We start from the raw sequence: 107,863 nt of genomic DNA, 5'->3' as shown, positions 1-107,863 counted from the left end.
GCAGCGTGCTGCTACACTTCAGTCTAAATGCCTTAATCCTGAAATGGTAAAGTTCATCCTATTCCTCCCATTTCTTGTCACTTTGTCAAAAGACTGTCTCTTTTAAGTGTTGTTAGATCTAAAAACATTTTACAGAAATGGTATTTCCATTAACAAGTCCTTTGGGTTCACCAAGAAAAACGAAAAGGACTTCAAGCCAAGTTGCTAAGCTTGTTCCAACACTTGCTGCCTTTTGTTAGACCTCTGGGCTCTGTGGGTTCTTCAGCTAAGTCCTGAAATGGCCTTTCTTCTGAGTGGTGTCTAGTTGCTTATGGTGAGCCAGGCTCTAAAACTGTACCACTGCAAGACACCAGTGTGACAGTAAAATTAAGTGCCTGGATGTCCCTTGCCAAAGGCTATCCTGGCATGCTGCACATCAGCTATGGGTTTTTTTAAAGAAGGCCTGGATAGGAGCCCCAACTGACTGAAATAACAATGTTCACTCTGCTCAGTGTACTTCAAGTACAAAATACTAAAAAAATTTTTCCTTTGGACTGGTAATTTCTTTTAACAATTTTAAACCTCTGGCTTTCTGTTGCATGGACACTGCTATGCAACAGCACTGAGCAGCAGGTGAACGGACAAGGTGACACATTTGGAGTCCACAGTTTAAAGCAAAGTGTTATCTACTGTGTGTTATCCTGAAGAAACAGTCTCTTGGGACAAGGAAGTTGTTGAACAAAGAAGCTGTAGAAGTTCTATAACTTGATATTGCAAGCATTACTCTTGCATTAAGCTGAGGGTTAGGGGGAAGAAGGAGGCAATTTCAGAGGCTTTATCAGTAGCCCTGATTTCCTACCTAGTCCAGGTCTTTGCACTTCCTTTTAGAATAAAATTGCCTTCCCTTTGCACAAGTTTTTGATCTCCATTGAAGTTGTGGTCTTTTGTTTATGACAAACCTGATAACAACAATATCTTAATATATACAGATGGGGGATCAGCTAACAACAGGGCTTTATAGCGTTTGGTGCTGTACAAGCATATCAGCACATGGGCAGTGCTCCTCTGACACTTTGCCTGAGAACAGGAGGAGGTAATTCCATCCCAATCCCCTACAGGACTGCCAAAGGGGAGGAGGTATGCTGGGACTGCTATCCCAGCTGTAGGGAATGGGATGAGAGGCAGTTCAGCAGCTATGAGTGTCAGGGCACCAGACCAGGATCATGAGGGTATCCAGTTCTATTTCTTTGCTATCACTCCTTTCCCCCACCAAGTAGTGATGCTTATGTTCACTTTGCTGCACATCATGCACCAACACTTAGTCTAGCCTTGGTGGGGCTGGTCAGGCAGCTAATTGAAATGATCACCCTGCATTTCTTGTAAATGGCCTGTAAATATCAGTCCTGGGGTTTGGGTTGGGATGATTCTTGTTTGTTGGGGTTTTTTGTTTGCTGGTTCGATTTTTATTTGCCCCTTTTTTGTTGTTTTGTTTGGGTTTTGTTTTTCCTGTGGCTTAAAATTATTGAACAGAGGTAGGCTGTAGCAGACAGAATTGCCTGTTTCCATCTGAAAGAAGCTTTTGATCTTGGGATATTCTTTGGGATATTCAGGGATATCTTGAACCTCCTGCCCCTAACTTGGAAGATGCCAGATCAGACTCCATTTTTACACGTAGACAGGCAGCCTACCTACACCACAGTGAGTGCAATAGTTCTATTCGGAGACACAGCAATACCCCACTGAAATACCCAAAGGCTGGACTGTACATGAACCTTGGGAAGTTCCTGGAAATGACGAGGTAGGTGGACACTAAGGGGAGAAAGGCTGCTAGATAACAAACACTCCTGCCAGAAGGTGTTTCTTGTTCTCTGGACAGCAGTAACACTACCTGTGCACTCTGATGTCTGCCTTAGGCCAGCCTTGCGCCTGGCTTTGCAACAGCCACTGATGCTTGTGGTTCATGGAGAGGGACGGGGCAAATAAGGGCAGAAACTGCTGTGTGCTGCTGCAGTGATAAACTGGGGTCATGCTGTAAGACAACTCCAGACAAGCTAGTGCCAAATGCATGTGGAGAATGGCCATTTGTCTGGCATCCAGAAAAGCACAACAAAACTCATGTACTGACAAGTTGCCCTTTAGAAGTAGCACAGATCCTTCCGGAGCTGCATGTACTTCAACACCAGGAATCCGCCAAGCCCTAAACATTTGCTCCCAGGGACAGGAGTTGAGTGCACATGTGACTTTGTAGTATTTTAGGTTAACACATCACAATTTTAGCCCATTACTGGAGTTGAAGCAAGGCATGTTTGCACACTTTTTTTTTTTTTTTTTTTTTTTTTTTTTTAATTGGTGGCTAGCTTAGCTGGAGACATATGCAGGACTGCTGCTGCTTTTTGCCATTTTTGCTTAAGGCAGTAGCAGAGCAATCTGCATGTGGTTAACAGACTGGAAAAGAATAGCCAGAATTTTAGGCACTCTCTTCCCCCCTGGCAACTCCACTCCACTAGTGGAACTATTTCATGACCATTTAGGATGACTGTATAACCATCTGTGAGTATGGAAGTGGTTGTGTTTTTATATATTATTTTTAAACCCAGAAACAAAGCCTAAACCAAACTGGAGTGTAAAGCTGTGTTGCACCTAAACTTCCTGGTGCCTTTGTTAGGCAGATCTCCTTGTCCTGGAGGAGTCCTCCTGGAGGAAGTGGGACTTGCTTGGCTTTCTCTTTTCTTTTTTAAATGATTTATCTGTAGGTCTCACTTCCCCAAAGTCTCTCAAGAGAAAACATCCTGTGTTCTCCAACAGTTCTCATCCTGCAACCAGCATAGGATAGACACAAGTGCTGAGAACCTGCCTTTCTGAAGCACTGTTTGTGTCTCCATGGATTGTTTTATTGCACAGAGAGATCACCCACCTCAGTGGTATCTACATGCAGAGATGCTGTAGCCCCACCCTGCACACCTCACTGCTCAGGTGCACCTGGTACTGGGAACTGTATGCTTCATTCAGGTTTAATTTCACAATGGAAATGTTTCTTTTTCCTTTAAACAGCACTTTGAAAGAACATGTATTATGGGATTTAAATGCTCTGTTGCTTTTGTACTGCTTGCTTCATTCAATGCAAAGACGTCTGTCCTGGAGTGCCTGTTTTTTTTCTCCCTGAAGATGCAGAGAGGCTGCAAAACTATTTCAGTATGCAATAACTAAATAGAAATTTAATATTTGCAGTTTATCTACAACATCTAACCCCATCAGCTTTCATACACCCAGTCAGATAACCTAGGCACAGTACAGGTTTGACAGCACCTAAAGCTTCACTGCAAGACATAAACTCTCATCTCTGCAAACTTTCCTAGGTGTCCCCTTCTTATGATGCTTTCACCTGCATTCACTGGGTTTCCCCTCTGCACCTTTCAGCACCCCATACAGGCAAGGGGCCAGCGCTGCAGCAGGTCTGGCAAGACCCTGGCCCTTAGCATCACACCCAGGTTTGGTCTGTCCTTTGTCCCCGACCCCATTTAATCCCCAGCCCTCAGAGATGGGGGACAGCCACCCTGGGGCTGGTGTAGGGGACACAGTGCCGGCCCTGGGGCGCACCAGGGCACACAGCCTGCAGTGGTGTGAGGCTCCTCAGGCTACAACAGGGTCAACTCACCAACCCTCTCACTAAAATATACTATTTGAGTGCTTCCCTCTTTAACAGCCTTGTGTAGTGTTGCCCCAAAACTGCACTAGAATTTCCCAAAACAAGGAGGAGGCTCAGGCGTGACCTTATTGCTCCCTACAACCACCTGCAAGGAGGCTGTAGCCAGGGGGGAGTTGGCCTCTTCTCCCAGGAAGCCAGTGACAGGACAAGAGGACAGTCTCAAGCTGTGCCAAGGGAGGTTTAAAGTTGGACATTAGGAGGAATTTCTTCACAGAAAGGGCGATTAGACACTAGAATGGGCTGCCCGGGGAGGCGGTGGGGTCATTGTCCCTGGAGGTGTTTAGGGAACGACTGGACGTGGCACTGGCTGCCATGGTCTAATTGACAGGGTGGTCTCGACGATCGCAGAGGTCTCTCCCAAACCAATCGATTCCGCCCCTCTGGGTCAGGACAATCGCGCCGAAAATCGCCGCCCGGGCCCTCTCCTGGCCCGCGGGAAGCGGCCACGCGCTGCACTGCCTTTTCCAGCGGGAGAGAACGACTCAAAAAACCCGCCCTAAAGCTGGGCATGGGCCGAGGGCAGCCCGGGTTCCCTGCACTCCTCGGAGGGAGGGCCCGGCCCGTCCCGCCCGCTGCTCCCCGGGGCTCGGCCGGCCGAGGGCTGGCCCTGGCCCCCGCAGGCGGCTCCGCCCCGCGCGCCGGGCCCTGCCCCCTGGCGGCCGGCTGCCGGGAGCGCCCGGAGCTGGGAGCGGGCGACGGGCTTCGGCTCCAGACACCGAGAGGGACCTCGTTAATGTGTACAAATATCTAAAGGGTGGGTGTGAAGAGGAGTCAGCCATGCTCTTCTCGCTGGTGTCAAGCAATAGGAGGTGAGGCAACGGGCAGGAACTGATACACGGAAAATTCCACCTGGATGTGAGGAAGAACTTCTTCACTGTGCAGGTGACCGAGCACTGGAACAGATTGGAGAGGTTGGAATCTCCCTTCCTAGAGGTGGTCAAGAATATCTGGACACAATCCTGTGCCGGGTGCTCTGGGATGACCCTGCTTGAGCAGGGAGATTGGACCAGGTGACCCCCACCATGGTTCGTTCCAACATGACCCACCCTGCGATTTAATATACAGTATATACACCATACCCTCCTAGCAGTGCCTAAGAGCAGCATTACAGAGGGCAGGAAGGCTGGGTGTGGGGAAGGAGGAAACCCAGGTACCGGAGTGAGGCTGTAGAGCTACTGCCCTTCCACCGCAGGCCACCTCCGAGGAAGGTTGATTCACTCAAGTATCAAGGGAGGTTTATGCTAATTCACTCAAATATCAAGGGAAACTGCTCCAGTGGTTTTCCCAGGATGAGGCTCCATTCTTCAGCACTGTTGCTGGGTGTGCTAACCCCTTGATTTCCCTAAATACTGTGAATATGGCTATATCATTTGCAGTAGCAAAAGACTGTTCATGTTTTCTCATGATCTTTTAATACAATTTGACTCATTTGTAGACTTTAAAGTGTGACTCTTCAAACCATTGTGGCAAACCTAGTTTCACAAAAACCGATGTTAACTAATTTATATAGAAGCTTGACCCAAAAATTTAAAATTAAAGTACAGGTATCCCTATACTGGGAACTCTGGTGGCGAAAACAGGACAGTCAATTCCCTGCTCTGGCTGCAGGTAGTGTGTGGCCTCAGGAAAGCTGTGACTTGGTTTCTTTTTCTTGATTCAGGTTTGGGGCAGCAGACTGTTTGGTAAATTGTTTGCACCTTGAGCAGCAACATGTGAAGAATATAGTAATGTTAAGAGGTAGGAAGGGATCTTCAAGACCATCTAGTCCCATACTCTGCCATAGGCAGAGACACCACCTGGATGGACCAGAGCTCCATCCCAACTGCCTAAATACTTCCAGGGATGAGGCATCCAGAACTTCTCTGGGTAACCGGTTGCAGTATCTCACCACCCTCACAGTAAAGGGAGATATTTCTTCCTAATATCTGTCCTAAATTTCCCCTCTTTACATTTGAACCCAATAATCCTTCTAATCCTGTGGGCTCTAGCCCAAGCATGGGCACATAAGGCCAGTTTATATTGATCCTGTAGACACCAGCCTGAGCGTGGGATGAGGCACATAGCGTCTCCAAAAGGCAGCTTTCCTCTGGATGGATTTTCCCTTGTTTAGATCAAGACCAAACCCATGGACACAGGCCAGCAAGGCCCTGAGATGGCTGGAGATACTGTGACCCATGGGGGCCTGGAAAGGACCAACGGGGAGGAGGCCAAGTCCCTGCTTTCTTCTCCCGGGATCGGCTGCCTCAGCTCCCGTCCCCTCCCCGGTGGGTCTCTGCCATCGCTGGGCAGGGCACGGCCGGCTCAAACAATCAGACTTGTTAGGGTTGGAAAGGACCGCTGGAGATCTTCCAGTTAAACCTCATGGCAAGGCAGGGTCACCTCAAGCAGGTGATCCAAGAACACGTCCAGGTGGGCTTTTAATGTCTCCAGACAGCGAAAATCCATTACTGCCTCGGGCAGCCTGTTCTATGCTTGTTCCTTGTTTAATGCCCTACCAGCCTCAACGTAAACTTCTTCCTCACACTGAGATGGAACTTCTTATGCTTTCAGTTATGCCCACTGCTCCTCGCCGTCTCATAAGGTAACGCTGGAAAGAGCCTGGCACCATCCTCTTGGCACCTGCCCTTGAGATATTCATACGCATTACCGAGATCCCCTCTGTCTCCTCGGGCGCCATTTCGGCAGGCCCGGGCCCCCTCCTGCCCCTTCCCCGGGCCGGGCGGCGGCAGAGGGCGCTTGCCGGGGCGGCCGGGAGGAGGCCGGCAGCCGCAGCCTTATCAGCGCGCCGCAGGCCGGGCCGGGCCCCTGCGGCCGCGGCTTCCCGGCCCCCGGCCCATGGGCGGCGGCGGCGGCTCGGAGGCGCCTCCTCCTCCTCCTCCTGCCGCCGCAAACCCGCGCGGCGGGGACCTGCGACCGCAGCAGCAGCTCGGCTGCCGAGCCGGCCGCATGGCGGGCTACGCGCCGCGCCTGCCCTGGCTGCTGCCGCTGCTGCGCCGGGCGGCGCCGCCCCCCTGGGCTCGGGCGGCCGCCGGGCTCCGCGCTCCGCCGCGCCCGCCCGGCAGGTGCGGGGCGCAGCCCCCGCCGCCGCCGCCGCCGCTGCTGCCGGGCTCCCCGTGCTACCGCCGCTGCCTCCTCCCCGCCGCGGCGGCGGCGGCGGGCGGCGCCCCGCGCTCCCTGAGCACCGCGGCGGGCGCGGAGCCGCCGCGGGGGGCTGCGGGCGCTCCGCGGCGCTTCGAGGCTCGGAGGCTGCTGGCCCTGGCGCACCCCGAGCGCTGGAGACTGACAGGTACCGGGGCCGCCCCGGGGCTTTGCCGGAGCGGGAGGGGGCGGCGGGAGCCCCGCCCGGAGGGGCTGCCGGGGCCGGGGTGCGCGGCCGGGTGCGCCCCCAGAGCGGCCGCCGCCGGGGCGGAGGAGAAGGTCGTGTTTCCCTGGAGAACCGGCCCTGCTGGCACATCCCAGCACAGCGCGGAATCTTGAAGCGAGCCTTCCAAACGTGTGAAAAGCTAAACACATACATTCTCCCCCTTCTTCTCACTTTCCCATCTCTTGAGCGGTTGGTTTTTGAAGGGAAGGTAAAAGTTTTGGAAGTTGACAGAACTCGGTTTCCTTTTTTAATGCCTCTGTGCGTGTTCGGCGCTGGCTTCACAATCTGCCTGGAATAAATTTGGGCCCAAGTCTACAGGAAATTAAGTAAAAAGGGGAACCTGGTGCTTTTATATTTTGAAAGTAAATTGGAATTCTCTCCCCCAATATTTTTTTTTTCTTAAAACTTTAGTAAGGTGTTTTGAAAATTGTTTATCTTTTAGTGCCTGTGTGGTGAAACCAAAACGCCATGGTTGTATAAATTACACCCTTAGCATTGATATTTTCAACAGATTATAAACGAACTTTTCTTGACATTGCTTCTTCTTCTTATGAGTTAGTATGATAATAGCTGTTGATAAGAAAACAACGTCAAGTTATTACATGCTTTGGGTTTTTTAAGGCTTCTTTATTGGCAGACAGCATGTGCACTGTCTCATGGGTGAGAGGCCTGTAGTCCTCTGTAAAAATTTAGGTACTTCTCGTGGAATGGGTAAATGGTGGTTGAGAGGAGAGGTGAGATAGCTAGTCATATGAAGAGGTGGTTTGTGGAACACCAAACACTTTGCACAAGATTTTATTCACAGTGGGTATTTACTGAGTTTCATTACATGTTGGTATTATATAGCCAACATAATTTGGATCCAAATGAATGTTTATAGATTTTAGACTACCTGCTGGTTTTACAATGAAGTTTTAAAAGTCTGTGGTTTTCCCATTTAAATTTAATCAAGTAAATAAATCAGTTATTTTAAGGCTGACTTTTAGGACCCAAGGCTTCTAAATAACTGAAAATTTAATTTAGTTCACTTTACTGGGCGCTCACTGCCGGCTTGTTTATCACAGGCAGGGTATGGTTGGTTGTAATTGTGTTTTGAAATAGAACGAGGTATCCTTAATCTGTGCAGTCTGCTGATAGTTTTATCTAAGTAATCAGCTATCACACTTACTAAAACCCAGTTACATGCTGTTTTGTCTTTTGAGATAACAAAATGGCCTGAATTAAAGTTAAAAAACCCCTAACACAGCAACTTGATGACGTCTAGTCATGAGGATGGAAAAAATATGGACATGTAATAACTGCTTTTCAGTGTTCAGTCAGTCTTCATTCTGGGAGAGGAGTGAATTTATGTAAGGTTCTTTTTTATTGACACCCTGCTTAAGGGGAAAGTTGTAGTTAAGTTGTAATTATGTAGGGTGATGGAAAAGCTAACAGAGAAAATGCTTTTGGTCATTAGAGAGTGCAGGGATAACAAATACGGGTAAAATGCATTGTAGGTGGTTCTAGAGAAATTGCATCTACCCATTGTAGCTAAAATATGTTAAAATGTGTTGCATTTTCTTCCTGTTGCAGCTTTGTACTGAGAAACTAGTCCTTAAAAACCTAGTATGTCTGGGTTTGCCTCATTCAAAAAAAGAGGAAGGTTAGTGGTTTCACTGTGTGAACCAAGGGTAAAACATTTAATTTCCTCTTCAAGTCCATATAACCGTTAAGCAAATGCTGTGAGATCTCTTCAGAGGTCTACAGGTGCTGTTTAGTTCTGCAGGAAGGTTGAGTTCTTCCAGATTTTTTATATTTTACAGAACCAGTGGCTGGTACCATAGGAGTGTAGGAGTACCAGTATGGAGTGCTGTGCCATCTTTTGTGACATTCCACATGGCACAGGAGTCGTGGGGGTCTGTCTGCTCCTTGCAGCTGGGAGTTGAAATTCCCAGTTATGGGACAGTGAGGACAGTGGGAACAGAGGATGATTCATGAGGAAATTGAGCAAGACTAGCTTCACCCATCTTGGTGTGCTGGGGAAGTGGTGTCAGCTGATGAGGTGCAGGTACAGAGATGAAGGTGACCCACTCCACTTGTGATGGGTACCACAGGAGAAGGTCCCATCTTGCTCTGTGGAGGACCTCTTCACCATCCAATGGCTCAGGAGGAAGCTGTGTGCTCTGGCCCATACTTCCCGTCTGCACCTCTTGACCTCTTGCAGAAGGAGCTTCTGACCCTCTGGAGGCTCCTGGGAATGAAAATAAACGTATCAAATGTCATACTTTTTTTTTTTTTTTTTTTTTTTTTTAAGTATCAATGTAATGTCTTCAGTGTCCAGTTACTTCTACAGCGGAGTAGAGCTATGAATATATGAATATATTTTAAACGGGACATGTGTGTTAAATTTTGTTGTTTGCAGTTGAGTGGTAAAAAGAAGCCCAAGTACTATGGTGGGAATCCACTCTGTTAGTGACCATAGTTTTGTGTAGTGATTAGGAATTTGTAAATCCCGTAATACCTCCCAGGTTTAACAAATGAGAGAAGTAGTTGTAGGAATTCTTTAGCTGATCTGGTGTAGTCAGGTAAGATAAACCTGCATCTTCAGTTAAATTCAGTTCCTGGGGAAGAGGACAGGGCCATAGTTGGAATTATTAAATCCTGCTCTTTGTGTGTGAGAGACCACAAAAATGTCTTTGCAAAATGGTCCCTTTTGTATCCCCCTGCCTCCTTGTTTCTCCCCGTGAGAATCTGTCTGTTGCACTTTATCCAAACCACACTCGAAGGAAACAATAGCTGTATTGAATTGTAAAGTAAGCACAAGGAACTCTGAAATTTTTAAGCCCATAACAAAGTGTGCCCTTTCCCTCCATAAAACTTTCTGTGCACTGAGTGGGAAGGTTTGTTTTGTACATAGGTCTTCTTTAGGGCATTCAAGAAATGTTATTTCCTAAGTTTTATTTGATAATTTTTTGCAAGTTTGTAATAGCTGCTTTCCTATGGATTAAAATTTCAGTTAAGTCAAAAGAGCGAGCACTGCCTTATTCCTAATTGGATTTCATTTTACTTTAAAATTACACCAGGTGCACTGATTTTTTTGGAAGGCAATTCTTGTGGTTTTAAAATCATAATTCCTATATGTATATATATGTAGAGGTAACTTACTGAGTGTTTTCTCATGTGCAGTGCACCAATAAAATACAGGCTAGGTGCTTTTTGCTGTTTCTCCCACTAGTGTTCTGATTTTTTCGATGTTTGCTATGAAACTCACAAATGTCCAAGCAGCCTTGTAGCTTTATCACAAAAGTGAAAGTTGGTTTTTCTGTGCCTAATTGGTGGCCGTTGTTTATTTTAAACTGGTGGTGAGCTGTTAACGAAGCTACTTAAATAAGATATTGCAGAAACAGTAGCTGCTTATCACTGTGATCAGTTAGGTGCTTAGACCTTCATTTCCTTGGGGAATGTTGTTGCTGCATTATTTGTGTGAACTGTGGAGATAGAAGGAGTCATAGCTAGGTTGGTCTGACATAAAGACTGTCTTCTATACAAAGTAAATATGAACAAGTTAAATGTTTTACTGTTAAATGCCCGATAAAAAGAAGCCATACTCTCTCCTCTAAACTTAGAGTTATTCTGTTACTTTCTTGCATTTTGTGAACTTTTTTTTTTTTTTTTTTTTCTAAGCACAGTAACACAGTTGCTCTTAACAATGTAAGGAGGGTAGTTCTAAAAGGCTCTTGCATAATAATAGATGTTCGGATGTCATGTATGAATTTAAAACAGGAAATCACACCACTCATACCTAACCTAGAACTATACAGAAGTGCTCACAGTGTACTCTGGAAGAAGATTTTTATCTTGTAGTATTTGCTGAGCTGACTCTCTGCAGGGTTGATACCTCAAAATATTGTGGACCAGGGTCCACCAAAAGAAAATGAACTTCATTTGACCAACAAATATAAAATTTACCAGTGCATCTTAGACCAATAAAAAAATAACTGAAGAGCCCAATTTTCCTGAATGAACATGGTAATGTGGTAGGTTTTATTCATCACTCCACATGCCTTTGTGGAACGCTAGTGTTAAGCTTAAAAATTTCCCACATATTAAATAAAACTGCACAGATAACTGGTAAAGTACAGATTTCAAACAAATTCATTGTTACTGGTAGAAGGATGTTTCTCAAAAATTTAAAGCTTTGCTTCTGACTCATCAGCCTCCCATATTCAAATGAGACCAGTACAATACCTAAAAGATTTCAGGAGGTAACACTCATAGCTTATGGAATAGTAAAAACCAGCTACTGTGACGTGTTGCTGGGTTACTGTGCACTGCCAGCTCTCATCAATACCTCATTTTTCTGCCTTTCATCCCTGATTGGCTTGTATTGGTTTAATTCACCTAATTTAAAATCCTTATGTATTTGTCTTAAAAATAGCCCCTCACCAAACAGGCTTGCGAGTATTCTGTCTTCATACACTTCCACATACTATACTGGATGAGAAAGGTGCTCTGGTAGGAACTAGCAAAACTAGAAGCATTCACTGTCTTGGTGTTTGTATGTGTAGAAAATTAATTTATGACTCTTTGGAGTCACTTTGTCTGCATTCTGAAGAGAGGTTTCTGATGGCTCTGCCTAGTTATTGCTTGTAAATATCGTGTTTATCAGTTGGCAGCCTTGTCCTCCAAGGAAGTTGCAGGTTTGCTGTCAAGAAGCAAGCCCATGTTAGCCTTAACAGAGACTGTGTTGATCTTAATAGTGATAAAGGCATCACTTTGTGCAGCAATCTGGATTTCTGTGCAAGCAGACAAGCAAAATGTTTGCCTATAGTGTTTCCAAGAGGGTTGCTCAACTGCTGCTGCAGCCAGCTTTCCTTGTCATTGCTCTTGTTGCCACTTTGAAGTCCTGATCTGCCTCACATTTTCTGTATTGTCATCTCATAACCTACAAAAAAAATTACTGTAAAAAATAAACGGGTGTGTTTTGGAAGCTTTGTTTGATGTAATTTTCTGAGTAACAGAGTAAGCCATGTGAACCTAATACTATAGAGTTTACTCTGACCTTTTTTTTTTTTTCTATCAGCAGCAACCTTCAGTGTCACTGAAGTGTCTTCATATCTGGTTGCTGAACACATCGAGCTCCTCCCTTAGCCAGTTATCACCATGACAGCTCCTTTGAAGGAGGCAATGCAATAAGTGTTTGCTGGTTCCTATTTTGTCAACTAGTCAGCATTTTAAAAGAAACAAAAAAGGGCAGCCACTTGGCAACTGTGCTATTTTCTAGTTGGTCTGCTGGTATAATTAACATGAGAGTTTCAATTAGGGCACCTTATTTTGCATGTGATTTGTGATTAAATTAATAAAGATATGTGTGTTGCTTAGTTCAGTATTTTTCAGTTTGCTTTAGGTACTAGTATCTGCTCTTCATTCAGTTAAGGCTGTTGGGAGTAATTACGGTGAAACCCATGCAGTTTGATTGAAGAAGAGCTGAAGATGAATTCAAGCCACTGGACAGAAACATGTGGGGGGTTTAGCTATACAGTCCTCTTCCTTCTGTGAATATTTACATCAGCAGTTCAATATGTACTGTTCCATCCATAACTAAGAAATTGTCTGGACTAATGGAGACTGAGCTGCCATGCAGTACTGTGCTCATAATCAGTGCTTTTGTCCATCTCCAGCTGCCTTGGAGACCAACCAGCTCTTCCTGACAGGATATAACCTGGATTTTGTTGGATTTTTCCCTGCTGCTTCACAGCTTGAATACGCCAGTGCTGCCAGCCTGTTAGTAAGGTCATCCATGAATTTTTAGCTAATATGTAATATCCTTATGAGAGATGCCTATGGCATAGATCAATAAGTTTGCACCAGAAAGTGTTTCACTTTATCCTCTGGTTTCTTACAGTTTCTATACCTTCAAGTTAAAGATCCAAATCCTGTATCTTTCACACACTTGTTGGCCTGACTGTAACACAAGGGAAAGACTGCAAACAAATCTTGACTAAGAAGCACAAGGCTGCAGCTATGCATTTTTTGTATTCTGAATTCTTCCTTATAAGTACACAGCTGTATCTGCACTTCAAGTAAAAACTGAAAGAAAGCTTTCCACACGTGTGTGAAGGTGGTAAAGGCATCAAACCATCTGTATCAGGTGTTAAAAATACTGCTTACAGCATTGTGCAATAGGGAGGCTGGCTGTTGTCTTTGTCATAGAAGTGATACAAGAAGCTCAGTAGAATGAAACTAAACTTCAGGACTTTCAGCACTGTATATTTTTGTCTTCAAAGGCATTATTTGCTAGTAGTTTTGCAGCAATCCTATGAATGGTTGCTTGAAGTGTGTGGTTGCTTCTTGGAAAATGATGCTATATAAATGTAATTGTTTGTTGTGGTTCGGTGGTTTTCATATCAAGTTTGTCCAGTTTTCAATTAAGATGTGGATTTTTCTAGCTCTCAGCCTTCCAAGCTTGGCTTGCCTTTTTAGAATTAAACTGTGTTCTTGGCTCAAGAAATTTTTTTGCAGGTTTAAGTTCAAAAGGCTAAGTTGTGGTCCAACGTGATTTTCATACTTTGTAATACACCTTCAAGAAGCTACACAGGCTGTTCCATGGGTGGTCCTGCAATTAGAATTCAAGAGCTCTGCTCATCAGCAAATGTACTTCTGATTAAGACTTACACTATTTCTTTTTTAGACCAACAATAGTAAAGAGTAAAACCAAATGAATGTTTATAAAATTTATCAATCAAAAAGAAATGAAATTTGGGGTTTTTTTGTTGTTGTTTCTGGTTGTTTGGGGGGTTTTTTCCCAATAAAATTGCATGGCTACATGGTTCTCAGATCAGATCTTTGTTTCAGTCCATTTCAGTTACCTCAAAAACAGACAAATGGAAGCTTCCATACAGTGACAAGCATGAATAATAAAATCCAAACCAAACAGGAGTTGAAGGATTTTGTGTGAGAATTTGGTAACTGTTAATACTCTCTAAGGGTAACACCTGTGCAAAGTTAACCTTTTTGAATGGTGCTGTTGAAGATTAGACAAGAGAAGTGATTCCAGGACTGTGACTTATGCAGAAGCTTTTTAGAGTCTTAAAATGTGCCTTGCCTGTGTTAATTTATACAGTGGCTTAAAATACTCCATTCAGAACTGGGTATAAAAGAGTGCTGATTATTTCAATTGGCACTTGCAAGCTTAATGGAAGTTTCAAGTGAAAAATCATTTCATTTGTAGTATTAACGATCTTCTAAGTTCAGAATAACTTTCCTTTTTCTTGTTGATTTGCAGCTGCTGTTGGCTTTCTGGCAGTTTCCAGTGTCATTACGATGTCAGCCCCTTTCTTTATGGGGAAAGTTATTGACATTATTTATACAAATCCCAGTGAGGATTTCACTGACAGCCTGACCAGCCTGTGTGCCTTGCTGAGCGGAATCTTTTTATGTGGTGGTGCTGCTAATGCTACTCGTGTCTACCTCATGCAGACTGCAGGTAAAAACAGAAGCAAAAGTGGTACTGAGAGTCATCTTGTTTTTCATAGAGTCAGGATATCTAATGATCTTAAACAAGTTCTTTGCAATAGCCAAGAGATGATTTTGGAATTGGTAGCTTTTTTTAACCAGAGGAAAGATAAACTAATAGTGCAAAGCTAAGTGTGCTGGAATGATTGCTCATTTTTAATTGCTGTTAGGTGAGATCTTAAAGATCCCATCTAACACATCTTACCAGACTCTCTTCCCTGTAATGCACCTCGTTCAGTGCTGTGCAGTCCTGTGATTTTTATATTGTTTCTGTCTGTGCAAAGTCTCTGGTGTCATGCTTGACTAACTTATGTTTTTGACAGGACAAAGAATTGTGAAACGTTTGAGAGCAACCATGTTCTCCTCTATTGTGAAGCAAGAAACTGCTTTCTTTGACAAGACCAGAACAGGAGAGCTGATAAACCGCTTATCTTCAGATACAGCCCTTTTGGGCCGCTCAGTGACTGAAAACCTTTCAGATGGGCTCCGGGCAGTAGCACAAGCATCTGTGGGAGTTGGAATGATGGTATGGTGGTCTCTTACTTGCTTGACACTTGTAGTTTCACGTTTGTTTCAGTTCTATAGGTGAGTGTGAGCCAGTCCAGGAACAACTGTGTCATCTTGGGTACAAGCGTATTTCATTGGTAATCTACAGCAGATGCAGAGATTATTGCAATAGGTGATGTGCCTGTAGCCAGCCACTTGATGTTTACTCACAGGCAAAATTTGGAGGATGATGGATTGACATTAACTCCTGTTGCTACCCAAAGTTATCATGCAAAATGTAGTAGGTAAATCATTGAATTCCATTCTTACCAAAGACACTAAAACCAGTGGTAACATTCCCATGGTTGTAGGTAAAATATAGTATGAAGGGCCTGACAGAAAATCATTAAAGTTGGTTGATTCTGGTTAAAGCCTAGGTGAGCAAAGGCAGCACTGCATGTCTAATTAATGCTGAGGACTTTTACAAGCATTAGTCTTTCTGCTTTAGTCTGTCAATAAAGAATATGTTTATGTAGGAACCTTGTTAATGAAGACTTCAGTTCAGGGCATCTGTTAATATTCCTTGGTGGTCAGTTGGATTACATGAACATCTGACTTCTCTTGAGGGTTTTTTTTTTTGGTGGCATTAATTTTTTTTACTTGTGCATTGCTTGCAATTATCTCAAATGAAGGTGTAGTAATTTCTGATGCCTACCTGGTGTTAAAAACAGACAGCAAATAGTCTCCTCATAAAAATAAGTATCCAATATTGTCATTATTAGAATCTGTTAAGAGTTTCCTCTCTGAAGCTTCAAAGCTTTACTCTTTTGTCACTCATAAGGACTGGTGATAAGAATGGCTTTCTGTACTCTCTTATGAAGGGAGTCTAAGGTTTTATCTTACCATAGATAAAATGAGATAACTTTATAAAATGCATTCTGCTCCAAAATACTGCCATGAGATGGTTGTAAAGGGTGGACTATAAAAGCTTGCCAAGAAAAGAAGGAAGATATTATTATGAAATAAGTATAAAGCCTGTCAATTATGTTGATTTTGAATCTTTCTGGAGATCTTTGTTTTTTTCAATACAGAAACCAAGTTGAAATTAAAACACATTAGGTCTAGTGTCAGTAAATCTTATGAAGAGAATCTCTTTAGGTGTTTTCATGATGATCATTACAAGCAATAAGTTTTGCAGCAATAAATTAAATACCCTGTTCCGCCCATTTGTGGGTGCTAGGGAGTACTGGTGACTCCATCTGTTTGTTCCTCAGTTACCCAGAAGTACTGTATGATATTTCTCAGAGTTTCTGTATTACGCCATCTATTTAATAGTTGTGAAAGCGCTTTAGAAACTGTGTAATAGCTTATATCTTTCAGCATCCCCAGAGATTTCCTGGTAGGCCTGTTCACTGGCAGGTTAGGATGCTTGACTAAGACCACACAGTGAGCCAGCAAGAAAGCTAGAAATTAAATCCAGACAGCTTTGTTTATAGTCCTTTGTTCTAACCTCCCAAATGCTGTGGAAGAATGGATATTTTGCCTGGGAAACAATTAAAACATGAGAAATGAAAGCATGGCAGCACTAAATCCCTACTAGTTTTAGAAAAGTAGCTAGGGAAGTTGCACTTCAGTAGTCCAGGGATTATTTTTAATCCGAATGCTAAACTCTGACAATACCTTTTTCTTCTAGTTTTTTGTTTCCCCTAGCCTTGCTGCGTTTGTTCTGAGCGTTGTGCCACCCTTGGCTGTCCTGGCTGTGATTTATGGCAGATACTTGCGAAAGCTGACTAAAATGACTCAAGACTCTCTTGCAGAAGCAACACAGGTAACCTTTCTAGTTAACTTTAAAGTTGCTTTAATGTATTTAGGTTAATATCTCTAAAGATCTTACAGATCTCTTGAAGACAATTGTACTATTAGTTCTGACACTGTAGTTTTGCACCTGAGTAGTGTGAAAGGTAAATGTCAGTAACACTTATTCACAGGTCTCAAAAACAACCATGCTTCCTTTGTCCATAACAATATACTACAGAGATATTAGGTCTTGAGACTTTGGAAATGTAAGAAATGATAAGGAGCTTAGCCTTTACCTTTGTGAGAGCATAAAAAAAATCAGCCTATGGAGTCCTGTGTAAGTTGGTACATGGATTTGAAAACCACTTTCCTTGGATTTGAGCTTGAAGCTATCAGGAGCATTCTAGATGAATGCTTCTTTGCTAGCAAGTCTGTCCCTGAAATGCATCCCTGATGCATTGCTGTCAGCTCTTAAATGTTTATGGGTCCTGTTTTTTAAACATTTTCCTTAAAGGCTTAGGGTGGGGAAACATTATAAATCATAGAAATATAATTAGGAAAATTCTAGTTTAAATAGTAACAGTTGTCAGCTGTTACAGACTTGGGATGTCCTTTGTAGAACTGTGCAAAAGGAAGATTAGCCCTCTTCTGTTTGTCATCTTCAGACTGTGTTGGTGGGAAGCTCATGCCTTTGTAAGCCAGGTGTGGGACTTCATATGAACAAGCAATTGTTGTGTTCCATTCTAATTTTCAGGTTGAATGGGAGATGGAAGAAGGAGATTATATTTTTGTATCACACTTTTATTTATAAAAGTGGAAGTTTTTTTTTTCTAAGACCATCACAATGTCCATTAACAACTTAGTGTAACTAGTTACAATTGAGGTATTTTAGAATTAATACTTTGCTGTTTAGAAGTTAAAACACTGAGTTGAAATGAGACATTAGTAGTTGGGCTAAATTGATCCCCAGCATTGCTTTGATCAAATAAGTGGAATTGTTTTAGGAAATAACTGCAGGCTTTTTTGCATGACTGAGTATGGAACAGAATATTCTTTATTTTTTCCCTTCCCACGTTGTTACTGCATATTGTGAATAGTAACTTCCCTATGAGTGTTGTTCACACCAAACTTTTTCACCCTACTTTTATATTTTTCTGTCTCTGCTAGCACTTAAAACAATCTTGAGGTGTTTTTTTTTTTTTTTTTTAACTGCCTGGGCATGCAGTTTGCTTTTAACTTAATAGAATTTTTAAAAAAGGGGGTTGAGGTGGGGAGAGGAAGGCATGAGAAATTTTCCAGTGCTATCCAAAGACATGTAGATGAGTGAAGTGATATAGGTTTAACTTCAGGTGTTCTGTAATGTGAGAATTTCAAATTGTGTGTCTCTGTGGTTCTGTTTTGTGCTTTACTTCAATGCAGTTAGCTGAAGAGCGGATCGGAAACATCAGAACAGTTCGAGCTTTTGGGCAAGAAGTGGCTGAAATGGAGAAGTATACAAATAAAGTGGATTATGTGCTACAGCTGGCTAAAAAAGAGGCACTAGCTCGGGCAGGCTTCTTCGGAGCTGTAAGTAGATTTAATGAAAATAAGCCAACCATGTTATGCAAAGTGTCAATTATTTTAAAACTCCCGACAATACTTAAAAATCTGCAAGTAAATGATTGAGAATAAATTGAACCTACATAAAACTGTGGGAAGACTGGACTTAAATCAGTCTAAATTGCTGTGAAACTGCATCTCAAGATAAAATGGTATGATAAAGTCACTTTAAAGCTCTATTTCTGCACCACACCCCATAGCTGGGGACTGCTTATCTGAGGCTGCACTTTCTATTCAAGGAATTAAACCAGTGGAAACCTTCTCCTACCCTGAGCAGTTACAGTTTTGGCTCCCTGGTGAGAGGAGCATCAATGCATAGGAAGGTGGGGAGTGCACAGGTAGGGGAGGGAGCTTTGGATTTTTCCATAACTGTTTGTCTAATTGAACTCTAAAACTGGAACATAACTGCAGACGAACAATTCTTCCTTGGTAATGATGGTTGAGAATAATGTTTAGTGTTCCTTTCCACCTTGGGGAAAAAAAAAAGGCAAAAAAAGAGTTGCTTGCTTTTTGAGCACTTGTTGGATAGCACAGTGCCACTGGATGTCTGGCTGGCTGTTGGCTGACTCTGTGTTAGAATTGTTGAATTTGCAGTCCTTCAAAAGCCTAGATACCTACAGTGTGAGAGTTCTTTTCATTACAAAGAAAGTTCTGAAACAACAGTTTAGAGGATGAAATTCAAGACGTATGTGACATAATCTACCTCTTCCTTTTTTCTTAGACTGGCCTTTCTGGGAACTTAATTGTCCTCTCAGTGTTATACAAAGGAGGATTACTAATGGGCAGTGCCTACATGACAGTTGGTGAACTCTCATCTTTCCTAATGTATGCTTTCTGGGTTGGCATAAGCATTGGAGGTATGGAATGAAAAATTACATTTTCTTCACTTCAAAGCATTACAGTCATGATAGGGGTGGGAGGGAAGAAGCTCTTAAAAAATCTGACTTTCTTAAAAAGGCTTCCAAATGAACTTCTCAAGAAATCATAATTACTTTTTTCTGAAGAGATAATGAAAATAATAATCTATAACTTAATATAAGCCTTCTTTTTCCCCAAAAGAAAGGTCTTTTTTTTCAATTTGCACATGTGACAGTATATATTACTTTAATTTTCTTCAGGTCTAAATTAAGATACTTGCTGTATTGTGTAAAGCAATAAAATATGTGGGTCTGTGTTAAGCATACTCTATTTAGAAAGGCATGTAACATTTAGCTGTAATTCAGTATAGAGTGTCCTCAGCTGGAAGAGTAAACAAAGTGCCAGCAGAATACTGCACTTGGTGCTAACCTTCTGGCTTTCCTTTCTCACTGACTCCTCCTGGAAGCTCACACTCTGTAATCTTCTGGCCCAGCAACAAGCTGTTCATCTTTTTGACAGAGCTGTCTTCATGGCTGCATACAGGAAAAAAGGAAGATAAGTTGCTCAGAAGCTCTACAACTTACTGGAAGCCGCCTTCTTTAAAATGAGCCTGTTACTCCTGATAGACTAGGAGGGCGATGCAGCTTGCCTGTATTTTTCTTTTTTAAGACTAGGCCTGATATCACAGGGAGCACAAAGATGTGCTTGAGGGCAAAATTTAACAAACCTGCTTCCCTGTATATCAAAATTCCAGTGGCACCCATTCCAACTACCAGCCCCATTTCTTCTCTGCTTCAATCGTTGAAGTTTGGTCAATGGAGAGATACCTGACACTTTGAAAACAAGGAACAAACTATTATTAAATAAAAAAAAAGATTAGAAGCACTGCTAAAAATACCATTGAATTAACTTTTATTTGCTATAAAAACATATTTTTAAATTCTAGTTCAGATTATTGTAGAATGTAGTTCTGCACAGAGCTCATTCTCATGGGGGCTCTGAAGCAGAGGTATCTTGCTGCAGGAGGCCTGTCTTCCTAGATGCCTACAAGACATATAAATCTTGTAAGTGCTAAGTCTGCTCTGTGCATGTCATCAATACATATAGGAGTCAATGCAACAACTGGGAAGTTCACTGCATGATCTGACTTAGCCCCTCTTTGTTGTAAGTTTGCCGTGTTTTCTTCCAAACATGGAACACGGGTTATGAAAAAGAAAAGCATTTTCTAATTTGTATTTGCAGCCTGTATTATATAATGTTTTTTTAGGAGTGGTTGTGAATTTGCAAACCTCAGTGTTTGAGTTTGAAGTTGCTCTGTGAGGCTTATGCCTTCCCCTGCCATGCTCTGCTCTAGGATGTGATGCTTTGGCTCTTTTTTCCCAAGCAGACAGCTTCTCACCATAGTTAGTGTTGCAAACTTTCAGATAGTCCTCAGCAGCAGCATGATGAAACACCCTGCCTACACTTACAGACTTGTGACCTTGAGCTGAGCTTCTTGCTCTGCAAAAATAAACCACTAAATCCATTATATAAATATATTTAGATATGTATATTTTTATATGCACCTTAGTTTTTCTGCCCTGCTGAAATAACTCTTAACACTATAAGCACTTTACAGCGTAAGTATGTTTATTCTGTTGGAATTCAAAGATCATGAATTCAAAGAAATCGATTTCTTTCTTTTGAAAGGCACACAAAAATTTAAGGAATTGGGCATTTTGTATCTATGTACTGCTCCATTTTTAGTCCTGTGTTGGTTTCTGTATTTATGTCAGCTGGAAAGCCCTTCAGCCAAGCTACCTTCAAGATGATTCAAATAGCTGTGAAGAGCTGGGACCCAGTACTATGTGCAGGCCTTGTGCTTAGCTTTTGCTTTCTCCAGTACTGTTTGAAGTACTCTTGCATGGGAGACACATTTCTTTCCACTGTCCACTCTCCACACACCTTCTCAAGCATCACTTCAGCCTTAGGTTTTGTGCCCTTTCTCTGCTGTGGCTGACTCGGTCAGCTTCTCCTGTATTAGTGTAAACCTATCTGACAGAGAAGAGCATTCACAATGCTCAGTTCTACTGAATGATTTGGGAATGTATCTGGTTGAGTGCAAAGCCATTTTCCTAAAGTTGGATGTTGTTCTTCCTCACAGGTGGATGAAAAAGGGCATACATAAGCTGAAGTGTATTAACATTTTCTTTTCTTCAGAGTGATTTGTTTTACAGATATATTAAGAATGAATAAGGGTTATTGGCATTGTTCAAAGGAGACTGGATAGGATTTAACATGTTTAACGGTTTGTTGGAATAAAACTACACGTCTGATCCTTCAATGTTGCTGCTGAAAAGTATAGTGCTAATTTTATCTCTTCTGTGTCTTCCATTGCATCTGGATGCATAATACTCTTCTGCTTTTTTTTTTTTTTTTTTTTTTTTTTTTTTAGGTCTAAGTTCCTTTTATTCTGAGCTAATGAAAGGACTAGGTGCTGGTGGACGTCTTTGGGAACTTATGGAAAGGAAGCCTCAACTTCCATTTAATGGTGGGTTCTTGGTCTGTTACTATTTAAAGGTTGATTTTCTCTTATGGGTCAGCAATACTTTAGAAGGGTGTGTGTAACACTTAAAGGTAGTACTGACTTACATTCTCTTCAAAGAAACTAGATATAGTTATCATCCTTCTGACTTTACCTAAGTATGAAACAGATGATGAAAAAATCCTTTAATAAAAAACTTTAGAAGACAAAAGTTTGGCATATTTAATTACTTTTGGTTTAATTATTTTTTATTTATTTAATTCAGAATATGATTTTAAATCATATTACTTTCTAATTTATGTGAATGAGGTCATGGTTATTTCTAGCTTTTTGGAATTTTCTTGGATTGGAATGTCATCACTACTTCCTCTTTGGAGTGAAGCTTTAGAGTGAAAAGAGTGGAAAGAAGAAAAAGGAGAGGAGAGAGGAGCTCTGAGATGTCTGTATCTCACATTTCCACTGAAAGGTTTACCGTGCTTATCTCTAATGACTAAGAAATGGTCTGAGAAGCTTTCAAAACCAGGTGGTTTTCATAAAGAGTATTGCAAGCTTAAACATTTCATACTGAGCCAGTGAAAATCAGCCCATAGTAAGATAAGTTGATTTGAGTCGTAGCTTGCAAACAGAGTTTGAGGACTTGCAGCAACACATACTAAACTGAATTTTTGAGTTGTTCTGCCATAGGAATCAGAGACTGAGGCATGACTGGGGAATAAAAGCAAGTAAAGTGTAGGGCTGATAGGAGGACTTCTGCTTCTTGGGATAGTGTGGATGTGCAGCTACAGCAGCTGTTGGTTTTTGAGTGGTTTGCACCTTTCTCCTTACAGTAATACTCCCACATTTCTTCCTTATTTGGGGGCAAGAGTTAATTTTTGCAGAACTCTGGTTGTTGCTGGTGACAACAAATATCTCCAGAACAAATAATAATGTATTTTTTCTTGTGTCTAGAACCCAAACAAGAGACAAGTATGTAGCTTTTAGATATATTTACAGTGATATATAGAGGAAGGACTTGTGGTAGCAGACTTCCTGTATTGCAGTAGATTCAGTGTATTGGGCCATGGATAGACTGTGCAATAACTGGAACTGAGACTTAAGATTAGTAATTACTTGCTACTGTGGTAATAATAAGGGTTATGCTGCTAACACAGGATTTAGCAAATACATTTCTTTTCCCAAAAGGAGGTTTACAGGCTGTTGTAGAAACATTACGATGTGTATGTCCATAGGTTAAAGTCAAGGAAGGAATCTGGAATTGTATGCTCTTGCCTTTTCTATTCCAGTGCTACTATCATTAAACTAAAAGACTGGAGAAGAAATGGAAACCTGGGAAAAAAAGAGCAGAGCTAGTGAAATCTTGATTCTTCCTGATGGGTGTCTTTGTTTCCTACCCACAGTTACTGTTTAACCAAATATTGGCACCAGCTACCATGTGCTGTGTCTGGCTGGGAGTTACTTGTGTGGTGCATCTGAAAAGAATTAAGAGTTTAAGCTGTGCTTCTCTAGCACAAACAAACATGACTCGGGTACTGCTCTAGTACTGCCAGTTTTCACAAAGTCTGTGGGAACTTTGTCTTTCGGGAATGCAGCCCCACAGTCCAATTAATTTGCTTTGTATGGATATGTGTAACTGGGTTTTAACAGGGCTTGAAGCAATTTTGTTTCTTTGTCTTAACTTATTTATCAGCTTTTTCTAGTAATGATATTCAGATACTTGTTTAAGTCAAATGCTGTGCTCCAGAAAGAAGCTGGTTTTATTTAACTTTGGTGGTGGTTCATTCACAATTCATGGTGGTTTCATTCATGGAAAATTTCACAAACTGAAATTTTTATTTCAGTGAACTAACTGTTGCCTAAGAGTTAGGCCTCTGATTGGTATTCGAATTTATTAAATATGCTTTCCACTGAAAGGAGAAAATAAAATTAAAAATTGTCTGTTAGTGCAACAAACCTAGCAGCAGCTTTATTCCAGTGACAGGAGCTGCTCTTGTTCAGAGAAGGGTGCTTCAGGTGACTTTTGTGGCTCGGTGAAAGGGCAATGAATGATTTGCAATGTTTATCTTTTTGTGTTCTATGGTAACGGGACTTTGGCCTTCTCCAATGCCTTTTTATTTCATTGGTCCTAATGGACAAAGATTAAATTGTTTATGGTATGTTCACTAATTCAGATAATTCTATGGGAAGTGATTGTTGTTAGTGGTTAGGTATTAGCAAGATGCAAATTCTCCCTCTTGCTGTAGGTAGCCTACAGGTTCAGTGCTGGTGAGCAACCTGAAATTGCATTCAGGAATGATTGGTATACCACACTGATTCTCTCATGGCTGAAACATAACCACTGTGCTCCTGAATTGTGGCTTGCATAGATTGAATGGAGAGATAGATATTTCTATTGAGTGTCTGTAAAACAAGTTCTAGGAGCACTGAGCTAATTTTTGTTTGAGTTCACATTTCTGTATTTTATTCTTTGTTATATAGAGGGAATCACATTAGGCAAAGATGTATTCAGAGGTGCTTTGGAATTCAAAGATGTTGAATTTGCATATCCAACACGTCCAGAAACATCAATTTTCAAAGATTTCAGCCTTTCCATTCCAGCTGGCTCTGTTATGGCTCTTGTTGGCCCAAGTGGTACAGGGAAATCAACGATTGTGTCCCTTCTCCTGAGGCTGTATGATCCTATCTCAGGTATGATTTGTTTGTTGCTCTCACTTGCAACAATTAGTGCTTTGCATCTCAGATAAACCTTATAAACAGTTGGGGTTCCTGTGCTTGAGGTCCATGTTTCTTTCTGGGGTGTATGGTTGCCTTGTGGTGGTGCCTGCAAAGCTTTGGATTTCTGATCTACCAATACAGTGTTTGATTCTCCGGGGTTGTCAGTCTCAGCTGTTCCTTCCCACTCTTTTCAGTATGTGTCAAACACACTTGACTTCATTGTTTCCTAACTTAAGGTACTATCACCGTTGATGGCTTTGATATCCGTCAGTTAAATCCACTGTGGTTCAGGACAAAGATTGGAACAGTAAGTCAGGTAAGGAAGAAAAAAAATCCAAGTGGATGAAATAATTTTGTGATCAACTAGCTTTTCCTCACTTTCCTTCTTTTTAAAAAGACATCATCTTGCTTCTCGGTGAAATCCTTCCATCTCACCATAACTGCTGCTGCACATGCTTTGCTCTAAAAATAAGTATTTAGAGCTAGTTCCAGTATCCTGTAGTCTGTTTTTACACAATCACAGAGATCCAAAATGTTAGTTTAGAAGAAAAGTGTGCATGTGGAGACTGGAAGGTAAGATGCTGTAAATTGTGTAGATATGACCAATTTAATGCTTGCTATAATTTGCTGAACAAAGTAACAAAAATCATTACACTTAATTACCTTTTGTATTGATGGAAGTCACACAATCTATTTTACACTACCATTTAAAAAGCTGACCGTCTGTGTTCTGAGTAGTTTCCAGGAAAACATGATTCCATTACGAAAGCATAAAAATACAGTACAGTTGGCACTTACTTTTATAGTGCCATTTTCATAGCAACCTCCAGACTCTGGAAGTCAGTGGTGTCTTAAAAATAAATTATTTCATCAATTAAAATGTTCATTCCCTCATCTCCCCAGATACTTCACAGTGCAATTAACAGTTAGGCTGATGTTCTGGTTAAAAGCATAAGAGTAACCACATATTTGTTGCATTTCAAAACAACTTCTTTACGTAATAATGCCACCAAAATATTTTGTGAAAAAATTATTTTCCTGTTGGCACATTAGCACTTTTCTTTTGAAAGAATCTATTTTGTTTAAATTACCAGCAGGAGGTCAATATTAGCATTCAAAGGACATGACTCTACTTTTTAAACCGTGCTCACTTACCTTGTTTCAGACATTTTCCCATTACACATCACTTGTCCTATTTCACAGTTTTCTGTTGCAAGCTTCAATACAAATTAAATGCATGTAATGCCATAAAATCTATGAAGAGATTAAGAAAGGAATCATCATTGTTGCAAATCATTGAATAGTTTGGGTTGGAAGGGACCTTTAAATGTCATCTAATCCAATCCCCCTGCATCAAGGAGAGACCTCTTCAACTAGGTCGGTTGCTCACAGCCCCATCCTTGAATGACCCTAGAATGACTCTAGAATGTTTCCAAGGCTGGGGCATCCACCATCTCTCTGGGAAATCTCTTCCAGTGTTTCAGCACCTGCATTATAAGAAAGTCTTCCTTCTCTAATCTAAACTGCCCCTCTTTTAGTTTAAAACCATCATCCCTTGTCCTATCACAACAGGCCCTGCTAAAAAGTCTGTTTCCATCTTTCTTAGAGCCCCCCTTTAAGTCCTGAAACACCACAATCAGGTCTCTCTGGAGCCTCTTCTTCTCCAGGCTGAACAGCCCCATCTCTCTCAGCCTTCCCTCACAGGACAGGCGCTCCATCCCTTCCATTATGATGATACGTGGCAAAGTACAAAGGAAAGGCTTTTGATGTCTGAATGTATAGCTCTACCTAAACTCTTCCTAAAATACTAGGAGTTGAGAGTTATGTTTTGCCCGTTAAAAAAGCAACTTAATTTTTAATTGGTTTTCACTGTCATTTTTGGTGTTAGGGGAGGAGGGTTTTTATTAGTCTTTAATTCAATTAACTCTAGCTTACATATTCTTTGTTTGGATGATATTGTAAGTGGGGTCTTGTAAGTGGGATTTATGTTATCTGACATAATGGATAATACATGCATACAATTACAGATCTACCATACTAGTTATGTGTTTGTATTTTTTAGGAACCAATTCTCTTCTCCTGTTCTATTGCTGAAAATATTGCCTATGGTGCAGAGGATCCTTCTACTGTGACTGCAGAGGAGATTCAGAAAGTTGCTGAAATAGCTAATGCTGCTAGCTTTATCAGAAATTTTCCACAAGGGTTTGACACTGTAGTTGGAGAAAAAGGCATTTTGCTTTCAGGTACGTCTTTATGCTGCTTATTTAAAAAATCTTGATGCTATTCATTGATGTAAAAATTCCATCATTTTTTTGTTACCACTGTTTTCTCCAAGCAGTAGCCTGCCATAAGTATTAAAAAAATCCACCCTTCACCTCCATTCCCCACTAAAGTACATGGGCCTAATTCTGCTCAGCCCAGACATTCAGTTAAAATTACCTGACATCTGTTTTCCTGTTTCAATTTCCTGATTCTTTTCCCCCAGGTGGACAGAAGCAACGAATTGCAATTGCTCGAGCTCTGCTCAAGGTAAGGCAGCACCCAAACAACTATTTTACTGCTTCTTGGGGGGAGGCAGGAAGGATTAACAAGGAGGAGGTATTTCAATGGGAGAGGTAAGAAAATATTTTAAAAAGGGAAAACTATCTTTTTTGTTAATGAAGTTTGAAAGGGCTGAGTGGCTTAACTAATGACAATTTACTTAATGTCAGTGCTTCTTCCTATCTTTCAGCCATGGGTTTTTTGATAGTTCTTGCCAGGACTGATGTTAAATTGTTGTGTAATGGCCCACTTCCATAAGATGAGGTCAAGGATGAAGGAAGACTTTAAGAATGTGGTGCTATTAAGTGCATATATGACACGTCTGTGTTCAGATCTCTCTCATTCATGGGTTTTTTTCTTTGGGTTGCAGTTTACTAGTACTTCAGAAGCCATGTATTAGCTTTGAGGGGAGGTGGCCTGAATTTGGGACATGGTGATATTTCAGGCACAATGTAGTGTCATGTTTTTCTTTGAAGATTAGTATGGTTCTAGTTTCGGGGCAGGTTCTGTGCTGCACAAATTTGAGGGGTCTTCTGAGGATGAAAACAACAGAGAGTTTGGTTCAGGGACAGCCACTGGGCCTTGCAGGGAGGCAGTTTGGTGCTGATGCTCAGCTGGCAGTTTTGGTCTTTGCTGAACACAGTTTACATTCATGGTAAGCCACACAGGTGTCTGTATCATCCTGTCATGCCCAGTTCTGCTAGATTAATAGGAATTCTATTATACCAGTTCTCTTTTACCACAAATGCTGAAAAGCTGATTGTATTTCAAGCCATGCATTTTATATGGTTCATGGGATTAAAGACTTTATTTTAAGGAAGTAAGAGTTTTAAAAAGTAAATGAGTAGTTGATATACTGGGATAGCTGGGGGTGCAATGGAGTCCCATCTGTCCCAGATAGAGTTTAAAGCTTTTACTTTCAACTTTATCAGGGAAGTTTGAGTTACTTTCTCTACTGCTATAAATATTCAGATCTTGTTTAGTTGTTATTATAACAAATTTTACTTTCTTTTTCAGAATCCTAAAATTCTTCTGTTAGATGAAGCAACAAGGTAAGAAGAAAAAGAAATAGAAAGTTAGAAATTATGTACCTGTAAAACTCAGATTTGGGAATTGCTCTCTCTTCTTTCTTTTTCTCCATGCCGTTATACATTATCTAGCCGCTTATTACTTTCTACTCACAAAAAAGAATGTGCCTTCTAGAATGTGGGACTTGGTTAGGAGACCTATAATAAAAGCTGTTTATGCAAAGCAGAAAGGATAGCTGGTACACTGTGATTTTTCATGGAGTTAAATTCATAATATGTAACATGATTTTGAAACATCTACTTTAGGCTTTTTTGTATCTTTAGTTTAAACTTAGATCCTAGTGTAAAAGGTGGGATTATTCTGCAGTGTACCTGGTTTTTTTTCCCCACTGACTTAATTTGGTGTTGTTTTTCCATGCTTATTTTCCCATATGAGAATGTAATGCCTGTTACTTGGATGTGAGCACTGAGCATGTTCACAAAACTTTCCTGCAGTTCTAGCAGTTCGTCTTCACCACAAATAGAGAGAGTTTGCAGTTTTTGCAAAATAAGCCTCATGCATACAAAACCAACCTGTCTTACAATAACAAATATCCTCCTCTCTCCCATGCCCACCCCATTTGTTACTAGTGCTTTGGATGCTGAAAATGAGTATCTAGTGCAAGAAGCTCTGGACCGGCTGATGGAAGGGAGGACAGTCCTAATCATCGCTCATCGTCTGTCTACCATTCAAAATGCTGATTTTGTTGCAGTCCTTGGCCAAGGCAAAATTCTTGAATGTGGGAAACATGAGGAACTACTAGCAAATCCAAATGGACTTTTCAGGAAACTAATGCAGAAACAAGCTTTTCTTCAGAATAGTGATGCTTTTGCATTAGATTTACAATCCAGAGAAAAGGATATATTAAAAGAAAATGTATGAGACAATGTATGAATAATGGAAATTTACAAAGACTATAACTTATGTTTCAGTTATGTAAAGTAAATGTTATATTTTTCCAAAATGTACAAAATATTCTTTTGAAACTTAAATGTGTTTAAACTTTTTATTGAAAGCTTTTTAATAACTATTGTAACTTTTAAAAATCTCTCTCACACTGAGATAATTTCAGTGCATAGATTTTTCTCCTTGTGTTACTTTGAGACTGCCTAAAATCTTGTTTGCTGTAATGCACTGTATGAAGATGTGCTCCATTCTCTAGTATGTTCAGTATTTTAAAGTAATTAAATTACAATCTTCATTTTCATATCATTGTCTCTCTCTTTCCAAGGAACTTTAGTGTTTTGTGCTTGTCAGTAGTCTTAAAATGCTGGAATTCAAAAATGCCTGGCACTAATACACTCTGAAAGTTCTGTCTGACTTCCACTGCACTGTCCTTCCAGTTACCATTTGTTCTGAAATGTGATCATCATGTGTTCTGAACTTCACTACGATCCCCATCTACAGTTCCTGTAGAGAATTACATATTAAAACATGTTAGAGAGTATGAAAGCATGAGTTGGAGGAAAGTTCTTTAATAAAACAACCCACCCAACGGAAAAAAAGGCAACCAAACATAAAACTGACTTTACATAAGGACAAAGGAAGTGTATTACTGTATGAAATCACATAGGAAAATCTAAAATTTGGATGCATTTTCTTCCCTTTTCTATTTTCCCATTTCTTTAGTTTCACTTCTTTTCTAAAATGACATCTGAAAGAACATGCCCTCCCATATATGTTTTCGTCCTTTTTTACAGGCAAAGTAAGTTTTGTATTGTTAATTAAAATTTCAGTGATAGAAATCATGACTTTTGCCTAACTACTTTATTAGAAAAAACTAGTAAATGGCCTTCTCAAGGACAACTAGTAAAATAGCAGCATTACATTAATTTGAATAACTGCAGGGGGATATGTTTGGCAGTGAAGAGTTTGCCTCATGTTTCTGATTGAAGAGTGTCTTTCAGTAGAATCTCTGAAGATGCAAAACCTCACAAGGAGATTTAAAAAAGCTAGAAACTTCCCAGGTCACATTAAAACTCATCTATGACTGAAAAACTTGTTGCTGGAAGACCTTATTTGCAACAGCTGAAATACCAAGTGCTGGGAAGCTTAAAAGGTTATGCATAAATCCCATTAATGACACCTTGTGAAATACAGTCAGAATATTAGAGAATGAAAATAAAATTACATCCAGATGTGATTTTAACTTCAGATAAAATTTGCCTAGAAGCATATGTTGTACTAAGGATATCAAAAAATACTCATGAGCCAATGTTTAGTTTCAAAGTTGAAACTTTGAAACTACTAATTAATGTATTTAGAGAGGTTTGCATCTTTAATCCTCACTCATGTCATTGCTCCTTACATGAGATCCAACGATCTCCTTTATTCCTGCATTTACACGGGTTACAGAATTACTTGCAACTGAACTGAATGTTTCATATCTTTTATTCATTAGTTGTCCTGGCAGGTATTGCAGCCCACAGAGAAGTGTGAGAAGCTACACAAAAGCTCTAGTCCACCAAAAGGCAAATGTTTGTCATAACACAGCGGTTAGCAGATTTTATTCTAGTTAGAACCATTAAAAAAACTCCTTGGTATATTTATGGACAGTCAAGAACAGGTTAAGTCTCTAATTGGTATCAGTACAAATTATTTCTGTGTCAAAAATGAGATGTGAACATTCAGTTGTATCTCTCTCCTGAAGATGGAGCTGTCACAGAGCTGAGACAGCAGAAGGAAGCCGACTAATTCCCTGAGGAAGTGTAGCTGCCTATAGATAGGGTTCAGTCAGCAAAACAATAACCGTTCATGCTGCATCATTTTAAATATTTTAGGAAAGAGCTGTGAAGAGGAGCTTTCAGTTTTTAAAATAATTTGGATGTCACCAATCGTGAACGTTGGGAAATATGGATGTCAGCTTGAATTTTCTTCCAGATGTTTCTGTGTTTGCTTGTTTGTGTGTGCATTTCCTTGTTTGGTTTAGTTTGTTTTTCCTGGTGAAGTGACAGTAACATGATGATTTAGCATCATATGTATAAAGAAGGCTATATAGAAGGATACTATATTACTGTAAATATAGTGATGCTCCCCTAAATTTTGGTATTTCGCTTTTTGCATAAAATCAAAGCCAAAAGAGCTCTACTTGAATGAAAAAAGACAAAGCACTGACACTGACAGGTGCCTCATACTTCAGTCCTGCCAGATGAACCATCTCAAGCTTTTCTCATCTGCATTTGGGTTCAGTCATAGGGGACCACAATCCACACAAAAAGCCTAACAGCCCTGAATCTATTATGAAAGAAAACATTTTCGAAAAGTTATGTGATTTTTTATTTCTATTTATAGTTAATTTTATCCTAAATTATTTGCTTTGTTGGTAATACATATTCAACTCAACTTCTTCCCCAAGTGGGTGGTACATATGTACCTTCTAAAAGCTTTTTCATGCAAACCGATGCCATCGAGCATTTTGTCCCCCTTCAAGGCAAAAATCTATTTTTATACCGTAGAATAGTTGTAGTGCATGGTTGTCATTTAGCATAGATGTAAAACGTCCCAAGGTTTGCATGGAATATGGTTTTGTGTATTTATTTCTTTAATTAGAAACGTGGGGGCAAACACAGGTATGCACAGGCTATTTTAAAGATTAAAGCAACTCCTTGTGGAAAATACGTCCTTCCAAATGGTCTCTGAACAGCCACTTTTTGATCATATCCAGCCTTCCCTGCTGCAGCTGGTTACTGCCAGCTAATTGCATGAACTCAGGGAGGAATGGTACCCAAACCCTCCCTTGTGAATGGTCCTGGGAAGGTGCCGAAGGACCAAGCCTGCCTTCAGGAACATCTGAGCGAGAGAGCCGCGTTTTAGCTCGGCGCTCAGAACATCCCGCGGCCCGCTTCACCCCCTGGAGGCCGGGGCAGGCGCCCTGCACGGCTGCCGCGGGGTTTCCGCCGCTCCCCGGCAGGGGCCGGGCCACGCTCGGATCCGTTCGGAACCGTTCGGCTCCTCCCGGCCACGCTCGGTACCGTTCGGCTCCGCCCGTCGCTGTTCGGCTCCTCTCGGCACCGATCGGCTTCCGGCAGTTCCCGCGCGGCCCCGCCCCGCGGTGACGCGCTCAGCGGGCGCCTGGCGGGAGCGCGGGACCGCCGGTGCTCCTGCATCCACAGCCATGTTCCCGTCGGCTCCCGCCTCCCCGCGGACCCCGGGCGGGTCGGCCCGCAGGACCCTCGGCAGCGCCGCGCCCAGCCCTCTCTCCCGGCCGGGCGGCAAGAAGGGCCTGCCCGTCGTGGCGGCGGCCGCCTCCCCGGTGCTGTTCTCGCCGGCGGCGCGGAGGAACGGCTCCCTGTCGGCGCGGTGAGTCCGCCCCTCGCCGCAGAGCCGGCCTCCTTGTTAGATGCTCGAGCCACTGTGGGTTACATTACAGTACTGTACACTAATGCCGTAAATGTACGGCACCACGTGCTCAGGGTTATGAATACTTCTCATTAGGTTTTGAATCCGCGGGTTCATCAAATATATCCCTGTGTGATACAAGTATGATATGTGAATATAGTAAGAGCTCCTGTATTTGAAAAGAAGATAAAATAGTCAGAGTTCAAGCATTTCACACCCACCCCTCTCCCCAGCTTCTTCCCCTGTCTTCTCCCTTCCATATGGATCAAAACTGAGATACAGCATGAGCCCCGGATCAGTTTCATAATCTCTTTTCTCAGGAGCAGCTATTCCTTGTTTTGTTGAGATAAAGAGAATTGCCCATGCTCAGTTTTGGGGAGCTTTTACTTCAAGTCTGCTAAATCAATAAGTTTTGCAAACTGGGCGTCAGGGTTGTCTATTAGCTTTGTATCAGCTTTTGTCCTTTCACACGGGCAGGTCTGAGACATCATTTCACTTGTGAGGAAAAATAAAAAGAGGGCATTAACTTCTATAAGCAGAGAAATTTACCCACCTAATTGTGTTCAAAAGACAACACAGACCTGTGCTGTTCCAGAGAGAGAAGGTGGGGAAAGATGCAAAGCAGCTTTTGTAAATGATATTACGGAACAGGGAATGCAGTCTCTACAGCAAACGAAGGGTGGTAGAGGTGCTGTTGGATCCAAGCTGCCGTGGGTGTTTCAAGTGTTGCACAGAGTGTACTGCCCAGCAGTGCCAGAGCTGGGGATGGAGGTAGGCCCTGCAGTCAGGGAAGAGCTTCTGCTGAAGTTCTCCTGACAGTGTCAATGTCTTTACCTGTGGATAACCACTGTATAGAGAAGTTGAACAGTGAATTTGTTGCTGGTGGAATAATGCACATTCAAAGCCAGTTCTTTAAGAATAAAAAATTTGATGACAGCTAGCGACTTGCAAGGAAGCCACCAATTGATTGCTTTAGGTGGTGTTCCTAGAGGAAGCATGTTTATTTTACATAAATCTGTTTCTGAAGAGATACTCATGAAGTAAATGTCTGCTGAAACTGATGGAGAAGCAATAAAAAGTTAACTGTAGCTTTGTTTTGTTTAAGAGCGACTCCTACCAGAGTAATCCAGCTTCCTACAGCAACTGAGACTATTAACTATGATGTTAAGGCTTTTGGATCCTCTCTGCCTGTTAAGGTTATGGAAGCCCTGAAGAAGGCTGATGGTAAGAATTGATGTTGTTTTTTCCATGAAAATTGACAGGTGAGAGAATTCTGAATGTGTCATTGATGCCATTGAAATGCTGACTTTGCAGGGGAAGCTGAAATATCTGTGTCTTGCTTTGAATCCAACCTGGTTATCTATGTAACAGTAATTAAAGTAGTAACCGTGTGGGTGTGAATGCATGGAAATAACCTTCTGATGCTGCTTATGCAATTTATTTTAAAATGCCAAGGGTATAGAGAAAGCTAATAGTAGGTTTTTAGTAACTTTTACTTATTGGTTCTTTCTCACATTTTTTCTTGTTTTGATTTTGCTGTGTTCTGAGTGGATGGTTCATTTTTTTTCTTTATTTGAATTCCCATTTGTTGTCTCTTCCAAAAGCCCTAGTGATACAAACCTTTCCCTGAGTTCAAGAAATTGGACTCCTAAACAATTTTTTCTCTGTGGCAAAGTTTTTCCTTTATAGTAGATATAAGAGGAACAAAATATGTATCTTTAAAATAATGTTAAAATTGTTGAATGATTTACAAAGGTGTTATAATCTACTCTAAATGCATGGAAACGAGTTTTAGGGTTGTCTTCATTCTTAGAGGCTGAGAGTTTATCAAATGGATTTTTAAACTAGATGTAGTTATTTGATGTGTTGATCAAATAGATGGAAATTCTAACATGGAAACTAATTTAATAGAAAATATTTCTTATTTTCATAGAATAATGAAAGTTTGTTGGTTTAAATGTTACTTTGCAGTGTTTTAAAAACCTGAATGCTTTAAAAAAGTTACTTTTTTTATGTAGCTGATGACCAGCTGAGTGTTCAAGTGGATGAAAGTGGATGGGCCTGGCTAGTTCATAAGGAGAGGCTGATTATTTGGAAGATTGGTCAGTCTGCAGTAGCCAAGGTAACGGAAGGGTCTAAATGGTCTGTATTTTATGATGTTTGAACTGGTTATGCAGTTATGGAGTTGGGCGTTTTTTTCAACTGGAGTTTGTCTGGTTTCCCCCAAAAGCAGCAGGATTGATAGGAAGTCATGCTGACAACAGTAACTGAAACTCAAGCTTTTGAGAGAGCTTACAGTTTTTGTATTCCTCTCTTCAGTTTTAATTGTCACCTTGACACTAAGGTTAATTCTTCATATTTTAATAGGTGTGGCTCTTAGGCTAGATAGTCTTGATAAAGCTTATTTTCATAATTAAAATCTAGTTGCTACGTTACAGATTGGTTTAGATTATTCTGGGACCAATTTTCAACTCGCAACAACTTCCAAAAACATGGGTAATTTCAGAGGTACTGAATGTATGTTTCACCTAGATTTCTGAGATTGAGAATTTTTATATCCCCTCTGAACATTGTTTCTTCCAGCATCATTTCAGTGGTGGTGTGAGAAAAACTGTAGTTACAAAATCAGTTTCTTTCAGTCAGGACAACGTATGTTAATTATACAGGTCCTGCACTTACAGGGGATGTCAGGTATACACATTCTGGCACTTGGAGAGATTTGTCAAGGGATTAAAATTTTTATGGTTGTTTAACTTCACAGGGGAGTGAGGAGCCTTCCCCCTCTCTACTCTGTTAGTACCTAAGAAGTTTTCTCAAGTGTTTCTGGTTTAATTTTTTTAGGATATTGACTATTAGAATATTTTTTAGAATATTTAGAATATTTATATGTTTGATTATTAAGGAATAGTCAAATAATCTCCAATAGAAATAATCCCGTATTGTGGTGTTGTGAGAAGTACTCAAAAATAATAAAGAAAGTTAATGATATTTGAAAATTTGAAGATGATTTTTAGTTTAAATGTAATTTTATTAGGGTCAGAAAGTCTAAAGATTTTGTGGCAGAGGAATAAGTTCTTCCAGTCTTGTATTTGTTATGACATGTCTTCCTTTCTTCCAGTTATCTCTGTGCAAGGAATTGCAGCTGCCACCCAGTGACTACCAATGGAGTTCTAGTTTAGCTGCTATATCTTGTCTCAGTTCTTCAGGTGAAGCATCTTCTCTTCAGGTGATCAAATTTTAAATTTTAGTGATTAAAAGAGCCTTAAGAATAACTTTGAATATACCTTTTTTTATCAAAATGATGAATTAAAAGTATTTGAAAACATTTGGTGTATGGCATCTATTCAAAAGGTCAGGATTGATAGCAGTAAATACCTTTGAAGTAAAGAAACTTCTGCTAGTCCTTTTAAATTGCACTATGTACATCTTATAGGATCAAATTAAATTGTAGTTTTTCTAAGGATTACCTGACATGCTTTTATTAAAAACAAAAATACGGTAAATTGAGAGGTGTTGTGTTAACAAACAGGTGTTGTGTTAACCAGGGTAGTCAAAAATGGGGTCTGACCAAGTGCAGTTGAAGTGCTGGCTAAACACATGGCTCAGTGGATCAATTCCCAGTGTCCATAGATGAGAAGCAAACCCCAGCACCCTCTCTTGGCTGGTCTTTGTAAGGAAGTGACTCTGGAAGGACAGACTTAATCTGTCTTGACTGATTGGTTTTTTGTATGTTTCTGGGCTAGAGAGTGAGGTTCAAACGTCAGTTTTGTTCTGAAAGTGTTAATATGCCTGTTACTATCATTCATGAAAAGAACCTCTCTTTTTCAGCTTAGATTTCAGTTAATATATGTGATGCTCCGATAAAACTGGCTAAGAAGCTGTACTTGGAAGTAAGCAGCAGCACAGAATATGTAATACCATCTTTTCTTTTGTTTTGCTCTTGTGTTGCTCTTCCAGATGATAAGAAGCAATCTTACTATTTTGGGATTATCTCATGAAACCCGAAATGTTCTGACTTAGTCATATCCAAAGACGTTTAAGAAGAAGCAATGCACCTAACCCCTAATACTTAGTATTTTTAAATTTCATCATTCTTGTGAACTGAAAGTCAGTGTCTAGTAAAAAGTTAGTTAGAAAACTCTAAGGAGCTCAATAATGACTCCCAGCTACAGTTCTTGTATTGTTCTGTGATTTTTACGTTTTTTTTAAACAACCAATAGATTAAGTACAATGCTTTTCTCTAAATCTCTACCTGAACAGTCTCTTGCAATCCACTTAATTTGCTATCTGTGATTTCCTGAGTTATGCTGTAGGCCTATGCCTTTGAAGAGAAGAGCCACCATGTGATTTGATATTTCTCTTAAAGACATTGGAGCAGTTTCTTAGTTAAATTACAGTATGCATTTGAAGTCTTCCATAGTAGCTTGGCATCTGAAATTCTCCACAGGCTCTTTCCTGATTTACAACTCTAAGTTTTGTTTGCATTTCAGCAGCAGACCCTGAATTATCAGGATCAAGAACCAGTAGAAAATATTCATTAGGAAAATAAACAAGTATAACATTTCCTGCACGAATTAAGTTGTGCTGCAGAATGTTTTTGTGATTCAGTTCCATGTTTGTCAGTGTGCTTCCATATATATATTTACTACTTTATCATGTCTTTGTCACCCACAATCTTGATGTGTAAAATAACATGTTTTAGTTAAAGCTACAATCTGATTTAGTATTATTACTATCATCATCATCATCTTGCCTCTTCTCTTAATTACTTTTTCACTTCAAGTCTCTGGCAATAATGGTTGCTACCAGTGAAGGTTCTGTGCGCTACTGGCCCAATCTTGCACATGAAGGATCCTACACAGACACTTTCACAGACTTTGGAGGCTCTCTCTGCAGTTTCCTCACAGCAGTAAAGGTAAAACAGTATGATTTATATTAAAATACCGCTTTTATTCCTACTGTAAAGATGGAAAAGTATGCTCAACTTTATTAGTCTTAAATCTGTAATAAATGTCCCGAAGGTAACACTAACTTTTGTCATTAGATTCCAAGGATTATGTGAGAGTTTAGTTCTGTTGTTTAACTGAAATTGAGTTTCATGGATAAAAATGTTACACAAAATTAAGAAAATGAGTCTCTGCCATGAAATGTTGGTCTTTTCCTAAGGATGCCTTGTGTCTTGTTCAGTGCTTACCCATATGAGCTGACATAAAGAATTTTAGCTGACAGTAGAGTTTTCTAGAATGTGAATTTTTTTAATGTAACTGCTGTCTCTTTTTGTTAGGGAGGAAGCTTTATTTTATCATCTTCCAGAGGTCAGCTAGTCCGGTTGATACCTGATGGTTCTGGCAAGATTCATCAACATGCTCTGCCACAGGGGCAGGGTATGTTTTCTGGAATTGGTAGAAAGGTTTCTTCTCTCCTGGGTATATTGTCTCCTGGAAGTGATGCTGTGGTAAGCCTGATAAACATTCATCTTCTTTACTTTCTCTTCATAATTTCTAGCCTGTGTTTTAAGAAAAGAAAAAGAAGAGCTCGTATAAGGATGTGTGACATCAGAAAAAGGCAAGACTCACTCAGCTCATTTATATAACTTACGTTTCTTTGACATTTGAAACAAAGATAGAAACCAAATAAATCTGTATGTTTTATTAAGGCAAATGCTGGCTTACTCTTCAGCTCTGAATAAAAGGAAACTTTGGAATAATAATCCTTCCTATATATACAATATATGGGGGAATATGCAATGATTGCATGTCGTGCCCCTTTCTAATGATAGCCTCATTACTAATGGAAGGAACCAGCCTGTACTCCTTCTTTTCTCATTAAGCACTGCCAAGGGTTGATGATTGAGTTGAGTTTTGTCAATGAACTCCACAGAAGTTGGTAGGAAGTACAAGAAATGTATTTAGTATAGATGTTCCTTTATCTGTAAAATAAGACTTCTCTTGGAAGTTATCATAATGCTCATCTTGAGTGCAACTTTTGTAGATTGCCCAAGGCAGTGATTCTTTTTGTGGACTGAGAGTAGCTTAGATTATTCTATATTCAAGCTTTCCTTTAACCTTTTTCATTTTTTAAATGCAGATTTCTAGTGTTCTTTGGGATAGAGAGAGATCAAGCTTTTACATGCTAACAAGTTCAAATCTAAACAAGTGGGAGATTGATGATTCATCAGAACGTTACATTCTCAGCTGGGATATCAACAGGGTCCTAAAAGAACACATTACGGATGCAATTTGGGTAAGAGCCAGCCCGGCTGTACAGGGTTAGTGTGTTTGGTTTAATTGATAGCCTGTTTATATACAGTTACACAAAAGATGTATTTCTTTTTTTAGGGATCTGAAAGTAACTATGAAGATATCAAAGGAGGAGTAAATATACAATACATGGATTTGCAACAGAATCGGTAAGGAAGTACACTTGCATCTGGTAAAACCTTCATTAATGAGATCAATCTGTTCTGTTTTCCTGCAAAAACTTAATTAAGTAATTGCAATTTAATTTTACTGGAGTGGAACTGTTGATAAAATAATCACCTTATATTAGGTAATTAAGTTATCCTATATTTTATGCTGTCATCTTTTTAGCATTACAAATCCTTTACCTGATAATAATTCCCTTTACTTTTGTTAGTGTCATTTTATCAGGATTGTGTTTGTTTTGTCTTGATTTTACAAAGACAAAAAGTAAGCAACTGTAACTTTTTCCAGCAGATGCAGAGAATTTAGTATTTCTTGCATTCGATTTCATTGCATGAAATTGCAACTGCCTTGGTTCAGTCTCATACTGCAATATGAATACTGTTAATAAAGTAACTTGGAAGAACAAGTAGCAGAGTTTTCTTTTTAAAACAATAAAAGATTGAACAGTGTCTAGTTGAGATCAGAGTTACTTTTTTTTTTTTTTTTTTTTGCTTGGTAGTGTTTGTGCAAGTGAAATATGTAATAATCATCTCTCAATGGTGTGATATCTCTTGTTGAACAGTGATGGACTGGTCATACTTGCTGCAGCATGGCATCCTGGAGATCGTCCATGTCTTGTCTACTACACTCTGATAACAGTAGAAGATAAAGGCTATCAGATGTCTGATGATATTGTTGTGGAGGTCACACAGTATAATCCATCTTTTCAGGTGTGCTGATGGAGGTTCTGATACCAGCCTAAGAAAGTTCAGTGTTTCAGGGTATTATACATAAATCACATGGCAGGGTTTTGTCTAATGGAAAATCAGTTTCCCTTAGCAGCTTGTATTTGTAATACTCTGAGGAAAACGTCTACCAGCATCTCCTAATGTTTAATATTAACTGTATGTAAAGTTTATGCTTTACATTTTAAGGTATAAGATAAAACCCTAAATAATAAGTGTAATCTGACTCCTCCTGATTTATTTTAATTTTTATGCTGTCTATGAAAGTTTCTACAGAGTGATTTTATCTTATGCTCTTGTAAACCATTTAGAACAAGTCTCAGACTCTGAGACTCTTATTGCAGCACAAGGATTTACGAGATCTGTGTTTTGGTCCTTGCTAGGCTTGCTGGGAGGGGAGGACACATTGGTTATCTGTGGAATACATTGTCTGTTCTGTGGCTTCTGGAAGCATAAACCTGGGGACTAGATTTCTTTGGTCAACTTCTTCCACTCTACCCCCTGTCCCCACTGCCTGTAATGGCATCTTAAAGATCAAAGGTGGAAGAAGAGTGTGAAAATTGTTGAATAATTGATACTTACCTCTCCATGTGAAATATGCAAGAATATAATGCATATGGAAGGGGAAAAAACCCCAGGATCTAAAACTCTAGGGTAAATTAAAAGTGATTTTGTTTGGGTTTTTAGGTTGTAAGTTGCATTCATACCTCATTGTTAAAAATTAAAACAGGTTCAGGCAGCATGGATTAGCATGTCTAAGGTATTGATTGTATATGTGACATTGTTTGTATTCAACACTTTCAGTCAGAAGATGAAGTGTTGTGCTGCCTGGTAGTCCCAGATTACTTCAGCCACGCTGCTTACCTTTATAAGGAAGATGAAGTGTTTGCTTGTTCCACTGGAACTGGCAGAATTTCCTTACCACAGGAAAAGATTGTATTTGGCATACAAGGTAACTTGCTGTGGAGGGAAATCACGTTTTGTTGGTACCTCCTAATTCAATATTTTTACAGTATTTAGATAACTCAGAGAGCAGTGTGATACTTGTGCTCCTTTATTAAATGTTTCAAGTTGGGAGTTTCTCATGAGTACATGGAGAAGTGCTGGTGTGACATCCAGTGTTGTTACTCTACAGTGTTTCAAATGAAAATGAAGTATATCCCAGTTTTTGGTATGAAAGAATAGGGGTTTTGCTAGTGGGGCTTTTTCCTTGGTTTTTGTCTTTCCTAGCATTCACTGTGGGTTGATTTTTTTCCCTGAAGTTAGCCCAGTGCCAGATCTCTTAATTGTGTCATCCATGACTTTCAAAGATGTTTTGAACTTTTTTTTTCTTCTTTTTTAACCCTTGCATTATCTGGAAGTCTGCATCTAGAGTAGCAAATAGTTCCACAATTATTTCTAAGTCAGGTGCAGTTATCAATTACTGTTGGTTAATTAATGACAGAAGTCACTAATGAAACCCTTATGTTTTGGTTTTAAAATAAAGTGGTATTTATGTGCTTGCTTTTTTTTGCCTCTCCTTATTTTAGGAGATAGTATTTTAGGAGCAGGTTCCTGTAATAGCCTTCCCATCTTCTTTGCCAAGAAAAGTGGACTTCTCACTATCTTGTCCAGGGAAAATATTTCTGTGCTTCCTGAAGACCTTGAAGATGCCCTGTCCTCTTCTATTGCTGGACCAAGAAGTGAGGTAATGGTTATTTGTTTGCCTGGTTGAAAACAGGGTAAAAACAAAGTAGGTTTTTATGTCACTTTTGAATTTTCATTGTGGAAATCCTGGGTTGTCTGGGTTTTAAAGTTTTTTTAAGCAGAGACTCAAATGCTTATAATGAAGGCAGTTTTCAAAACAAAAATTTTTACATCTGCCAGTTCAGGTAGCTTTTTTTTCCCCTTTTGTTTCACTTCAGTTGAAGTTTCCCCTTTTGTTTCACTTCAGTTGAAGTTTCCATGAAATTTTAATTTTTTCCTTGCAGGTGTGTTGCTGTCTATCACTAGGCCTATATAACACTATAGTCAATTGTTATTATTAACCAGTATTTTAGTGGAAGGGATTGTGTGATTGCCCTGATGAAACTGTGTTTTTCTTAACAAACTGGTTTCTAGTTAAGTTTGTCTGCAGTTAGACTTGTTCCTGTGGATGATAATACTCTGGAATACCTTTTAAATCCTGTCAAAAATGGTGGGTTTGAATCTTCAAATAATTATCACTAAAAAATCTGGTGGGCAGAGTAAGTTGATATAAGTTCCTTTGCAGATGGTGTTTTTTGCTTAAACTTCTGTGTGACATTCATTGTAATGTACCTTAGAGGTTTATGCTTGACTTAATTAACACAACTGCTTCCCCGTGGTGATTCTATTTTAAATCCGTGGCATTACTACTTAAAAACATTGTTTTCACTTCATAATGAAGATTTATATTTGTCTTTCAGCTGAAGTTTTTATTTTGCATTTTCAGAGTCCTGCATTTGATGCAACTGGAAGGCTAGAAATTATAGCTCAGGAAGATAAAACCAAATTACTGAAAGCTGCTTTTCTACAGTACTGCAGGTAGAAATTGCACTTCGTTTTTGAGACTTTGTTTGCTGATTTTGAAGGCACTCTGATATTTGAGTAAGAGATTCTCTTGGTTAGGATATTCCTGTGCTATTTTAGTTGTAGCTGTTTTAATGACACACATCTTATTAGGAAAGCATTAAGTACGCCTTGGGCTAGTGAAGAAGGGATGTGTGCTAGAAAGGAGTAGACTTCTGTAATCTCAATCACTTGTCACTTACTCTATGTAAATTCTGTGGATATGTTTGTGCGAGTGAAACAACTTTCAGCTTTGCATTTTGACTTCTTTATTACTAAAGAGTAAGTGGTGTTTTGTTGTTGAAAACACTTTTCTGTCCTCATTTTTATTTGCCTAGCTGTTTTCAGTAATACTTTTGAATATACTTATGGCCATGAAGGTGGCAGGCTTTGGGCAGGATGACATTGTTTTTCAGATTGGCTGATATGGAAGAATGAGTGGAAAAAAATACCCTGTTTGTCAAAGTATCCTGATTAAAACAGTTGGAGTGTGGGGAGATGTGCAATGCTTCTAAAAGGTTAGATGTTGAGATGAGTGATGTAAACAAAGAAGGAAAAGAAGATAAATAAACAGATCTGTAGACTTAGATTAAATATATTTAGAGGGGATTGTTTTCAATATTTATGTATTTAAAAAATGAAGCAACCCACAAACCCTCTAAGGACTAATCTCCTTAAAGAATCTTAAAACTTGGAAAGAACAGGTTTAAGATAACAAGAGGTAGGAGTGCTTTTACATAGAACTTCATGTGAAGTAAAAAATAATGAAGGGGGATTAGGCACAGAGAATAAAGGATACTAATGCAAGGTCTGTAAACAGGCACAGGATTTAGACAAGTTCTGTGTTCAGAAGTGTCATTAAACAAAAGTGCTGCTGAAGATGGCTGGAATAGCTGTGATCTGAGAGCACAACTAACAAATATGATGTCATTCAGGATATGTACAAGGGAGTTGGAAACAGAGAGAAGTGGGAGGTAGTAAGGAAAACAGTGTGAAATAGTATGAAAGTTGTAAGTTATTTCAATAAAAATCAGGGTTATATTTATGAAAGTAGAATAAAAAAAATTTGTGTATATAATAGTTATTCTGAATTTTTTTCCAGAAAAAAATAGTCTGGTAAAATGAATGGATCAGTCTTCCACAGAACAGATGTAGCAGTGGCCTGTCCAGATGGCCAGTGAATTGATGCAGACCAAATAGTGGAAGGTTGTGGAGCCACTGGAAGTGTAAAGTGTTCCATCTGTACAGTGAGCTCTGGCAGCTTTACAGACCTAGTGATCTTTAGAGGGGGTAGGAAATTCAATGGAAAGATAAGGCTGACCCTTTCTGACGGCACTTCATGATTTGAAGGAGCTAATAAAGTCCCGTGTGATTTCCTTAGAAAGACATTCTGCTAAGTAGTAAAGGTGGGACTTTCATTTATAATAGAAAATTCAGTATTTAATAGAAGATTCTGGTTTTTCAAAGGTATCCTTTGCTTTTGTTTACCTTTGTGCATTTTCTGGATGCACTGCTGGGTTGTTTGTTTTTTTAACTTGTAGACATCTTGGTCACATAAGTGTTCAAACTGAAAGTTTCATGAAAAATATAAATACTTCTAGTGTTGGACTCACAATATCCTTTTGCATTTGGAATACTACATTTTTTTAGTCACAAAATCAAATCTCTGGGTTTTGTGTATATTGCATAATTCTTCACACGGAAGTATATCTTCATACCTTGGAGGTCTGTCTTTGGTTGCTTCTTACTCTTTTACTAATTCACATGACTAAGAGAAGATTCTTTGAAATTATAGGAAATAAAAATAATGCATTATATTTGCTGAAGCATTTTCTGAGAGCTTTTATGAGCTTCCCCTCTATTGCCATTAGTGGGAGTGATTGAAAAAATGAGAAAAATTTTTAAGTGAGCAGTAGAAATTTAGTGACTTAACTACTAGATACATCCAGGCTTAGCTCTGTGTGATGAGTCTTTTCTCTTAAATAATAATAGAGGTAATAAAAAATGTGCCTTTACTCCTGGCTTGTGCTTTTTTGATTTTTATAAGTTGTACTGCCTACTTGCTTTTAAAGAATTGGAATACCTTTTATCCACAGTTAGTTTAGAGAGAGTGAAAAAAATGCTTTATGTATATAATCTAAAGCACTTCACAAAAAGTATGTCAGAAAATCCTGTCAACTGAAGGATTCTTTTTTCTTTAATCCTGTTGCTTGATTTTATTTAGCATACTTTGTTTCTTTAATTTCAGGAAAGATATAGTCAATGCACAAAGCATGGTAATTGAGCTCTTTCCAAGTAATACAGATCTGGATTCTGATGTTGAGCTGGATAGAGCAGTGACTCAGATCAGTGTGGACTTAATAGATGATTACCCTGCCTCTGATCCAAGATGGGCTGAATCTGTACCTGAAGGTAAATGTAATGTGTTGTGAGCTTTTTGGTTTGTTAGGGGTTTTTGTTTGTTTCAGGAATAGTATCTGTAATATTCTAAATAACATTATACTTTAAGCTTAGGTGTTCTTTGCCCTCTATCACTACTAGATACATTTCCAGAAAGACTTAAAGATGCATCTTTTGATATTACCAGATAAACTTGCAGTCTACTGTGATTACTTCTTGACTTCATACAGGAAACACAATCAGCAAGGAAAACATATTTCTGAGAAGGGTACTTTGTGCAAGGATCAGGTTCTGTCACTTTAGTATTTCCATGATTCCTTGTGTTTTGAATCATTTTCCAAAAAATAGATGCGTTAAAAGACAGAACTTATTTGTTCGTTCTTAGCACTTTTGTCAGTGTGACTGCACAGCTTCTGGGCAGCTTGGATCCTGGGTAGAGTGAGCTTGTATTCCTCTGGGGCTTTGGTACTTATGTCTGTCTGAAAGAGGACAAGAGAAATTGGTTTACAAGGATTTTTTGTACCTAAAGCATTAAAGCAAACATGTTTTCAGCAAGAAACTTCTTTGTTCATGCTTTGGTGTCTCTTACAAGTTTTAATTTGAAAGTGGCCTCAAACCTCCAGGCAGTAGTTGCCACTTATAGAGTACAGGCCTAATTTGAAAGTTCATATAAATACTTCCAGATGGATGATGTTTCCTGTTGTTGTGTGGAGCAGCCAGTTGGAAATTGTCAGGCATCAGATCCTTACTATTTTCTGATGCAACTTTATTTTTAATTTGGCAGCCTGTCTGTGTTTATTCCTGACTAAAGCCAGAGATGAAAATTGATAGCTTCTTGGAAATCATCTTGCTAATTTTGCTCAGTGATAGCTCTTCCAAGTTTTTTAGCTTGATATTATAAACACAGTTAGTTTATACAAAAAAATCTGGATTCAGAGTCAATTAGGTCTGAATGCCAGTTAACACTGGAGTTTCTAGTTGCTCTGGTCTAGGGCATAATAAACTTAGCAATAGCTAGTCCACCACGAGGATAAAAATATTAGTCAGAATCCTACTAAAACTAGAATATGCCTGTGAGCTGCTATTTTAGCAGCATAATGAATTGAGTATTTTGGAATTATACTGACCTAAAGATACTTTATTTCTTCTGAAAGTTTTACTTCAGCCATGACAGAGGTGAAAAAAACAGATTAAAAATAGCATGGTAAGCAGTATATAAATGTGTGCATATCCTGTAAAAAGTACCAGTGTGGTTCCACTGTAAAAATTGACAGATCAGTTTACCTCAGAGGGAGAAGACATAGCTATCCAGAAATGAAGATATCAGGTGCTCTGACCTGAGATTTTCCTTTTTTTAGAAGCAGCTGGTTTCAGCAACACATCTCTCATTCTTCTTCATCAGCTAGAGGATAAGACAAAAGCACATTCCTTCTTCGTTGAGTTTCTTCATCAGGTAGGTCATACTGTTCTTTTGTTATCAGCACACACAGTTTATTACTTTGTCTTGATTCCTCTAGAACACTGTTTGAAGTGCATGGGGTGTTTTGTTTTGTTTTAATAAAAGGTTGGTGTGTTTGAACGTCTGGGCAGTTTTCCAGTGCGAGGGATGCCGATGGCCACTCGACTGTTGCTCTGTGAGCACGCAGAGAAGCTAGCAGCAGCTATTGTTCTCAAGAATCACCACTCTAGGCTGCCTGACCTGGTGAATGCTGCTATACTGATTACATTAAACAAAAGGGAATGTGATGTTCCAGCAAGCCTTACCCCTGCTGATGTGTTCTTCAGGGAGGTAAGAAACCTGCCATTCCTGAATTACTGTATAGCCTTGCATGTAGTAAATGTCACAGTGCTTGAAATGTACTTTAAAACTTTTCCCTGTGAAACTGTAAAAATAAATGCAACCTTACACAACTACCCTTTAAATGGGGATAATGTGGTATTATTTTCCTCACTTTAGTGTATGTACTCTTGGTGTCTGCAACTGAAACATGAATTTTAACAAATTTGGTGTAGCAGAAGTAAAGTTGTTACAGTTTCCAACTACCCAACTATGGATAAGCAATGAAAAAGACAACTGAAATTCTCTGACAGATAAGATGCATGCTAAATTATAATTTTTAAGGGATGAACTGAAGAGTATGAAGCTTTCCAGATAGGAGAGCTGCTTTGATGAGCTGTCCTGGGTGGATTTATATTAATTCAGTCACTTCAAATTTTTGTCCTCTCTAACATTAGTCAAGCTAAGTTAGTTCTCAGTGTATGCTGTGTTCCAGTCAAGTGCTCCGTCTTTATTTCTTTCTTCCTTCTTGAGAAGAGCTATGCACAAAACATTTATTCTTAGGAAGATTTTTACTGCAGAGAACAATAGTTGCTAAGGGAGAAAAATAAATATAAAAGAAAACAGGAATAATAGTCTGCTATTTTAAAGCAGATGTGTTATCCAGTATACTTTGTCTTGCAAAGATTCTGCTGCCAAATATTCCAGAAGATGATGGAGGAATATGCTTAATGGAAGTGTATGGAGTTGTCTTCAGAAATGAGGATTTTTTCCTTTTCCCTTCAGATTGAAGTCCAGAAAGAAGATAATTTTTGTAGTTTTAAGTATTGTATGACCCATAGGCTGGTGATACATTAGTATAGTTTATGCCTTTAAATATTTTTGGTTATTTATCTGTTTTATACTAATGTATTTATTTTTCTATACATCTCCTGGCTTTCAGGTATCAACTGACAGTGGACATGTTTGTGTTCAGTGTAACTTCTCTTTCTGTCTTCAAGGTATCCCATATAGATTCCATCTTCGAATCCTTATTAGAAGAGGAGGAACAAATCCTGAAAGATATGCCTATTGAATCAATTGAGTGGGCCCAGATAGTTGTCAATGTCAACAACATTATTAAGGTACAGAACTGCCTTAACCAAGACGTTTGTGGGAAGGCAAGATAAACACTGAAGAGCATAGAGCAAATTGAGGGCAGCACATCCTAGTTACTGACATGAGAAGAAAAGTGAATGTGCTTTTCTCATGTCCAAATACAGTAGGAAGAAAAAGACAGCCTTGGTCAGAATTAGGGACTTTCCTTTTCCTCCTGAGCCACTGTTAAAGATAATTTGAGAAGTTGCAGCTTTGTTGGAAGTTGTAAAGTCGTGAATATGTAGCAAAGAGCGAAGAGCTCGTGTTTGGGCACGGAGGTTTCTTGCTCAGTTGGTATGTCCCCTTCTGTCCAGCTGAGAAAGTGGTATAGAAAGAATGTGGATCTTAAGAAAACATTTCAAAATTACAAAAGACAACATCTTTTGTGGTCTGTGTATGCTGAGGTAGACTTTAAAATATTCACATTTTTACCTTTCAACAGGATATGCTACAAGCTGCCTGTCAGTATCGCCAGTCTAGGGCCTCTTTATATAAAACAGGAGAACTTCCAGAAAGAGAACCTGAATATATTCCATGGACAGGTGAGAAAATACTATTTCAAGTTCATAAATTTCCAAACACATGAATTTCAGCCTGAATTTTAAACTTACTGTTAAAAACTGCTACAGGGTTGTCATTGAGAGTAAGTGAAAATGAAGTTCTCATTTAGGGAATGAAATGGGATGAATCAGTGAACACTTAGTTTGTCCAGTACTGATGATGGTTTTTTTTAAAATTGCATTATATGCAATTTTAGCAAGTTTGCTAAAATAATTTGCACAATTTTTTTTCAAAATTTGACTACAAAACCACAAATTTGGGAAACAAAACTAATTTTATAATTTTTTATAATTTTTTGAGGCATTGGTTCTGGCTGGCAGATCTGTGGGATACATAACACTAAAATAAATCATAGAATATGATCTATAGCTGTTTTAAAAAGACTGATGATTCTCTACTTGCATAAATTTGTTCTGTTTTGATGGTTTAATAGTGTGAAAAACTATCAGAACAAATGTTCTCACAAGCAAGCACTTTCCAGTTGTGCATAAGTTCCTTGTAGCCTCTACATGTAAAACACATTTCTTTAGTGCTTCCAAGACAAAAGTCTTGCAATCCGTATTCCTCTTCACAAAAGCAGGACCCGTGAAAATTCTTTTGATCTTATGTTTTGATGACTGTATCAAAGTATTTAAATCAGGTTAAGAGAAGTCACCTTTTCCCTGTGTGTATTCTACTACTTTGCTTAGAAATAGTGCAACTAATAACTTTCTTCTGGAAAAAGAGCGAATGTTGGTAGTTGGCAGCACAGATCTGCCTAATTCAGGCTTTTTGTTTACCATATCTTGGCTCGGTTTAACATGTAAAAGTAGATGGAAGTAGTTGTTTACTGTGGGGGTGGAGTGGTGACAGTATTACTTCGATTTTCAAAATAAAAACTTCTATTAGCTTTTTTCCTTTTTTTTTTTTTTTTTTTTTTTTTTTTTTTTTTTTTTTTTTTTTGTAATTATAGTTAGTAATGTTTTTCTTATGCTTTGCTGTGGTATGGATTGCTGCGGTGATTGGAGTATTGCTTTGACGTTCCCTGTTGTTGTTTTGCCAAGCCTCCAGTGGCCTCCGCGTGGCCATAACGCGCCAGCACGGAATCGTCCTGAAGGTGGTGTATCCCCAGGTGGACAGCAACCTCCGCAGCGTGGTGACCGAGCAGCTGGTGGCGCTCCTGGATTGCTTCCTGGATGGCTACGTTGCTCAGCTGAAGTCTGTGGATCGTCTGGCTGATCAGGAGCGCTACAGCAGCGTGGAAATGGAATATGTGCAGAAAAGATCCGAGCTCCTGTCGCCTCTCCGTGAGTGCTCCCCGTGTTCTTTAAGGCGCAGGGTCAATGGGCCATTATATGAGGAAATGGCACTGATTTGATAGAGTAAATGGCATCGGGGTATGAATTCTGCTTGCTTTACACAGAGTACAAATGAATGGGTTTATGATTTAATGAGATAATTACAAAACAAAGGCAGATTACAATTTAGCATCCAGGACTGCACTCCATGTGTATGCCTGAGTGCTTGAATTTTTGTCTTCTGCTTGTTACATTTTTCTGACAGGATCTTATCTTGGGCTGCCTGGCAGAAAGTAGCCTGTAAATGGATTCTAAATGTTTATATTGTTGCAAGTCAAGATAAACCTATGTGCTTGAAAATTTGTTTGGTGTTTGTCAGTGAATATTTACTTTTTGGATGCCAATTATTTAATAATCGTACCCATTGTTTAATGTGTTGGATGTGGTGAAGTGAATGAGTAGGCCATAGGAAAAATCTAAATAAGTTGTTGTAAATACATTTTAGTAGCTTTGGAAAGTTTAATCTTTTTTTTATTTTTTTTTTTACTGAAGTAAATTATATTAAGTAGAACAATCTAATGATAATTTTTGAGCATTCTTAGAAAAAGCTGCATAAAATTATCATTGTCCATTTTCCTGACATTCATGGGCTCTGTTAGCTTATAAATACATTTTATATCGTTACGTTAAATCTAAGGTTCATATTTCCTTAAAAACAAAACTAAGTCTTTTGCTGACTTTCACATATTTGACTGATTGAAAAGAAAGAGTCTAAGTAGTTTCTGTTTAATGCAAGCCCAATTGTCCTTATTTGTCCTGTTCTTTTTCAAAAGCGGGTGGCTGCTGCTTTTTTGCTTTGTGTATTTAAGTGGCTGTTACTGTAGATGTTAAGTCACGGGTGGAATTCCCTCCCCCAGTGCAACTAGCAGATGATGCTAACTTCCAGAGGAAATAGAAGACATTGTGCCATTTTTAGTATTCCCTTTTTCCCTCTTGTGCTCTGTGACAGAGGTGGTAGGTCTGTCAGCATGTGTGTGCACAGGAGATATATGCAGGAGGGGAGTGTTCCTTTGGGAATGTGTGAGTATCTCCTTGGTGGCAGCACTTGAAACTTGTTTTCATTCTTCTGGTCTCAGACAAAGTTGAGCTTTGTGCAAAAAAATTGTGCAAATTTGATAAAACTTCTTTTTCTTGGTTGCTTAGTTTCCCTGGGACAGTACCAGTTGGCAGCTGCTTTAGCAGAGAAGTACTGCGACTTTGATATCCTGGTGCAAATGTGTGAGCAGACAGACAACCAGGCCAGATTACAACGCTACATGACTCAGTTTGCAGATCAGGCAAGTCTCTTCTATTTCCTTTAGCTAGTGTTTCATAATAACTTTGCATCTGAAATGTTGCAAAATTTATTATTTCTTTCTGGGTTTTTTTTTTTCCTGTGGTTTTTTTTGGTGGTGGTTTTTTTGTTTTGTTTTAGTTTTTGGTTTTTTATGGGTATGTACTTAAGTATACAGACAGGGGTAATGTGGAAAATTGAAGTCAATATTCAAGGGAGTGTTTTACATTGGGAAGGCAAAGCTAGCCAGCAGAAATAAAGGTACTACCTGTATAGGCAGTGCTTTTCATGGGACCTTTTTGTGCCTCAGAGATGTTATCTCACTCCTAACATTTTTCAACATTTTGTGGCTTTTCTTCACTCAGGTGCTCTTGTCATTACACTGTTGTTTTATTAAACTAACATAATATAAAATTGAGAATAATTTCCAAAAGAGATGAAATTGTTAAATGTATGAATAGAAAAGTAATTAATGTATAAATATAAAAGTAGTTAGGAGGAGTAGAAGGGTTGGGCTGCTTTGGGGTTTTTTTGCATTGTCCTGCTATATGTTTGTTGGACAGTTTTTCCACTGTCTGTTAAAGTCTAGTGTAAAAATGAAGTGTGCTGGAATATTAGAAAGTTTTGGTAAAGGAAAGGGTGGTAAAGATTACTTGAAATGTGTGTGACTGGAACAAAAGGGGTTTAATTTCAGAATTGGTGAGATGAATTTGTTTAGCTTTCCACAACTATTGGGGAAAGAGAAATCCTGCAGTCTACATGTTTCCTAGTAAAGAGAGTACATAAAGGTTGTTCTAATAACAAAAAACCAGAAGTATCAGTAATAGAGGAAATTATAGCACACTTTCTAAACCGTGCATCCTCAATACTCAGCCTGACTGTCAAAGGGCATAAATTATCTTTTTTCCCCCACTTCACATGCTTTATTTTAAAGGGGAAATGAAAACTTCCTGAAAAGAAGTTACTGTGGCAAATGTAGCACTGAACAGATAATTCTAATGGATAGACTATCAGACTGATGGCCTCCTCAGACTTTATTTTTTTAAATTGTTAATACAATTAAAATTTAATGTTACTCTAATATTGTCCTGAAAAGACTAAATTAAATCTCGAACAGAAATCCTGATTAGTTATTTCACATTCAAGTTTTTGAGGATAAAATAGGGTGTTTTTTCTCTTAAAAAGACAGGTTTTCTTAAACAATGCTTGAGAGAAGGAAAGTTGCAAGTTAACTTGTAGGGAGGAGGGAATGTTTAAAAAACAGTGACAGCTAAAGTAAACTTGTTTCTGAAAGGAAAGGAAACAGTAAGCATGGAGTTTCAAGGGGTGCGAAGGAACAGGTATGAAAACAAAATGAGAAGAATTGTGATTGATCTGGCACCTGTTCCTATTCTTGTGTGTTAATGTGAAGAATTTACTTTTGGCACTTGCATCTCTTTAATTGAAGGCTTCTGTGTTTATCAGCATCATGAATGCTTTAAACACTTTCTATCAGGACTCTTACAGGGATTTTTATCAACAATGTATTTTGTGGTGTGTGTGTGTGTGTGTGTGTGTGTCTGGCTTTATCAAGCAGGATCTTACTATTTTCATACCAATTGTATTTTATAAAGCCCATAGAAGGCAAACCAGATACTGTAATGTAACTTGTAAGATTTGTTCATGCTTCTGTTGTGTTCAGAACTTTTCAGATTTCCTGTTTCGCTGGTATCTGGAGAAGGGAAAGCGAGGAAAGCTGTTATCTCAGCCTATTGCTCAGCATGGACAGCTGGCCAGTTTCTTGCAAGCACATGAACATCTGAGCTGGTTACATGACATCAATAGCCAGGATTTGCAAAAGGTAGGGTTTCTTAAATACAGCCAAATGGAAATGCCACGTGTTGAACAGGTCAGGTGCATATTCAAATAGGTAATTTACTGAGTTATGACTCCTCCCCATCAAAAGACACCTTGTCCAGATGAGTTGAGAAAAGGATGGCAGATAATTAATTTGGTACTTTTGGAATACCAGAAGCCTTCCTTCAGGCACTATCTGGTATCTCATGCAAGCTGCTGGACCCTGTAGTGGAAATCAGGGCTATTTTTCATCCCTGGCTGGTGGCTGGTACTTCCTGCTGAGGAAGTTTGATTTGGCTGTGTGATCACTCCTTTGGTGGAATTGGGGATATATAGTGAATATCAGTAGCATTACAGTATTATCCAGCCTGGGAAAAACTGAAAAATCTCTTTCAAGACTAGCATGTTAAAGCTAAGGAATTTGGAGGTATCATGAAAGTAAAAAAGCTATTGATAACTTTAATCATTTACATTCATAGTTTAAAGTATTTTTAATAGCAAATGTGCATGTGGATAGATTAATGTGGTGTTCTTTTTAAACATGATCTTTTGTTGCCTTCTGGGCTTTCTAGTTACATCTATTCTTGCTGGTCAGTCTTTTCATCCTTCTACTGGACTTAAAAATGCATTTCATTTAACAGTTGAAAGCATTTCAAATCAAAAATGGCTTCTTTCAATCCACATGCTCATTTGTTAAGCATAAAAGCCATGGAAATATTTATCCTACTCCAAATTCTGGGTTCATAATGCCATATTCCTCTTAAACAAACAGAAAACTCCTACCCACCAACCTCAACCAAAACAAACAAAAACCACTCCGAGAATATTGTAATATTCCATTTGTGTCAGCTGAGGTTTTCTATGTTATGGCAAAGCACTTTGAAGAGGGCATAAGGATTCTAAAATACACAGTTAATTCAGTATGCATAGTTTATTTCTGAGTAAGTGCTCAGAAACTGTTTTTTTCATCTTGATAAACAAATTCTTGCCTTTGTATTTGGTTACTGCAGCAGTTATACACAATTCTGTTTTTTCAAATTCCCGAATTAACAGGTAAATCAGTGCATGCAGAAGTTCTGTCAGAACATATTTGCCTACTTTTTATTGCAAAGTATTAAATTAGATCCTAAAGATACAATGTGTGAAGTTGCAATTTATCCTTTGAGAATGAGGTAGGGTTTTTTGATTAGCAATGAAAAGATTTTTTAAAATATATTGTTGAAGGAGAGAGCCTCTGCTTGAAGAGTGTAATGCAGAGTTTCACTATGCAAATTGTACAACTTCTAAAATTAAGGGTTATAGTATTACAAACAATAAATAGCTGTGAGACTTCTGTTCACATAAAATTAATGTCTGTTAACCTTCTGATCCTAATTTACGAAACTGATTTCTAACATCTTTATTAATTGTAGGCTCACAGAACGTTGCAGACTTTAGCAAATATGGAGACACGATACTTTGCAAAAAAGAAAACACTTCTTGGCTTGAGCAAATTAGCTGCACTAGCATCAGACTTCTCAGAAGACATACTGCAGGAGAAAATAGAAGGTAAGAAATAAAAACAGGGCAAAGTGAAGAAAAGACATAGTAAATTACTGAATTAGAATCCCATTAATTTTGGAGATCATTGATTTTTCATGTTGAGGGTGCTGACTTAGTGTGGTAAGGATAAATGGGCTGATGATTTTGCTCATTTTAGGAAGCACAAGGAAGACAGTATGAGGCACTAACCTCATTATTCACTTTCTTGTGTGAGTTAGCATGGCAAATTTATACCTTTCTGCTTTTTCTACTAACATGTAAGATACTGGCAAAAATAACAAACTGCACCTGTAGTACTTTGAGAAGTGGCTGAGAGTTGTCAACCATTCACACTGAATGTATTTTAACAAATCTGCATTTTATATTTCAGATGCAAGATTAAAAATAATTTCTTAGATCCCATTTATAGAATGGCTTTAACTTTTGAATTCTTCTCAAGTCCTGAGGCTCTTAGCCTGTGCAAGGAAATCCTGTAACTGTGTTGTAGTGCAGTCATGCAATTGCAGATAGATGCAGTTGTGATCAAGAACTGCTTTCTCAGGCTTTTGTGTTCTGTATCTAGGAAGGTTACCATGACAGTGTTTCATTGTAGTCTATCTGAAGTGATGTGAACTGGAAAATTCATTACCAAATGCAATGGTTCCACTGCTCTGTCATTCCTATCCCTTTGGAAAATACTGTTTGTGCAGTACATGTGCTGTGGGTTTAAGAAAAAGCAATTCTGCACTACTGGTTAAAGGATTCTGGCCACCAGGGGGAAGCTTTGCAATATGACTCTGGGTTGCTGCTCAAGCTTACTTCTGTTTATCTGAGTATTTATCCATCTATGTAATGAATAGTTCTTAAATTCTGTTGAAAAAGCCTGGTAATAATAGCATTAACTAAGTAGGCTTTAAAAATTATTTTTAGCTCATAATAATAATGTATTATCTGCCTTTTAAGTTGCATAGCATTGCATGAAATCTTGAAGTCTAAATTTGTTTTTTATCACTGTGAAAATGCTTATGCTGATGTGAGGAATCTCACCTTTCAATAGGAAAATTTAAAAATGACAAATGAGATAATCAAAGCTTTATTTCAATGGCTAGAGGACTCTCAAAATTCATTTTGGACTTCATTCTGCTACACATTTCTGTGTGACATGTGATGTAGTTTTTTAAAACTTTAACTCTTTGTGTATCACTTTCCTGTTCATGAAGACTAATTATTTCTTCCACGTTTTGCTTATTCCTCTAAACAGATAAAATGCTCCACAGAATTATTTTCCCTATTCTAACATGCTGTGGAAATTGGTGGGAAGGGCAGGGTTTGTATAGTGTGGTTGATATTATTCCATTTTGAATGTCTCAGATGAGCAAGTTTCTCATCCTAAAGCAGCTCATGCTGGCAAGTATAAAACAGTCAAAAATTAAGCAGTTCCTGAGATGGAACATATCCATGGCACAGCTCCTTAAAGTTGCAACCAGCTCATTTCCCTGCACAGTGCAACAGCTTCCATCCAATCTTCTGTATACATTTTGAAGTTTTAAGACAAAATTAGGGTTGTGCATTTTCATTACCCTGGGAACATAAGTGGAAAATAAGAACTAGTTCCCTGGGATGGCAGTATTGAAGTGGAAGTATTTCTATGCTTTGGGGACATGGATGAGAGTCCAAATAGAGCGCTTCATAACACACGCTTTAGGCTTGAATAATATTGTGACTTGACAGTTATTGTTGTGCCACAGAATTTATTATTACATCTTAATAACATGAAACATTCATTTCCTTAAATGACTACAAGAAATAGCAGAGCAGGAGCGGTTTTTGTTACATCAGGAGACACTTCCCGAACAACTCCTGACAGAGAAACAGTTGAACCTCAATGATATGCCAGTGCTGTCTGCTTCTCAGCTCATTGATGTAAGTGTCTCATGTTTTCTTCATTACACAGGAAAACTTCCAGTATGTTATCTGCCCCTTTGTGATAAATGAGAAGGTCATAGCTGCCTTTATCCCTTATATGACTTGCTAAGCACCTAAAGATCTGATGTATGCATTAGTTTAACTTCACTTAGTTTCTACCAGCAAACATCAGAATGATGGGTTTAGTCCTAGTTTTTTTCTGTTGAATGTGTGCTTTGGAGTGCTGCTAGGAGAAAAAGCAAATCAAATCAGTGCCAGAAGTTGATTTACTGGTCTAAAGCAGTTTTTGGTTGTGAGACAGTTATTACCTTCCTTTACATTCTTGGTAGGGCAGAACTTGGAAGGCAGAATGAACAAACAGTTCTACCTTAGTGGAGAAGGATGCTGCAAGATAGAAAAAGGAAATGCTAGAAGCAGGAAGAGGCTTTTGGTCACCTGTTGCAAAGAGGCACCGGAAGTCTTTCTACTTTTGTTTTCTTTTACAAAAATCCAACCCGTAGTGAAACAAGAATTTGAGCTATTCCAGCACTGGGATAAGTAATAGTGCTGACTCCTTTTTGACACTCCTTTCTGGTGTCAGCCAGGAAGCAGTAACCTTACTGATTCTGCCTTATTTGCCACATTTTTTTGCCATCCAGTAATGCACACAAAAAATACTCCATGAATAACAGCAATACATTGTAAGTCACTTATGTCTGGGTGCCAATTTTTCTGTGTTTTTCTGTAATCCTGTGGAAGGTCGAAGCATGCTTGTTTACATTCTCCTCATTTTCTTAGAACTGTGCTAATAGCAGATTGTGAAGTCCTTACCTGTGTCTTTAAGTAAGACTATCTGTGGGATTAGGGAAGGATAGGAAGTGTCAGTCAGGACTTGGCAAGTGCTGGCACTACAACAGTTTTCCATCTGAATTCTCTCTTATTGTCAAACTAGTGTTAATACTTGCTACTTACAATGCAAAGATGAAACTCAGAAAGTGTAAATTAAGAGTGTTGATGTTAATTTTTCTTTGAAGCACTAATTTATAATTGGGGGATATGAAATACTGAGGGGACCTTTTTGTTTTTAAGGGGTGAAAGGCAGCACATGTGCTGAAGTACCGCTTTGAGCTTAATTACCAAAATAATTCGGAGAGCTTATTTGTGGAGCTGAGCTCTGGCTACAGTAGTCCAGGAATGTTACAGCCTTAAATGGCACTTAAATTTGAAACCCAGCAGCCTTGTATCCAGTATCATTTGTCCACAGACCATTGTCACGTAGATGGAATGCTGCTCTAAAACCTTAAGTATATTCCTTACTATAAAAATACTAGCAGTTGAATCAAGACATACTTGCATGAGAAGGTCACACAAGTAGAAAATACGTGGTGGTCTTCCCACAGTGAGTCGTCCCTGACACCGGTTACGTTTGTAGGCTAAAAATAATTCTCTGTGTTAATTCTCTCTGATTTCATAGTTGTTCATATGTGATGAGAACAGAAGAGCCAATGAATATGACTTCAAGAAAGCACTTGACCTGCTGGAATATATTGATGAGGTAGGAAAAATTTTTGAAGGATTTCTAACCTAGAGACTTTTTCATTATTATTTAAGCTAGGGTGGTGCAAATTTAGTTAATTTACATATTAGCTTAGTGTATGGTAATTAAAGCAACCCCTGATACGTTTTTTTCAGTTTGTTTTCAAGTCACTGGAGACAATGCCAAATGTGGTTTAGATAATGTAAGAAAAATTACACTCTTCATCTTCACTTCCCATTTATAGTCTGTAGTTTCTTTTTAGAGCCTTGCTTCCCTACAGGCTGTCTCCAAACAGGACAAAGATCAACTGTTTTTAGTAGTTTAGTTCTTTTGTCTTCCCTCTTGACAGTTTCACTGATTGTCATGAGGTAATGTAAGATAGTCACCACTTTCTAACATGTAAATAGCTTTGAACCACAGATTTGCCATCTGCTTTTTTTCCAACTGTATTTTTTTGTCATCTCAATAAAATAAATGTTACACTAAACCCATGCAATTTCAGAATTTTTTCCCACGGATGTTAAAGTTTCTAACAACTTGTATGGGACCATTCAGCACAAATCACAGGTGGTGGTTTCTGTGTAATGAAGAAACTGCCCTTTTCAAATCAAATGTATATCTCTGAAAACATTTACTAATACATTCATAAACCATATATCCTAATGTGGACACTAATGCATGTTAGTTAACTTGGCCATACTGAAAAAAGAGCTTTGTCTCCACTCATCGTTTAGCACATGGTAAAATAAAATTTGCCTAGAATACAATGCTTTACGAATTGGTATTCTAAAATGTGCTTTTTACAAACTGTGTTAGTTGGTCTTCAGCAGTTGTGTGGTGATGTAGAAAATCTGAATCCCTGGATTCAAATGGAAACAAACAGTGTTGGTATTTCAACAGTCCAATCAGATCATCTGTTAAAACAGCATATGTTAAAAATTATGCTTGGGAATTGAAAAATCTAATTCATTGGTGCAGTCTGTGTGACAGATGATTATTTCTTTGTAAAAAACTTGAGAATTGTAATTTGCCTGTCTTTTCTCCTTATATGAATTGAAGGAAGAAGAAGTGGATGTAAATGATCTTAAACTTAAAATTCTCTGTAAGGCTCTCCAAAGAGATGGGTAAGTATAAATATAAGTTACTGAGACACAGGTTTTTCAGAACTGTTTTGGTGTACTATTCTCTAATTCACCAAAAATACTTAATTTCACAGGATAAAGTTAGTAAAGTACAATGTGTCAGATCAGAACATGTGTCCTTATTGGTAAAGTGAGTCTACAGCAAAAAAAAATCTGCAGTACTTTTTTGTTTATCTCGCTGGCAAACTACTGTGCAGTCCTGGCACCTGACACAGAAATGAACCCCTGCAGCTTTTGTTCTTGAGCCCTTTCTTGAGGTAAAAGAAGTGACCAACGCTGAACCTTTTTAATTTTTTTTTTTCTTTTTTGGTCCTTTGAAGCATCTCAGATAGGAGCTTTTTAATACAACAACATAGGCAGAGGTCACTCCTGCAAGCTTTTTCTTCACTTGGGTTTTGCCATTGAACCACATTGGCAATTTCATGACCTTTTTGAGTTAAAACTGCATTCTTGGCTGTAAGGGATCAAAGCCTAAACAGTGCTTAGAAAAGCCAGTCTTAGGGATGTTCAAAACCAAAGAGAAGGCAGAGTCCAGCTGGTCACAAGAATCTTCTCATCAAACAGTAGTACTGTTCTCTCACAGGTTGCATAACACAAATGGTATTTCCTCGCTCTCCTTTCTAACTTCCACAAGTCTTCCTACTTTCCTAACTCCCACCTGTGTTCCAAGAGGGACCTAAGGAAGAAAAAATGTGGAGAGAATACATTCCAAATGCACTGTACCATTTGTGACTAAACTGGAAATAAGCAGCATGTGGATTCACACTTAGGCATAGAATAGATTTCAAAGGGCAGCGGTGTTTAGGAAATAATTCCTAATTGCATGACTAAGTTATATTTACATATAACACAAATAAGCAGAAAGAGGTTCACCTATTCCAAGTTTTCCTTTCCTGTTATTTTAAAGACAGCAGAATTCAGAACTCCTACATGGCACCATTCCAGTTATTGGTTTATGTTCTGTCTACTCTGGACAAGCATGGGGGTTTGAATGTGGTATTTTAACAGTTCAAGCATGTACAATGCTGACAAGATTTTGGCCACTCTGGCTGCTAACCAGGGTAGAAACCTTGGTGTCCCAGCTGAGTTTCCAGTCCAGCAAGGCTCACAAAGGCTTACAGAGAGGTGGTATTATCTTCCATCTGTGTGCAAGGTAAACATTCAAGATGTGACAGTACCTGCTTTTGAGAATGGCCTGTGGTTTCTAACTTGAGGGCTACAGATGGTGGTAAGGTTGTTGGGTAGGATGGAGAGCCTTGCTGAGTGTGCTCCTGATGCACTGTCCTCTGTGCCCAAGGGGAGAAAATCCCCCTTCCCTCCCTCCTTTCCTCACGTTCTTCTCAGTGGAATTAAAGATGTAATCCTAGACATTTAGGAGCCGAAGAGACATCCAGGGTAAAACCAATGAAGTACAGAGGATTTGTCAATAATAGCTTCTGGATCCAGGTCCAGATCTGTTACAAGCATGTACCACAAGCCCAGGGTAGTTTAGAGAGTGATATGAGAACCAGTTTTGTCTGACAGCTTAGCACATGCAACAGGAAATTTTAACAACTGAAAGGTTAGAACCACAGCAAAATAAGTTAGGTTGGTGTTGACTTCAAACTGGTGCATATAGAGCTCTACAAGGATGAAAAATTGTCAGTTAAAACAATCTTCCTCTTAGAAAAACCTGCTTGGGATTTTTTGGTACCACAGATGAGACTGGTATTTATGAGTCTTCATGTTTAATCACAATGTAGATAAACTATTTGGTTTGTGACTGTGTGTGCTGTTACAGGCCTGTAACGTAGATTTTGCATGTTTTTCCCCATTTCTTTTCTCAGTGTTTGATTTTTGTTCTGTTTTGATTTTTTTCATGTTGGAGAATTGCTTCTCTTGCTTTATTCTACCAAAAAAATAAATCTACAGTTTCATCACCTCTGTTGTAAAATAGAATAGGTAATTCTTATCTCAATGGATAATACTTTTATTTTATCAAAGAAATAATGTTGTCAGTTTTCCTTTTATTTTGTCTGTGTAATTCTTCCCAAAATGATTCTTTGACTTGCAGATGGTCCTGTTCCGATGGTAGAGATGATCCAATTGAAGCATCTAAAGATAGTATATTTGTGAAAATACTACAAAAACTATTGAAAGAAGGTAAAGTCTTCTACTTAAATATAATTTAATGTCTTGAAATTGTTGTTTCAAAGGCTGCTTAAGATCAACACTAATATGTAAAAAGTAGCATCATTAAATTCTCAGAGTAATAAAAAATTCATTCTACTAGGCAGTTAAAATCATCTGGAGCTAATTCTATCTCTGTAAACTGTTCAGGGGGATAAAAGATGAGCAGATTTCTTGGTTATAATCTTAGTATCTTTAAGTTATTTACTGAGTAGGGCACTCAACAGATTCTCACCAGTTGCTTACTGTACAGTAAAGTAGCTCTTCTGGAGGTAAATACATCTCTTCTGTAACATATAGGATAATAACTAATTGACTGTCGCTCAGTAAAACTTAATCTATTTTAGCCACTTTTTTTTTTCTTTTGTTTTCCCTCTCCAAAAACTAAAACAAAAAAATGGACCTCCCATTCTCCACTTAAAGTTAACTATAGGAAATTATGACCATGGAACTTACAGCTGGAGGAGGGAGGAAGAGAAGGGAACTGACTGAGAGTCAATGCCTGTTTTAAGTATTACTGCATAGGAAATTTTTGCAGGATACATAAGGCTTCATGTGAAAAAGACAAAACTTAAGTTCTTCAGGACAGTTCCAGTTTTATGTCGATTTCCTTGAGTTTGTAAGATTTACACACCCTATGCTGGAACTGTTGCAACTGATACATAGTTATTGTATGACTGAGCTTTCTTTTTTCTTTCCTTTCTTTTATTTATTACTTATTTTTATTTTGGTGAAGACTTGAATTTTTGGTTTAATTATTAAATTGCTGAACTCTAGATAAATAAATATTAACTCAGTTTTACAGGCTATTTAAGCTTTATTGTGTTTTTTGACCTGTATAATAAAATCAGAGCTTCCCAATTCCTAAAGTGTAATTTAGCTGTGAGGCAGGCACAGGTGTGTACTTAAAAATAGTGTTAACTGCTGATCCAAAGTACTTTAATCAGGGTTGTAATAAATGGTTTTGTTTTGTAGGAGTTCAGTTAAGTGAGTATTTGCCAGAGGTGAAGGACTTGCTTCAAGCAAATGAACTCGGCAGCTTGAAATACAACGCTTACTTTGAATTTGTGTTAAAAGCAAACTATGAACTCTATGTTCACGGACAAGCATGATTCTCATTGGGATTTTAAAATATTTTTTCTAAAGAACTTTTGAATTCATGTTTACTTTTTTATATTCTGTTCGGTTTTTTGCTAAAACTTTGTGATAAAGTCTGTATGAGTAATATACTTGGTCTTAAATGCATAAACATTGATGCTTTAGTCAGAGGACGCTGAGTTGTGTTTTCAGACAAGGTAAAAATAAAGTTCGTTTTCTGTGCCTTTCATAATCTTGTTTTGTTCTGTATCTTGATTAGAATGTGTCCTATCTGAGACTCAAGGATACACAGACATGCAGGGTGAAATACAGGGACCTGCTACAGAGAGTGGGAAACTTGTGTTGTCACCACTGGGGCTGTGGTTTCAGTTCCGAGAAAATACTGAACACGTTAATGTGGGGTGACTCTGTCCATTACTTAGGCAACAGCAGGTTATTCTATCAGGTAACTCCACTCTTTCCTTGTACAACACTTCTTGCTGTAGAAACTAGTTAATTTCGGTTTTGCATTAAAGGTTACTTGCACAAAAATGGTAACTGGCTTGTCACTGATCACTCAGCTTTTCTGTGACAGAGGAATAAAGAGCAGCTCTCATTCAAAGCCTTCTGGTCAAGTAAATATTCCATTCTTTCAGTTCATATCTGTTAAATTAAACTTTCTTTCCAAACATTTTAGTATTGTATCCATTTAACTTCCCTTTAAGCTATTTCTAGCATACATGTAAAAAGGGATTAGCAGCTCACTGCCCAGTCATTCACAGCAACTGCTTCTGCCTAGGCTCAGAAGAAACCTCGAAAGCAGTTACAAAAGTGTGGGAGTACAGCATGATCTTCCTTACTTCCATGCCTTGGTCTCTGCTGGTAGGTGCTACTTCTTTCCTTTTTAACCCCACTGCCCCAGTTAGTTATCTCTGACATGGGAATAATAGTAATAAATCAATTTCTCAATTACTCTGATTAACAGCAGAATTTCGTCTTTCAATAAAAGTTACTGCAATCTGATGTGTTGCACCTTCCTTTTGCATGTAGCTGAAGAGCCAGAAACTGACTGTAGAGCAACTTACACGCCCTTATGTTTTACTTGTCTGGCTCCATGCCTGCTGCAACAACTTGATCTAACAGCTGAGAAGGTCAGAAGTTAAATTGGTTGAAGAGAATCCAGTTTCTAGTTTTAAAAGCACAGCTCCTCTTCCGTGGCTTCCCCTCCTCCCTGTACTAATACAGTAAGCTGGGCTGAGAGTCTGAACATGTTTGGAAGAATAGATTTATGTAGAGAGGTTCAAACTAATATGGGAAAGAAATGCACTAGCAGTCATCTTCTAAGATTGTTCTAAGCAGCGAACTTTGCTCTTCTGCAGTCTTGCATGGCTGAGAAGTGTGAGCGTAACTCCCAGCTCTGGCTTCAAAGGAGTGGTTCGTTGAAAGCCTTGGAGGAATTCCACGTGTTCGCCTGAATGTCACTTTGAGGGGGGTTTCACATCAAGAAACTTAGCAGGGTTTGAGGAGAAAGGGACTAATGGAATAAATTATTGCAGGCCCCTCCCAAAATATGTTCTGCCTTTACGTTTCCTGGACTCCTAAATTTTGCTTGAAGAGGAATCTCTTTAATTGACTGTCCACCATAAATCACTTTGGGCACATCTCATATCTTCCTAGACTGTTGGCCAGATCTCTGTATTCTGTCAGGAGCAGCAGGGCAAGCCCTGGAAAGCTTGCTCAGGTGCAAGCAGTTCTGGTCACCCTTATAATTTCAAATTCCCTGGCTTCTCTGCTGGGTCATGTTTATCATGGCTGGTGTAAAAGCATTCTCCAGGGTTTTGGGAAAGGATGGGTTGTGAGGGTTTTCAACTGTTCTACTCTACTGCTGGGTTGGGAGGCACTTGGCATTTATACAATGGCTTTCTATCTGACTATTGCCAAGACAGAAGGCTACTTGCTATGAGTTTACTTAAACAAAGCCTCATTAAAATAACTTCCATGTCTAAACAGATGTTTAATGTTCTTGTACTGGTAGTGTTGAACTGGTTCTCTATTCTGTTGGAAAGTTTGAAGAGTCTGGGATTCAGGGCTATTCCTCCTCTCTGTCCTCTGCTTCATTATGTAATAAACTGTGCTGGTGGCAGAAATCCTGTCTCAGATTACTGCTCCAGGAGGATGCCTTCATTTACCACTGCAAATGGAAGGTGGCAAATGCCACAGCTCTAGGTTGTTTCTAAGTGTAACAAAAACAAACTTGTGACCAAAAAAAAAAAAAAAAAAAAAAAAAAAAAAAAAAAAAAAAAAAAAGGGAGGGTTAAAACTGCCTAAGGGGGATGAATAGCTTCTCTTGAATAAGGATATATGTTGTTTCTTTAATAGTTGTTTTCTCAGCAATGGAGAGCACACAAAGTAAGGGAGGTAGACATTTGCATTGTTGTCGCCAGAGCAGCAGGAAAGTTTATCAGTTGTCATTTGTGATCAATTTCAGAAGCTATGCATGGTGGATAGTGAGTTCTTTGTGCCCTGCACTGGCAACTAACTCCAAGTGCTTTCTGACTTGAGACAGAAACCACATTCATTTAGTGAATCCAGATAAACATCAGATCTACCTGCAGAAAATGATATTTTACTCAGAAGTGGGAGAATTTAACATTGCCATTTGGGCACTTTGCTGTAAACTAGATTAGGGTAGAGAGAAAAATAAAAGAGAACAGAATGGATAGAGTGGGTTTATGCTTGCATCATGTTTCATTGCAGGATTAAGGATGTTTATCTTTCAGCGACATTAGGGTTTCTGTTACTAGATTTCTGATTCAACACAACTGACTGTATTTTGGAAACCACAATGAAGCACTACAGTTCTGTAAATAGATTTAGTGGCTGTGATGCCTTTAAGTGCTTTCAGGCTTCCGATATTTGTACTGCCAGTTGTTGATGACAGAACTGAAGAATAGTACAAGTTGAGGAACGGAGCGAGAGAAGAGCCTTTTAATACAATAACTTGACAGGAATTCAAAATCTATAGCAGAAGGAATTAGATGGCTGCCGGAGGTAAAGAGGAATGCTGCCAACCTGGAGGATGCAGAAGTTAAACAGAGAAGAAAAGGCTGCTTCTCTGTTGAGCTGTCTTCTCTGCCTTGCAGTGGAGGGAAATCACCTGCAGAAATACCTTCACTCTCGGGAGACTCCTCACAGCACAGTGCTTCTAGCCTGCTATTTATCTTCCTTCTTGCCTGACTCCCTAAATTTTCAAAGGATTTACCTTGACCAATTGTGCCTTCAGGAATCTTGAAAGGTGATTTGCATTAACATAGTGTCAGGACTGCAAATCTGCTTGCAATACTGCCTCTTCTTTCTGTTGGAAACCAAGTATCCATAAAATCTTCCAAGTGTCCCACACGGAATCACTGCTGAAATACCGATAGCTGAAGGAGATGAACTGTTCCTTTTCACTTGCATAGTACCTTCAGCTCGTCAGAGATGACTTGCCGGTGAGACCGCACTCCTTTTGGGAAGGGTGAGCCACAGGGATAGCTGAAGGCTTCCCGTGTTGCCTGGCCCAGCTCAGCGGCCAGCAATGGGCGCTCGTAATGGCACAGCATTCACCACTGCGTCAGGCTTCTGGGATCAGACCAGGATTAATCCTTTCCCGGGCTTCAGGCATTTGTCTGACAGACATTATCCCATGCATTTATTTTCCGTTTTTAAATCACAGCAAGGAAAGGATGCACGGCTTAACTTGATGTGTAAAATTGTGGGGTTTGCTTGGGCTTGTCGCCGTGTGCCCTGCAAACCAGGGATCTACCTTATCACTTCTCTCCCAGTTCCCTTGTCTCCCTCTGGGCTCACCTATGGCTACGGGAAAGACCCAGGAGAGACGCGTTTCCCTTCGCAGCCCCGAGCCTTGGCACGTGGCGGCCGGGAGCCGATGGCCGGGAGCCTCCTGCCCGGCCGAGCCCCGGGGGCTCCCTGCCGCCCCCACCTGCTTTGCCCTTAACGGGGCCAGTGCTGCCGGGGGATTATTTCGGCCCCGGCTGCGGGCGGTGGCGGGGGGGGGCTCTGCAGACGCGCCTTATACGGCCGGGCCCGGCTCACCTGGGCCGGGGCCAGGAGCGCCTTCTTTGGGCACCGCCGGGCCGGGGCCGCGCCGGGCCCGACGCCCAAATATGGGGACGGCCGGGGCCGCATTCCTGGGGGCCGGTCGCTGCCGCCGCCCGCCGTGATAAAAGGCTCTGCGGCGGCCGCGGCGGCCACGAGTGACCCGGCGAGGAGCGGGAGCCTCTCTCTCTGCCCGACTCGCGGAGCCCGCAGCCAGCGCAGGTAAGCCCCGGCCCCGCCGCCACCGCCCGCGGCTGCCGGCCGGCCGTGAGGCTCAGCCCCGGTGCCCTGTGCCCCCGCAGACACAGCCGAGACCATGTGTGACGAGGACGAGACCACCGCGCTCGTGTGCGACAACGGCTCCGGCCTGGTGAAGGCTGGCTTCGCCGGGGACGATGCCCCCAGGGCCGTGTTCCCCTCCATCGTTGGCCGCCCTCGCCATCAGGTACGGCCCTCTCCCCCTCTGAGCCTCCCCGCACTCCCTGCCGAAGCCGGGGCTGCCGGTCCCTGCTGCCTTCCGGCCCCCCATATCCTCCTGTCTTGCTGGGGACCCCCGTGCTGCTGCCCGGGGAGAGGTTGCCGAGCCCCTGCTTTCCTCCCCTGCAGGGCGTCATGGTGGGTATGGGTCAGAAGGACTCCTACGTAGGAGATGAAGCCCAGAGCAAGAGAGGTATCCTGACCCTGAAATACCCCATTGAACACGGCATCATCACAAACTGGGACGACATGGAGAAGATCTGGCACCACACCTTCTACAATGAGCTGCGTGTCGCCCCAGAGGAGCACCCCACTCTGCTCACTGAGGCCCCCCTTAACCCCAAAGCCAACCGTGAAAAGATGACCCAAATCATGTTTGAGACCTTCAACGTCCCTGCCATGTATGTGGCCATCCAGGCTGTGCTGTCCCTGTACGCCTCTGGCCGTACCACTGGTGAGTGCCAAGCTCTGCTGGCCCCTCTTCCCCAAGCAAAGACGCTCAGCACTGGTCCCCTACATCTGACAAGCGCTCTGCCCCCCGGTGCAGGACTCTCTGTGGGCCACATCTCTCAGATGGCTGCTTCTTGTCCCCCCAGGTATCGTGCTGGACTCCGGTGATGGTGTGACACACAACGTCCCCATCTATGAAGGGTATGCCCTGCCCCACGCCATCATGCGCTTGGATCTGGCCGGCCGGGACCTCACGGACTACCTGATGAAGATCCTGACTGAGCGTGGCTATTCCTTTGTCACCACAGGTAAGTGCCGTTCCCTCCTCCAAAAAGTTCCCTCGCTTCCAACCCTCGCGCTTCTAGAGATGCTTTCACCCCATTGAGAGCCCCGAAAACAGTTCCCAGTGGGAGCTTACGTGTGGTTGGGGGGTCTGGAGTCCCAGCAGGTCTATGGAGGCCGTGCAAGAGCTCCCTGTTCCTCCTCAGCCAACACTGATGTCTTTGCTTCCCCCTGACAGCTGAACGTGAGATTGTCCGTGACATCAAGGAGAAGCTGTGCTATGTGGCTCTGGACTTTGAGAACGAGATGGCCACCGCTGCCTCTTCCTCCTCCCTGGAAAAGAGCTACGAGCTGCCTGATGGGCAGGTCATCACCATTGGCAACGAGCGTTTCCGCTGCCCAGAAACCCTTTTCCAGCCTTCCTTTATCGGTGTGTGCCTCCCTCCTTCTCTCTTCCCTTGGCAGCTCTCCCCTCTCTCCAAAGCCTCACGTAGAGCTCTTGCTTTGCATTTAACTTGTGCTTTGTTTCCCCTGCTGCCCCCAGGTATGGAGTCTGCCGGTATCCATGAGACCACCTACAACAGCATCATGAAGTGCGACATCGACATCAGGAAGGACCTGTACGCCAACAACGTCATGTCCGGGGGTACCACCATGTACCCAGGTATTGCTGACCGCATGCAAAAGGAGATCACAGCCCTGGCCCCCAGCACGATGAAGATCAAGGTAAGGCTGGAGCATGAAGGTACTGGGAGGATGGGGCTGTGCACAGCCCCATGCTTGCTGCCCACAGCAGAGTCGTGTTTACTGACCTCAGCTCTCTTGCTGTTTTCCAGATCATTGCCCCACCTGAGCGTAAGTACTCTGTCTGGATCGGTGGCTCCATCCTGGCCTCCCTGTCCACCTTCCAGCAGATGTGGATCACAAAGCAGGAATACGATGAAGCTGGCCCATCCATTGTCCACCGTAAATGCTTCTAAACATGTTTACATGATCACTTTGCCAACCACGCTCAGGATGACAACCTTCGAGGTTGCAGGTGGCTGAGAGCCTGCAACAGCCATGTAACTTTCTATTTTGTAACAATTTCTGGTTACTGTTGCTGCAAAGCTCCATGTGACACAGTGTATGTAAAGTGTACATAAATTAATTTATTTTATCTCGTTTTGTTTGTTTTTAAAACCAACGCCCTGTGGAAGGAAACAAAAAACTTCAAGAAGCATTAAATCACCAGTCATTCTGTCACACCCCTAACGCTGTTGTTTGTCGTCTTTTGCTCGGGTTCTTCCATCACTTGAGGATGTAGCGTGGGAGCAGTGGGTGGTGGGGATGGAGTCCCCAGATAGGAGCAGGGCTGGGGAGGGGACAGGACCCCAGCCAGAGGAGCCAGCTCTGTGACTCCCTTGGGGTGCAAGCTGCTCGGGGGTGGCTGAGTGTTGCATCACGCTGCTGCAAGGGGCAGCCCTGACACTCTGCACTGTGCCAGTCCCAGTCAGGAAAGGGTTACCTGGAGCCTTTGCTCGCAAAATATTTCTTTTGGCTCAGCCTGCCAAAAAAGTAGCCCTGGCATGCTCCCGAGGAAGGCAAGGCTGGGGCTGAGGGCAGGTGGCGGGTGCAGGTTAAATAAAGAGCTTTCCACTCCACTTATGGGAAACCCACCTGCCATGATGTTGTCCCTGGGGGGCTGAGGGCAGCCAGGGCCACTTCCTCACCCTGCCTGACACGCTTGCCCTTGCCAGTGGTCACGCACGAGGAGCTGCCTTCGAAGGGACCACCCCCTCCTCTGCCCCCCTGAACCACCCACCCCTCCCGGGGTCACGTCCTGTACTCAGGAACTCCCGAGGAGCCCGAAGGAAAATCCCAGGGGCTTCCCCTTGCAGCGGGCGTTTGTCTGCCCTGTTTGCTGATGAGGAGGCAGAGCAGAATGGGAGGAGAGAAAGATGCTCCTGGCCTGTCTGATTTCTCACTTGCTGGGCCGAGGGGGCTCCGGGACCCACCTTTATTTCCAGCATTCACACACAAACACACAACCCCCAGGTGCTCCCTCTGGGAGCTCCACTTCCTCTGGGAGCCACCCTAAAGCCCGCCAGGCTTGGCACATGTTCCTGCGTCAGGGCACACGTGCAGGAGCCATCAGCTTTTGAAGGAGGAGGACTCCTGGAGCACAGGACCCTGTCATGAAAGCGGTGACTGAGTTTTGGGGCATTCTTTTCCTGCGGGGGACAGCAGTGGTAGGGAAAAAAAAAAAAAAAAAAAAAAAAAAAAAAAAAAAAAAAAAAAAAAAAAAAAAAAAAAAAAAGACGATTTTCAGATAACCTTCCAGCCCAGGAAGGTTTTTTGCTCTGTTGTGGCTATGCTAAGGGTGCATTTGTTTTGTGTTTTGGCTGGGTTTACTTGCATTAAAGTGAGACTCATACATGAGTTCACTTTTTTTGTTTAGCGCTACCCCAAAGCAAAAGCCTGTGAGAGGAGCCGCCCTGGCTCTTCTCTGGTATCTGAGGGCAGGGAGGGTCTCAGAGCAGCCCTAAGGGCTCTCGGTGACTGGGGATGGGGCGGGGGGGGGGGAAACTAGTTGCTTCTCAAAAAACAGTTCCTTCTCAAAAAGCACGAAAACTCCTATTGCCATTCATGTAGGGTCACATCTGCCAGCTCCCTGTTGGGATTTTGAGAGGTGCTTAACACTAAGTCCTCAGTACTTGACCCTTGATCTCTGGTTCAGATGGGGCTTAGGTGATGCTATGAGATGAAATTTAGGACCTGCTTCTGTTATGTAATTAAAAGACTGCTTTAGAAGCATAGATAAAAGTTAGCTTAGAATAGTAGCCTTATGAGTTAAACAGCTTTCACATGCTCCACTTTTTCACCTCTAATATTAATTTATGGTCCTAAACCCACAATGGAACAGGCTGGTTTTTGAAAAGGGGAGTGATGCTGAGCCAGCCACTCTGTCCAGCCTGGTCAAAATCAAAAGGAACAGGAGATGCTTACTCCTTCTGAATGAAGACATATATATTGCCAAACTTGGGTTTAGAGCACATGAGCACAGCTGTGGGCAGAGGTGAGTCCTTCAGCAGTCTGGGAGTTACACAGGCACTGCCTTACACCGAGAGGCTGATGCTGCCATTGGTATGTCATTATCTGTTTCCTCTAACAGCAGAATTTGGTCTCACCCTAACCCACAGCATCAGGTACCAATTTCAGTGCCAGCCTCAGTGCCAATTTCATCCAGTTGAAGATAAATGTCCTAAAGGACATTCTTAGAGCTGAAAAGAAAGTCTGGTTTGTTTTTTTTATTGCTTAATCAGTGAACAGGGGTGCCTTGAGTCTTAAGCCTATGAAACTGCCCTGTTCAGGTTTTAATTTTAAACTTAAACACTCTCTTCATTCTGAAACCAGCCTTTTATTTGGGATTGGGGTTTTCCTTAATATTTTTAGCAATTGAAGACACAGGTTGTTTGGAAACAGGCGAGTTGGATTTTTATATGGCTCACAAGCCCCATTGTTGGGAAGGTGTTCTGGAAAATTTTGCTTGTGCACAGCTGTCTGGGTTTGGTCTTTGTTGCGCAGTTCTCAATAATTTCATTACTCTCCCTTGCACCTCTAACAGTGCTGTTGGCAGCAGGCAAAGGCTCCCCAGGACACAAAGGATCCCCAAGATCAGCATCCTCTGTTTTGAGAAAGGCAAAGGGACAAATGGGCCATCAGAGGAGTAAAAGGGGGTAGAAAGAAGGATGCAGAACACTGACACACCGTGGGAGGGAAGGTAAACAAGGTGAATGGCTCTTGCCTGCACCAAAAATATCCTCTGGGGCTGCAGCTCACTGCTTGCTCCACAGCCATCTGGATCCAGGGCTGGACCAATGCTGGACAACCCTCCATAACTTAAGTCCACATCCAGTGGGCAACACAAGAAACTGCTGTCAGTCCAAATATCACCAAGGGATGGAAAAATCTCGGGAGAGGAGGAGTCCTTGAAAGGACAAAAATTATATGGGGCTGTTTAGATGAGCTTGGGAGGCACATTCATCACTGGGTTTTGATGTAAGCTTCCCCCAGAGCTGCAAATGCCTGGGCCATTACCTCAAAGATATAAGGAGCTAAGGGAAAACCGGGCTCTGAAGGAAAGTCTCGAGCGAGCCTCTGAACAAAAGAGCAAAGAAATCCTGGAGAAGATGAGTCCACAGGAGGGGTTTCTTAATTTTATTTTGATACAGATTTTGATAAAGCGGAAATCTGCATTTGAACTGAGAGCAGAATGTGGCCCAGGATGGGCTACCCTCCCACAAAGGTGATGGCTTTGTGCAAAGGGAGCTGACACCCCAGCATTCTTCACCCCTTGGGTTCCAAAATGGTAAAACCAAAAAGCTCTTTGACCCACAGAATTTACTGGGCTTGGCTTTGATGAGAGGACCTGAACACTCCCTCGGACCTGACATCAGTGCAGCCCCACTCTGTACTCTGTTGACTGTGTGTCTCTAATGGACATTTGGCTGGTAATATTTATTCAATGAGTTTTACTAAAAGGACAAAATAGAGGCCCCTTGAAAATTTTCATCACTTTTCACAGGAAACTCCTCAGCAAAAAATTCTGTAACAATCTTAATTTCTGAAAGTGAAATGTTAAAATGAAGAAAATAGGAAATTTCTGTGCTGCTTCTATTTCATTAATTCACAGGAAAAATATTTGAATGGAATATTCCTTGTTAGTGTTTATTTGTTTATTTATTTTTAAATCAGACAGGCATTTTTCTCAAAAAAACCAAAACCAACCAAACAAAATACCCCCCAAACCACAACAAAAACTTAAAGAGCTATGCCATTGTATAGATTTTAGATTTTCACGGTTCATCTCCTGGGGCTGGAAAATGGAGTCCACGAGGGTGACTGTAACCTATTGATCAGCCAGTGGATAAGTGCAGGCAGTGTTGGTGTGCAGAGCTCCCACGTGGGACAGATGCCAGTCACCGCGGGCTGCTTTAGCAACAGGACCATTCAAAACATCCCCCAGCCTTGCACACTTCCTGGGAATTGCTGGTAGCTTTGGGGATCCTCTTCAGACCCTCACGGCCAGAACACATTTTGGAGGGACCAAAAGGTTCTGGCTGCAGGCTTTGGGAAGCAGTTGTATTTGCAGCTTGCAGAGAATCTGTTTTTCATTTGTCTGGGATCTGAAAAATAAAGCAGCTGCTGATTGCTGTGCAGCAGGGAAAGCTGGAGCATTGCTGGCTCCCACTGGGGCTGTGTGCTGTGTGTGATGGGGACGAGCAGATGTTGGGGAAATCTTTCATTTCCCCACTTGTCTCCTTCTTCCCCCCTCCAGCGCACCCTGTCAACCTTGAAACCACACTGCCCTGTGCAGAGCTGGGGCCAGCAGCGTGCAACACTCAGCAGTGTGGGGACTCTGGGCAGCTCATCCATCCTCTGTGCCTGCAGGGAGCACAGCCAAACCCCGTCTTGTCTCGGCTGCTCAAGGCCATGCTCTGAAAATAAAGCTGCAGCTTGGAGGCAGTTCTGGCTGTTGATGTTCAGGGAGTGCCACAGGCAGCTCGGGAATGAGCCTCTATGTAACCCCACCTCAGGGAGCTGCATATATATAGATCCCTGGAAGCAGTTTTCTTCCTTGGCACATCACTCCCACCATAACTCGCTCCAAACAAACACTCTCTGCTCCCCTGTGCCCTCACTGCTTGGCTTCCAGCAGCTTCTCTCTCTTCCAGGGTAAACAAGGCTTTAAAGTTGAGAAATCTGCTGCCGGAGGGAGGGGGGGGAAAGGGAGAAGATGGCCTTGTAAGAAGACTCTCCCACATCCTCAGAGATGAGCATCCCAAAGTCAGCATCAGCAGGCATCGGCCCTGGAGCCCGGCTCCCAAAGGCACGAAGACCTGGGCTGTATTTGCAGCGGCAGTCACGCCTTGTCACACTTCTGCTGGGTTGTCCTCTCTCCAAAGCAGAGGTGCTGTAAGGCTTCGGGTAGAGGTGTGTAAGAAGATCTCTGTCTGGATGTAGCTCTGTTCTTTCCCCGGGGGAGGAGCTGCCCTGGTGCCTGGTGCATGCGGGCAGGGACAGGGGTGCTCCAGGGGCAGGTTGACGGTAGTCACAGGAGAGTCACCCCTCATCTCACACCGCTGGCTCCTCAAACCGCCTGCACACGCACATCATCTAATCTATTTGAGTGCAAAATAAAGCTACACTGCCGCTTGTGGTGGCCGGGGTGCTGCCTTGGGTCGGTCAGCATTGGGAAGGGGACAGCCAGAGAGAGGGGGACGGGCTGGAGGCCGGAGCAATGCAGGAGCCACAGCACTGCTGAGGGGGCAGACAGTGACAGGACAGTCCTGCCCTTCCCAAAGCTCCCTGTGCCTGCAAGAAGAGGGCTGCCTGCAGAGGGAAGGACGGGACCATGCCAGTGGGAGGAGATCTGAAGCAGATCAACACAAAAGAAGCCCACATGTTTCCCAGGGCAACTGTATCTGCTTCTGTAAAGCTTTTTAATTCCCTTTAGCAGCAATAATCACAAAAAATAGTTACAATAACAATAAGAGTCTAAATTGGTTTGAGTTTGCTAGCACTGGACAATGGGCTGCCTGCCTGTGGAACACAACTGAAGGGCACTCTGGGGACCTCTGCCTGTCCTGCACTACATTCTGCCCTGAAAATTAGGAGATCCAGGTGCTAAAGCTGCCTACTCCTTTGCCACAAGTTTTTTGGAGTGGTGTGGGGGGACCGAGGCACTTTTCCAAAGGCAGCGTATTTTCTCTTTAAGGATTTCTTGTCCTGGAACCCCTTATCCTCAACACTAGAAAAAAAAATTAAAAAATCAACTAAGAGCTACCAGAAATTCCTTATACCAATAATTTTGAAGTAGTGATGATGTTGTTCCTACTCAATCCCAGCAGCACTGCAGCAGGCCATGTTTCTGTGACTGCAGGAACCAAGCAGTTCACATTGGAAAGTTGGTTTTCTTTCTCCTTACTCCTTTCCATACCAAGCCTCCATCACAATTTTCCTCTGTGACCATGGATAAGTCAACATAGCTCTGTTTGTTGCCAGCAAAGTGGCTATTCTATTTTCCATCTCAAAGCAAGATAAAGAGGAATAGCTAATGCTCATGAAGGGTTTTGAGATGTTGTCATAGAAGGTGTTTGGGGAATGTGAAATACTTGTGATCCTAAATTTAGCTCTGAAAGTCACACAGCCCAGTTTCCTGGCACCAATACCAGAGAAAGTCTTGAAATCTGAACATTTTCCAATTGCAGCCACAAGCTGGAGGCTCCAGTAGCCACAGGTGGTTCTGGGGCTCTCTGGCTGTGCCTCCTGCAAGTCCTTTGCCTTGCTGAGAGACCTCCCACTCCCTCCCAAGCTGTACTCACCAGCAACCCAAAACACCAGCAGTTCCTGTCCTTGTTCTGGGTGTGATGCCTCTATACTGGGCCTCCAAGAGCCCTTTGTGATAAGACTGTTCTTCAAAACTAATAGAAGTGGCAAATTTAGGAGAATCGCAGTGTTTGAACCAGTCTACTCAGGGAGAATATGCAAAATTTTTCTTGGGATAAATCTTTAAGGAGAAACGTGGGGTTTGATTTTAGACCTTCTACTCTGAGATTTATTTCCTCTTTCCTTAATTTTCCTTAGTCCACTGAAGACAGCCCATCCTGGCCAAGATTACATGACCAAGGTGCTATGAAATCCTCTGTTCACATTTGATGGGTTAAATGCCAGACAGGTTAATAAAGAAGATTGGTTCTGCTTAGACAGCAAAATATGGTATTAAGTGGAACTTGGAGCTAAATTCCAAAGTCAAATTAGAAAGGGTGTAATTTAATCCTTGAGGTACTTAGCTTCTGCTGACACCTTGCTTTATGCTTTTTTACTGCCTGTTGTACAAGTTCCTGAGTGGAGAAGCAATTGTTTGACAGAAAGGTGATGCAACTCCTGTCACAAAAGTTTGATGAGCATCCAGAAACCAGGTGTAGCTCTGCCCAAACTGGAGGTGCTTGGTTTCTTCCCCAGTTTCAGCTTCCCATGGCAAAGGCTGCAGCAGGACTGCAGGAAGCCCAGGGAGTGCACCTGCTGAATGTGCATCACTGTTTAAAAATAAAAAGGGGAGAGAAAAGAATAACATGGAAAATATTGCAAGGTCAGCAGATGGCAGGAGAAGGGCTCATGCTTGGGCAGGGGTGTTTGGGCAAGGACAGGACAAATACTGGGATGGAGGCATAGCCACGTAAAGAGGAGGTGTCTGGGATGTTCTGCAGCGCAGGAGTAATGGAGAAGGCTCTGGGGTGCTGTAGTGACATTACACTCAGTATTCATTTCTACTATTTGTGCATGTTAGTTTGGCCCTATTTCAGCACTGCAGCCAAGTTTCAGCCCATGTTCCCAGTCTCAGATGCCCTCTGCTGCAATGCAAATGTGCTGGAGTTGATACAGCCCCACTGAAGCTGAGAGGGGACCAGCAGATTTGGTTAATTTTTAAGTGCTTGAATGATCAGGTCCCAGGATGAGTAAAAAAAGCCATAGCAATAAAAACAATCACAAGAGGAAGCAGAAAGGAGAAAGAAGGAATAATTAATTTTGCTGCTGTAAGTCCAGAATCTGGAATGTACAAAATGTATGTGTTGAATCAGTTGCCTGTTCTGTAGAGATATTATTGCTCATTTTATAATTCACATCTATCTCTCTCCATTTCTGTCTGAATTAAGGATCAGTTGAGCAAACGAGGGTATAGAAGAAAGCTGAAGAGGAGTAAGACTCAAGTCTGGACCACAGGTGTTCTGTAGGAGTTCTAGTTCTGATGAATAAGATACATGGGTGGTAAAAAAAAAAAGCATTAAAAGAGAAAATGCTTTATGACATAATAATTATGCCATTGGCTTTGTGCTGGGAAAGAGTGCTGTGTTTCAGTGCTGGAAGCAACGGCAGGTTCAAGCTCCAAAGAAGTATTTTCCTTTCTGACTCTGGTTTATCTCAGACCAACACAACAGTAAGTGGCTTTGGAAGAGTTTTGGAGCAACTAACATAAATACACTGACTGCATATGGGAAGGATGTTTTTATATGGTAGGTGTAACTGTAAGGAGGGCTTGGTATTGCTAAATGAATACTTCAAGCAAATGTCTGATAAGTTCTTCACTGGCAGTTTGACTTGTGAGTCATGTTGCACAGTCCCCAACCATGCCCCTCTCTATTTATAAAGTCATGCCTTGCTATATCTGACTAAAGGCTAAATAAGCCTTCCACATTGAGGAGGGGATTCTAGTGGCACAGTGTGGGAACCAGGGAACAGTTTGGAGGAGTAAGGGAAGTTAGAAAGGGCAGGACAAATCATTGCATGCTGATTGCCTTCTGAAGACCAGATCAAATGTGCTCCTAGGCTTTTCCACCATGACAAAGTCCAGGAGGCAGGGGTGGGTGGCTTCAGTCTGCTGGACACAAGGTGGAGAAAGAAGAGCAGAGTGAAGCTTTGTCTGAGCTGAGCCCGTGCGGGTGTTCCAGGATGCGTGGAGGAGCGGGGGGAGGTTACTCCAGGGAAGCACACCAACAAACCCAACAGCCAGTGGTATTCTCCCTGTGCACAGTGCCTGGAGGGAGCTGGGGAGCTGCTGGAGCTGCTCCCTGCTGCAGCCTTGGAGTGGAGTGGAGCCTCAGTGGGGGTCCCTGTCGGCATCTGCCCTGGTCCATGCCACACAGGGAGCCCTTTCCGGGTCACTGCCCCCTGGCTGGCTGAGGCTGGGGGGTGCCTCGGTGCTGACAGGGCTCAGATGTGCAGGACAGAAGGGACACATCTCCAGGGCTGCATCCTCCTCCCCAGCTCTCCTGCTGGAGCTGCAATAAGGCATGTTTCCAAATGCTGATAACATAGTGGTTATCAAGTAGGTCCAGGACTGGGGAGATGAGGCAAAAGGACATGAAGAATGCAGTGGAAATTGTACTGGGAAGCACAGCAGGGGCATCACTACAGGCAGAAGGAAGAGTCCTGACCTGTTTTGTCCATCTCTTCACAGACAACAGGCAAGGAGGAACAAACTCATTCAAGTTGCATTTAAAGAGTGTTTTGTGTGAATGCATGATCTTATTTTTTCTCTATCACTCATTTTTCCATGGTGGCCATCTGCAAATCACTGGGCAAATGAGAGATGAGGGCTGAATGTAGGTGGGACACATACATCCTGAGTCTGCCTTTGCAGAAGCAGGGCCCCATCACATGTAATGATTACCTGGGGAGACAAATGCCATCACTGCCAATGTCCCCCCCTTCCTCCTTCTTCCTCACACTTTATATAATGACATGATGTCACATGGTCTGGACCATCTCTTTGGTCAGTTTGGATCACCTGTCCTGGCTGTGTCTCCTCCCAGACTCCCATTCTCTCCCAGCTTCCTCACCAGAGTGGCAACAGAAACATCAGAAAAGGCCTTGGCTCTCTGTAACCCTGCTCAGCAATTACAAAAGCATCTTGATATTATCAACCCTGTGTTCTGCACAAATCCAAAACACAGCCCCATACTGTGAAGAAAATTAACTCTACCTCAGCCAAAACCAGCACGTTGGAAAGCAGATCAGTGGGGTTACAGTATCCCCTGTTTCTGAGATTTTAGTGACTGAAGGAACTGGTTTTATTCCTGCTCAACTTTTCTGTGTGCAGGAGCTAACTGCTTTCTGATGGACATGGTTTGCCTCTGAAGGACTTCACAGGAAGCCAGGAAAGAACCTGGCAAGGCACTGCTGCCATAGTGTTCACTCACCTATCCTGAGTGCCTTCCTCCAGAAAGGTTTGGGAGCAGATAATGGGTCTGAGGACCACCATGACAGCATTTGGAAGCATTCACATAGGGCTGTACAGCTACAGATGAATGAGTGTTTCATTCATTTGAACCAGAGGAATGTGTTCATCTGGTCTTGCGGGGCGTGGGGAGCAGGATTGTGGGGTTGACAAGAATGCCCACAGAGTTGTGGGAGTGCCAGGAGCACAGGCCAGAGTCCCAGACTCCCAGTCTCCTCTCTGAGGGGTAAAGCCAGCCACCTTATCAGCCACTGCCAGCAAAATGCCCTACTCAGTAAGCTTCACCTGTGATCTTGGCTCAGTGAAGCTTTTTTAGTTCTTTATCTCCCAAGTTTCCTCACAGTGCCCATCATCTCTGACCCACGGCAAGTAAGGCAGCAGGTGATTGTCAGTGCTGGGGCAGGATCTGACAAGCTCCATAACCAGCTCCTTTTCTGCTCCAGCAACAGCCCCCTACACCAGCCTTGGCCCTCTTCAGTGACAAAATCAGAACATGATTTTCCAGAAGCAGCCTGGCTGATACTTAAAGTGGTGTTCCATGGACATGGATGGCTCTTTTTGTGTGGGGTGTCAGGGAAAAGGGGGTCAGGGCACCACGGTGTTTTTTTGGAGGGAGAAGTCTGGCTCACAGGAGGCTCAGGCTGGATTCCCACCAGCAGGCTGGGGAGATGAAAGTCAGCCTGACACCACTCTCCAGAGCCAACAGGTTTCCCGTGCTGAGTGGATAATTCATTATAAACAATATATGCAGATGTCAGCACTCTGCAGGGGAGCAGCTCACAAGTGGTGCACAGGTTCTTTTCAAGAGCATCCATTTGTCAAAATCATTCTCAGGATAATTTCTGGTCCCTTGGAGGGCCGCTGTGTTTCAAGCTGGGGTTTCTCCCACTGGGCACAGGTTTTGCTTGCTCTCCATCCTCTGAAGACCAAAATCTGAATGTCAAGCCATGTGACAGCAGAACTGAGGTACCCTTCTTGTAGGGATGCTGCAGGATCCATAGCTGCTTTTTGATCGCAGCTGGCCTTTTTGGTGACTGTCCTTGTGAGGAGGCTGCTTTGCTGGAGTGGGTTAGGATAGAGGGGACAAACAGGTGCCTGGAGACAAACGTATTAAAATTTTAATCTGGAGAGACCCGGGAAAATGGCTGCAGTGTTTGCTTTCCTGTATTTCAAATCAGCACTGCGTTTTCTGAACAGCTGGATTTCCTCCCGGGGAGCGATGAGGAGACCCTTAAGACGCGATGGGCGGTTTTGCAGAATGCTGTGTGATGGGAAGGGCGGCAGATACACACCCTGCTCCCCGCCAATGCAGGCTGGTGTTTCAACCACACAGCTGGAGGGGGCTTGGGCTAGCGGGTGTGTGTCTCCTGCTGGCCATGCAGCGGGCCAGGGGGGTGCAGGACAATGCCAGGCCACAGGCCAGGAGGGCTGACATCCAGTCCGAGTGGCTTCACAGCCGTGCTGACGGGAGGGCTGAGCCCCTGCCGCAAGGCTGTCCTGCCGCCCGCAGCCTCCCCAGGGTGTCTTGCTTTTCCTTGTCTTGCAGCAGCATTTCTCCCAGATCCCTCCCACAGGCAGAGCCAGGGGGATGCCGAGGTTATTTACCCAGACCCAGAAAGTCCTTTTGCAAAAAGAAAACTGCAAAGCTGGTGAGCGGTTTGTGGTGCTTAGCACGTATGCGTGTGCTCAGGCTGCTGGCCGGGGCTGCTACCAAGGCAAAGGAAGGGGCACGATAAGACTTTAATCTCCCTCCTCACTGGGGGATAAACGAACCCTGTCTGCAGTGGCATTTCCCAGCCCGGTAGCCAAAAGGATGATCACACGCCTCTCTAGCTGCCGAGAGCTGCTCTCAGGGGGTTTGCACATCTGCAGACTTCAAGGGGTTAAAAATAGATCCCACCCCGCTGATGGCACATTTTATGTCCATTTAAAGGTGTGCCATGCATTTCCATCCTAACAGTCCCCTGTGAGACCTGAGCAAATGCCTTCATGGTGCTGACATTTTGTTCAAGGCTCTTTCTCAAGGCTGCCCGGGCTGGCTCCCCACTCTGAGCGCTATTTCAGGGGGCTGCGTTTGCCCCCGGCTGCCCTGTTCTGAATGGGCAATGCACTGTGATTGCTGGCATGTCCGTGGCGCTCCTGCCGCCGTCCTGCCCCGACACACAGCCAGCGGATAATGGGTTTGTATATCCGAGCAAGGCAGGGAGCTGCTCTCTAAACGAATAATTTTATACTTTTTTTTTTGATAAGCCAGAGAATACCTGTAAGAAAAGCACCATCCCGTCTGCTATTTGCTCGTGTTGGCCGTGTGGGACAGTTGTGCTGCCCTTTGGGGTGAACATCCCAGCAGTGTGCCACCTGGCACACGCCTTCCTCCAAGCGTCCTCCACGTATGCTGTAGCAAACATCTGGGGCTGGAGATGTGTGCTACAGCCACCCAGCTGGTGTGAGCCCCAGTAGTGGCCAGACCCCCTCCCTGGTCCCTTGGGAGCTGCAGGGCTCGGCTCCTGCGGTGCTGCCGCCTCCCTACCGCCGGTGGCAGGGCTCTGACCTGCGTGCCGGGCAGCGTGCAGTCCTGGTCAGCACTGCAGGTCAGGGAATTTCCTACACACGGCTCCTGGGGCCGAGGAGGCTGCTTAGAGTGTGGGTGGGGTGGTTATAGCACACAAAGGGGCAACTGAGCATATTTGGAAGAAGCAAAAGCAAAGAGGAGCTGCTGCGGAGGAGCAGTGAGTGGGGCTGGAGTGGCGGCACTGGTCGGCGCCCTTTGAGGCATGAGCTGCTGCTGTGTTGGCAGGGAGAGGGGAGCAGGGAGCAAGGCAGGAGCCCATGGCAGGGGGATACCAGCAGGTTTCCTTCCCAGAGTGATGCTGGCAGGAGCCCTGTGCTCTTGAAAAGGGGCTTTCTCTGCTGGCATCCGCCGGGGCACGCACAGACCAGGCCACCACCTCATGCCATATGAAACCCAAGAAAGCTTGGATAATCTCCAAAGGGTGGATGAAATTCCCATATCAAGCGAGCTTCACTGTGGCTCTGCTGAAATCCAGGGAGGTTTGCCTTTGTGGGAGGACCTGGGTACTTTTATAAGGGGCTCCATTGCTCCCCCAGGAGCCCCTAGCCAGTCACCGTGGCTGAGACCATATTAGGGATGCCTCTCCCTGAGCCTGAACTGCGTGTTTCCACCACATTCCCCATAGGGAGGATCCCTGCAAGGTTCCCCCTGCACTGTCTTAAAGAGGCAGCAAAGGCAGCATCTCGGGTGAGAGGCCGGGACAACAGGACCCCATGGCTCATCCTCCAAGCCAGCACTCATCCCAAATGGGTGTAAGTGAGGACAAGCCAAAGTGCCAGTGGGGAGAGAAGGGGGAATCTCTCTATTTTTATTTTTTTCTTTTTTTTTTTTTTTTTTCCCCTGCTGGCCCTGTGCAGTTTTGGAAGAGTTTAGAAACTCAGCTCAGCAGCTGAGCCCTGTTCAGAGCTGAAGCCTTGATGTGACTGGATTTATTTGGGATGAAATTTTGCAGGGCCCCACCCAGAGGATGGGACTCTGGCTCATCTGCTGTACTGGGTACTGTTTTCCTTTTGTCCCCATGATGGCATCCTCCTCCACCCCGTGTGCTCATCAGGATCTGGGGAGGATTTTGGGACTACTGCTCTAGGAGGTCTGGGGAAGAACTTTACAAACTAATGTTTTTTAGAACTGGTGCTGGAGGTGTTTCAGAAAAAAATGAGATAGTTGTGGCAACCTTCAGTGAATGATCTCAAAGCACATGGTCACGGCACTGGGATCCATAAAAAGGAGTTTATGTTCAGATGAGGGTTTTTTTGTGTTGAAGACCCACTGATTTCCAGGGGCAGGAACAATGAGATTAGGTTACAGAGATTTCACAAACTGACAGTGAAATCAGCCCAGAGTCAGCACTGAGCTGCCAATAATTTGATGTTTAAAACCAGTTTCAAACTGGTTGAGTTTAAAACCAGATTCAAACTTGAGCCAGCCTTGTTCCCAAGCTTCCCCAACATCGCAAATTCTGTGAAGTTTTTTCAAGTGTTAAATTATTTTCTACAGATCATTTGTTATTACCCATCAGTTTACTGCTTGGGAAACTGACCCATCACAAGATGCAGGACTGGCACTGGGCCACCATATGGGGAATTGTGGGGCACGTGGGTTCCTATGCTGGAAGAAACATCCCAAAGCCATAGAAACAGCTTCTGTCCCCATCACCAAGAGGCTGACTCTAGCCCAGCAGCTAGAAGGACTGATCTTTCAGAACTCACCATTTCAGCAGCACTCCCCTACTGCTGTGAGATAGGGAGCAAGTTACAGCACAAGTGTCTCTGTTTTGCCCCCAAAATTTATGTTCTCTCAGTGACAAATGGGCTCTCAGATATAGCCTTTAAATGGTGGAGATTTTAAGTTGCTTGCTTCTGGCAAATGCTGTACCAGTCTCTTGGGTGTCATCCAGGGCCAAAAGAAGGAGAGGAAGATGTGCCTGGGATTGAAAAAGGAATATGAGCAAAAACAACAGAAAAAAAAGTAGTCCTGACCAGTGATCAAATGGCTGCCCCAGAGCTCCAGAGGGAAGGGAGTATGAGCCAAGAGCAGTTTTGGGCAGCCGTATGAGCTTGAACTAAGACTGAAGCAAAGTATGTGGGCTCAGATACTTCTCCATTGCTTGTCTCTCCCTGAGTGGCTGCACTCGGGCTGCCTCCTGCCTTGACTTGTGGAGGCAGCATCCTGCAGGTATTATTGAGACCACAAACTCAACAATGTCTTGGATGTTGCAAGTGACTGTGTTGGACTCTGCCACTTGGAGCATGATATAGGTCTGCCTTGATCACATTTTTGGGAGCAAGATTGCATCACTGGGTGAACTGCCTCAATACCTGTTTATCTTTTCTTTAAGGGGAACTTCATAAATGACACGAGTTATTCCTGACATTCAAAACCTGTTTTCAGACTGGGTTGCATTTTCAGACTGGGTTTCTTTGCTTTGAACCATCCCCTTTAAACATGGTGAAGGAGAGGTGGATGCAGGTGCCCACAGTGGCCCCGAGCCTTTAGGTTGGAGGGAATACATGTGGATTTTTAGAGAGCAGCCAGCTCTGGATTTACTCCCCATTCACTATCCTCTTGGGGAAAAGAGATGTGATGAGCAGTCACCTCCACCTATGCCCACACCCCCACTGCTTGTAAGGAGCTGTGGGAAAGCCACATACATCATGAAAACACTCAGGCTGTGGCTGGGAGTGGGGTTCTTGCACTGCCTGTGGAACTGCACATCTGGAAACCAGTTCCTTGCCTTGGCCATGGGACAGGCACCTGCTGATCCAGTGGTCACCAGGAAGACTGCTGGTCACTGGGGCTGCTCAAGCAGGAGATAAAAAGGGAAATGTCTCCCAATTCTCCTGCCTCTTACTCAGCTGGCGTGTAAACTTGGATTTTTCTCAGACTGATTATGCAGCCTGCAAATATGTTGCTGGGGGCAGTGCCTGGACAAGCCCTCCGTTACTGCAGGCTGTAAGATCTGCTCCCTTGCTGGGACCCACTTAACCAGTCAACAGTGGTATGCAACCTGGCAACCTTAGGGGGCCAGAAAAAAAAAAGAGAAAAGAAGAGCTGATAGCAATATAGACCTTATTCTTTGCTGCTATAACAATTTAAAACTGGGAGCTGGGCTGTGTTCACACCATGTGGTATGAACAGCCAGCCTCTCTGGTGCTGAGTACAAGACTCAGAACTGCAGAAACCAGAAGACACCCAGAGGTGGGAAATGCCTCTCCCTGCTCCTGGCCACGTACGTAGCACACAGTCCAAGGAGCTACATTTCTCTTTTCATCTTTAAGCAAGGTGGACGGAAAGCAAGGACCTTTGACAAAACTCAGAGGAGCTGCTGAGGTTGCTGTGAACTCTGCTGCTGTGGGTGCTTGGGGGCACGGCCACTCAGGTGTAACACCAAAAAGCTTCAAGCTGTCCCAAGGAAAATGTGATGTTTGCACAGATAACAGGATTTGTGATCAGAGCTGCCAGAGAGGGGTTGCAGGGCTTCCCCAGCAGGCTGGAACTCACAACAGCTGTGATCAAGTTTCCCATTAGGATCAGGCAGTTCTGAGAGACTTCTGCAGCCATGTGCACTGTGCTGACTAACCTTCCCCAAGAGCATTTGAACCAGCTCTTCTGATCCTTCTCCCATGACAGCGTTACCCTGTGGGCAGCTGGTGTAGACTTAAAAAGGATAATAGCCCATGAAACCAAAGAACCTGCATCTGCAGGATTAACCAGGCCACAATTAACAGATAGCTTGTTTTGTGAGGTGATCGGGACAGTTACCCCCAGTATTTGGGAAAGATTCACTTTGATCTTTCTAGACCTGTAAATTCTGAAAGCAGGTTTACAGGTGTAGAAAATTGTGTTTTTCCCTGTTTGCCAAATTTTCTTGCTGATTTGGAGTTTATGCTGTTAAATACTTTAAAAACACATTTCTCTTTAAGAAGCAGCTTATTTCTTTTCCCTGGTTTCTTTCTCCTCCAGACTTTACCCAAGCAAACTCAGCAGCCCAGTTTCAGACTGACAGCTCCTGATTGGGCTGGAAGCCAGTCTGAAAGATGTGTTGACATGTAATTTTTCCATTCCTACTGCATGTAAACTGTCCACTATTCCCCTTATTGCCTGGAGTTTGGGAGAGGTGCAACGGCAAAAGACTGCAAGTCAAAACCATGTGTAAACTACCCATGTGATTACCCACTGTTCTTCTGGACCATACTCTGCAAATTAACATTCATGCTCGTTTTTCTTTACCTGCTACATTTTGCATAAAACTCAGGCTGTCTCCCTGCTCTTGACTTCGCTGTGGTTATTTCAGACAGAAATAAGGCTGTTTCCCTGCCCAGGCTGCTGCCCTCCCTGCTGGGAATGATGCTCTCCTTCAAATGAGGGTAGTGGAGGGAACTTGGACTACTGGGGTTTGGCATCAATCAGTCTTCTGTCATGGATCTGGTCAGAAACTCGTGACCTACCTGGCCACCTGGTTTGCTACATGTAGAAGCGCAATAACAGGGATTAACAGGCATAAATAAGATCCTCAGGGGGAAAGTGCTTGAAAAAGGAAAAAGCATGTTTAGAATTTCAGTGTTATGATTCAAGTGGTGTCTTTACATCATTTTTAATGAAGGCAAAAATGCAGCAAAGTATGCAAGGGAGGAACTTCTAATGTTAGCATCAGCCTCATAAATGTTGTACTTCCTCATTTAGGAATCATTTAATAACTGGCTATTCTCAGCCCATGTAGGTCTCTGCCATGACGTATTGAAGCCAAAACTCATTAGGATTAAATTAATAATAATGTTTATACAGCTACACTGAGAATATCCAGAGCTGCCGTGTTGAGGACAGGGAATGATTCTTGTCTGGCACATCCAGAGCTGCTTGGCTGTAGCTGGAAGGGTGAGGGAGGAGTTGCTCTTCACCCGGGACGGTCTCAGCATCACCCGGGACGGTCTCAGCATCCTGCCCTGCAGCTGATGAGTGTCTCTGGAGCAGGTTTGGGATGATGGGCTCTGTTGCCTGGCAGCTGCTGCACTCTACATGTCAAGAAGAGATTGTGACAGGGCATGGGGAAGGTGCCTGGCAGCCCCATCCGGGCTTTTGCTTGCATCAGCCTTAGGTAACGTGTGAGGTACAATATCAGCTCTGCTGGGTGTCCCTGCACACTTCTGTCACGAATCGTCTTACACAAGTGGTCCCCAGTTGGTTTCCAAGCCTTGCAGCTGCCCCTTCCCCTGTGGGATGTACCTGCAAACTGTTAGATTGGGAGAGTTGCACTGTGAGGGAGAATCTTGATCAGGAGTAGAAGGTGCAGTTCACCCCATATCACACGGGCAGCTGGCTGCTCCTTGTCACGTCAGCAGGAGTACTAAGCCTGTGTGGAACAATGGAGAGGGTGAGTGGAGGCAGCTGCTAACAACACTGTTAATCATGAAACATTGACACCTGGCAGGCTGCTGTGAAGATTAGGTACCTCCTCTGAAGAGTGCAGAGTTTAGGGGGAAAAAATCGCAGAAAATGGGAACTCACAGACTGTGTGTCAGGATCTAGAGCATGTCATACTGGCATTTCCCATGCGATGGGTGAGACATGGATTAGTGACTGGGCAGTAGGTTTATGAGCACCCCAAGAGAAGTTTGGTTCTGCAAAAGGCAATCCCTTCCTGATAGAGATGCCATCAGAGAGCATTCATATACTTCTGAGGCAACTGTGTCTTTTCAAACTGGTGTCATGGTTCAACTGCAGCTGGAAACTCAGTACTGTGCAGTTCTTGCTCAATCCCCTCACTCCTTGGTAGGATAAGGAGGAGAAACAGGAGAAAAGAACAGGTAGAACTTGTGGATTGAGATAAGAACGGCTCAATAATTAAAAACAACTAAAATATAATAATACCAGCTATAATAATAACAACATATAATGATAGCAATAAAAATGAGTGGAAGAGAGAGATAAAACTGAAGAGAAATTGTAATGCTGCACAGTGCAATTGCTCACCATCCACTCACTGATGCTCAGCCTACACACAAACAGTGATCAGTGGCTCCTGGGCAACTCCCCCCGGTTTATTTACTGGGCATGATGTTCTGTGGTGTGGAATATCCCTTTGGCCAGCTTGGGTCAGCTGTCCTGACCACGCTGCCTCTCAGCTTCTGGTGCACCTGCTCCCAGGCAGAGCATGGGAAACGGAAAAGTCCTTGGTTTAGAGTAATCAGTGTATTAGCAACATTTTTGTCATACTGAATCCAACACACAGCACTGTAACAGTTACTAAGAAGAAAATTACCTCAGCTGAAACCAGGACAACAGGGAGCAGAAGTTCTTTGGGTTAGGAAAGACTGAGACTATAAAATATGTGGAAAGAACAGCAGCATTTTCACAACCACAAGTGACCAGCTAAAGCTGTGCAGGTTGGTTCAAAATGACATTTTGCACAAAATAACATTTTATAAAAGGAAAGGAAACTCTGCAACCCCCAGACCTTGCCTGTTTATATGAAATCCACTTATGTCATCTGTTCATGTAGACTGAGCACAATATCAGAGTAAGAAATCCGGGTCCAGGTTAATCGGGGAGCAACCTGCTCTCCTCTCTGGACAGCACTGCTACAGCTGCTTTCTCTAGTGCTGTCTTGAGTTACAGGTGTTTTTATATCTGTTGTTCCCTGTTATTTTCCAACAAACACCCTCTGTTACAGCAGGTGGTGCTGAGTGCATGGCTGGACCCCAGTGGGACCACTAAGGGCAAGAGGAGAAGCCATCAGGGACAACCCAGATGCCACTGGAGCCCTCAGTGGGGAAATTAAATGAGCGTGGCAGCTCCTGAACATAATCCTCAGGATAGCACTGGGTGAGGGGAGAAAACTGCTGCATCTGCCTGGTTTTATTCCAGTGAAGCATGCAGCCAAGGCTCCCGCATGTCTGCCTTGGGCAGGACACCGTGAGTGCCATGGCGTGGAGACAAGGAGCTCTCAGGAGCTCCTCTCTCATTTTTGAGGTTGTTGAGTGGAGGTAGGTGCCCTGCTATTTCTGTGCCTCTCTTCCCAGCAAATAAACTGCCCAGACTCTCCTCCCTCGTACCCCTATCATCCCCCACCCCTGAGAGCAGCGGGCAGGGCTAAAGGGAGCTGGGAAAGTTAGGATGGATTTTAAATGGAACTTAACGTGTTTATGGATGCAGATCGGCAACGTGCTGCTGCCTGCAGCACCAGGCACTGGGTGTCACTGCCATTTGCCTCTCCTGACTGCGTTTTCCTGAATCACAGAGGGACACACTGGATTTGTCCAACATCCTGCTGTCACCGAGCTGTTGAAATAACTGCAAGGGCTGGGGGGCTGTGAAGGCTGGAGGGAGATATCCAGGTGCTTCTGCAAAGGTCAGGCAACATCTCTGTTCCCCTCACTCGTGCCTGGGCACCACGGGCTTGGAAAGCCTGAGTCAGTACACGCAAAAACAGGGCTAAATACTGCTCGATCTGAGCATCGATTAAACTAAGCCAATTTGGTTATGTTAGCTGTATCGAGGATTGCATCACTGCCGCGCAGGCAGAGGTGTTGTGTGTAACACCCGCCCCCTCACCTTAAAGCCACCACCACTTTTGTTTCACTGGAAGAGTCTGGGCCAGCGTTTCCCATCCCGGGAATCCGTGCCAGCTTGTGCTTTTATCATTTGTGTCAGTCGGGGGACGCACAGGGCAAGGCAAGGCAAAATACTGTTGGCTTCCTTACTAGCTAAAAAAAAAAAAAAAAAAAAAAAAAAAAAAAGAGAGAGAGAGAGAGAGAGAGAGAGAGGAGCGAGGACCCGGTTCCTAGAACTGTTTCTGAAAATCCGTCAGTGCCCCCGTGTGTCGGAGCCGGGGCTGGCGAGGAGGCCGGAGAGCCTCTGCGCAGAGCCTGCGCACGGAGGGGCGCTCAGGTTTGCAGGTGTCCAAACCAGGGCGCTCGCAGCCCTTGGGGCAGCGGGTGGCGCCGGGCGGGGGGATCACGCTGTCCCCTCCCAGAGCCGGGCTGTGAAGTCAGCGCGACGCTGTGGCAAAGGCTCTGCAGCAAACCACGTTCAAGGACAGTCGTGTCCCACAGGGGCACGATTCGCTGCGATGCCCTAAATACGGTGCGGGAGAGAAAGAAATATCCAGAAATCGCTGACGAGCCGAGGGTGCGTGTCCGTGTGCGGGCAGGCAGAGGGCGGCGGGCGGCTGCAGAGGCCGCCCCGGTTTTTGCATTTGTCTCTAAAGCGTTTCGTATCCCCAGATACGATCGCTGGATTAGGCGAATCCTGTTCTGGCGACGGGTTTTTAAAGCAGATTAGTGCAAAATGGAGAGGTCCCTGTTGTTGCAGAGGCGTTCACCTCCCTCCGGCTGGCCCCGGCTGCTGCCCATCCTTCTCTCTCACAGGAGCAGACCGGGAGGCAGCAGCTCCCCCGCCGTTTTCCCGGGATGCCGCACACAGGAGGCGCTGCCTCAATTCTGACGCCCTGCGCGGACTCGCTGGGTTTCAATGGGCCCCGACAGGCGCCAGGCTGCCCCTCAGCCGGGCTTTCCCGGAGCCTCACTTGCTGCAGCGATCACCCGGGCCCCAGGACTGCTGGCCCCAGGGCTGCGGTGCTTTGGTGTATTTCTGATTTATGTTACATTCGATTTAATTTTCATCCTCTCTCCCCCCGTTCGCCGCCGCGCGGCCCCGTTCCCCCGCTCCAGGCGCCCCTCCCCGCTCGGGGCGGGGCCGGACGCCGCTGTTTGGATTTAAACGTAGCAGCGGGAGGGGGCGGGCTCGGCCGGCGGCTCCCGGCTCCAGGCTGCGGCTCCCGGTGCGGCTCCCGGCTCCGCCATGGTGGTGCCGGCGCGGCGGGTGAAGACGGAGTACATGAAGCGCTTCAAGGAGCCCAAGTGGGAGTCGTGCGGCGCCTGCTACCTGGAGCTGCTGCACTACCGCCTCAGCCGCCGGCTCCTGGAGCAGGCGCACCGGCCCTGGCTCTGGGACGGCTGGGAGCAGGACAGCGGCAGCGGCGGCGGCAGCACCGCCGGGTCCCCTTCGCCGCCGGCCGCCGGCAGCCCCCCGGCCCCGCGGGAGGAGGAGGAGGCGGCGGCGGCGCCGAGCGAGGCGGGACGGGCCAGCCCCGGTAGGGAGCGCGGCGGCGGCGGGGGGACACGCGTGTCCGGTGCGGCCCGAGCCCCTCCCCGCGGCGTGGGCGCCGTGCTGCCCTGCCTTCCCCGCGGGGCTCGGCACGGACGGCTCTGCCCGGGCCCATCCCGGGGCGCCCGGGCCCGGCGGGGTGACGGTGCGGGGGCGCCGGCCGCGGCCTGGCCCGTCTGACCCAGGACACGGCCCGCGGGTGGAAGGGCCCGTCAGCCCCTGCCTCCGGCCCGGCCCGGGCCAGGCCTGCGGGGAAGCCCTGGCTGCGGCATCGGAGGTGTCTCTTTAAAGAGCCGAGAGCTGGTAACTCTCATCCTGAGTCACAGCCACTTATGTAAACTGTTGCCATGGGAGCCGAGCATCTCTGCTATTATATAAGCAGGTTCTCAGGCCAGAGCAGCGGCAAGTTGGACTGTATGCCGGTGGCTGGCTCTTAAGGCAGTTGCTTTCCTGGATCTGCACATGTAATTTGTCTCGGCTGAGCACTTGGTTCTTAAAGCTACCTGAGGGTTGATCTTGGGTGCGCGGCTGAGTGCGGTCGATTTCGTAGTCTGAACAGGCGCTGAGCTGGTAACATTTTGTTCTCTTCTAGCACAGAGTAATTAATTCCGTTTTGATGTCTCACGCTCTAACAGAGTGATTAGGCAGACAATAGCACGGTCAAGCTTTCCAAGCTGGTATTTTTTTATCTCATAAGATTTTTCTAGTTTCTTACCTGTAGTGAAAGAATAATGTATCTGGCAGCCATTGATTGTTGTTTTGAAATGCCTTTTGAATCAGCTGTCTCTCTGTTGTACAGTAGCAGGGAAAATCCTTGAGAACTGTTAAGTCTCATGCTGCCTGTTTGTTGGGCTGCTTTTTTTTTTTTTTTTTTTTTTTTTTTTTTCTCCCCTCTTCTTTCCTCCTGGTTTTAGCTGGGCTTGTTTGGAGTGGGGAAACTAATCTGATCCAATGCTCTTTGGGGCCTGAGCTTTCCAGAATGATCTGTACTCTGATATTCAAGCCTAAACTACATTCATTGACTTCAGGAATACCACATTACACAAACGCTTTGGCCATGCTGTCATCTGTTCCAGAGGTTTGGTGTTTCAGAGCATGTTAGTGATGTGGAGTTCTGCAGTCAGCTGGGTGGGCCTGTGGTACCCAGGTTTCACATGGAGTGCACATAGCTGCTGGGGTAATGCTCTCCACCTCCCCAGAGCTGTTCTGATTTCAGCTATGCTGAAATTTCAGGGATAATTTTATGCTAGGTAGCTGGTACAGTGCTCTGCATTGGACTCAGTGTGAGAATAACATTGATAACACACTGATGTTTTCAGTAGTTGCTCAGCAGTACTTACCCTAAATCAAGGACTTCTCAGTTTTCCATGCTCTGCTAGGCCACAGGTGCACCAGAAGCTGTGAGGAAGCACAGCCAGGACAGCTGACCCAAACTGGCCAAAGGGATATTTCATAGCCAGAAAGTCATGTCCAGTGTATAAAGGGGCAGAGTTGCTCAGGAGCCACCAACTGTGCATCACTGGTTTGTCTTGGGTTTTATTCTTCCCTTTTCATTACTATTATTATATTTTACTTTATTTCAATTACTGGGCTGTTCTTATCTCAACCCATGAGTTTTTCTGGTTCTTGCTCCCATCCTGCTGCAGAGGGAGGTAGTGTGTGGCTGTGTGATACTTTGTTGCTGGCTGAGCTTAAACCACAACAGCTCTGGAGCGATGGAAGCGCCCCAGCTCACCAGCGTGTAACGGAGTATTAGTGGACCTGATTTTGCCTTCCTCAGTCAGGGTTTGAGGAAGTTAGACTGGGAGCGTGTGTGGAAGAACTACATAGTATCTCAGTGAGAAGAACTAAGGCATTGCAAAAGATCAGGGAGTGGTTGCATGGGAAAAGGGGATGCTCTCTAAAGGCTTGGCTCTTAGTGAGAGGAGGTGGAAGCTGTTGAAGCTGCACTCAGAACCTGGCGTTCCCAAACTTTCTGGTGCACTTTGGATATGTACAAGCTTGGGGCAGTTGTGGTAGGCACCTGAATTTATTTTCATTCTTTCTGTTGAGCCTATGGATAGAGCACATAAACCTGCTACAGTCTAATGGCACCACCATTGCCAAGGCTGGAGACTGCTGGCCAGGGTGCTCTGCTCATTAGCCTGCTCCCTGATTCCTTCCCTGACTCCTCTCTAGGGAAAGATCCAGCTGGAGTTACTTGGTAATCTGATTCTGGTTGGGATTTGGCAGGGAAGAACAGCTTGGCAGCTGTGCAGGCACTGTCTGTGGTCAGTGATGGTGTCTGTGATTGTCCAGTGCATCCAGTTGTGTCCTCAGTCCTGCAGCAGTGCCAAAGGGACTGTGGAGCACCAGTGGCAGGCCAGGCTGCAGGATTTTGGGCAACTGTGCTTCTGTAACTGATACACCTTTGCCATGGGTGCTGTAAGGGAGTGCCTAAAGGTCTGCTAGGTCCTTGCTATTAATACTTATAGTGGGAGAAAAATCTGTACTTCACATTCATTTCTTTGACCAGTGGCTTAAGATAAACATTTTTAAACTTCTGCAAGTATTTAAGAGCTTTGCTAAGCCTTTAGCAAAAGGACTGAAAACAACTCTGCTTAGGCAGTTGGGTTTAGTGGATGTTTATTGTATCTTAGTGCACGTATAACACATAAGGAGGTGACTCGTTTAGTATTGGATATTCATAAGGATGTATTTTTCTTATTTTTCTTCTGCTTAGTGGCTGGCTAATTAAGGCATGTGGAGGAGATAACATAGAAACTACCACTCTGAAGCTTCTACTATTAAACTGCCTTTTTTATTTTTTTTTTTTTTTTACTCTGAAAACTTAATTACACTGAAGTGCTGTGGGGGTAGCTGAGTGTGCTCATGTTGATGACATCTTTTGTCTTCTGAATCTGACATCCACCCACATGCTGGAACATCCCAGCTGTTACCTGGCTACTGCTGCTTCCTGCTGTTTTGTGGGGAATTTGATTTCTGCCTGAGAGGTATTGACAGTGCTTGTTGCAATGGTCATGGCTGGTCAGCACTAATATTGTTTTGTAACTGAGGTAAACATAATTCATAATGGAATGTGTCGCCCTGGTTTCCTCTTTCTCTCATTAAAATGAGCCCATGTGTGTAAAAGTTATGGATGCTTCTGGTACATGAAGAGGAAGTGGATGTAGGCAGCTTGGCTTTAATATTCAGCGGTGTTGGTCAAAAGCACTACCAGTGTGAACCCCTGGGGCAGCACGTGTGACAAAGGTGCTTGTTTTGCACTGAAGCTATGGCTGAGTGATACCAAGGTGTGCTCAGGGGCAGCTTTGGGTTAATTCCTTCTGGCCCTCCATTTGTGGCAGCTGTTTGTGGGATTGTTCTGTGGAACATGCTCAGGCACAGATGTGCTTTAAACTTAATCCAACAAAATCTTGACCTAAATCAGCTGGTGTAGTTGTGGTGTAGACACATCCTCAAAGCTGTCAACAGAACCCAGTGGGCTGGTAAGTAGAAGACAGAAGCTCTTGGCAGCAGTGCTGCTGTCAGACTTGTTGCTTGCAAAATGGCCCTGCTGCACACACATGCATGATGAAGATATCTTTCAATCCTTATTGCCATTTTGCCTTCAGCATTTTTGTGTGGTGGTCTTAACTGACAGCAGTGACAAGCTGCCATTGAAGGAGTTACCTCAATAGTATTTGGAAAGTGACTGATCTGGATTAGAGGAACTAAATAGAAGATCCAATTTCAAACTTGTTCCCTGATCTTGTCAGTCATCATGTTGCAGGTGCATTTGCTGGCCCATGTACATGGGAAGGAGCAGCTTATAGTGGGGGAAGAAGGCAGGGCTGTCAGTTCAGGGGTTTATAGTACTGTTATTTAAAGTTGCTCCCATTTTTTTCCCCTTTGGAAACAAGCTTTGCCAGCAAGTCAATCCAGTAATTACTTTCCAACCTCTGCTGCAGATGAAGCTTGTGTGAATCCAATCAGCTCTGAGCTGCTGTGTGGCTGCTAGCCCCAGTACTGCCTCACGCAAGATCTGCCTTGAAGAAATGATGTTGCAATCTGTTTCATCTGCAGTTACTTACTTTCTGCCCAGCTGTAGTTCACTGATACCCACAACTGGTTATATAGCCGCTTCAAGAGGTGTAGGAGACCTGCCCCATTTGGGGAGGTGTTGGTACAAAAGCAGGAAACTTCCAGTTCTGCCTGCAGCAATGCATGCACAAAGTGCTTCTCCTGATGCTGAGACAGTGCTGTAAGAAAGCCAGAACATCTCTATAAAGAGAAATACCGCTGGCCCCTGTAACCTGGCCCGTGGGTCTAATCAGAAGGCTGTTGATGTCTGTAGTAAGTCATTAGGGCCTTTTGAAATGGAGGTCCTGTCTGCCCCCCGAGTGTGTGTGGGAGAGCAGCTCCCCTGGAGCTTTTCCCTCCCAAGCCAGGAGCTGTTATGCAAGAGGGAGATGCAGAGGGTGTAAGTGACCTCTTCTGGGCAAGAGCGTTCAGCAGCCCTATTGGGTGGGCCTGACAGACTTGTTCTGCCTGTTAAGCACTTAATCCCCTCCTGTCCATCCAGTGTGCTCTGCTTAGCATCCATGATGCAGTTTTGAACGTTTCTAGCTTTTCCCCTCTCCTGTCTAATCCCTGTAATGCTGCAAGCTGGTCAGTTCTGAGTTTCCTGTGTCTGCTGGAGATGGTGCTCTGCATGGGAAGATGATGCTGCTGCCTGGACTTCCTCCTGAGCAGCTGGGTGCAAGTCCTGCTGTCAGCTGCTGCTCTTCTGACTTCATGTGAAAAGTGTTGCCTAAGAAAATGGCTTGGATATAAGCTGTAGTTTTAAATAAAAGGCTTAAATAAGTGTTAGAGATCTTGTGCCTTCACCCACTGAGTTCTGTGTAAATGCACTGTAGCAGTGGGTTCATGGAAATACCTGCTCTAACAGCAGGTGCTCATAAGAGCTACAGTACACTCTGGGATACAGCATTTACTGTAAGGCTGTGCACAGGACTCTGTGTGCCATTTACCCATATGCTTTTATTGCTATTTTGAGACACGCTGGCTCATTCATTTCTGGACCAGCTGGAGCTATATCCTGGTGAGCATCCCCAGGCATGGCTGTTGCCTTGTTTTTTAAAGCTGAACTATCCATGTAATTGCAGAGCCCCCACTTTCCTGTATTTTTAAGTCTCTAAATGCCACTTCTGCTGTTTATGAAGTCAGTGTTGCTCCATCCCCCTTTGCAGAGAAGGAAGATGCCACTTTCCCCTTGAATGTAGGATGGAACAGCTTTCCAGAACGAAAGCACTCTTGTTGCAGAATTGACAGCAATATGTTCCCTTTCAGAGTTTAATTTTCTCAAAACTGTGCTTCCTTCTGATAATGGACCTAGGCAGTCCCTCCTTTGGAATGGCTGTGTAGGGAGATGCTCAGATAATATTTTGTAAGGGAATAACTCTGTGCTGCCTGTTTGCAGCCATGATGAATGAGCTGCCTTGTTTCAGAGATGAAGCTGTGTGTCCCAGAGCACAGGGAAAACAAGCAAAACAAGTCTAATACCACACTGAGCTCACTGCTGCTTTTACCAGCTTTGTCTATAATAACTTGAAACTACATCCAGCCAATATTTAGGCATGTAAAATTCATCTAGCCTTTTTAAATCTCAATATGCCACTATTTTGGCCTTGAATAAATTTTTTTTGGTTGTTTTGTGGTGTCATTCAACTGAATTCTTAACAAATACAGCTCTAAATACTTCAGCATTGCTGGCCACTCTTTAGCAAATGCTCAGCTGTACTGCAGTATCACCTGTTGATGAATGCTGCACCTGCCCATCTTGGAAGATGGGTATGGGCAAGCCTGGGCAGCACCAGGGGTAGAAACCATGGTGGCCAGGCTAACAGCTAGCCACCAAGAGAGCATAAGGCCTGCCCTAGGGGAATTCTAGGGCGTGGAACAAGCCTTGATCTCTTTACCATGCAAACATCAAGTGAGTGCTAGAGTGAATTGAATCTTAAGCAGTGTGCTATGCAGGTAACTTCTATCTCATCAGGACTCGATGGACGCAGAATTGAGATTAAAGCAGTGTTGGATTTGGCATGTACATGCTTTAAATCACAACAACTATCAGGAATGGTTGCTATTTTGTCAGGATTTGCAAGCCTTTCTGCTTTTAATGATGAAGACACTTTGGTGAAAACTGCATTACTTGTCCATGGTCAACCTGTTGATATGTAAGCAAGCCCTAAACCAGAAGGACTCTCTATGACAGTGAAGGAATTCCTTCTGTCCATACCAGTGTATGCTGGTGGTGGCTGAATGTGCTGAGATTTGGAACAGAGGTGGCTTGTAGCTGGTCCCCTCCAAAAGCAGAAATAGATGGTGTGGTAGAAAATTTGCAGGTTTGGTGTGTTTATGTCAGTAGAGTTTGAGTGATCACTGTGTGAGACTAGCAGAAGACAGCATCTAATGATCAGACTTGGAAGAAATTGGTTTCTAGTGGACTCCTATGTTTTTAGGTGAATAAAATGCTTTAGTTGCCTTGTGCATAAAAAGCATGGTTGGCCTAAAAGCCACAGAGATGTCAGATCACAATGTCTGCTTGTGCCTGTCCACAATATTCAGGGGCCATGTTCAAGGTCTAGCATACACTTCCAGCTTGTCCACACTACTGCTGAAGACTTGCTGGATGGAGAATGAAAACAGGGTTCTTTGTATGTGCTTTTTCCTTAGTCATATTTCACCTATGTATGTAAGCAGTGTATTTGATTAACTTACTCATTATAGAGTAATGGAATTGTTTTGGTTGGAAAAGACCTTTAAAATTCAATCCAACCATTAAGCCAGCACTGCCAAATCCACCACTAAGCCATGTCTCAAAGTGACTCATCTTCATGTCTTTAAATATCCCCATGCATGGGGACTCAACCACTTCCCTGGGGAGCCTTTTCCAGTGTCTGACAATGCTTTTAGTGGAGACATTTTTCCTCATATCTAGTGTTAACTTCCCCTGATGCAACTTGAGGCCATTTCCTCTTGTCCTGTCACTTCTTACCTGGAAGAAGAGACTCCCACCATGCCACAACCTCCCTTCAGGCAGCTGTAGAGAGTGACAAGGCGTCCCATGAGCCTCCCTTTCTCCAGGCTAAACACCCTCAGCTGCTCCTCACAGCACGTGTGCTCCAGACCCTTCACCAGCTCTGTTGCCCTTCTCTGGATGTGCTCCAGCACCTCAATGTCTTTCTTGTAGTGGGGGACCCAGAACTGAACAAAGCATTTGAGGTGTGGCATCATTGGTGCCACAAACAAAGGAAAACTAGTTTCTCCTTGCACTGTAAGGCAAGAAGATTGGCTCTTATGGGACAGTTGTTTCTCTGTGTTTTTATTAATTAATTAATATTTTATATAAGGCTGATTCAGCCTTCAGTGATGATCTAAAACTGCAGTGATTCAGCCTTTAAATACCCTCTTACAAACCCTCCTCTCCATACCAAGTGCCTGGAGGACTATTGCTGGCCCCTTGCTATGGAAGACTTAAATGTGTGGGATAAAGGAGCCTTGGAGAATAATGCCTGCAGAGTGTGGTAATTTACACATACAACATAATTCACCAATGAGGTAGCAAAGGTGATGTCTACCACTTTGTGGCTTTTTGCTTCATACTCTCCTTCATAAGCAGAAAACTGTAACAGAGATATATGTATAAAAAGGGAACTTGAAAATTAATCACCTTTTTCAGCAGAAGATGATAATATGAGGGATTTAATATTGCGCATAGTCTTATCAGACTTCATCTCTGACTGGCTAGCATCATCTGTGTGGCATCCAGTGCTCCATCTGTTTGCTGGCTGAGAGATGCAAGGATGAAATAGTGAAGACAGTAGATCACTGGATACAGTCTTCAAGTTCTCCTGAAGCTGTTGGTTATCTGTAACCTCACCAGTGAAAGATGTTTTTAAGTATGTGAAAGCTGTATTGTAGTCACTAAAGAATGAACACATTTAAGCAAGGCATATGTCTGTTGCTAAGGAAGCAGTGACTTCTTGCATTTCTTAAAAAAGCACAGCTTCAATGATGTATTGAGAGGGTGTGCAAATCAGACATTAATATGTTGACATTGGGAGCTTATAGCATAACTTTTTTTTTTTTTTCTTTAGAGAAAGAAAAAGAAGATCAAGAAAAGCAGGAGAAGGAAGAGCAAGAGAAAACTGCAGAACGTGCTTCTGTGAAGGAAGCAGACAAAACCAGCCGTACAGGACGACGTCCAAGTCGAAGTGCCTTGTCCAGTCGTAATGATCGAAAATCAGCCAAAAGTCCCCAAAGGACAGATGCACCAAAGGAGAATAAACATCCATTTGCTCTGTATGGATGGGGAGAAAGACAGACAGATACTGGGAGCCAGAAAACTCACAATGTCTGTGCTTCTGCTTCAGTAAATGAAGTAAGTGAGAGCTTCTGTTTCATTAAAAGGCGGTGACTACTTAGTGCCTACAGATGTCTCAATATCTAGGTAAAATGTCTCAGGGGTCCCTTTATTTGAATGCGTGGACATTCCAGCAGTAGATTCTAGCAATAAACCTGAAGAGCCTTGAGATGTCCAAATAAGAGCTCTTTATTGTTGGTTTGTAAACTTCCCAGGCTTGATTAATATTTGCAAATTAAACCCTGGATGTTGTGCTTCTGGCTGTTACAGTGTTATCAGCAAAACTGGCTGTTATAAAAGTATTTCTGCATTCTGAACTCCATGAGAACAAGAGCAGGCAGGTGTGTAAACACTGGGAAAGTGCTTGTGCTGTGAACGAGTGGCTTTTGCTGGGCCACTTCCTAGACTAGGAGTCTCACTGAGATGGTACAAGTGCTTTTCTGCTAAAATGTCTTGTCTAGCAGCCTGTTTTGGTGGGTTGCCAGTAGGAAATGTTGCTCACAGCAGAATGGTCTATCAGATGGCTGATGGATTACAGGGCTGGTATAAATATTACCAAAATAGCACAAATTAAATTTGTGTAGTCATGGACAGCACCAGGATTCTGCTGTACTGGGGCTCTGTTTCCTAGGTTAGAAACAGCAAGGGAGTGTTATAACAGATCGATTTCTTTCTTCTCTGTAACTCTCCTAGGCTGGTAAAACATAACCATTAACGCATCTCTCCCAGTGTCTTGTCCTCATCTTACTACTAATGCAGAGTCTGAATCTGTGACACAAGATACCTGAGGGCTGAGGTAGGGGGTGGTTGAGGTCTGCAAGATAGAGCTGGCCTTTGATGGGCTGTTTTGGAAGGGGTTTGAAGCCCAGGCTTTTCCTTCCTGGACAGCTCAAACCTTTGAGCAAGAGGAGGAACTTGGGCCTTACAGCTTTGGAAAGAAGCTGCCTTTCCTGATAATGGACACTTTTGTAATGCTAATTTTGTAATTGATAAGCTTTGGTGCTCAAAACATTTGACTGGTGCTTTATGTAGAAGCCCAGAAGAGGTTGAAGCCTGACTTGAGCAGATATATTTATGCTTCATCTTTGACTTCTAACATTCTTTATGCTAGGAACAGTAATGGAACAGCTTAGCTTGGGTCTTGAGGTTGGACTGAACAGGCAGAGTATTTCTGAAACACTCCCAATGATGTAGTCTTTTGTCACTGAGGTTGTTTCTTTATGCAGGAACTCACTGCCTGCTGAGGTTACTTTTTCTTGCATGTTTGAAAGGTGTTACTTTCCCCTAACTGAGACGGAAGATAGAGGTTTCAATCTGGAGATAGATGCAAGCATAGAAACTAGCTCTTCATATTAAATTTTGGAGGAAATATGATAATTTATATTAATATGCAAATGTCATTGTGTGTTCAGCACATTGTTCAAAATTAAGATCTTAAATCTCTAAGGACTCTCTAGGTTTTGTTTTTACTAATATGGCTTAGGTTTTAAGGGCTGCTTGGGCATATTGAGGGATGTTTAAGATTTTAAGTGATAGAGAATTGAAAGTTTTAGAATACATCTGAGTAGGACTATAAAACATTCAATATATTTGCAATAATTTCATAGTTGGAAGGGTGAAAGATAATGCAGAACAGAATTCAGAGCACTTTCCATGAAAAAAAGAAATCTGTGTTCACTTAGTGGTATGAATTGAGAAGAAAATATAACTTTGCTTACAATCCCAGTTCCTTCAGGATGGGGACTGGGACAAATGAAAAGTGATCCTTGTCATTCCTGAGGGGTTCCTAAGCTGTTCTCCTGTAATACTAACTCTGGTCTTTTAGATTCACGAATCTGCTCTACGAGCAAAGAACAGGAGGCAAGTGGAGAAAAGGAAGCTCTCTCAGAGGCGAGTGCGCTCAGCAGAGGTGGAAAACACCTGGAGAACAAAGCCCTCCCCACCAGACAACCCCTGGATGACAGAGTACATGAGATGCTACTCAGCAAGAGCTCTCTGAACCTGGATTCCCTTAGGCATCCTCAGAAGAAGTAACGCATATCAGGACACTGGTGCAAGGAACCAAACCACTTATGCAAGGTTTTTATAGGGAGTTTCCAGCTGTTAAAGTATTTGTTACAATGTTTTTATCTTGGCTACCTACCTCACAGTGGGGTGTATCCTTGGAGCCATAACACTTGAAGAGGCTTTTAGATATAACTACCCAAACTTTTAAACAATTCCCCTTTTGGGAATTTTTCTAATGCTTCAGTTAATTTGTTTTGATGGTGGGAGGGGGAATCTTAGCATACAGGGAGTCAAAGCAAACACCTTTCTGATCATGGTTACAAATAATCTGTTTTCCCTTATTTAAAGTATAAGTCATGGGGAGATGGTACTGGGGAAAGACTTTTTAAGTAAAGAGTGATGGAGGTGCCTTTGTATTTATAAAACTATTTAACACTTTTATGAAAGTATGTATATGAAGACAGGCAACAGGAAGCCAGTGTGTCTGGTAATTAGCACTAATAAATGTAGATGCTTTAGGCAGACAAATACCAAGCATTGTCTGTACACAGAAACTTTAAAAACAGCAACAAAAAAACCCAAACAAAACCAACCTTGTTTGATTAGTGAATCTGCTGATGCTAACTTTTATCACTGTTTCTAAGGTCATTAGAATTAACTACTCATTTTCAGGGCAAGAAACAGCTACAGGATCGTTTTGCTGTAGCTGTTCCTGTTGTACCAAATAACTAATGTAGACAATCACTATCTGATAGCTGCCACTCAATAAGCAGTTACTTGTTCTACAAATATAGAGCTGTACCACTGTACTAACCTCGTGGTCACACTTAGGCTGTACTTAATCATGTAAATGCATTTATTGAAGGAGAGGGCTGGCTCCTTTCTGGTGAGGTCTATTTTTAACACTTCAGAGTATCTACTGTGCTCAGTGGGGGTCAGAGTGCAATATGCATTCCGCTTGGAGGTATTGTACAAGCATATTGTTAATGGGTTTAAACTTGAAAATTCTGTTGATGAAACTTGTAGATGATGTCCTGAGATACTTGCTGCCTCTCGAAATTGGTGCAGAACCCCTCACTTATGAGGGGATGGGGAGGGGGTAAGGGCTAGGGAAAGGAGGGATGTATCCTTTAGTAAACAAGATGATGTAATGAAGTTTGAACATTTTTGTTTTGTAGGTCCTACTTCTGCATAGTAAGACAGTTGTGATATCCTTGGTGGTTTTGTTTCCCTCAGGTGGCTGTGAATTATCTTTTTTTCAGTTTGCTAACTACGCTTTAGGCAGATGATTGCTGTAGTTGTGAGCTTCAAAGTTTTTGTTCAGATGTTTTGTGTGTTAGTTACATATGTTGGTTACCTCGGTTTAATTGTTTTGAAGTTGTGCTTTACAGGCTGGACACATTCCTACAGGAAGCATAACTGCACTTCTTCAGCAGAAACCTGCACTAGTTTTAGCTTCATTCCACAATCTCAGTGAGGAAGAAGGACTACAGAATTACTATTGAAACAGAGTACACATGCCTAGTGAAAAGTCTGATTGTGTTCTTGAAGAAAGTAATTGTGCAAAGGGTCCAAGCACTGCTGCCTCCTGGTGTCTATTACATCACTAAAGGTTTCATTACTCACAATTTAAATTTTGTTAATATGTCCTAGAATCCATGAAATCTGTTGTGTTTTTTCTTAACTTGCCTTTTAAGCATAAAGCTATAAAAACACAGATAACGCTTGCTGAAGGCTACCTATTTAAGGTCTTACAGCTTTTAAGTCTGGGAAAGCACAGCATGATTAAGAATGTTTTATATGCAGCAAAATCCCTGTATTTCAACTGCTAAGTAAACCACAACCTAGAACTTCCTGAAACTTTTAGAACAGTGCCCAAAACGGGGGAAGACTACTCCAGAGAATGCCTTTACTCCATATGAGATTCTTTTGATTTCCTTTTATGCTGTGTTTCCCTCTTAAAATAACTGCTGTAAATATGCTTAGCTTACTTCTGATGCTGTTGCAATTCCAGAAGCCACCCAAGCTTTGCACAACAGTGTCAAAGCACCAACTCAGTAGTGTTTAACAGCCTTATTCAATAAAAACTTGCCTGTTCCTGTTGCCCACAGGCTTTGTATGTTTTATGTAACCACAGCAGATGGATTGTGCCCTTGGTGCGTTTTGTCGCATTCAACAGTTTCCTTGACTGTGTAGGGCAGGACTCATCTTGCCACGCTTTTGAAGACAGCTTCTCCAGTTCTCTCTTCCCACAGGGAATGGAGGAGCCAGGATGACTGTGTGCCTGCCTTAAGTTACCCATGTTTGCATAAGATGTATTTCCCATTAGGTGTTGGTGTTTTCAATGATCATAGGAGGCCTAAGTGTCTTCTGCCTTGGATACTGGGAACCAAACTTAAAACATCTCCAACAGGCCTGTTCAGGTGTTCAAATGAGAATTTTCAAGAGCATCAAGGCTGCTGTATACTGAGGAAATTGTCTAGTCCTAATACTTGTGTGCTCAAGAGTTGTTTCCCACAAAGACCACTTACTAGAAGACAGTAGAGAAACTAATAAGGTCTTGTGAGTTATTGTTGTGCTTTTTCAAACGGTCTGTAGCCAAAACAATCCCGGGTGCTATGTTGGTACTATCTGGGTCTAAGTAATACAACGCCTGAAGTGAGGGGTAAATTATTCTGCAAATCAGGTAGCCTTCCTGCATTTGGGCATTATTTGACTAAAAAGCTACTATTTTGCTTAGAGTATATGAAATAGTATAGTTCTGATCACTGCAAGCTCTGTGTGTGAAGTATTTGGTCTGGAAAACTGCTGATGTTTTGATGTTAACAAATGAAAAGCCAACTGAATTGTCAAGCAGAACTTTCCAGATGTAAAAGCTTTAACTGTATTCCATAGATTCCTACAGGAGGTAGCCATTTGCTTCAAATTGGACTCACTGAAAAGTAGAAAACCTAGTGAATGTCTTCCTAGCAATTAAGGAATTTCTAAACTCTGTCTTGCATGGACTCTTGAATTTAGCCAAGTGGTGAACACTTCTCACTCCTGTTTTAGAAGTAAAACTTTTTGGTAAGAACACAGTAAATACTCAATTGTCCAAAGTCTTCATTAAAATGACTGTTTATTCCTTTGTTTCTGGAAGTACTTAGCTAAGTGAAGCAAGAGTTTTACAACGTGTAATGCTGCAGTTTAACTATAGTGTTGTGAAGACTAGTGTTTACAGTGTAAAATGTTAACATGAAAGCTGCATAAGAATGTCCTGTAAAATACAGTAGCATGCCTGTTCAGTCACTGCTGTCACATCTTTGCAACTATGAAATACAGACTTTTTCACAGGAAGCTGAGATAGTAGTCAAGGTGATAGCTGAACTTAGAGCCAACCTTAACAAAACAAGGGACCGTTTCTGGTAAGAATCTTATCCAGGTAGCACATGCAAATTTAAATTGAATTTTTAACACATATGGAAATGTATTTGTTCTCATTTTTTATGGTATCATGTAGTGCCACTGAACTATAAAGGCCTCTGACATATTTTTTTTTACTGTGATAGGGACCAATGCTTGCAATCTGAGAGCCTAATGTATGGTAACCTGGATGTTCCAGTTTCTTTTCCAGCTCAGTTAGTGCACTCAACAGCAAAGCCATAAATGGAGCCTGACTCAACACCTTGACAAGAAATCCCATGAAATTAGGGGTACAAGTGAATGGGAAGCTGCCTCAGCTATTGTTAGCACTGAATTCACTTTAAAAACAATAGGGAAATACCATCTAAGCTTGAAGCAATATGTGTTTTTTAAAGTTTTTAAACAGTATTTGTTTTTAATGCTTCTGTATTGTCTATTATTAATAGTGTAGTGTCAACTTGTACTTTATGTGAATAAAATGAGTGACACAAAGTGCCTGGACTGCTTGTACTGTGCTTTTTGGGATCTCAGAGGTTTTTTTTCCCCCCTACAGGGTACTTTAGTCCCTGCATGCAAACTGTGGCTTCTGCTTGTCCCAGATATTCTCTCCTGGAAGGTAAGTGACAGGCTTCTTTAATGACTAAGGTTGGATATTAAGTTAGATTATAGTTACCATTCCAGCCTCCTATGTTCCTCCTGTAACTCTCCAAGAGATTCTTAACATCCTTTCCCAACTTGAATCACTTTTCTTCCCCTACTATGATAAGAAAAAATCCAGCTATACTAGCTATCTGAAGTGCTGTGCCCTTGAGAATAAAAATGTAAAGCTTTGGAGGAAAAAAGGTAACAGAGAAAAAAAAGGAAGTTGTATCACTAAGAACAGGCATATGCAAACAAACAGGAAAAATAAAGCTTTTAAAAGCTGGCTACACTGAAGTTCTCTATGCCATGGATTCTTCAGTAAACAAATGAAACTAGTTTCACTCTGTGGATTTACAATGTATTTCTTGAGATTTTTATAGCATTAATTCTTCCAGCATATAAAATATAATGGAAATGAGGAGCATAGACAAATCAGGTTTTTCTATGGCATTCCCTTTTTATAGCTCTTAAGAGAACTCTTGAGCCATACTGCATACCTATTTAAATACAAAGAATGCATAAGATGAGGCAACTGTGAATTCTACTTGAGTTGCCAAATAGTCATGTTATTGACTTCACTTAACAGACAAACCTTGTACAAGTAAACAGGATTTGCTGGAAGAAAATCAAGGAAGATTCTTTATTTGGTGCTAGATACAAGCATTAAATTAAACAGTGTAGGCCAACAGACTCGATAAAAGGCAAGGCATAGGCTTTAATAAGACATTTGAATCTCTTAATGGGCTGAACAGCTAAAGCTCCACATCCAATGAAACCTCAGATATAGGTACCTGGTGGTATTTCATGTAAAACTCCCCCCGCCCCCCCTTGCTTTGGTAAAGTAAGAATTTTACCCTAAAAACATATGTAGCCTATTTATGACTTACTGTTCAGGTGAGCTAGGTTTCGTTTGCTGTGTCAACTATAATGCTAAAGCTTGAAATCTACTCCAGGGCTGATATTGGCATGATGTTTATTTTTAGAAATAAAAGACCCTCAGAGGAGCAGTAGTAAACAATAAAGTTGGCACTGCTGAGAGCTATTGCGTCCAACAGTATTTCTCTAAGGAGTTGCAATTTTAGAAAATTTCTTTTTAGAATGTCAGCAAGATATGCAGCATAAAAGGTTGAGATACTATAAACGTGCACATTAACCAGGTTAATGTGTATACAGCGAGAGTATACATTAAAAAATGGTAAAAACATGTCCAGACTCATTATAATGATACTATTCTTTCCTTCCAGGGAGGAAAGGGAACAGCTTTAAGACAGTTACTGAAATAATAAAACCGCTTACTGCTTTTTAAACCAGAGACACTTAACCAAAATGATCGTAAGAACCAAGTATAAAAGAGGCCTTATATGTAAAAGGGACAGAAAGAAGTAGAAGAAGATCCCTGTGAAACCCCTGAAATTTCTATTTCTAAGCAACAGTCCTCTGCTCCTTTCAACTGCTACTGTCATGAGGGAAAGAGGTTTTGATCAATAGCAACACCCCTTCCACCACTCCAACAGTGACACCCGAGCAACCTTTAGCTCTGCTTGTGCTCAGCTTTTGTCAGAGCACCAAGACACCCGACTGGGTTATGGAATGGTGTGTGGTGAACAGACTACCCAGTACCTCAGCTTTTCCCAGCATTCCAGAACTCGTCTTCGGTTTGGGAACCAACACCCTCCTCAGCCCTGGTGGACAACACATCCCAATTAGTAACAGGCTATTTGGACTGCTGGAGGACACAGCTCCATCCAGCTTCCTACTCCAGAGGACTTGCTTTTGCTAAGTAGTTGCAGTTCTGAAAGCCAAACTGAACTGAGCGAGGATTAAGACAAGTAAGTTTCTTTGGAGTTCTCTGATGTTCTTGAAAATACAGTTATGCTGCTTCAAGATACACTTCACACTCTTACCAGGAAGAGAGTATCATTGGGAATAATTGTTACCAGTTTTGTAACAAACCCAATCCTAACAAACAAGCAGAGGAGTAACATAACACGAAAGATTTTGGACCCAACAGCCTTTATAAACCTCAACTCAGGCTTTTCAAGTACAAAGCATGCTTAACTCCATTTAATTCAGAGACAACTTAAGGTGCATACTTTTCAGATAAGCATCCATTTGAACAAAAAATGTCAGGACAAAGGGAATAAACAGAACTCTATTTTCATGAAAGATGGTATAGCTCAGTGTAGCATTCTTGCTCTGCTCTTGTGCTTTAACTTGCCTTTTCCAACTTGACATATCAGGATCCCAGAAATATAGGTCATAACCACACATTAAGAATTGATCCTGCCAACAGCTTGTTAGAATGTGGCAAACAGAGTAGGAAAAAATAAACCAACCTCTCACTGACAGTTGCCAGTGGTTAAATAATTCAGGTTGTAAATACAAACTTGTGCAACAAACAAACGTGACAAAGCCTACCTCAGTTAAATTCGTTTATATGATAAAAAAATAAAATATTAAACTGCTTATAGTGCAACATTCTAATAGCATACATAAGTATACCATGCTTTGTAAATTTACTGTTACATTATTTACAGTACATTGCAATGCTTTAAACTAGAGGTGAAAGAACAAAAACAGGTAATGGAAAACATTTACATACAGGTATGAGCCTTAATATTGTCCACCAAACTATCCAGTTCACTTTGCAGACTTGTGTGTTGTGCACATTCCTGCCCCCTACCACAGGACACCTTTCTGTCAGCAGTGCTCTGCTTTGTCTGGAGATAGTGGAAAGATGTTTTTAAAAACTGCATAGCCTTCAAGCTTTTCTGTTTCTTCAAACATCATTTGCAAGGACAGCTGTAAAATACGTAAGAACTTCATTAATTAGCCATATCTGCTCAATCTGAAAACTGAGCTCTTGAAATAAAATCAATAAATATCCATTTCTGTAAAGCTATACCAAAGCTGAACAAAATTAAAGCCCTTTTCAAGCAGTCTCTTAGTTGAAGAATGACATTTTATAAGAGGAAAGCAGTTCAAGGATTCCTATCCATTATTTAAAATTCTGGGCTTTAATTGGGAGCTAAGCTCCCAGAACACAGGAAAAAAAAAGGATGTAGAATTATGTGCTGCCTTATTTAATGTTCCATAAAGCTTCTGCTCTGTGCACTGCTCAAGCTGATGAATGAATACAGTAAAAGTGATGCAGTAGCTGTGCCTGCAGTACTTATTTGATAGCACTGTCCTTGTATTAGAGAAATAAGGATTAATTATAGCAGAATAATTAACTACACAAGGAGAAAGGATTGTCCTAAGAGCCACTGCATGGTGCAAGGAGTTATGTAAAATCCAGTGACTACTGAGAAGTGTCTTAAGGACAACTGTTTATAAGAAAGACCAACCACAGAGCTGTTCTTAGGAGTTTATGTGACTTTTAAGTCTCTTCCCCTACAACTGCTAAAGGGAAAAGTTCTTTCCTCACTTTTTCTGAACAACATCTTTGAAAGAACTTCAGAACACTGCACACCAGTTTCCTAGGCTTCAACAACCCCAGAACTACATTAGATGACAACACTGCTTAAGCAGCAAATACTACTATTCTCCTGCTTACATTTCTGCTAATAGCAGACAGAAATCAGAATAACTTCAGGCTGCTTTTAGGTAGGGGCAAGAAAGTCAGTGGAAGTTGAAATTTAGTGTTATCTTTAATTTTTGAGTCTCAGTGTTTAAGCCTCATTTTCAGAAAAGACTTTATAATAGTTTAGGACAAGATACTGTACTATACATTTTGTGAATGCTTACTTTTACTAATGTTTGTTCTCAATGCAACAGAACTGATT

The 107,863-nt window shown here is 42.4% G+C and overlaps 5 protein-coding genes across 8 annotated transcripts in view; 4 read left to right on the top strand and 1 right to left on the bottom strand.

The window, feature by feature from the left end:
- Positions 1–6,616: 6,616 nt before the first annotated feature.
- On the top strand, positions 6,617–29,448 carry ABCB10 (ATP binding cassette subfamily B member 10). The gene is made up of 13 exons (XM_066315739.1): positions 6,617–6,971; positions 14,314–14,514; positions 14,867–15,069; positions 16,723–16,857; positions 18,246–18,392; positions 19,147–19,282; positions 21,718–21,813; positions 24,283–24,492; positions 24,756–24,835; positions 26,582–26,762; positions 27,005–27,048; positions 28,078–28,112; positions 28,719–29,448. The coding sequence occupies exons 1-13, from the start codon at positions 6,632–6,634 to the stop codon at positions 29,008–29,010; spliced, it is 2,100 nt and encodes a 699-aa protein (XP_066171836.1). The 5' UTR covers positions 6,617–6,631; the 3' UTR covers positions 29,011–29,448.
- Positions 29,449–32,242: 2,794 nt separating this feature from the next.
- On the top strand, positions 32,243–62,109 carry NUP133 (nucleoporin 133). Its single transcript, XM_066315738.1, has 26 exons — positions 32,243–32,427; positions 33,572–33,690; positions 34,485–34,588; positions 35,585–35,692; positions 37,250–37,381; positions 37,751–37,921; positions 38,554–38,709; positions 38,805–38,875; positions 39,454–39,601; positions 40,421–40,568; positions 41,146–41,303; positions 42,069–42,160; positions 44,433–44,596; positions 45,943–46,037; positions 46,149–46,373; positions 47,363–47,485; positions 47,941–48,040; positions 49,103–49,345; positions 50,540–50,673; positions 52,351–52,509; positions 53,918–54,053; positions 55,831–55,949; positions 57,406–57,486; positions 58,528–58,592; positions 60,664–60,752; positions 61,755–62,109. The coding sequence occupies exons 1-26, from the start codon at positions 32,243–32,245 to the stop codon at positions 61,889–61,891; spliced, it is 3,462 nt and encodes a 1,153-aa protein (XP_066171835.1). The 3' UTR covers positions 61,892–62,109.
- Positions 62,110–66,077: 3,968 nt separating this feature from the next.
- On the top strand, positions 66,078–68,417 carry ACTA1 (actin alpha 1, skeletal muscle). The gene is made up of 7 exons (XM_066315737.1): positions 66,078–66,176; positions 66,257–66,399; positions 66,561–66,885; positions 67,028–67,189; positions 67,402–67,593; positions 67,708–67,889; positions 68,000–68,417. Exons 2-7 carry the CDS (start codon positions 66,271–66,273, stop codon positions 68,141–68,143), a joined length of 1,134 nt encoding a protein of 377 aa, XP_066171834.1. The 5' UTR covers positions 66,078–66,176; positions 66,257–66,270; the 3' UTR covers positions 68,144–68,417.
- A 20,814-nt stretch (positions 68,418–89,231) lies between these two features.
- Positions 89,232–103,931, top strand: CCSAP (centriole, cilia and spindle associated protein). The gene is made up of 3 exons (XM_066315732.1): positions 89,232–89,606; positions 97,762–98,045; positions 99,853–103,931. The coding sequence occupies exons 1-3, from the start codon at positions 89,315–89,317 to the stop codon at positions 100,024–100,026; spliced, it is 750 nt and encodes a 249-aa protein (XP_066171829.1). The 5' UTR covers positions 89,232–89,314; the 3' UTR covers positions 100,027–103,931.
- Positions 103,932–106,120: 2,189 nt separating this feature from the next.
- RAB4A (RAB4A, member RAS oncogene family) overlaps positions 106,121–107,863 on the bottom strand; it is a 17,290-nt gene continuing 15,547 nt past the window's right edge. For all 4 annotated transcript variants that reach the window (XM_066315734.1, XM_066315735.1, XM_066315736.1 and 1 more), the window contains one exon: positions 106,121–106,880. The gene's annotated coding sequence lies outside the window, so the exon portion shown is untranslated. The remainder of the gene's footprint in view (positions 106,881–107,863) is intronic.

Source organism: Sylvia atricapilla, chromosome 3, assembly GCF_009819655.1.
Source record: "Sylvia atricapilla isolate bSylAtr1 chromosome 3, bSylAtr1.pri, whole genome shotgun sequence".
NCBI lineage: Eukaryota > Metazoa > Chordata > Aves > Passeriformes > Sylviidae > Sylvia > Sylvia atricapilla.
Note: the sequence above shows the minus strand (reverse complement) of the source record. Positions and strands in the feature narration are given on the sequence as shown.

Coding starts and splice junctions, on each gene's coding strand:
- ABCB10 (XM_066315739.1), top strand. CDS start 6,632: ATGGCGGGCTACGCGCCGCGCCTGCCCTGGCTGCTGCCGCTGCTGCGC. Junction 19,283..21,717: donor GGTTGGCATAAGCATTGGAG/GTATGGAATGAA, acceptor TTTTTTTTTTAG/GTCTAAGTTCCTTTTATTCT. Junction 24,493..24,755: donor GCTGTATGATCCTATCTCAG/GTATGATTTGTT, acceptor TCCTAACTTAAG/GTACTATCACCGTTGATGGC.
- NUP133 (XM_066315738.1), top strand. CDS start 32,243: ATGTTCCCGTCGGCTCCCGCCTCCCCGCGGACCCCGGGCGGGTCGGCC. Junction 37,922..38,553: donor CTCCTGGAAGTGATGCTGTG/GTAAGCCTGATA, acceptor TTTTAAATGCAG/ATTTCTAGTGTTCTTTGGGA. Junction 57,487..58,527: donor TGCTGGAATATATTGATGAG/GTAGGAAAAATT, acceptor TATGAATTGAAG/GAAGAAGAAGTGGATGTAAA.
- ACTA1 (XM_066315737.1), top strand. CDS start 66,271: ATGTGTGACGAGGACGAGACCACCGCGCTCGTGTGCGACAACGGCTCC. Junction 66,400..66,560: donor TTGGCCGCCCTCGCCATCAG/GTACGGCCCTCT, acceptor CCTCCCCTGCAG/GGCGTCATGGTGGGTATGGG. Junction 67,890..67,999: donor CCAGCACGATGAAGATCAAG/GTAAGGCTGGAG, acceptor GCTGTTTTCCAG/ATCATTGCCCCACCTGAGCG.
- CCSAP (XM_066315732.1), top strand. CDS start 89,315: ATGGTGGTGCCGGCGCGGCGGGTGAAGACGGAGTACATGAAGCGCTTC. Junction 89,607..97,761: donor GGCGGGACGGGCCAGCCCCG/GTAGGGAGCGCG, acceptor TTTTTTCTTTAG/AGAAAGAAAAAGAAGATCAA. Junction 98,046..99,852: donor CTTCTGCTTCAGTAAATGAA/GTAAGTGAGAGC, acceptor CTGGTCTTTTAG/ATTCACGAATCTGCTCTACG.